General features: G+C 42.3%; 1 protein-coding gene across 4 annotated transcripts; it reads right to left on the bottom strand.

The window, feature by feature from the left end:
• Positions 1-41,166: 41,166 nt before the first annotated feature.
• Positions 41,167-138,351, bottom strand: PHEX (phosphate regulating endopeptidase X-linked). Of its 4 annotated transcripts, none has more exons than XM_035116147.2 (23): positions 134,965-138,351; positions 130,014-130,130; positions 129,435-129,503; positions 126,475-126,636; positions 105,458-105,544; positions 104,689-104,915; positions 101,707-101,775; positions 100,056-100,172; positions 99,048-99,131; positions 98,477-98,622; positions 95,217-95,310; positions 94,292-94,420; positions 91,572-91,673; positions 76,766-76,843; positions 70,934-71,037; positions 62,678-62,736; positions 52,561-52,615; positions 49,382-49,449; positions 48,393-48,523; positions 48,128-48,193; positions 47,910-48,014; positions 46,666-46,742; positions 41,167-42,127 (listed from the first exon to the last, which is right to left on the bottom strand). In XM_035116147.2, exons 1-23 carry the CDS (start codon positions 135,086-135,088, stop codon positions 42,025-42,027), a joined length of 2,373 nt encoding a protein of 790 aa, XP_034972038.1. In that variant the 5' UTR covers positions 135,089-138,351; the 3' UTR covers positions 41,167-42,024. The 4 variants fall into 4 exon arrangements, with proteins under 4 accessions (XP_034972038.1, XP_034972039.1, XP_034972041.1 ...); XM_035116148.2 differs by having other exon boundaries at positions 130,014-130,480; positions 134,965-135,057; XM_035116150.2 differs by lacking the exon at positions 130,014-130,130 and adding an exon at positions 130,422-130,480 and having other exon boundaries at positions 134,965-135,057.
• Positions 138,352-144,179: the final 5,828 nt, after the last annotated feature.

Genomic DNA, 144,179 nt, shown 5'->3' with positions numbered 1-144,179 from the left:
CTGCATCCTTTGGAACCAAATAATGTTACTTCTGGCATCATCATCTCAGACAGAGAGGCCTATGGGGCCCTCATTTCTGTTTGATTTAGTTGACATTCACCATCCCTTTTCAGAATCATTTGTGTCTCCTTCACCAGTCTCATGCTATATTAAATATATGAATTACTTATTTAAAATAAATATAGCATTTTAAACGCCCCCATCGATCCATGTTTTGGGAAACCTTTGAACGGCTCCCTTTTTAAAAAGAAAACATCGTTTTAAATCATTCTGAGCTTTAAATTATTCAATATCTTTCTCCTTATCCCCATCCCGCCAGCATGATGATAGAAACTCTGGAGCGGACATATCAGCATTTCATGAGATATTATTGTACCCAAATTCATACAGAACCAAATACCCCTCTGTCCAAATAGCCACACTTTCTGACATCTATTAATTCATTTAGTACATGCACAATAATAATCTGAAGCTTGCTTCAAATGCTGCTGGCTCAAATCACTCAAATCTCTGCCCTCTCTGTAGGGAAGGAGAGTTTTTCTTTTTCTTCAACACTCCCAAGACACCCTAAGGAAGACTCACGTACCTTGTTAACATGTTAACACTAAACTATGGTTTAGTATGAGGTGGGATGCCCCTGAGCAAAGCCTTAAACAAATTGAACCCTCTCATCAGCACAACATAAGAACATAGGAGCTGGATCAGGCCAGTCGTCCTATTCACAGTGGCCAAGCAGATGCTTATGGGAAGCTTGTAAACAGGACTTGAGAGCAACAGCACTGTGCCCTCCTGCAGTTTCTAGTAACCGGTATTCAGAAGCATACATACTGTCTCTGACAGTGGAGGACAAGTGCTTTCAGGGTGGCTAACAAACCTCAAGGTTCTCCCTCACCTTTTTATAAAAAAAAAAAATCATGAGGCAGGTTAGAGATGCACTGATCATCAAAGTCTATTTTGCATTTTTAGGAGCATAGGAAACTGGCTTATACCAGGTCAGGCTATTTGTGAATCAAGACCAATAAATGACTAACAGGGTATCTTGCAGAGGTCTTTTCCATCACCCGCTACATTTTATAACTGGGAATGCCAGAGACTGAACCTGGGACATGCTGCATGCAAATTGTGTGCTCTGCCACTGTGTGAGGGTTGCACACCCTTAACTTTAAAAAGATTTTTAGCCTAGTGATTTTCTTCATTTCCTGTTTATGTTTTCTCTTGTCATATCGGACTTTTTAAAAAGTATATCCAGTGGAATATCATTCCATCATTAGTGGAAAATGCTGTAGCAGAGACTAATAAATGTAATTAACATGGATATTTAAACGTTTGCTTGGAAAATAATTGGCATTGACTAGGAAAAATACAATTATGAAAAGTTATTCAGCCATATATATATATATATATATATATATATATATATATATATAGTTTCATTATCTTAAACGTTTTTAATGCTTTAACTATTGCATTATCCATGCACAATGAAGCAAGAGTTCAAGACTTTCTAAGCATGCAGTTTATTATCACGGCAGATCACTTTTTTCATTATAGCATTTTGTTCTTTTTAAATTAAATGAATGAAATGACTACAGGCTGTGCGATTGTAAGCCTACAAAATTAAACCTTCATCCTTCTAATTACTTAATGTTATTTGAGAACCAATGCAATCCATTCTTTTAATGTTTACATTTTATTTTCTTGACAATTTCAGAGGGAGACAAGGCAAATTAGTTGAATCCCAAAACTTTGATTAGAAAAAGTAGGATTTAAAGGAGTTGTCTAAAAAATGAATTAAGGAGCTATTTTCTTGGTAATAAGTCTGAGGCCTAGATACAGATACATAAAGCCAATTAAAAGATGAAAGGGTGACGGCATACCCTGACCTGAGGCGGTTTATATAAGGCAAAAAGCAGAGGAGGCTGTTGAAGGCCCATCTGTGGACTGAATGACCAGATGATAGAGATCAGGAGAGGGAGAGTGAAACCCTACTGAAGGAAAACAGGAAACAGGGGTGTTTAGAAAGAGCACAAGAAGACCCATATATTTGCCTTACATTTCTTCCTACTGAATATCTAGATAAAAGTACCAGACAGAAATGGGCCAGGAACCTTATTGAATATTTTTTTGGGCAATTTGATCTCAATACTTTTGCTCCACTTTGCGCAGGGTGGAGGCAAACGACATGTGACACCAGAAAATGTGTGTCTTTTTATATTAAAAAAAACAGTTTTAAATGACTCTTGCTCCAGAAGAGGGGAAAAAAGACTCCAAAATCCCCAGTTGCAAAATGCCCCTTTCATTAGGACCAACAAAAAAGTCAGAAAAATGTCACAGAACTGTCACTTGCCATATTTCTGTTTTTGTTTAATTGATCCAGCTGTGGACTTTCTGGAACAAGAAGATTACTCTTTTTTCTTTCTTTTTTGTAAATATATGTACTTGCCTATAATGTTGCTTTCACTCACCAGAACCTTTTGTGTATAGGACCTTAAGACTATAATAATAGCAACAGGTTTTTGGAATTAAACCCCACTGAAAAAAACCCAATAATTATTTCTGAGTATAAAATGCATAGGATTGTGCTATAATGTTTTTGTTTGCTCTCTACCTTATTAAGGGCCATGCAGTTCTTCTATGACTGAGGTGACTTTTGAAACTCTCTTTCTCTTTCTCTTTCCTGAGTTCATCTAATGATTTACCGGTATCTACTGAACAAAAATGCTTCTAATTTTCCCCACAACATTATTATTATTTATTACATTTGTATACCACCCTATACCCAAAGATTTCAGGGCAGTTCACAACACAAGTCACCTAGTCACCCTTTTATATAGCCCAGGTGGGGCAGGTAAGCCTTACAATACTGAGGCCAAGGTGAGAGGCTTAGATGTTAAATTTGTTTGATGACTTTATTAGGCTTCCAAAACATGGGGATAATGTTATGTCCAGGTGTAGAAGAATGAAAATTGTAATCCTAGCAGCTGTCCCTCCATATTGTAAGCCACCTTCAGCATAGTTTGAACTATGGAAAGACAGCATACAAATTATGCATTTATGTATGTATGTTTGGGGTAAACCATGCCCATATTTCCTGTATCTTATGGCAAGCTGCAAGTGTGGCCCCGATTATTCCTTTGCACTCAAAAGTCAGCACTTTTTAAATTCACCATGCACAGCAACAGTCAGAGAAAGTGCAAATTCAAAAAGCGCCATCTGCCAAAGGAATGATTAGGCATGCACTTAGAGTGTACTCCCAGTTCTTCCTCTGCACTCGTGGCTTGAATTCCAGCCATTCAAGCTGGCTACAAAGGAAGAGTCTCCCACTGCAGCTGTGGCTCAAACTTCCTGTCTTCTGACATCATAAGATGCCAGACAATTGGCACATGGTTGGCCCTGTTCACCTGTCCAAGTGGCCTGTTGAGGGTTGCCTGTTTCTGGATTCCACCCTCCAGTTGGGTGCACTTCTCCATACCTGCACAAGGAGGGGCATAAAGAAATGGTGGGAATCATTTTTGCTGCCCATAGCAGCCGCATCACTACTCACCAATTCCATCATTGCTCAACTTTCCTTTCAGTGGTGCATAGAAAGCACTTGTTGTTGTTGTATAAATTAAGTTTGTATACCACCCTTCATCTGAAGATCACAGGGTGGTTCGCAACATAAAAATAGAAAATGAGACAAACACAAATTTGACCCAAATCTTGTCCTCTTTCTTGGGGGGTGCACTTCCTCCTTTAAGGCACTGTTTCAAGAGGCTACCTTGTTCATTTCAATGAATCTTGTCTGCTAAATGTTTTCATACCACCTTAAAATATGTAGGCTCTGCAAACATAGCTGCCAAGTCCGGGTCGTAAAGATCCGGGATCGGCAGCGCGCGCATGACCGGAAGTTGTGTGACGCAACTTCCGGTGGCGCTTTGCCCTTCTATGGGCACCAGAAAATGGCGCCGCCGGCGCCGGAAGTCGCTTCCGCGCATGACCGGAAACACGTAAAAGCGACTTCCGGTGCCGGCGCCGCCATTTTCTGGTGCCCATAGAAGGGCAAAGCGGCACCAGAAAAATGGCCGGGTAACAATTGCATTCTCCTCCACAGTCATAGCTGCCAAGTATCCCGATTTAAGGGAAAATACCGGGATTTTCCGCCAAACGGGAGACCGCCAGGAAACGGTGAGAAAAAAGGGGTTTTCCCGGCGGATACGGGATACTTGGCAGCTATGTCTGCAAACAGAGAGGAATGGGAACTGGTTTCTTTCAGCATGTTTCAGTGTTCTAGTGCAATTCATTGAGCACTTTTATAATACTGTAGTAAATTCCCTGCTAAGGAAAAAAATGCCACATTTTTCAATCTTCAGAGAGTCAGCTAGGGAAACATTAGATAAGTACGTATTGCAGAATCAGTGGCTGCACAATATGGTCAATCCATTTATTTTAAGTTATGTTATTACTGGCTTCACAAAATGGCCGGAGAATATTGTACGTAAGGAAACTACTGCACTTGGTTCCTACAGCCCAGCAGTTAGGAGGACTACTGTATGATATTCTAGTTGCTATCTGTGTTGGATTTGAAACTGATTCTACATGTGTGATTATCGTTGTTTTGTTTTTAAATTGCTTTCATACATGCAGTTGTTTTATTTTAGATATGTTTTATTGTATTGTAAACCACTATGGATTGCCTCATATGAAGCAATTCAGAAATGAAATTATTATGATTACGATTATGATTATTCAAGTCCTGCTATGGGAGCTGTATCCATGGCCAATATTTTCAGTTCAATGTACAGTTGCTGTGCATAAACAGCACCCAGCAAAACATAAGGAAACAAAAAACAGATAAACATTAAATTGTGAGAATATTGCCTAAAACTGAAACAGCAGGAAGGAGGACAAATCCACATCTTTAAAATTGATGCTCCTATTTGGGGATTGTAAAAAGCAGACATTGGGGAATTGCAAGGAATCTTCGAAGTGCAAATGGCTTTTCTCATTTATGTTTTAGATTAGAATCACTCGAATTTGTTAGGAAGAACAGAGTAAGGGGTTGGTATTTATTTTGATTAGTTAATCTAGATTTCTTTAAGGGGGGAAAAATTAACATTTTGTGAATGCTTCCTTACCGATTAATGCAAGCTTCAGCTTTTTGAAGGCTTTCCCTGGAGACATGCTGATATGTGAGAGGATGAGCGGACAAATTCCTCCTCTCCCTTCCATCCCACCCTGCACACTTGAATTTTATATTATTTTCCTGTGATGCCTTCTCTGAAAAGAAAACTTAAAATGGTCCTGCTCAAAACTGCACAGCTATCTCAGGCTGCTGTTTCCTAGGCAACATAGCAGTCCCTGCATCTTTTCTTACTGTGTCGAGGCGCAGCTGAGTCAGACTCATCATTATTATTTATTAAGCATCCCAGAGTGAGAAGCACATTACAGGCATAAGATAAACCCAAGACACAATATGAAAAAAGGCTAATCACATAGCCTGATCCCCCAATATCTCTGGAATGACAAGAGCAATTCACATTACAAAAGGCTCTGCAGTCACAAATGGGTGCGCTCTAGCCAAAAAACCATTTATGTTTTGCTTCCCCCTCTTTTTTATTAAGACAATTAGTACATTTATTTCTTCAAATGTAAACAAAGGGGAAGAGGGTTCCTTATTTTTCCTTAGAGAGTTGTTACAGGGATTAAAGAAATTATGGCAACTCATATTTAATCAGAGGATATAAATAATATGGTGCCTTTGTGGTAAGAAAAGCAATCTGTACAAGCAAAGTATCAGTAATCACCCCACTTCCCCCTTTCTGTTTACCAGCTCTGAAGTTACATACAGCCTAGCATTTGCTAAGACCAAGGACCATGTCAGATGTGAGCGTTTTGCTCTGGGGGGTATGTACATGAATACTGCCATGAGCCATGTGGACGTGTCATGGAGGGGGTAGGTGGATCAGAAGGAAGTGTGGGAGGAGTTTGAAGAACTGGAGTCCGGTGGTCCTGGGAAAAGTCCCAGCAGGTTGAGGAAGGCCTCAAGAAGCATCAAAGCTGGAGGAAGAGGTGACAGAACCAAAGACTACGGAGCTGGATCCCACAGAGAGACTGAATGGGTTGGGAGGGCAAAGTCCTGCTTCTGTGCCTTCACAGCCTGATCCCTCCCAGTTCAGAGGCATCTGCAGCATAAACACCCTGATTACTTAACTTCCACCCTCAGGGGAAGCAGTGGATGGCACATCAGGTACTGAGCAGGTCTCCGTCTCTGTCCCATTGGCATGAACAGGCAACTTAGGCCCAACCTACTTGAAGGAATGGCCATTTGCATGCCCAGTCCAGGGACACCTCTGACTTGCAACGCTAAAGATTTCCATGCCCCTCTCTTCAAAAGCAAGGAATGGGAAGGGGTCGCCAGTTGGATCAACAGCTTAGGTAGCCAAGCCATACAATCTACCTGCTGTGACTTGCCTGTGTCTCACACTGATTTGCGCATTAAAGATTTTGGCAGAAACCAAGTTCCGAATTTGAGTTCTTCATCTACCAAGAGCTAGGACAGAAACGTGTGCAATATGGAGGTCTTGCCTGCAAAATTCACAAAAGCAGCCACTCAGTGAAGGGTTCTTCCTGATCATTCACATTTTGCAGTCCACAGAGCTGCACTGTACACATGCGCTCTCGTGCGTTTATCAGTATCTCACAACCTGCCCTAGCTCGTAGGGTTATCGTGAAGATAAGAGCGCAATCCCAAGAAGGCTCCAACAAGCAACAGCACGATACAAATTGGATTTTAAAAACACTCATATATGAACAGCATTGCAGCATTGCTATCCTGGCCCAAGGACACAGAGAAGAAAAACTCACATGGATTGGCACAGAAAGATAAATGGAAAGAACCAGAGGGAAGGGAATGGCCATTTAAACAGCAGTGGTACCTAAACTCAATAAAGAGCCAGGCAGTCAATGTGTGAGTGCTCAGTCTCCAGGGCTGTCTCGTCTTTCTCTTCTTTGATGTTCAACTTGACAGGACTTTGATTGCTTGATTTTACTGAAGAGGGAATGCTGAAACAGTGGACTGTACTTGTAGTGCTTACTCTTAGCTAGTTCTACAGCTGAATGGAGGGGAGAGGAGGTGGGAATAATTCCTCTTGTTTCTCAGCTTCAGATATCGCTGGGCTACTCCAGGTCCTTATTGCTTGGCAGCATTTTTATGTTGGCACAGCTCACTTCAGGAAAAGAAAAATGAGGAGGGCCAGGAGACAGGAGACAATTACTGTTCCATAATTTCTGTGCAGCTTTTGTGTGTTTGTGTGTGTGTGTTTGTGTGTGTGTGTGTGTTGTCATTCTCATGTGAAAGTCTTTGAACTGATCAGCCAGAGTATGCCAAAACCTCATGCTCACCTCTGCACAAAACACTCACAAGTCAATTTTTTCTTGTCGGCAGCTTGGGTGGCATGGGAGGCAAACATTTTTCCACCCTTAGGGGCCACATTCCTTTGTAGGCAACCTGTCAGGGGCCATATACCAGTGGTGCATAGAGCCAGATGCAAAAGTGGGTGCAATGAATACAATTATTTTCTTTCTACGGTAGATTACAGTTCACACACACACACCACTTCCCTCCTTCCAAGCAAGTGGAATTTGCCACAGTTTAATAACGCGTTACAGCCCAGCAGAAACATTCAAGAAAGGGTATTGCCATGGGTGGGTGTGACCTGAGCAGGGGTGGCCTAGGGAGGGTCCCAAGGGGCAAATAGAAGAACTAGCGGCCACATTTGGCCTGCTCTGCATTGTGATGATTCTTTTATGTTGAAACCAGACAACTTTCCGAATTGAGTTCTTCAAAATAAAGGACTAGTCCCCTATGAAGAAGAGGCACACGGCTACTCTAGGTTGTATAGGGCATCACCCTGAACTCCTCAAGATAGCAATAGTCTTCCTCGATTTTATAGCGGGCACCAAGGAAGACCAACTTTCGTTAGTACTTCAGTCTGTGGGGAATGTAATCCTTTTCTTCCTAACAAATCCCCAAAAATCATCCCTGAAATTATTTTCTATTAGCTTTAAGGCCTCTGGGCAGGGACTTTCCCTCTTGTGAAACACACACTTCATGCTGATGAGGTATTAGTGGTAATACTAAGATCATTATCATTATTAAAATGTCTAATCTGCCTGTCTTTTAAAAGGATCCCAGGGAAGCAGAAAACAAAGCACCAAAACAGTGCAATTATAAATATATATTTTTTAAAAAACCAAACATTTAAATAATTTAAGAACATCTAAAATCATTTTAAAATGTTAATCATCATCATCATCATCATTTATTGTAGCAGCAGCCCAAAGGCATACATAACCATCACCATCATCCATTGCTCTACTTTGCTTTTTGCCAGGATTTCATCTTCACACAGCAAAACCAATATCTATGTGCTGCATTTTAAAAGGACTCTGTTATCCCAAACTGATGGACACAAGAGTGACTTGTGCAGCTGGAAGAAGCTTGCTCATTGACAGAAAGAGGTTTTAATAGCTATCAAAGCCTGGACTGATTATGGAAATCCTGATGGATACTTGTCTCCTTAGTGCATCCCAGACTCTTCCTAAATGGCACCGAAATGTATAATCCAAAGCTCACCCAAATGTTCTGTATCAATATTCGCCACAGCAAGTGTCATTTTGTACAAAACACTTTCAAACACCCCCGCCCCCTTCATTTTTAAGTCTCTGGCGGATTTCTTTGCATAAAGACCAAGAGCTGGCTGGTTATCTCTTGCCGCCATTCAGCTGGCTCTCTAGATGTCGAGATAGTGTCATTGGCAAATAGTGGCAGGCATCCCTCCCTGTGGTAAAGAAAGATAAGCATCTCCTACTAACAGAAGCCTTTTTCTTTCCCTCCTGTATGCAAAGCTCATGTCCTATTTGTGGAGAGGGTACCTGAGCAATCTGTTCTCAAGGGAAGGTGCTTTGCAGTTAATCCTCTCAGAAGCACATTCAAAAGTCAAAGGCAGTAGCTTAATGTGGGTGACTATATTTTAATATCTGTCATTACTTATGCATTCGAGAGAACACCTCCCCCCCCCACTTTTTACAGCTCCTTTTCATGTCCATGCATTGTTTGTGTAAGTACAAAGTAATGGCACAGACCAGTAATTTGAGACATTTCCATTCAAAATGTGGTAATCGACCTGGCTGCATTTGGAGGGCTTTCCTGTTTATTCTGCTCAGTGGAGCCCTGGACTTCTGCCTCCCTGAGGGCACCTCAGATTGCAAGAGATGTGCCAATGAGCCCAGCAATTGGAAGCAAAGACAAAACAAAAGCAACATCTATGCACAGTTATACAGCCTCATCAGAGCTTTCTCCAAAGAAGTGAAGATAAAACCTTTCATGGCTCTCATTTTAGTGAGTTGTTAGTTTCACATGGCAGATTTACTTATGGAGGTCTTCTTCACCCACCCCAACCTGTGTCAGCGACTCTGATGCCCTGGTTTATTGTACCCAGTCTTACAAGCCATGGAGCATTTGTGCAAAACCTGCATTTATTGCCATCTCCTCACAGTTCACACAAAATGCCAGGCAAAATCATAGGACCGATGCACAATCATAGCAAGGTCCACACAAATGATGCACCCAGTGTTTACTGTGGGGTTGGTGCTCCTTCTTAGTGCATTTTCTCTGTGTCTCTGTCTGTCTCTCTCTCTCTCTCTTTTCATATCAAGATGCTATCATGGACATCAAAATGCCAGGCTGTATTCCCCACTCCACCTCATTTAATCAGGATTCATCTTTCCTAGGGGTAAAAGGAAATCAAAAACCCCATTGCCAACAACTCATTTGTCGCATCTCAACAACTCGCTTGTGGGAAAAAAAAACCCCTTCCTGGAAGCACCCCAGATAACAATATGCAAAGCCCTACAAAACACCCCACTTCTTGCCTTTACTGGTTCCACCCATACATCTGTTTCAGGAGCTAATGTGAAATGAGGAGAGTTTGCATATAGACACACTTTGGATAACTCTCAAGAAGTTCCCGGTGCTCGTCACTCAGACCTATCATAGCCGAGTATTGGTTTGTTTGTTTGCTCTTTTCAGAACTAGTTTAATTTTAATATACATTATTTGTTTTAGTATCACCAAAGAAGAAGGGACAAATATTTATGGAAAGATGTAGAATGAATACACTTTCTCATGAACCTGAAAAAAGATTCCATTGTTGGCATGCTCCTTGGCTGTTAATTTGTGCTAGCCGCAGCTTTTTATTGTGGCATGATTTTATGTGTTTTATTGTGAACTGCCTTGGGCAAGATTCCATTAAAGACAGAAATGCAATAAATACATATTGTACAATCAATCAATAAGTTGTCCTATTCTACCTTACATAAGAGAATTTCCAGGTAAATTTTTCTCATGTCTAATTTCCCTTCAAACAAATCAGGATGAATGCTCAACAAACGGGTCACCGGGAAGCCCCCCTGCTTCCAACAGTCTACTCTCTGTGGAAAAGAGTCTACTCTGTTGGAAATCCTGGAACTGATAGTTCTGGTCCCATCTCTTGTAAGGAAAGAAGCTTCACAAATAACCCTAGTCATGTCTTCCCTAAGGCACATATATAGGCCACATCTTCTTCCTCTGTGAATCCCTGCTTTGAGAATTGTCTGTCCAGGTACAGACTTCCAGGAGTCAGCAACACGGGTAGGGTCCCACCAAACTTAAGGTGTAGGGTCTCCAAAGGACTGATTTGAATGAAGGTCATTGTGAATATTGCCTGATGAAGATAGAGTCTTCTCTACACTCCCATGTAGGTGCTGCTGCTACCAGAGAAGAGGACACCAACTCCAGGACATAGCTCTCAAGTTTTTCCCTTTTCTCACGAGGAAGCCTATTCAGCATAAGGCAATTTCCCTTTTAAAAAAGGGAGAACTTGACAGCTATGCTCCAGAAACATGAGCTCCACTCACTGATTCTGGCCCATGAGAGCTGAGACATCACCAATGGGCCCTTAGCCTCTTTTGCCATGTCCTCCTCAGCATGAACAGCAGGGTCCTCTCAGCTGCACATTGACTTGTTTTCACTCGCACATGGGAGCGAGCAGCGGATGTGGAAAATGGGGAATCTCTGGTAAAGCATCTCTGGCTGATCACACTGAAGAGAGAGGATTAAAAGGCTTTTCACCTGTGTTTCTCTTTGGGGAACATAACTTGGCAAACTAAATCTGTCTCAGGCTGGGATAGTGCCTTTTGTTGCTACTGTCAAAAAGCATTCTGGCACACTCAGTAGCACAAGTATGTCTACTGAGGAGTAGGGATGGGAGACCCTGTCAGCTTCTGTTCTCTCAGATTCTCATTTTTGCAACCTTAAATTCAGTTCTCCATATTTTTAAAAAAATCCTCATGAGAATTCATCAGCATTTTAGCGCAAGTGCCTCCTAAAGTACATTTCGGTATGTGGTTTTGACTAACTTAACATACTTTTGCAAGTGATTTCCACTTATCTAAGACATTTTTGTATGTTATTTTTCACTAATATATTCATTTTTATGCATACCTTTCTCTCATATATGCATTCTGTGTTTCAGTTCTCATAGTTTCAAAAAGTGCAAAGTTGATATATATGCCGTTAAATGTGACCTGCGCGGAATTCCCCTTCCCCCCATTTCTATTGAGGAGTATAGCTCACTGCTTTCAATAGGGCTTGTTCTCAGGTAAATGAGCACAGGATTGCAATCTCATGCTGGCTTCGATTGACTGTTTCCTGAATATGTTTATCCTGCAGGTTGCATCAACATAAAGAACTATTGTAAATCCTGTTGATTGTCCAGGAACAGGGAATTTTAGGGGGTAAACACAATAAAGGAATCAATGATCACATTTCTGTCAGCCCATTGTTAACAAATCATATGGCAGGACACAGCTATCTAGGTATAATGGAGATCTAAAAATAGAAACACCATTATATAAACCAGCTGCAAGCTCATTCCATTTCTAAACATAGTCTTCTCTGCAAAGGCCAAGCTGACAGTGTGTGTTTGCCACTAATGCCAATTAATCGGATGACTCACACCGATCAGCTAATAAAAATGAAATATGTATGTTGAAGGGACAATACAAAAAGAAGCCTGTTTATTGGAAACATTGATGAGGACTGAAAATTAGATTTAAGGATAACTGCAGAAAGATTAAAATCTAAGGGACAAGACAACACAATGTTGCATATTATATTCATGTGTCATGAAGTATAACTACTAACTCACATAAAAATAAAGCTGCCATTAGTGAACTGTTTACAACCATCTTTTTATGCTATTTAACAAAAGATGTTAAACAAATTTCCACAGCTCAAAAATGGAACAGCTTAGAATGAATTTTTTTAAAAAATAAAAACTCGTAAGTTTTTATCAATTACAAACTAAGCAGAATTCTGCTTTATATAATCTACAAAGTCCTGTGTGTGTTTATTGGGTTATGGCTATACCATAATACAGGCATCCCCAAAACAGCGGCCCTCCAGATGTTTTGGCCTACAACTCCCATGATCCCTAGCTAAGAGGACCAGTGGTCAGGGATGATGGGAATTGTAGTCCAAAACATCTGGAGGGCCGAAGTTTGGGGATGCCTGCCATAATATGTAAAATGCATACACACGTCACAAGAAAAGTAAAACATGTATAGTGCTCAGTGCTTTTTTTTTAAGTGTTTAGGGGTACTCTCATTTTCCTACCCATACTGAAATACTGCCCCTCAATGATGCCAAACTTAGATTCACAAAATGTTTATGTGCACCCCTGTGTCCCCCCAGAAAAAAAGAACTGCATGTACTTATTGGGAGAATTATGTCCTTTGTGATATAATATTGTCTTCAGATTTAAATAATTCGGGGCATTTGAGGTTTAAGGCTGCAATCCGATCCACTTTTACATGGGAGTTAAACAATCAGACTTAACATCTGAGTAGACATATAGAGGATTGCACTAAGGCTGCATACATTACCATAGATTTGAAGCACATGGCTTTCTCTAAAGAATCCTGGGAAATGCAGTTTACCTTTCACAGAGCTACAATTACCAGTTCCCTGAAACTCCAGTTCCCATCATTCTTTGCAGGGAGGCCAAATGTATGGTGTGTGTGTCATTGATTTAAAGATTTTTAAAAAGAAAAGAAAAAAACCAGTTCAGCTCTTGTGGTGCTTAGAAACACATTTTTTAAAAAAATCATACCAAAGAGCAGCAAAGTTAAAACAATCTGATGTAAAATGCAGAAAAATAATTCCTCCCTCCCTCCCTCCCTCCATCATTTTATTTATATGCTGCCTTTCCATTCTCAAGGCAGCTTACAGCATATTTCTTTTTAGCTAATTACAAACATAGCCAAAGAAGTCGTAAACAGTAAATAAAACACATCAAAAAGTGCACACAACCAAATTGAATGCTTTCCACATAACTCTTAATAAGATCTAAAAATAAAGATACACAATATTAATCTCAATAACAGCACTAACTTCCTCCTCTCCACAACAAAGCACCAGCCCAAGAGTCTGTTCAGCAGCCTCAGCTTTTGCAGCTGGAGTCAATCAAGGCCCCACCTTCCCAGGCTAGATGGGGAAAGGCCTGCAAGGCAGGGAGCAGGTGTTTTGGGACTCACAGCTAATAAAAGACAATTCAAAGGTCTAGAGAGGACTATAAGTGTATCTGCCTGGTCCCAAAAAAGACTTAACAGTAGACCTGAGCCTCCCTTAAGAATTCCATATATGAGGAGCCACAAGTAGAAAAGGTCCCATCCCTCATCACCACCTGTCTGATCTCAGAAGGCAGGAGCCTGTGGAGAAGGGCCTCTGACGTCTATCTGCATAGGGAGGCAGATCTGGGAGAAGATGGTCCCAAGTCTTTACAGGTAAGCAGCACAGATTTGAATTATGCTTAGAAATGGGACAGCTTCTTATGAAATACTGGCGAGCTGTGTTTTCTAAGGCCAGTCCCAATTAGCAACTGTGTTCTGAACTAACTGAGAAGTCTTCACTGGAAGCCCCATGCATAATACATTAGAGAATTAAATTAATTAAAATGGGAGAGCACCGCATGTGATGTTATTTTACAGAAGAAAGAACAATGGGAAACCCTAATTGTGTGAATCTTGTATGGTCACCAGGAGCTACTTGGTCTGAATGCATATTTCAGGCCAGAATACATACCGATACAGCTTTTCCTTTCTACTGGTTATGGTACATGACTATCTGAATTGTGAACATTGACTTTTTGGGTTTATTGTGGAATGAAGCAGCCAGCTCAGGAAATTGATTTTGCAGGGCACCATACTGATAGTTAATCCTTTTATTATGACTGTATTTTTACTCCTAGTGAAAAGTGTGGTATTTCTGCTTCAGGTGCCAACATTGGACTGGCCTTGCATATTGTTCCCCTTGACCTGGGGTGGGGGTATCATTTATGAAGAGGAGCAGCTTTCTGCACAGCAGAGAGTAGCAGAGGCTGGTCTGTGATTAGGGCAAGTGAGAGGTAGGTGGAGCTCCGCCCCACCAAGATCAGTCTGCCTCCAGCTGGTCCTCACTTGCCTACGCCCTTACAACCAGACCTGGGTATGCCACTAGCTGTCACTTTCCTTTTTGTTGTCAGGAAAATGGCTACTTCTCAGTAATTTGGATGATTTCATCAGGCTGACGTAGCTGTGCTTCAAGGCCAGGGATTAGGCCTCCTAATTGGGAGGTGGTTTCAGTTGCATAGTCATGTGGGGATGCAGGTGCACAAAAGTACTGGAAAGTTCTTGCTTCAAAGCCTTCTGACTGGTTTAGGCGACTCACCCAGTTGCTTTGCTGTTTACCATAAAGCTAGCCTTGTGTGTGTGGTGGGGCTCTGCATCTCTTTCATCTTGTCTCTTTGCAACACCTGGGAGACCATGCCTTTCATGCTATGGACCAGGCATAGGCAAACTTGGCTCTCCAGATGTCTTGGAACTACAACTCCCATCATCCCTGGCTGCTGACCCTTCTCACTAGCAATGCTGGGACTTGTAGTCCAACAATACCTGGGGACCCATGTCTGGATTATAGGAATATTTTGTTGTGTGCATAAAGTTAGCTTTGTTATTGTAGTCTGATTTATAATTCCCAACTACTCTTGTCAATTGGATTTTCTATTTGTACTTTTTATGAGTACTTGGGGTCCTATTTTATACTGGTAGGGTTCCCCCCCTTTTTAATGTATCTACCTCAATTTCATTGGTTTCGGTCTGTTTGGCCGACACCTTGGTACTGAATCCACCATTAACCCTTTGGTTGCCATTTGTTTCCCTTGACTCTCAAGGTTATCCAGTAAGGTTTGGGAGTCTCCTGACCCAGGCTGGCTGAACAGAAGTAGTGGTGGCAGTGTACCTTGCAGGGTTGGTCCCAGGTTTGGGGAATCGGTCCTTGACGCTCCTTAGTGTCAAGGACTTTTGTAGAAGTCAACAGAGAGAAGGATGGGATAAAAGTGGAATTAGTTGGCTCCACCAGCCATTTGCTTTGGCTCCACCTGCAGTTGACCTTGCTGCCTTCTGGCCTAGCAGTTGTAATGCCTTCACTGTCAGAGAGCATGGGCTACGTGGTCTTCTAGACCCCCCCTTACATGGAATTTATATTTGTTTCCCTGATAGAGAGATTATAAGGTTGAATATACTGATGAGCTGCTCTGATGTTGCAGTATTGAGAAACCAAATTAACTTTGCAATAGTAGAGGCCATAGCATCCAAAGTTCACTTCGACATGCTATCCGAGTCTCAGGTTTCTTGCTCTTCTTCAAAAAAAAAAGGTTTAACTTCTTTCTGAACTGAGATTCTCAATCCAGATGCCCCCGTAGTTTGAAAATAAATCATTTGCTAACAGTATTACATAGCATTTTGACTGGGGAGTCTTCCTGGCTTAGCAAACGGTCGGAGGAGATATTTTTGTCTCACTCCATTCAGAAAAGCCCATCTTACCTTTTGCAGTCTGCTCTGCTCCAAACCGCTTAGTGTTCATTTTATTCCTCCAACACCCTGCAGGTCCAGTAAATCCTAATCTTAACCATTTTGCCAAGTTCCTCACAAAAAAATAGCATTCTTTCTCACTCTCTAGCTGCAGAACTGATTCAGCTGTTTCCTTTGACAGATTTAGAGTAATTAAAGAAAAACCTTACTTTACCTTTCCACAGCAAATCTCTTGCAACTGATTGTAGGTGGAACGATAGCCCCCTCAGCCAGAGGGCAATGTGGTTATCAGCAAAAGGGCTCAACCATATGCACCCAGGGCCACACTACACAGGAGCATAGGAAGCTATCTTACAAAAAGTCATTGGTTCATCTAATTCAGTATTGTTGGCACTGACTGGTAGAGAGCAGTCTTCCCCAAACTATCTAGATGCTAGGATTCAAACTGGGGACCTTACTCATGCAAAGCAGCTGCTCTGCCACCAAGCTACAATGGTGACTGACAACATCACTTCCACATGATTTAAGCATGGAGCTGGGACAATCACATAGACTGTGTGGGCCTGATTTATACAGTAAAAGAAACATGTGAATACAAAACCACTGTACCTGCACCTTCCTTCCTAGAACTGTGGTCCTATTCTAACAACCAGCCAGGACCACTCAGGTCCTCTCCAGACATCCTTTTCTTTGTGTATTTATGATTTGCATATTCAGACCTTTAAACCTCTCCCTTAAATAAATTCACACAAGACTCAAATTTTGGTTTGGTTTTTGGCAGCTTTATTGATTACAGCAAGTGAGTGGTTGCATAGGCTCTGGTTTGACTAGCTCCCGGCACCATTGCAGGTAGCGCTGACCCAGGGCACCAGCATAGGTCAGCCAAGGGTGAACACCTGGATAGGCGGAAAGCAGGGGACAGGCTATGTCCACCACCCAGATGTCCCCCTGGACTCAGGTACAGGCACAACCCTTTGCAGGGTTGACCAAACCATTGAGTCCCTGGATTCCTTTAACAGAATACCCTTCACATAGGGATGGCGAGAGCATTCCCCCATCCCTATTGCCTGAACCAGAGCCTATCCACAACCTTACAAGTTGTGACGATTTGCTACGTGATAGGCGAAACCCAAATGACACCATCCAATCAGCCAAGTGGGGGAAATTCATGCTGTGCCCCTGTCCCAACAACTGGTGACACACGACGGCATAGCAAGGTCAAGCGCAACAAGCCCTAAAAGTAGGGAGAGGTGGGCAGATGTTCCGAAGCACACAACGAAAGAGGAAGCTCTGGGTCACATGCATATATAGGTCCCTTGATCTGTCTAGCCTGCGTCCCATTGGCCTGATTGAACCCTGCATCAAAGGACCTACCAATAGGGTGTTGTGGCTATCCAATCATACCCATCCACAACACAGGGTTTGGTTGCCAGGTCTTACCGCAACACGTGCCCACTTTAAGGGAGGACATGATTTGTGGCCATGATAGTATCAGGACAGTTATGCATGGCCCTGCTTGTGCCTGCAAAAGTTTTGGAGTGGATATCCTGCTTTGTTTCCAATTGGTGCATCTCCTGTAGCTTCCTGCTAAAATACTGTAACTTTTTATACCATGTATGTTCTAGGGTTGGGTTGGTTTAAGACACAATTGGACTAATTCATGGAGGATAAGGCTATCAGTGGCTACTACGGTAACCATGATGGCTATGCTGTGCCACCCACAGTTTAGGCAGTATGCCAGTTGTTGAAAACAGCAGGAAAAGAGACTTTTGTTGCACTATCGTGCAAGAGTATCTCTCCAGACAGCAAGAATGTGGCAATGTTGGGGAACAACTTAGAAAGTGGAATGATGTATGAACAGTCCACCAAGTCCTCATGGGAATTCAGTAACATTTTTTTGTGAAAATGTATCCCACCATACATATGCTTGGATGCAATTTTCCCTAATCCTGTATGTACATTTCTGCAAAGCAATATTCCTTAGTTCAATGGCTTTTTAGTTTCACTAATGTGTGCATTTTAATGCACTCTCTTTGATCCAGGATATGCACTTCTTTACATATTAGTTGGTTGTAAAAGGGCAGCGTTCAGAGATGTCTGCGTTTCAAAGGAGACCTGTGTTTCAGCTTGTGTGTTGTTTTAGAAAGTCTGAGTTAGGTAGTTTTGCAATTCAGTGTGAACCAAATCAAATTTATTGCCCATCTCTAGTCAAGGGGGAATGCTGGAATTCCAGATCATATTTGGTTTGGCCTTCAAAGTAAAACTGCTAGCAATGCTGCAGTGATTGTTACATTAATAAATAATAATTTTGTGTTTTTATATTGTGGTTTTATCCTATGATCCACCCTGAGACCTGCAGGTATCGGGCGATATACATATTTTAATAATAAAAATAAATAAAGGTAGAATGAGAAGCTTCTTCTTATTATTATTGTCTGCCTATATTGCAAATCCAGGAGATTTGCAGTGGGTTCTTTTTGCCTCCCATTGCTGAATGATCCAAGATTAGATGCAATGTAATGGTAGATTTCCCTATGTGCCGCCTTCTCAGACCGCAGAGTTTCACTAGAGTGAATATGAGGCTGACATGAACACAGGGGAGGGAAATCAATAACACTGCTTTTGCCGGCTTGTCCAGCTTGAAACTAAGTAATGTAATGAATACAGCTTATTTGTGCAGTGCAGAATATTTTCAGGTACCTTGGAATAAATGCAGTGACCTATGCTACTCTCTTCACAATCCATATCAATGCCAGATGAGCACAGCAAAAGTACAAATGATGGGAAGGAAATTGTTGCATGAGGCATTTACTCCTGGTAATTTGCCTTGGCCAGGAAATAGACTTTCCTTCAGTGATGTGGACAGAGCTGCCCCTGAATGATCACTTTTATTGAGCAAAATCCCTATAGCAACAGACTCTGCAGCAAAATAATGTCGTGCCTTATTTCATTCTCTCAGATTGCTCGATCTCCTCCTTTAAATCACCTGCATTTCAGAATCAGGATGCATGGATTTACAAAGTGCATTTTTGGTTAGGAGTTAGCAAAATACTCTGGTTTTATAAATTGGCTGTCTCAAACAGTGTATGATTTTAGCCCACCTTCCAATCTGTTTTTCTGAATTTTTTAAAAGCCCAGGATAGGAGTGTGCATGTGTGTGTATTAATGTGAAACAAAACCCTGACATACACATCTGAGGAAGCTTAGGACATCTGGCCATAAATCATATGAGTTTTACAGGCAAGTGTTAACTAGTAGAGTCAAGGCACAAGCTTCATTGTACACTAGCTGAGGGCAAGCTCACCATTAGAAAGGTAAGACGGTAAGAGTTGGAAAGGTGACAAGATCACTGACAGTTGTCACCTGCAGACCCGTCTTGACCACATCGATCGCTGCCCCCCAACTCACCGCGGATGCAGAGGAGGGACATGGCATGGGCGGGCCGGGTGCTGAGGGTAGGCTGGGCTCGGGGGCGCCGCAGCGGGTGGGCCGGGCTGCCTGGTTGTCCTCCGGGGTACCGGCGCCGCCTCCTCCTGCGCGGAGGCCTCTGCTGGGGGGGCGGTGCCGCGCAGCGACCGGCCTCTTGTCCTCCTCATGCCCCCGACCCGCCAGGCTGAGGCCAGGACTCGAACCCCGGGCGGGAGGGGGAGGAAGGCAAGGAACAGGGCGAGCGGGAGGGCGGCCGGGCTGTCTGGCAGGCACAGCACGGGGCCCCCTGGCGGCCCGGCACCCTGGCACATTGCGCCACCCAGCCTTGCCTTAGGGCTGGCCCTGGTCACCTGTCTGCAGCCAAGGTTTTCCTATAAAGAAGAAAGGCAAGTCAAAGGATAGGCAAGAAAAGGAGGGAAGAAATAACCCACTGTATTAGGATCACCACTTTCCAGATGAACCTACCCTGACCCTGAGATCATCTTCTGAGGCCCTTCTTCGTGTGCCTCGTGTTTGAGGGTGGCAACACAAGAAGGGGCCTTCTCTGCAGTGGCTCCCCATTTGTGGATTGCTTTCCCCAGGGATATTCACCTGGCGCCTTCATTACACACTTTTAGGCACCAGGCAGAAACGTTCCTCTTTAACCAAGCCTTTGGCTGATTGACATCCAGTGCCCTTTTAAAATGTGTATACAAATTTTAATACTAATAATACAGAGCAATTCAAGTTCCCAATGCACCATGCTGGAAGGATCTTGGATGAGGCAGAGGTCTCCCACTGCCCAGCCCTGCACAACTCTTGTCAGCCTCCACTAGTGAGAGAGTTTCAGCAGTCTGGAGGGATCCCGCTGGTGAGGAGCACCCCAACCTAGGTGGGGTGGAGCAACTGCTAACGGGTAACATATCCCAGGGCATATCCACCAGCAGTAGCAAGCAGAAATCACCAAAATGCTGTTATCTGCTGGATCTTGAGCCAGACCAGCTATCACATGATGGCAATATGGCCAATCCAGACCTCCTTGCTACATCAGCCTGGGAGATAGCACAGCCAAGAGGCATTTTTTCCTTCCCTTTCTCATTTTTCACCCTGGGCAACATGAGTGGAGGTGCTATGGATACAACAGGGGCCACACCACTCTATCAAGCCCTGCCACTTCTGGCCCAAGGGGTTGGATTGATCTCTTTGTCCTGCTACTCCTTCACAAGGTAGCACAGTAGGCAAAACCACCATCTTGAGGGCAGTAGAGCAGCGTCCACATAAGCAGGCAGGAACTGGCATACCTCATTTACACCCCTTCACTTTTAAGTACATGGTACACTTGGTCAGTTGCAACACTTTGTGCCTTTCCAATGAAAATCAGAGTAATAGTGGTACAAAACCTGGTAAATTCATCTGGATCCCATTGAAAGATTTCTCCTTGATTATATACCTCCAAGGCTACATGTGGGAAACTATTTTAGAAGTCTTCCCATAACTTAGAAAAGCCCCACACTTTCTAGTGTGCACTGTATGTCTTTGTCAAGTGTGCAGCCCTCATCTATAGCGTGAATCAATATTTTTATGATATAATTCTTCTTAGCCTATGCTCTGGTCCTTAACAGGACTTTTCTAAAAAAAAATATATAGCTGCTGCTTGCTATTCGTGCTAATCCTCTCGGGGAGTAACAGTTTCAGCAGCTATTTATTTCCGTTCTTCTTAATAGCTGTGCATTTGTTATTCCACCTACACCCGGTATGGTTGGAAATATATCCTTCCAAATCCCCAAAGAAATCAGACCATGTGTTTTCTGTATTCAGTTTTGTTATTTTAAGAGAGAAAGAGGAGAGAGAGGTGGGTGAAACATTTAAATTGCCTAGATTGCATGGATTTTACGAAAGCCCGTTATTTGTCTTCCCTGAGATGTAGGGGTACTTTAGCTAGATGAATCAATCATGGTTTGGGGAATTCAGTATTTGCAAATTCTAATACAATTGGACTTGATCTAAACCCACCCAGATCAGAAGGTGCAGATCAGAAGGAATTTTGCATGTATTTGACTGTTGCAACACAGTTTGAGCTCAGCAACAAAAAGTCAAAATGCATTTTGAGGTAAAATACATTTATAAATGCATATTTTGAGAGAAATCATTTTGAAAAATACTATTTAAACGTACACTTTAATATGGATATTATGATATATATAAATGGAGGATCATGTGGAAATAGAAGAGATTATGAGTGACCAAATGCAAATGTGACACAGTCAGAGAATAAACTGAGCTGTCCATCCCTATTGGGGTTTTTCTTTTTAAATGGTTTTTTAAGTGACACATGGTAAGAAGTAGTCAAAGCTGATCATAGTTTATATAGCTAACATTGTTAATAGAAAGAGAAATCAAGATTTTAAGAGGAAAAATATGGCAAAGGGCTGTAGCACTATCAAAGTAACACCAACAGAATAGTCTGGTTGTGAAATTCATGTGTTTCATTTCTATTTTCAGAACTGAAAGTTGAATTCTATGTTTATAGGTAGACAGATAATTTGCAGTCATTTTGGCAGTTCTTTGGTGCTATGGTGTTAGAAATACACCAGCATTTTAGATGCAGAGAGAATGGTAAGTAAAGGGCCAAGGCCAATAACAGTTTTTCTGACAGCCCACGCTTGGTTCAAAACAGACATGTGGAAGTTACAGTGAATCTAAATCTAACCCTGTTCAAGATGTTTAACAGTAAGTGCTTTGACAGAGCACATTATCCTGAACAGAGGACTGGCTTAGGTACAGAAATGTTAATTATTTAAAGGTACCCTTAACATCTCATTGAAACGAGCAATATAATCTGCCTAGAGATGAAACAAATTTGCCCCCGATTTTTCTTCTTCGAAATTATATTCCTTGATTTTGATGCCATATATTCTCCGGAGCTATGCACATTTAGCAGGTGTGTGATAACCAAGTATCAGCATTTAACATCCAAATATTCTGCAGTAGGCATCAATATTTGAGAGCCTCTAACAGCTGCTCGGCAGTGGGAATCAAAATTCAATATTTGACAACTAACAGTCAATATTTAGTGGAATATGGCAGCTGGCATCATGTGGTACCATTCAGTACTGTAACTGACAGCATCTCGCCGTAGCAGTGTTTGTGACAAAGCTCAGCAACTGACTTGTGGGAGAATTGGGTAAAACTTTTATTACTCTCATTCAGCCAGTCCGTCAAGGACTATCAAATTTTGATGTCACATTTCAGCGCTGAAGGTCATTTAGTGCCACCCTTGGTGAACTGACAGAATGATCCTATGCATGCTTACTTGGAAGTAAGTCCCATTTTGTGTTCCAAGTAAACACGTTCAGGATTGCAGCCAAAACAGTATCTGTTTACTATCATTTCCCCTCAAATGTGGAATTGAAGGAGAGTGCAAATAAAGAACTCAGTTGAGTGGAGTCCTCCTGGTCATTAGAAGTTGGGAATCAAGAGAAAACCCAGGTAGTTTTCATCCTTTCCACCAAGCAAACCACTCAGAGGACTGGTAGAGCATCCCTTCAAGGACAAATTAACTTTAAAAAGAGACACTATTGTTGATATACTGTGTTTACTTTGGTCCATCCTTAGACTACAGAGTGTTATGCACTGACCTTTTTCCTGATGCAGCTAAGTATGAAAGCACATTAGAAATTCTATGGTGGTATCTTTACAGCAACAAAGTAATATATTCACTGGATTTGAAAAAAAGAAAAAGAAACACTTTAGAGGAGGAGAGCTGATGAAAGATAAGCAAAGCTGGGTTGTTGGCTTGGTACAATTACATGTAATCAGTTGGGATTTATGGCTCAGTTTATTCATTTGCAATGGCAGCATGCGTAGTCTTAAAGTATCTAGATGATTAATAGCAGATGTAAACTGTGGTACTTACTGTATAAGCCATTATTAAAGCCATTAACAGCATTGTTCAAAGATGGGATCACAGTATGTCAGCAAGAGGAGGGAAAAAAACAGGTAGCTGTGAAGCACTACTATTCTCACAAGTTATTTTTTAATAATAATATATTTCTCAATGAACTGTATACAGTGTTGTTGTTGTTTTGATATATTTTATTTACAGATACAGGCAAAAATGAAACAACCCAAATTACAAAAAAAAAAAGAATCCTTAACAATAAATAATAAAGAGTACAAAACTACAAAGGGTAAGAATAAAGTAAAAAAGGGGGGGACAAAAAAAAGAAAACACAGAGCAAAAACAAAGAACAAAATGCAAATACAAACTAGCCACAAACTAGAAGGCTTGTCTGTTGTACGCTTCCGCCAAGGTCACAACAGATCATTAATTCTCATCACTTCTCTCTATCTGCATTCCATGGAGTCCCTCATCTTGGTATCAGGGAACACTTCCCTATGCTGTATCATTCTAAACATAACCAGGACTTTGTTGGTGGACCCTTACCCCTCAAATAATTATTTAAGCATTCCCATTCTTCTTTCACCATCCTTTTAGGTTTACCTCTTATTGCATCTGTCAGCTTCGCGAGCTCCAAGTACTTGCACAATTTAGCTACCCATTCATCTTTAGTAGGTATATTTTTATCTTTCCAATGTTTTGCCACTATACCCCTTGCTGCTGACGTCGCATACATAAATAACCTAATCTTCTTTTTGGGAATATTCTTCTGGTTTCTTGCTAAATGTAATTTTAATGAATCTTTTTATTTCTTCGTAAATCAAATTCCAAAATATTTGTATCTTTATGCATGTGGTAGTATGTGCCTACCTGTTCCTTACATCTCCAGCACTTATTCTTATTATTATATAATTTACTTATTTTTGCTAATTTTACAGGCGTTATTTCCATATGTACTGTTACCGAATTGCTTTTTCTAAGAAGAGAGTTAGCCCTTTAGAAATCCAAATAGCATCTATCCTCCCCCCTGATTTTTTAACATCGGAGAAATGGAACTGTATTAAGTGTTATGAACCCAGGGACTAAGCTCCATTGAATTCATTGGGACTTGCTTCTAAGTAGACAGCAGCCATGTGTAGGATTTGGCCACTCATAATCAAAGTTACACATCTCTGTTGAAGATCAAAAAGATTACCTTTTATAAATCTGAAGATTTGGTTTTTGTAAGAACCACCTCCAAAGTCAACTGTTGTTGTTTTTACTTATTATTTAAAACAGCACCATCCTGTTTTCTAATCAAAATTCTTGAGGCAGTTTACAACCAAGTTAAAATACAATAAAACATCAAACAGCACTAAAATATACAGTGGAACCTCTGTTTATGAACACCTCGGTTTACGAATTTTCGGTTTACGAACACCACGGACCCATCTGGAACGGATTAATTCACTTTCCATTACTTTCAATGGGAAAGTTTGCTTCAGTTTATGAATGCTTCAGTTAGTTTATGAACAGACTTCCGGAACCAATTGTTTTCATAAACCAAGGTACCACTGTAACAGAAGGCAAGATGACCTGCTCATTGAGCATTCATCCTGATTTGCTTGCACAAAGCTTAGGAAGAGGTTAGATGATATTTATATTGAACATTCATGCTGACATTTGTGTGGAGGTCATACAACAATGAGCATTCGTCCTGATTTGCTTGTGTGGTAGTTCTACATATTCCCATTAATTTATCCCACACTTTTCTGTTTATTCAACCAACTCATAATCTGCCTCCTATCTTTACTAAATTTCTTCACTTTAACACAGATACAATATCCCAGATACTGTAATAGCCACCCCCATGTAAATGGGTTTTTATTTTTCCAGGTACAATGACCAGATGAAAGGTTTTGTGCTGCCAGATAATATTCATTGACAATATCAAATATTAATGGTGGAACTCTGAAGTCTTCTTCTTCTTCTTTTAAACCAAGCTCTGCTGACTGCTGTATATTTTTAACTGCATGGTATAAATTCATTAGTGCTAAAAGGATTTGATGCCTACTGTACGCTCGCATTCTTTTAGCACGTACTACCCGTTTTCATTTGGGTAACTTATTTTCTAGGGTATTAAGATAAGCATGTAATTAATAAAGAAGCCTTGTATAGAGTTTGAATTGAATTCAGATGATGGATAGCACTGCTATTTCTGTCAGGTTCCAGGCATTAGCTGCTCTTTGAGATACAGTGTAAGAAGGCAATCTGAAACATTTGTGTTTGAGCTCCCACATCTGTGGTTGAAGTGATGGTCTCTGGATCGTTGCTGTCAGGACTGTTGCCAGCATTACAAAGCAGAATAAGGTAGCACTCAATTGCTAACATGGAGCCGTTTCCCTTGCAATACATGAAGGGCTTCTCACTCGTTTGTTAAGCAGAGGGTCAGTGTAAGCAATCGTTAGCCTACTTCACAATTTTTCCTCCATGAATTCATGAGTGGTTAGAGTGTCAGACCAGAACCTGCAAGACCAGAGTTCAAATCCAGACTAGGATTTGAAGCTCATTGGGTGACCTTATGCCAGTTACCAGCCACCAGCCTAACCTACCTTACAGGGTTGATCAAATTTAAAAATTAATAATAAGTGGCAAGGGGTGTGGGGCCATGTTCACTGGCTCCACTCCTCACATAGCCATCCCTGGGAAGCCTATGCATGTTCAGCTGAGTCCATGTTGGCTGTTTCACGTGATCAGAAGCCCTGATCATACAAGGTGCTCAGCTGAATGGGCCTTTCAGCTGACCTTCCACCTAATGAGAAGGTGGAGCAAAGAGGGTAGGCAACATTCCAGCGGCTATGGCCCTGCTCATTCATACATCTATGAATGCATGAGAGGCAGTGGTAGTTGCCCCCAAGATTTGGGGGCCAGTGTGCGCTGTTTGTGTGTGATGTTATGCATGCATTGCATGACATCACACAATTCTCCCAATGCCGTGCAGGCCAGTGCAGTCATCCACTATATATGATATAAATATTATTTATATTACGTTAATTCATTTTAAAATGTGCATCTATACTTATCAATTGCCATGTCATCTTTTTAATGCAGATTGATGTCCCTTCGGTTTTGGCAGTGCCTTTTCTCCCTTTTTGTCTATGTGTAAATGGCTACCCTGATAAGAGGCTATTGCTCGCTCCCCCTCATGTTCTGCAGAAATATCATTGTGCATCAGGTATGGGCATGAGCAGTGCCACCATGCTGGCTGAGACCTTATTTAAGCTAGGAGAGGGCAACCCGTGGCCCTTTGGCTGTGGCTGGACTCCCACTTCCCATCAGCCCCAGTCAGCATAACCCTTAGGGCAGATCTACACTCCTCGTTTTTAACATTAAGCAGTGCTATTTTTCTAGATAAAGAGGTGCCAGGACTCACCATGAACGCCTCCCTTGTTCTTACGAGTTCTGGCTGGGGGGAAAAGCCCTGACATTAAGGAAGGGTTTTGATAATGTATATGGACACATGGTGTCCTACTATTCATGCTCATAATGTGTTATTAAAACATGACACCAGAGCTGCAAGCAACCAGCAGTAGGGAGACAGTGTTTTTAGGGGGAGGAAACAAAGGTAAGAAACGCTTTAATTAACAAGTATGCCCTGTGATGTTTTAGAATGATATTTCTAATCTAATAATGTTAAACAGGTCAGTGTAGATCTAGCTTCAGACAGGGATGATGGGAGTTGTAGTCCATCAACATCTAGAGGACCATGGGTAATATTACCCCTGTAATGCTGTGAGTTGCTATGTAATCCCAGTGGCTTGTTGGATTAAGTCTGATTCTAGTTGCTGATTGAATTTGGAAGGATGTGCTCCATTATACCTCACAAGAAGAACGGCCAGCCAGCTTCATTGGAGCGTCTTGTCGGAGTTCATGAAAATAAATCCTGTGACAACTGGACTGAGTTTCCTGTCCACTTGGACTCCATTATAAACTCATTGCTAATCTTTGCATTTTGCCAATGGGTGAGATTCAATGGAAGCATTTCTGCTCATGCAGAGAAGCTGGGCCCCCGTCCAATGCTTTCTGAGGGTAATTTGCTGCTGCTGCTGCAACAGCTGATGTAGTAAGTTACCGACCTGTTCAAATGTGGCTTATCCCTGTTGATGCTGCAGTGAGAAAGGACACTGGGGAAGAACCTTGTTGTTGTCAATGGTTCCCTTGCACACATGCATAAACCATTCTTTATGATCACCTTCAGTATCTGCTTGTTGAATGATGGCCTTTTTGAAAAGTTCCATTCCAGACTAGGGACAAGATCAATACATATCTTTCAAGCTGAATTTTCAGTACCGCATCTTCAACGGATTTCACATTCCAATCATTTTTTAGCATAGATCTTTCTAGGAATAAAGTGGAGCTATGTATTGAACCTCCATTCACAACAGAGAGGTTGGCTGCAGATAAATATGGACAGTTTAACACAGTGAAATCGATGGCACTTAAACAAGTGTGCCCAGATTAAAACTACTGCTTCCACATCATGATACCACAGGGCCAAATTAGCTGATGACAGACCTAGACAGCCCAGCATTCTAGTCTCATAATGACCAACCAGATACCTATGAGAATCCCAGAAGCAAGACCTTCACTCTCTCCTGGTGGTATTCAGGGGCATACTGCCTCTGCCACTGGAATGGATATATAGCCATTGATAGCCTTTGGCTGCGCTCCTTTCAAAGCCACCCAACTCTGTGGCCACCTCTATATCTGGTGGTAGTGAATCCCATCAGAGAGAGATTTCTGTGGGCTTCAGTTGGTACAAAATGTTTAGCTGCTATTTTGTAATGTTTTATTAGTTTCAATATGCTTGAAACTAGAGAACACAGCTGGATAGGCAATATCAAAGTGTATCAAATATTTATTATACCGTATATATAAACAGTTGGGGGGGTATCAGGACCGTGGCATTGTGGGTAGGTGGGTTTGACATACCCTGGATCCTCAAGAGTATCCTTGTGATACTCTGTATCTCTGGCAGTCACGAGGAAGACTAGTTTACCTGAGCATCTAAGTCAGGCATCCTCGAACTCCGGCCCTCCAGATGTTTTGGACCACAATTCCCATCTTCCCTCACCACTGGTCCTGTTAGCTAGGGATCATGGGAGTTGTAGGCCAAAACATCTGGAGGGCCACAGTTCGAGGATGCCTGATCTAAATGGATTGTTCGCTGCCATCACCTGCTGAATACAGAGCAGCAACTTGGCTAAAAGTCCCGAGGCAAGGATATGCAGTGAGATAATACAGGTTGTTCAGTATCCCCTTGGATCAAACCACACCAGCTGTACTTTAAACCGTTTGATTTAATAACAAAACACACAGAGCGTAGGATAAATGAAAAATAAAAGGTTGCACTAACTTCTAAACTTGCGTTACTAGACAGGTAGCTTCCACTACATGCTGCAGGATTATTTCAGCCTAAAACCAGCAGTATTGTGTTCCTTCTTCCTGGAAGATGAACATTGTGGACTTCATGTATCTTCCCCAGATAAACTCCAGCTCCAGCTGAAGACTCTGAGTGCAGGATGTAGCTAATCCTTTATATGTCTTGGCTTCCTCCAAAGAATCCTGAGAACTGGATTCTTTGCAGAGAGTTGTTAGAAGACTACTGTGTCCCTCACATAGCTAAAATTCCCGCAGTTCCCTGGAGAAGAGGGAATGATAATTAAACTACTCTATAGCTCTGTGAGTCTAACAACCCTCAGCAGTGTTAAACTACAGTTCCCGGGATTCTTTTGGGAGAAGTCATGACTTCTTAAAGCGGTATGATACTGGTTTGAATGTATAGTGAAACATTTTGGGCATTTTAATGTTTAACCTTCCCAGTTCTGTGTGAAAAGGGGCTGTAACCCTCCACCCCTGCTGTGGTCTCGGTTCCGGTGAGGAGCACCTACAACTGCAGACAGAAACCATCCACTGGCTCAATGGGAAGCTGGAGCAAATAGTGGGCATAGGAACCCTGGCAATAGCAATGGATTACAAAGCAGATTTTTGAGGGGATGAGATGGTAGAAGTCACCTTCTCTGAGCAGAACGCTGCTTATGAGAGACACTCCCTCCAGCAGGCGGAAGTTAGGATCTAAGTCGGGCATCCCCAAACTTCAGCCCTCCAGATGTTTTGGACTACAATTCCCATCTTCCCCAACCACTGGTCCTGTTAGCTAGGGATCATGGGAGTTGTAGGCCAAAACATCTGGAGGGCCGCAGTTTGGGGGTGCCTGATCTAAGTCATGGTGGTTCATGCTCCCTGTTTTGATGGTGTTGAGAAGTTCTGTCATCCTGATAGAAGCCCAGTTAGCAACCTCCCAGGAATATCTCCCCCCCCCCTCTGGCAAGCTCTATAAGTCAAAAGAAACCGACCCCCTTCTGGCCATATTGAAACAGAAAAATCTGTCCCTTGGAGTTCTACGTGCCTCAGCAGTTTTAGCCTCCAACTCTTAGTAGAAGGGCACAAAGACATCCTGGGAGCCTGGAGTGGTGAACAGTCAGTTTAATGAGCCATTGTGACAATTGTGAACGATGAAGACAGGAAAAGCCTACAGAGAGAGGAATGTTTCCAAGACAGGATATCTGTAATAATGCTAAATGTGATGACTGGTTTGCCCACGGGCATGTTCTTGGGCACTTTTTCAAACACGTAGCAACAGATATACACTTCTCTGTATCTGAAGAAGTGTGCATGCACACGAAAGCTCATACCAAAATAAAAACTTAGTTGGTCTTTAAGGTGCTACTGAAGGAATTTTTTTTATTTTACTTCGATCCAGACCAACACGGCTACCTACCTGTAACCACACTTCTCTGTGATTGCCTTCCAGTCTTTCTCAAAACAGTAGGAAGTGCTCTGTTCTGGTTCCATTACCCATCACATTCCCTCCCCCCCACCCCCGTATTTCCTGTGTGATGTGCCAAATTCTAGCTCTGGAACCATCAATACAACGGGAAGTTGTGGAACTCTTCCTTGGGACACATTTCCTTCAAAGAAATAACATCATTTCCTTGCAAGAGGTTTTGGTAACTGAGGGTTAAACTGCACACAACATTAAATTGTGTAATTTCCTGTCACAATGTTTGTTTGTTTGTTTAAACTGCAAATAGCATCTGCTGCAGGCCCACTCAGGATCAGTCTTGCACCATTCTAGTTGTGGTCCTGACAGGAATTGCAGCTACAAAACTGCTGATTGCATTTGAAAAGAGGCTCAAGTTGACATCAGTTGACCAGGTGCTATTTGAAGCTGAAAACAGTTACTTGTAACATCAAACCATGTTTGGCCCCGAGTCTGGAATTTGCTAATCTTTCTGCCCAATAAAAAACAGGCACTTTCAAACAGATGGATAGAGCAGCTTAGGTAATATAGGCAATATACTAATGAGTAGTCCTAATCTAATGTAGTCCTAATCTAAAACTAAATTCTAAAGATGGTTTGATTAATTAATAATAATAATAATAATAATAATAATAATTTATTTTAAAATCAGGCTTTTGCATTCTCCGTAAGCTATTTTGATAACATCAGTTGACATTTGATGTCAATATTCTTTTATCTAACATGGGGTAGGAAACCTCAATCCTGGGGCTCAAATAACAGCCCTCCAGGCGTCTCTAACTTGCTGCCTGAATTCTCCCCAAGCCACACTCTCTTCCTAGTCACACAGTGGTAGACTCGTAATCTGGTGAACCGGGTTCACTTCCCCACTCCTCCACATGCAGCTGCTGGGTGACCTTGGACTAGTCACACTTCTCTGAATCTCTCAGCCCCACCCACCTCACAGGGTGTCTGTTGTGGGAGAGGAAGGGAAAGGAGAATGTTAGCCGCTTTGAGACTCCTTCGGGTAGTGATAAAGCGGGATATCAAATCCAAACCTCCTCCTCCTCCTCTTCTTCTTCTTCTTCTTCTTCTCTCGTAGGAAGAAAGAAACAGAGAGGAGCCATGTTTTCTTTGTTCTGTTATGTTTGATTTAATTTGCAATAAATTAGGCTTAGATGTTACTCCTCGAGGCTGAGTTTCTGTTTTGAACTATGCTTGTCGTGTGCTCATGTCCCTGGATATGGGCCACATCAGTGTGACGGGAGACCGGAGGAATGAATCCTGGGCCTTGCAGAGTTGGGGGGAGGCACCAGGCCTTGGCGTTATCACCCAACAACAGGGCCCACATATGTCAATAGACTCATGCCTAGTTTGGCTGTAAATAACAACTTAGAAAGATATACACAAAACTGGCATTGAAAAAGAGTAACCATGATAGATTATTTTGTTTACTGATTAATCTTTCTAGGGATTTTATTTTCTAGATCATATTGGCCTAGTCGGGTCAGTTCCTCCTGACATATTAATGACAAATGCCCTTGAAAATGATCTTGACAATATACATCCTTCCCATTAGTCTTGTTTTGCCAACTGCAGTGCCAGACTATATATATATATATGCTAAAGAGTGTTTGAGACCATTCACTTAATGGCTGGCTATGCTTTCCTTAATACTTGAAGTGATATAGCTAAGCTAACCTGAAAATTTGAAGAGGCATAACTCACCCTAAATGTTGCAGCTTAAAAGAATCACTATAAATCTGCAGATTATAGCCGTGGAATATAAGGGAGAAACTCATTGAGAGGAAAAGCTGAATCTACATTTCTTAAACCTTTCTACTGTGTAATCCACTAAACAATACTTATGCAATTTTATGAAGAATGCAAATGTTTACACCAAAAGACAGAAAAGCATACATTATCAATACACTTGCTTGACTTTTCACTTGATGTGTAAGGTAAATTCATAATTAGATTTTTGTGAATTTTGAGATTCGTAGTTCAACACTTGGGAGCTTAACATCCATCATCACCTTGCAAATCTTGTTTAATGTGGAGCTGACTATAATCATTAAGAGCTAGATTTGTTTTCTGTATTTTCAATCACTAGGTTTTTAAGAGCAAGCAAATTATTGTGCAAAACCCCTTTCCAACATGGTTTCATTAAACAATCCACCCAGAATGTCAATATTACAGTTCAATGCTGCCTTTGTATCGATTAGTTGACAGGGCATGCCCATGTAGCTAGAACCATAACATCCAGCCCTTAAAAACTGCAGAAACATAGGGTTCTACAATGCATTAATCAATGGTCAATCTAGTTCTATATTGTCTATACCAGGGGCCAAGACCCCCCCTTTTTGCTGTTGCATTTCTGCAGGAGCAGGAATGGTTCCCCCAGTGGAGCAGAGTTGCAACAATGGGCTTCCAGCAGCAGTGAGACTGCTGCATCCTATGAGGGAAGGGTGCCAAGGTCAGGACTGTGTGGACACACCAGTGGAAACATTACAATGCTTCTGAGGGTGTATCTGCCCAGCCCTGACCTCACCACCACCTCATCTCGTTCCCCTTTCCAACTGGTACACAGCAACAATGCTGTTGCCAGAAAGCTGCTGTTGTGGCTCTGTCCCACCAGAAGAGCCACTCCTGCTTGGGTGGAATCTGTCGGGAGTTGCATGCTAGCAGTGGGCGGAGCCAAAAGTTGACAGAATCAAAATTAGGCAGACACCCTTTCTCTCTTCCCCTATCCTCTCTGTCATCCCCCTGTCCTCTCTTGTCTTTCAGCTATGTTTCTCCCCTCCTTGTCAACCACATAAAAATTAGACCCTGGGCCATGTGAAATTAGATTGGTGTAACATAGAGCCTGGTGTACACTTACTGTCTGGAGTTACAGACAAAGCCTTATCTGGAGAACTATGAACTACCACTGCCTATCACACTCTACCATGCTACACCAAGTAATGGGTAAAAAGAAGTGGGAGCCTTGCAGCTTGGAATGGGTCTGACTGCTCCAGCCACATACTCCCTGTGTCCGCATATGAAGGTTTTTTTATGTAGACAATGAAAAGGGGGATTTCCTGTTACGAAAGCCCAAGGTCCGTGTGACACTCACTTAAATGGATTGCAATGTATTTAAAGAGTATAGTCAACTATGGGATATGGGTTGAGCTGGATGAACCCGGGGGGGGGGGGGGGTGACCTCTAGCCCAGTGTCTCTCTTTGTTAAAGAATGGGGTTTGGACAAGAGAAATCAAGATGACTGCTGGGGATTATCTTGATGGCTATTCCAGGTGTTCTACAGTGAGTACGCTCCCGTTTAAAGAGTGTGAGAAGGAGCTGCCTAGCATTAGTTTGGATAGGCTGTGACCTTAAAATGGGCTCTTTTTAAAATTCAATCTTTATTGGTTTGAAATCAACACATATACACACAAAGAAAGCTTAGAAAAGGGGGAAAGGGGAAAAAAAGGGAAAGGAAACAAAACAAAAGAAACACAATACGTCAAAAAGAAACAAAAAGAAATATAACAATATGTCTCGAATGCACAAAAACATTCCAGCATCAACTTTCGACTTCCTTGATATGGGTTCTTTGTTTACTTACTTACTTGCATCTATTTTTCAACAAATTTAATCTTTAATCAATCTTGTTTGTATTCTTTATACCACATTCAATTTCAAGAGTTATTCAAAGCATTCTATAGATGTCCCATTCCCTTTTAAACTTGGGTCGATCGATCTCTGATCTTTTCCATCATGTATGCTAGTTCCATGTATTCAAGCATTTTTACTTGCCACTCCTCTTTTGATGGAATTTTCTTCTTTCTACCCCTTGGCAATCATCATCCTCACTGCCCTTGTTGCATACAAAAAGATCCTTCTTTTCCCCCTTGGGATGTCTGATGCCATTATGCCTAAGAGGAAGGCTTCCTTTTTTTTATTAAACGTTTTGAACAGTTATTTTTTGCAACCCCACCACGTGTGGTACATTGTTCCCTCTAACTCTCTATGCCCCCAGCATAAAATTGAGTTGTTTCTGTACATTTTGGACAGTCTGCTGGGGGTGATGTAACACCTGTATAGCATCTTCATAAAGTAAAACTTTAAGATGGGTTTTTTAATGGCATCAAGTAAATACTTTCGATTTGCATTCAATTCCTTGAAATTTGGAAACTGATTTATTGATAATGGACTCACTCTATGGTTTATTATTATTATTATTAGTAATAATAATATTATAATACCTTTATTGCCAATGTAAACCTGTGTGCAATGAAATTAACAGCAGTTGTAGTAGTAAGGGGGAACAGTCGGGTATTATTGAATGTGGCAATTTCATGGGTAGCTTGTCTTCCTTGCTATTATAGATGAACTATGATCACAACTAATAGGCAAGAAGTCAGTGGCTCAAATGCAGGAAAGATGTGTTACTTTTGAGCTGCAGAGCCTCTCACTTTCATGCTAATAAAATGGTATTGTAGGAGATGTCAAGTAACGATGGCAAGCTTCTCTTCAAGTGCATTTCCCATTAAAAGGCTGACAAAAATGGTATAAGAGGAGTCATCATCTTACTCAAGTGAAACAGACATGTTGCCAATTGAGAGGGTGTCTTGGACAGCATCTTATAGTAGAAAGGTTTGGGAGGTAGGGAAAGGCACAGCCGGCTCCTGTGGAAAACTTTTTCCCACCACTGCCTTTCCATGTTGAATGTTTGCGTGTTCAAGGCAAAGGGAAATAAAGGGAAATAAAGATGACAATGGCTATCCAGATAAGGTGCGTTGCTTTTAAGAAGCTCAATGGGGACCTGCAACAAAACACTGCAGTATATCCTCAACTCCAAACAGGAACGCTCCTGCTCAGGGTTCCAGTCAGTCATGGCTTCATCAGAAATGTGATAAACCACAAGGGACTCAAGCAGGCCCCACCATAGCTGCCAAGTCTCCCGTTTTTCGTGGGAAACCCCTATTTTTAAAGCAGTATCCTGCTGTTATCCAGAATGGCGGATTATCCCGTAATTCCCCCAGATTTTCAAAGCAGCTCTGGGCTGGCACTGCTGCTGGGCTCTCCGTTTAATAAAGGAGGGTGGTGCTGCTGGGCAGAAACGTGACGGGAATAGATGGGGGAAGGCCTAGGAATGCAAAGTGGGCGACGAGGAGGCTGGGCTGGGAAGCGCAGGTGATGGTGGGTTTGGGGGTGGGAGGGTTAGCAGAGGGGGGCCTGGTTTCCTCTCGCCGGGGCTATATAGAGCGCCGAGTGGTGGGAACAGGTAGGGGACAGGTAGGGCTAAAGTGCGAGGAGCATGAGAGGGGTAGTTGTAGCAGCAGCAGCAGCCGCCTCACCGCTCAGCCTTTTCCGCGAGCTGGGAAGGTGGCAGCCGGACGGCCCTTTGCGTGAGTTCTGTGGGCGTATGTGTTCTGAGAGCGCGGAGGAAGCACAGCAGGAGCCTCCGAGGGAAACTTGTTCCGTGCACTCCTTTAAGTTGCTGTTCACGGTGGTCACCTCAGGGTAGGAGGGCGCTGAGACGTTTGCCCTCCCTGTGCACCAGAAATCGGGCAGCGCCGGCACCGGAAGTTGATTCTACGCATGTCTGGACATGCGTAGAAGCGACTTCCGGTGCCGGCGCTGCTGATCCTGTATTTTTCTAATCGGGTGTTGGCAGCTATGGGCCCCACCCATTTCTGTTCTAACTGACACCCACCATTCTGAGGCTACTGAGTTTGCTCGGTTCTCAGCATGTTGTTTTGCCCGAGGACTTTTTAAATAGGTTCTTTTGTACTTCTTTAACCGCTGGAGTTTCACTGAGCACTGAGCTTATACCTCCTCCTTGTTTCCTGGTGGCCCCATATTGGCTCTTTCTGATGGTGCGCCATTAGGGTGATCTGTGGACAGTTATGTGAATGGCTGTTTACAATAGTAGTTTTCATTAAATGACAATGGGTTATATTCCCCCCCCCCAAAATGTTATTAAGATCTGAATAGCAAAGAAAGAAATAGATATAGTACTCCTACATCAGAATTTGCCTCAATCCAGAGGAGTATTTCAGACCCTGAAGTTTAAGTGTACTTCAACTAGAATGGTTTCCTCACTTATTTTAACAAAAGTAGGAGTTTTCTCTTGAACACTTTCTTTGCTGTGAAGATTTTAGTGCCCTTACTTAAAATGAATGGTGGTTCCATGTGCAAACTGCTGGATCTGTTTATTTTAATAAGTATGTAAGAACCCCTAAATCTGAGGTGATTTGATGCAAGAAAGTTGGGTGTGACTAACAGCCTAATACTGATTATATTTACTTGAAAGCAAGCCACATTTATTTAAATGAAATTTGCTTCTAAGGAGACATGTTTAGAATTACTCTCATTGAAATCTCATTCACTATCATGGAAAAATTAAAAACCAGTTTAACTTCTTCTTTAGGATGAAACCTGCAAGTATAGCAGCCCCTCCAAAGTAGATAAAGCCTATGACATTAGGTTATTGTGCTGGGTACTTTTCACGTTTCTTAAAGCAATCATCTATAAGTTTTGTTATTTGTTTTTAAATTTGGTTTGGCAGAACTGAATGAAATTTGCACACTTGTTACTTCTTTTAAAGGAATGAATCCTACCAAGCTTCAGATGGATAGATGCAGCAGTTTCCCCACAAGGGCACTACCTATTTACAGTTTGGGGGTGGTTAAAGAAAGGATTCACTTAATCTCCCCTACTTTTTGCGAGCAATTTGAATGAAAAATGAGTGAGGACCCTCTAGGTGAGAAACCTGTCAAATTGCAGGTAATTGGTCTAATGTTTTATGCTGGGCACCTTTAAAGTCAATGGGGGAAGAATACTAAAGGGGATTCGCTTCCCTCCCTATGGTTATGTCGATTTAATTATGAAAATGGGCATGAATAAAAAAGGTACCCCATGGAAAAAGTAACTTGCAGAATTTCAGGAGGATTCATGCAAGGGCTAGGGAGTTATAATAAATGGAGGGGGGGGGGATCTTCAGGCTTGTGTTCTGCTGAATTAGACCAAGAGCTGATTTGACTGGGGCACAGAAGTGGGTGTTCTAAGCAAGCAGAAATAGCAAAGAGTGCAGAACAAACAAGAATTAGGTGATACAGTGTTTTAGGGAAGGGATATTGAAATAGTGTTATTAGAGACCATGGTAAAATCATTGCCTCTTATTAAAAGCCTGACCTGTCAGTCACAAGAGTTCTCCTTCCTCCACCATGACATTTGTTATTGTGGTGAGCCCTGGGAGCAATATTTCAGTTTTTTTGAAAGCACACTGCCTACAGAGTTTCTACTACAGTATATCCAAATCTCTAAATTGCCCTGCATCACTTTAGAGATCCCTGCTTTAGTTCAGCATGCTTTGTGGAGATCTAGCTCTGGCTCCGGCAAGCCCTGAATCTGAATCCTGATCTGAAAACTACTTCAGACAGGAGTCACCTGATGCACATCTCCAACAAGTACACACAGAGAAAGCTAAATCAAATATTTAGCGACCATTTTCTACAATGGGAATGATAATCCTACATGAAAGCACTGACCTATGTCCAATTATGGCTCCCCCCCCCACCTTCTCCAAAGCAGCTGGAAAAGCCATTACACCTGATGGCAATCAAAAGGAAGCAGCAGTGCTGATCCGACTAACATTTAGAAAATCTTTCATTAAATGAGTTAGCTGGGTAAAGACTAAAAAAATTGCTTCTCTTTCAAAAGAACTGCACGGCAGGATTTTAATTAAAGTGAATTAATATGGTATTTTCATTAATAATGCAATGAAAAAGAACAAATCATGTGAAGGGAATTTAAGGAGGAAAAATACCCCTCAATTCTCTCCTTGCCCGACTGATTCTCACTTTTCTTCCATAACCCCTTTTGTTACTCAGTGTAAATTGTTGATTTAAAAATCCCCTAAAGTATTAACAGATGAGTAGCCTTACAGAATTATTCTGAAATATATCTTCTCTCATGTTAATCATTTTTTGAGCTACTTGGTTTTTGCCTATTCATTTTCTTGCCTTCTGAAAAACCGTATTGTTGACCCTATTAGAACAAAGACAGCAGTCCTAGACCCACTTACCTGGGAGTAACACATGTATTGTAGGAGCACAGATAAAGAACTTTGTCCCCAATGTATATCTAGCAATGGGCTATTAGCTATGCATCTCCCTATTCAGCAAAACAGATGTCTAGGCAGTGCATAGGGTGTGACGGAAATGAAGATATATATCTGCATTCTGCACATAGAGAGCTACTTCTGTGTGCAGTTCTCAGTAGTTGATTGGGACGTTTGCCTTACTTTGCTCTTGAAGGTATTCAGAACCCATTTTCACATTTTCTCTGCCTTCCCTTTGAGCTAAACCTGAGCTTTCCCCCATGTCTTAAGTCAATATTCTATCGGCAGCACAGCCTGCCCAAAAGGCAATCTCGCTTTCCCCGAGTCAGCAGATCTACTGAAGCTTTCTCTTTGCTACTTATTGTTAGATGGAAACTTCAACAGATTGTTGAGATAGGTCCTTAACCACCTGAGTCTATGACATCATCCACTTCAAAGGGCTTCCTCTCTTGATAAGAAGGGAGTTTAATCAATGTGGCTGTCTGGAGACAGCCTTCTGGCCTTTTGACTGCTTGACTGACCAGTTTCCATGGATACCTGCTACTGACAGCCTTTGCCCAGCTGAGACACAGACATAATTTTGCTTTCCATGAACAATGAAACTAAATCCTTAGGTCACAAGTAACTCAAGACCAATTCATGGAGGAGAGGACTATCAAGGGCTATTCGCATGGCGGCTTTTTCCACGCCGCCCTCTCTGAGCTGCTTTATGAGGCTGGGATCATTTTCAGAAGGCCATTCCGGTGGGGTGACCCAAAAGGGACAATTCTAATTCAGGTTCAGTTGTCTACCAATGTTCAGTTGTTGTCAGTGTTTAAACATCCACTTCTTTATTTCTCCAGGTTTTTGGTTCTTAACTGCGCCTTTTGACAGAGAGAGTTTATTGTCTGCTGCATTGTTTTTTAAAGGTTGCTTTTTATAATCTTAATGGCTATATTATAATATTTGCATTGTGTTTCAAGATTGCTGCTAGCTGTCCTGGGATCCATATAAATAAATGAGGAAAATATAGAGCATGTAAAAATATCCCAATCCACAATACAATCATGTAAACAAAATGGTACTGTAAGAGGTAAGGTTAAAATCTGATGCATAGTTCTACTCCTTACATTCGGCACTATTGTAGACTAATTAATACCATATACACATCATTTCTGAGATCAGAGATTCTCATGTAACATGTCGTCTTGCTTCTTTTTAACTGCAAGCTTTGATAATATATTGAGTAGGATCTATGCTTTGGTTAGGATAATCACTGGGGAATCTAAAACGTCTTATTTTAAATTGGATTAAATGGTTTGATTAGCGAAACAGGCCTCTACTGCAGGAGGTAAGCCAGGGTTTCCTAAAGCAGTTTTGAACAATGGCTATGTTCTATTTTTGAAGCCAGGAAACAAGAGCCATTTTACTGGTGTACATTTTCCCAATGTGCCACTGAAAAATGGTAAAGGTAAATTTACCCCTGACCATTAGGTCTAGTCACAGACGACTCTGGGGTTGTGGCACTCATCTCACTCTATAGGCCAAGGGAGCCGGCATTTGTCTGCAGACAGCTTCCAGGTCATGTGGTCAGCACTGTAATCTTTGGCAACTCCAGTTCCTACAATTAGAAACATCTTTTAAAAAATAAATATGCACTAACATGGTGTGAAGCTCAAGTTTGCTCATACCAATGGCAAACTTAGTTGGTCTCTAAGGTGCTACTGGAAGGAATTTTATTTTGTTTCGACTATGGCAGACCAACACGGCTACCTACCTGTATATATTCCTGTTCACCCATGACACATAAAACAATAACATTGAGAATGCCCCTGCAACAGTTATTTGCTTCTTATTTTAGACTTGTGTACTCTGCCTCCTCCCTGCCCCCTCCCCCGTTTACACCATGAAAACACACAGAGAACTATATCCACTATAAAACGACACACCATAAAAATGAATATCGCAAGAGAAGATGACTGAGTCATGGTATTCTGGAAAGCTTTTATTATATTATATAGTTTACAAAATCCCTCTACTTCAACAAATTAGCAGTCATTTCCATCCCCTTAAAAATAAATGCGCAAAAAAATTGTATACAACAATCATTCAGAACACATATGTTTTAATCCTGTACTACTGTATTTATTCCTGAAGTAGTTATGTAACGACGACGAAAATGGCGGGAAAAATGAGAAGCCGGCTACAACTCTTTAATCCTTTACATTGCCTTCAGCAGCAGGAATGCTGCTCCTTTCACAGTACACCTACAACAGTCTGAGTATGTGTAAAGGTAATCCTAATTATGTTTGTTTATGTTTAGTTGTGTCCGACTCTTCGTGACCCCATGGACCAGAGCACGCCAGGCACTCCTGTCTTCCACTGCCTCCCGCAGTTTGGCCAGACTCATGTTCGTAGCTTCAAGAACACTGTCCACTGTTTACTCAGAGGTAAATCCTGTTATTGAATTCAATGGGTCTTACTGTCAAATAAGTGGGATTAGGATTGCAGCCTAACCCATAGCTCCTACTGTATTTGAAATCAATGGGATAAGTTATTCCTGACTTAATCCCATTGATTTCAGTGGAAACATGAGTTTCTACATTCAGCCCTGACTATATATATGTACTGAAGGTTTTATATGTGCCTAAACCACTGCAGGTACAACCAAACCCCTAAAGAGATGCTGGTATCCGGGGTGGGGTGGGGCTTTTCCTTAATCTGAACTATACATTTCACAGTTCTTTTAATGAGTTTAACATCCAGGATCTACAACCAATGGGCAGAATCAGCATGGTTACAGGAAAGATCAGAATGTGGAGTCAGATATTTGCTTTCTGCTTTTATAGCAGTGGTTCCCTGCTGAAGAGAGAAATCTGCCTTTGCTCTGGTCCTAGTTCCTATATGCAGTAAGGCATTATCAGCCAACGTTTGAGCAGAGGGGGATGGCTGAAAGTTATAGGGTGGGAGGGGTAGGAAGTGAAATTAGTGAAGCGAACAAGAAATAATTCCTCTTTCCATTTTGGTCTTAGTAACCGTTTTTGCCTCAGACTTAGAATTAAGATTTATGTAACCTTACACAGCACTACTCCACATTCTTCTGCCTAGAGGAATGTGGAAATAGTGATAGCATACAATATGCATTCAAGAAAGGATGGAACACAGGAAGGCCGTACCTGAAGTCCAGACCAGATTATCACATGGATAATCTTTTCTTTTTTTTTTACCACCAGGGAAGAAACAGCTCAGAGGGTTAGTGGAATTTTGAACAGGAAAAACAGCAGAGTAGGAAAGGATAAAGCAGCCACATTTTAATCTTCTCTTCCTTTACTTCAAAATCTCAAAGCTATTTTTGATCAAGGGGGAAAAAAAACATTAGAAAAGATACGTTTTGGATGTTTTCCCTCCACTTAAAACAGCATCATGGCTACCACACCAAGTTTGTCCACTATTCTGTAAAGCGCAAGTGTGCCATTTAAACCTTGTTAACTTAAGCCTGCAATATGACTACACTTGCATGTGAGTAAAACCCAATGAATATAGTGGGACAAGCTTCAGAATAAAGATACATAGAGATAAACCTGCTTAAATCACAGAGGGGAATGTATTTATGAAAATAACCCATAAACAATCCATCTGCATACATTTCTCTGAAAAGATCTGCCCTTTTTATACTCTATATTTTGAATAGTTTCTATATCCTGAACAAGCAATTAAGTAGTAGAGCTGGGCAGGTCACGAAACAACAAATCTGGTCCCTTGGTTGGCCAAGGCTGTTCTGAAGCCGCGGTAGCTCATTAACAGTTTGGAACTGATTCCAGCAAGTGACTTCTTCAGCATAGGACACTGGAGAGATTGCTACCAAACCCGACAGGAGTCTCCACCTCGATTCATTGTTGTTGTTTCTGGGCAGTTGAAAGCTTTCTGGAACTCCTCAAAATTACTCATAGCACCAATAACTCTGCAGGCGAGGGAGAAAAGAAAGATAAGTGGACTCCTCTCCAGACTTTTGGAGATGTTGTTTCTTCCAATTCATGAGGTATCCAGTTTGGACACTGTGTTCTATCATAGCTTGAATGGGATCCACCTGTGTTGATCTATATATTATATATTATATGTACAGGGTCAGTCCTTTAAAAGGGGCCCCATGGATACAGAGTACACATGTTCCACGGGGCCTCTTTTAAAAGACACATGTATATAACATATACAAGGTGAGAGTGCCATAGCCCACTCAACCACTTCAATCTGCTGAACTGGCACTGTTACAGGTCCCCCATAATGCCCATTCTGTGTGGCTAATAAATTGATATTTTAGTTTCTTCACTGTACTCTTTTTGGTGCCTGCTAAAAACATTTTTATTTAGACTAGCTTACCCAGATACAGTGGTACCTCGACTTACAAACGACTCGACAACCGAATTTTTCGGCTTATGAATGGGGCTAATGGCCGCACGCTTACGAATTTCTCAACATCCGAACGGAAACCGCAACAGTTTTAGGTAGGAGTTTTTCGACTTACAAATTTTTAGATGGGGTTGCTTCGACTTGCGAATGTTTCCGTTTCTAATGTATTCCTATGGGAAATCGCGTTTCCAATGGCGCTTTTCGACTTAAGAATTTTTCGACCTACGAAGGTGCCTTCAGAACGGATTAAATTCGTAAGTCGAGGCACCACTGTATGTAGAATGTTGGTGAGTGTTTTCATCTGTTTTTCAAATATTTATTTTTGCCAATTTTATTTTGTTTTCTCTTTGTAGAATTTTTACAAACAGTGCATACCGTATTTTTTCGGTCCATAAGATGCACTGGACCATAGGACGCGCCTATTTTTTTTAAAAGCAGAAAAACAAGAAAAAAATTACTCCGCCTCAAACCTGGTGGTGGCAGCTACAGAGGAGGAGAAAGCAGCTTTTGGGCTGCACGTTCCCCCTCCGCCAGCGGCAATGGGGCGTGGGGGAACGTTCCTCCTTCGCCCCTTTGCCGCTGGCTTTAAAGCCAGCCTGCTGGCTCCTCCCAGTCACCTCTGTTCGCAAAAGCAGCCTTGTTTTTTTGCGAACGGAGGCGGTGGGGAGGAGCCAGCAGCATCTCCTCCCCCGCGTTCAGCGAGAAGTGCCTCTCCGAACCCCAGGATGGGTCCTGTGCCTGCTGTCAACAGCGGGGGAGAGGGACGAGCTGGCTCTGGCAGGGGCAACCGCGGCTGCTCCCCACTCTTGGGAGAGCCGGTGGCAGCATCAGCATCCTGGAAGGAGCATGCTGATGCTGCCGCCGGCTCTTCAGAGCCCCAAAAGGAGTGGCTCTGGGTCCGCCCCCTTGACAGCGAGCCGGGAGAAGCCCTCCTGGCTTGCTGTCAAGCAGGCGGGTGGAGAGCCGCTTACCCACTGCGCAGGGCTCCTGCTTTGCTTGAGCAGTGGGTAGCCTTCGCTCCATAAGACGCACACACATTTCCCCTTCCTGTTTAGGAGGGGAAAAGTGTGTCTTATGAAGCGAAGAATACGGTAATGTGTGTACACTCTCACACACATACCTGACAGCTGAAAAGTAATGCAACTTTTAACTTTTAAGTAGAAATGCAAACGATCTTGCAAAGAACTGTTCCAATATAAACTTGTAAAGTGCAGCAGGAACTCCCAATTTTAAACAATTTAAAATGCACCAATCCTCCTCTCCACCCGCTGTCAAGGAGGCGGCCCCAGAACCGGTTTCCCGCTGCGCACGGCTCTCCAAGCCAGAGCCGCGCGCAGCAGGAAATGGGATCTCGGGCGGCTTGCGCAGGCGGCAGCAGAAGCGGGGGGCGGATGGAGGGCTCCTTTCAGCTGCTCCTCCGTCCACCCCCCACCTCTGATCCTGCCCACCTCTGACGCTCATAAGAGATCAGAGCTGGGGATGAGAGAGGCACTTTGGTTCGCTGTGCTTCTCTCAACCCTGGCTGCATACCCTGCTCTTTCAAGCATCAGAAGCGGGGGCGGTGCATGGGGTGGGAGAGGAAGAGCAGCCGGGGGGGGGGAAATAAAAGTTTGACAGGGAGCAGAGAAGGAGGGGTGGGCGGCAGCCGCCCGCTGCCCGCCCCTCCTTCCCTGCTCCGTGAAGCATCTCCTCCGCTACCTCGTGCCTCCGCCATGTTCAGCAAGGAGTGGGGGGCAGTGGAGGGATGCTGCTCATTCTTCCCCGCCAACCCCATTCGTGAAAGCAGGCTTGTTTTTGCAAATGGGGTTGGCAGGGAGCAACCAGCAGCATCTCCTCCGCCTCCCCCCACATTCAGCGAGAAAGCCGGTGTCGGAAGGGGGCGGGGGAGGCAGCGGAAACCGGACTGGTCCCTCCACTGCCTCCTTCGCTCCCCCTCCAATTCCCCCCTCCCAGCCTTTTAGAGGAGGAAAACCAGAAAAAAGGGTTTTTTCTGGTTTTCCTCCACTAAAAATGAGGTGCGCCCTATGGAGCGAAAAATAGGGTATATATTTTCACATGTTTGGTATGGTACCTTTCAAATATTGTACCATAACTGAATTGTGTTGGTTCAGTGCCAAACTCTTATTGCCAAATTATAGCTCAGTCAGTAGAGCATATGACTCATGGGTTTGAACCCCCCATTGGGAAACTATACCTGCATTGCAGGGGGTTAGATTAGATGGCCCTCATGGTTCCTTCCAATTCTATGATTATTCTATATATTTTCTAATCTTAAAAGGTAAGTATACCCCCATTTTAACTATTCTGATGTTTCTCTTTTATCCTCAAATTGTGGTACAGTGGTGCCTCGCTAGACAAAATTAATTCGTTCCACGGGTCAATTTGTGAAACGAAATTTTCGTCTAGCGAGTACCAGTTTCCCATAGGATGCATTGAAACTTAATGCGTTCCTATGGGTTCCAGGGGACTGGCGGCAGGGAAGGCAGGCAGGCAGGCAGGCGCTTGCTCTCTTGCCTGCCTGCCTTCCCCACCGCCTGTCATACAAAGATCGGCGGGTGCTGCTTGTGGGGCTTGTCAACCTCAGCAAACAGTGCCCGCCGATCTTTGGCTCTGTCCCCCGATGCGCTACGGCTCGGGGAAGCAGGCAGGGAGACGGCAACAGCCCGCAGCTTCCCGGGCTGTTGCCATCTCCCTGCCTCCCCCCCCCCAGCTGAAGCACCCGGGGAAGCCCGACACAGCGGGGAATTGTAGGGGGCTTGAGAAGCCCCCTACGATCCCCCGCTGTGTGTCGGGGCAGGATGGGGGGAAACGCAGGAACTTTCCTGTCTTTCCCCCCCATCCCGCCTGTCACACAGGCGGGATGTCAAGCCCTCTACGATACCCGCTGTGTGACAGGCGGGATGGGGGGGAAAGACAGGAAAGATCCTGCGTTTCCCCCCCCCATCCTGCCCCGACACACAGCGGGGGATCGTAGGGGGCTTGCCTTCCCCGAGAAAGCGCCTGGCTTTCTCGGCGAAGGCAAGCGGGGGACACCTAGTTCCTCCCCTACTAGTTCCTCTTTGTGTTCCGCTGGTCTCTGCCAGGGCAGAGACCAGCGGAACACAAAGGGGAACCAGCTGCAGCAGGGAAAGGAAGCCTTCTTCCCTTGCTATAGCTGGTTCCCCTTTCGCTAGATGAATGCCCTGATTTTCTGATCGGAGGTTTTTATGGCCACGCTTCGCAAGACGAAGCGGTGGCCATAGAAAACATTGTCGTACAGCGAGGCAACCTCCGATCAGAAAATCCTTTCGTTAAGCGAAATTTTCGTCTAGCAGGGCATTCGTCTAGCGAGGCACCACTGTAAATGGGCATTTTAGAAATTTAAGAACATAGGAAGATCTTCCCCTTACTGTGCAACCACTAAATATGTTATGGGTTTCCTCCCAACCTCCCGGAGCAGATTTAGGAAGGGTGGGCATGTGGGGAGGAGAAAAGTTCCATTGCACAAGCTGAACCACTTAGCAGGATACCGACCAGCGAGTATTCCTCCTCCCTTTCTCTGCGATGGCCCAATGAGAAACCTGTGCACCTACGCATATACCCATGAGGACAGGAGAAAATATTTCATGTCCTACGGAGACCCCTCTGTACCCAGGACATATGTCTTTGCAGGGCTCCAAATTGAGCCAAGTGTATATTTGGGTGTTGAATGATTTGATAATAAAAAATAAACTTTACTGTGGAACACCTGTTGGATGTATAATACTACATTTGGAAAGGGTAAGGGTACAAAACCAGATCATATGCTCATAAATTCAACGTCAAACAGCTTGGTCGCGGAAAAGAAATACTTAAATTTCTTTCTATCAACAGAACGGAGTTCACATTTATGGATCAGGTTGTTTCTCCCTCCCACTTTGCTCTGTGGCCCATTGTTTGCCCTCCCTGATAAGGGTTGGAAACTGGGTGCAAAAGGGGGGGGTGCTGCAAAGTTGAAAGGAATTGCACCCTCCCTTGTGAATGGAGGACCAACATAGGATCCAACCCATGATGTTGTTATGTACTCTATTAAATACCCCATATTGTGGGGTAGAGAGACACACTTTAAAATACCTGAACTGAGGAGGGCTGTGGGCTCCAGTGTAGATTTGCTCTCTGGCACCTTCTGGTCTAAAGGCATTGCATCTCACCTAAGATTTAAAAACAACAACAACATGCTGGTGAATTTATCTCTGCCTACAATCCTAAATATAGTTCATTTATTTCTTTTATTTTAAATATTACTCAATCAGCCTTCACCAAAAGATTCCAGAGTCACATCCATAAACAGTTGTGGGCTCAAAACATTTTTTCCCCCAGCACTTTATTTTTACATGGATGATTTTTCTGTTCCGTAAGTTCATAAATTGCAATGCATGGATGCCAACTGTAAATACCACCTTGGCAACCTTGGCTATTTAAAAAGCTTTTTACTAAATACAAGTAAAATAAACATACTAAATTAGATCACTCTATAGGGCCACCAGGAAATTTTCAAATGCTAACTGAAAATTTTCCCATGCACAGTTAAGGAATTTCCCCATTCCATTTCCCCCCAGGAAAACACACATTACTGGTACAAAAATATGAATAAAACTATTCACATGCCATCAATACGATGTAAAGATAATCCAATCAACATAGAGAACAAGGCAAGAGGCAATCTAGACACTAAAAATTAAAAAGCATTCAAATCAATCTGTTTACAACTGGTATTGTAGGACCAGACAGCTATGAACAGAACAGTGTCAGCTAAAATATTCAAGCGCAACCTTGTACACACTTATACATGCCCATACAAGAGAGTTGAAGTTCCTGAGCCTGCTGGAAGCAACATCACTGCCACTTAACTGGGAGCAGGGAGAGGCGAGGCAGTGGCCAGGTCAGGACTGTGCACAGACAGGAGCATCAAATTGGTTCCACCACAATCAGGAAGCCATGAACAAGCTGTCATGGCTCCAGGTCATGTTTGTTTGGACCAAAACAAACCATGATCCTCCATTTTGGCTTAACACTAATCCAGGGTTCTGTTACTCTCACAGGAGGAACCAAGCAAGAGCCATGCTAGGCCCATCAATTACGGTTTACTATGAAGTGCAAAGGCAGCCGATCTCTGAGTAGGTATGGTTTGTAGGAAAGAGAAGGAAAAGAGATAGCAGCTAGCTCCCCCCAGATCTACACTCCAAGAAAAGCTGTGAATTAACAAAGTTCTTTTTGTAATCAAGCAGAATTGTCTATTCACCAGAATTGTCTATTCACCACTAAGCAAGCAGCTAAATACACACATCCATTCTGAAAGGGCATCTTGTACTACTCACGTGAGCATAACTTAGAAAGAAGAGCTGATTGTGGGTGAAGTCAATGCCTGGTAATAAGGCCTCTTCCTCTCCTTGTCGCTTTTCTTTGATCCACTTCCTATAGGCCTGATGAGAAGCACAATGAACACATTTAACTAGGTGCAAATTTCATCAACCCTTGTTACTCAATGTGGGGGGGTGGAGAGAGAGAGCGCTTAGAAGCAAAAAGAGCTGCCTACCCTGAAAGCCTCTCGCAAACCTCCATTATCTGCAATGTTTTCTGCCAAAGTCCTCTTTCCTTTGACCTGGTAGAAGGAAAGAATATCAAGAATCCAAATGGTTTATTTTTGTAAATTGATTAGAAGTCACTTTGGCAATTAAGAGGTGTATAAAATAATAAAATAATAATAATTTTCTCCATAGCTTTGTCCCCACAGCCAACTGGTTTCCATGATATTGTAAAAGATAGAACATATTTTCATCCATCACTGCTCTTGCACTTACATTCAAGCCCGCTTTCTTCCAATAATAGCTGTTGTACTGATTGACCATACATTTTGTTTTCTCTTTAAATTGCTCTTCAGAGTCCAAAGACCACCAGGGATCCAAATTTCCATTTTTGTCATATTTTCGGCCTGCATTTTTTGTTTTTCAGAAAGGAAAATTATTATTTTTTTTACAATTAACGTGAACATGAGGATTGAGCAAATAAAAGCAGACACATTTCTTAAACCACTCCGCACACGTTTGTTTATATGAATCTACTCTTCTAGAGATTGGTAAAACTACCCATTTCTTGCTCTTGTGGACATTTCCCCCTAGGGGAGAGTATAACATCATTATGAGTTACATTCACTTAAAAGACTCCATCTAAGGAAGAAATTTGGGGTACTCAGTGCTTCTTTGGCAAAAAATAAAATAAATGAGGTGCTGGGACTCTTGATAAAAGTGTCATTGGTACAAGCATAAAATGGCTGCCATGAAGAGGTACTCTGTATCACTGAGTACTGTCACAGACAAAAAAGCATCGGACATATTCTTCCCAATTTGCATTATAAAGCATTTTGTTTTCCCCCTCCTTAGGCTTCTTCAGGGAATCTACAAAAAAAAAAACTTCAGAAGTTTTCAAGCTTTCTCCAAAAAAAATTAAAAAGAAACAAGACAAGGGGAGATTGCCCTCAGCCTTCCCTGACAAAGTTACCCTTTGAAGGGGCTTGACAACTGATGGCAGTGACAGCTTGGCAAGGTCTCCTTGCACCACCATACAAATCCACACGATACATTTGAAACACATAACTTCTCCCAAAGAACCCTGGGGACTACAGTTTCCCTCCATTACAGAGTTACCAACGCCAGCCTCTTTAACAATATACAGTACCCAGGATCCTCTGGGATACGTCCTGTACATTGGATGTGCTTTAAATGTATGTCATTGGATCTGTCCGTAGTTATCTTTTCTAGTCAATAGATAAGCCATCTGTTTGAGTACTCACCGTTATTATCAAATCCATGAGTAAACTCATGCCCAACAATTACTCCAATGGCACCGTAGCTTAAAGACCTGCAGAAGAAAGGAGAGCTTTCCTTCGATATGTACACACATAAATTTCATAAGACTGTGCAACAGAATGCAGTTATTTGGGCATCAATAATTTAAAAACGAAGGCATCTTGTCCAAAAGACTGAGGGGAAGAGAAAAAATAAATGCTGTTTAATGCAGGGGTGATGAACATTTTTAAAGGCCAAGGAGCACGTTCCTTCATGGAGAACCTTTCAGGGGGGCTGCGTGCCAGAGGCAGAAGTGAGCAGAGCAATGGGTGCAAATCTTACCTTGCTACAGTAGGCTACATTCCTGCTACGCAAAAGTCAGATAGGTTCTATACACAGAAAGCCAAACATTCCTCCATGCAGGCAAAGTGAGAGCATTTTCACAGTTCAAGGACACATTTCAGCCAGATAATCATTTATAAATTAGGTATATATAGTCAAGCCAACCGATAAAAATATGTTGGTTGTGCTTAATGAGCACTTTTGTTATACTTGCTTATTTCTAGGGTACCGACCACAGCTAGTGCTCTGTATGTAACACTAAAAAAAAACCAATAGAGGCCTTGCCCTCTGGTTTACAACTTAGTCTAGATACACAAAGGGGAAGAAGAGAGGAGTAGAAAGGGAGGTGTTCAAGATCAGTGAAATGCCAGTACTAAGAGATGAGTTTCTATCAGTGTTTAAATACACCAACGGTAGAAGCCAGATGGATGCCATGAGATAAAGAATTGCAATGGCAGGTAGCAGCAGGGTAGAATGGATGAAGTCCGGGAACGACAGATATAATTAGGGGGGGTTATTAAGGGTGAATGTACCAAAGGAGCGATGAAAGAAGCGGGGTGGGGGGAGCACAGACAGATAAAAGAGCCTAGAGAGATGTGAAAAGAATGAAGTCATTTTGTAGGCAACTGAAGACGTTTAAATAGAATACAGGAAGGAAAAAGAAGCTAAGAAAGAAAGCAGGATTTTTTGGTCCTATGTCTATCTTTGGAAGAGAACAATAGAAACAGTATTTTAATCCAGATTGGCATTTATAAAACAAAATTCATTCAACTGACTTTTTAATTCAGCTGCTCTACAGAAACTTGAAGTATTTCTTAGTTAGCTGAGGCAACATAATAATTAAGTCAGTTAATAATATACATGAGAGTAGGGAAGCTGTGGCCCTCTAGATGTTGCACTCAACTCTCAGCATACTCAGCCAGCATGGCCAATGGTCCAGGAAAATCAGAGTTGTAGTCCAACACCACCTAGAAAACCACAAGTCCCCCACCCAAATATACAGACATTGTTTTAGAAGAGGCAGCTGAGATTTCAAAATCATTTAACAATCCAAAACATGCCTTCTGAGTAATGTCTAAAACCTGAAGTCTGGTATCATTTTTACCCTGCCGTTTTTTTTGGTTATGCCCTCCATGAAACATAGTTGGCATGTAATAAAATGTTTCCTACTAATACATCTGTTTGTTTGTTTTTCTATCAGTGCAAAATTCCATTATAGGCCTGAGGTTAAAATTATACATTCTGTGACAAGTTTACTATTTTATATTGCATTGTAGACACGTGTGGCATAAGATATGGAATACAATCTTAAGAGTTAGGCTGTTCAAGTTTTGATAGTATCTAGCGGTGTGTGCCTAGAATATAAAACCAACCCAGATCTCAGCCTCTTTCTTTGTGACTTAGAAATATTGGAACAACGGCACAATACCCACTGCATGATCTGTGTAAGAAATGCTGTTGTGCTCATGTCCTGCTTGTGGGTTTCACATGGATCCTGTACTTGGGCAGTGTACACACAAACCCATTAGTAGCAGAACAATGGAGTTTTTCCTCAATCTAGAATCGCTAATGCTTGTCCTCAAAATGATGTTCTCAATCCAGATTGATTCTCGATCCTGCTGTCCACAAGAGTGGGTGTGGTTACTTGATACGTATTTGCAAGTGATAATTGCCATCTAAGTATACACCCACCAACATCATCACTGATGTACCCCAACATCTCTCACCACCAAAGGAACACAAGTGAACAGCAGAGAACCTGCACAAGCGGCGCTGACAAAAAAATCCCCACATATATTAAGCAAAATAGAAACATCGTCACCCGACCCCATCCCCAACCCACCCTCCCCCACCTACCGCTTCCCCCCACTTCTCCCCAACGTCTCAACAAATGAAACTGATTTGTAAACAATGTTATGAGAGACATTGCATATATCTTTGTAAACCAGGAAAACCTTTAATAAAAAAAATCACTGGGCATGTGTGGGTGAATCTTCCATTACTGGGACCACCTACATCTGTTTTCAAATGGACACACTGCTGTGTAACGCACAATGAATCTGCAATGAGCTTTTCTTTTCGGAATGAAGTGGGTTTCTCATGAAGGGCTTTTCAGTGGCAAAAAAAAAAAAAAAGAATCAAGAGATCTTGACTGTGTGTGGACTATGTAGCAAAAACAGTCTCCATCCGGGGATAGCTCAGTTGGTAGAGCATGAGTTTGAGCCCCACATTGGGCAAAAGATTCCTCCGTTGCAGGCGGTTGGGCTAGATGGTCCCTTCCAACTCTGCAAATCTATGATTCCAGAATAATTCTCAGAGGGACTGATTGTAAAACCACCCTGGGAACTGTAGCATCTGGGAGGAGAATAGGAGTCTCCTAACAACTCTCAGCACCCTTAACAAACCACAGCTCCCAGAACTCTTTGGGGGAAGCCATGACTGTTTAAAGTGGTATCATGGTGCTTTTAAAAAAAATGGTGTGAGTGTAGCCTTTATGTGCATAGAAACCCCTGACATTTGCATGGCTGGAATATAGCTTACTGTACAAAAGTAAGAGTCAATTCCCTTGCTCCTCACACTTTTGCCTCTGGCCTTGCTCACTACTTTCATGTGGCTGGTGAGGGAACATAATTGTCAGGCAGCCATAGGTTCTGACCCCTGCAGCACAACAAAAACTACACATACCGGTCGGTATCTCCTGATTTTCCAACTTTCTCAAGTATTTTTACTATACCGACTTCATTTAGCAAATTATTTGCCAGTTCATTTCCCTTTAGATTCCTTTTATTTTATTTTTCATACCTATACATACAGCATTTTAGTTTTAAGACTTTGCTTTTACCTGGGATATTCTTTCCCCCAAAAGAATGGCTTCTGGAGCTCTCCTGCTGGGAATCCTATGATTTAAAAAAAAAAGAGAGAGAGAGATGCAGTAAATTCAGGCCAGCTGAATTCTGAAGCGAGGGCTCTTCTAAGTCTTTTCAGTTACTTCCCAATCTTAAGATCAGTGGAGTTAATCAAATGGTTAACATGACCATATATGAATCAGGAACACTGTATTATGAATGGACCAGATGACGAGGCCAGGCAGGCAACTTTTAAAACACATTTAATAAAAGCATTAGCTAAATTTTTTTTTTGTCCCCCCCCTTTTTGTGTAGAATAGATAACAGGTTTTTTAAAAAACAGCAAAGCTAATGCTTAAGTGAGTAGGTTTTTTAGTAACACAGAGAATAAAATAATAATAATAATAATAATAAATTTTTATTCATACCCCACCCTCCCCAGTCAAAACCGGGCTCAGGGCGGCTCACACCAATAAAACATAAAAAGAAATTGATTTAAAGACAGATTAAAATACAGTATTAAAATTTAAAATTTAAGTTTAAAATGCAGCCTGATTTTAAGTAGTCCATAAATCCAAGTCATGAGGGAGGAAAACACAGGGGTCAGACTAAGTCCAGCCCAAAGGCCAGGCGGAACAGCTCTGTCTTGCAGGCCCTGTGAAAGAACGTTCCACCAAGTTGGGGCAAATACTGAAAAGGCCCTGGCCCTAGTAGAGGCCAATCTAGCCACCTTATGGCTCGGGATCTCAAGAATATTGTTGTTTGTGGACCTTAAGGTCCTCCGCGGGGCATACCAGTGGGCGCACCATTATATCTATGGGATGGCTTGTACCTGCTTTTCCTTCAAAACAAAAATTAAGCATCCTTTTTGTAAAGTGTGATCACGTAATGTATAGTCTGCTCCTGATATAAAGAGCTTGCGGTTGCTGATTAGAAGGAATATTGAACTCTTCTAATTTCTCACCTGTCAAAGACAGCAAACTAATTGATCGATTAACTATATTTATATACTACCCTTCATCAGTTCACAGAATGGGAGTATCAATAAGCAATAAAACCACGCAACAAAAGCAACCTGCAGTTTAAAACAGAGCCATCAGCAAGTTTTAAAAATGTGTAAAAGACTTCAAAGCCCAAGACATGTTATGTTAACCCTTTTAAGAAAATCACAACTGCTCAGAGTGTTCTCATCCCCTTTGGATGTCAGAGGATAGGGTTTAAAGCCATTCTTGGTCTATGCTTCTGGACCTAATCATTCCTACAATCTGCTTTCTTTAGTATATTTGCTGCTCCTTTTCCAACTATGCAATTTCCCTCTGTTTCCTCCACCCTCCTCCTGTCTTCCTGCTCCTTATTTCTCTGTTGCTTATATAGAGCAGAAACAATCCTTCCTACCCCTCTCATTTTCTTCCCCTGGACTCCTTCCAGCCAGTTATCATGAGCAGGAAGCCAAACTGCTTTGTCTCTCTCAGATGCAACACAGTTTCTGCAGTTGAAGGTGGCCAGGCACTCCCACCTATCCTCTCTCAGGAAAGGAAATGGGCAAATACTTCTGCTTTAGGTAACACCTGAGGCAGTTCTCCTTGGTGGTTAGCTTTAAAGGGCAGCAGACTAAAGAACAGAGGAAACTGAGTTACAGGTGTCCTAATAAGTGAGCAAATAACAGCAGACAGCATAACCTAAACAGTCTCTACTTGCCATACCTGGTTCTGTATTACAGGCTTTCAATGTAATGTCATATTATATGCATCCATGGAAGGATTCTACATAATTTGATTTCGCATTTAGTTCAATAAAGGTATTGCTTTGGCTTCCCCGTCTCTCTCTTTTTATTTATTTATTCCTGCTAATACACCACAATAAAATCCATTGAAACAAAACATCATGCTGCAAGTGAGCCAGACAATGATTCACTTGCCTAAATGGGTTAGACTGTGGGCAATGCACATCCACACACATTTTGTGAAGTGCCCCCGTGATTGCTTCATTGTGTTCTTAACTTTCAGCTCAATGGATTTCCTAGACTTCTGGATTGGGTGTGAACTGGGCACATGAAGAGGAGACTGCTTTGCCATATGCCAAACTCTGTACAGACCCTGTTAAGAAGTCTGCAGGATCTCATATTACTTGGCTTTTGCTTTCAGCAAATGTTAGCAGATGAAACCCATGCCTTAAAAGTACTCTCTTTAAGGGATATAAAAGTACTCTCTTTAAGCACTACCGTATAACTTGCAGGCTACAGCTTAGAGCTGGGGTCAGCAAACTTTTTCAGCAGGCGGCCAGTCCACTGTCCTTCAGACCTTGTGGGGGACCAGACTATATTTTGGGGGGAAAATATGAACGAATTCCTATAACCCAGAGATGCATTTTAAATAAAAGCACACATTCTACTCATGTAAAAACACCAGGCAGACCCCACAAATAACCCAGAGATGCATTTTAAATAAAAGGACACATTCTACTCATGTAAAAACACACTGATTCCCAGACCGTCTGCGGGCCGGATTTAGAAGGCGATTGGGCCAGATCCAGCCCCTGGGTCTTAAGTTTGCCTACCCATGGCTTAGGGCTAAAGTTAGCATTGCCAGAGATGATTGTTTCAATGCACACATATTTGTTTTTCAAAGACTCCAGCTAGCCTTGCCTCCATAATCCCATAATTCATTTATTAAACACATGGAGCCATTTCTAAAAATTGATGGAACATCCTCCTATTGGGACGGGAGGCTTTCAGCACTTTCCTTACAGCATCATTTCAAGGGATACACTAAATGTAACTCATGTCGAGTGAAGCAACAAGCAGCATGTTCCTTTGGCCTGCCCATCTGCTATCTGCCGGCTGTTGTTCCCCTGCTGCCTTTGCCACCTGTTTTGGCACTGATGTATGAGACAGGCAAATTGCGGAAACTTATATTCTGGGGATCACAGTATCTCTAATGGTCTATGGTTGTTTGGAACTTGTCAAATAGGCTGATTTCTATGCTGTAAAAACAATTTAATTATACTAGTGTGGAGAGCCAGGCTTCCTTGATTGATTTATTTTTAAATCATAGCCTATCTGGAAGTGTGAATTTTTATTTCTGCCATGTGTGCTGTTCAGTATCTCAGCTTCACAGCACACTACCATTCTAACTAAATACATTTTTTTACCCAATAGAATAACTATATATATTAAGGTCTAGGCACTGTGGGTTTCGTTTTAAGGAGTTTCCTCTCACAGCTCTTTGGAGGATTTTAGAGAGTGTCGCCATCACATCATCTGCTAGTGGTAAGCTAAGGATCCATAATGGCTGTTTTGATGCTGGACTTCCAATATTATTATTACTATTTATTAAATTTATATGCCACCCCTCATCCAAAGAGTACAGAGTGGTTTACAGTATGAAAACACAAAGTACATAATACGCAATATCTAGGGCACAATGAGATGGAGTTCAGAGGCATCCCCTTCAATCCATTCTGAAAACTGCCTAGAGTAAACCCACTTTTACACAACCAGGATCTCAGTTACAACTGGAAAATCATAACCCACATTTTTATATTCTTATTAATCATCACAATAATTTATAAAGTGTCATTTGGGAAACAGCCAGGGCAGCAGGGGCAAACTGATAAGCACAAACCATGCCAGAAACTGTGAGCTCTGCATTACACATCATGCATGCTCTGCTGATTTTTTCCATTAAAAATCTTCTCTTTTTTGCTAATTAGTGACTATTTTTCAGCAAAGCTACATGTTATCCGCAGAGTCTGTGCATGCCACCAGTAAGCGTCTGAATGTTGCCTCTGCACACTCTGTTGATTTCAGTAATAGTAAATAGATTACTCCATTATGGAAAGGTACTGTTTAAAAATGGAAGAGCATATAGTAAAATGTACCTTAATGCTTTCTTGAAATACTGTATAGGTACATGCAGACAGGTATCCACACCTACAGCTCAGCTGGTTCACAAATCAAATCCTGAGATTCATTTCTTGTAATAGGTCTTCAAATGTCATTTAACTGTTTAGAGTAGCCAAATTAATTTTGACTTAAGTGAAATTAGTTGGGTGATCTAATGAAGGTTGCATTTAAGATTGATTAGTTCATTGATTACTTGGCTAATCAAACTCATTAAACTTTAATTTTGCTTAAATGTCTACCAGCGAAATAACATGCCCTATATCTTGTGAAAACAATCCATCAAACATAATTAGCAATAGTACATTTTGAAAAATAAATGCATTAATGAATATTAACATTAGCAGATATTAAGTGAATATAAAAGTTACAAACCAAGAGCTGAAGTTTAACAAACTGATTATGGAAGGGAAGATCAATAATGCCCTTGTGAATTTGGATAGTAATTAAAAGCAAAATAAATAAATAAATGGAATGAAGAAACCTAAATTATTATGAGACATGGATGTCTTTAAATCAGGGTTCAGGAACCTGTGGTACTCCAGATGTTATTGGATTCCAACTCCCATCAGATATCCGATGTAATATATGGTACAATCTGCAGCTTCTTGGCCAGCTTCCAATGAATACTCATGTAGAGTACATTACTGTACAGTAATCCCCTGTTGATGTTACCAGTGCATGGATCACTGTGGTAAGCCTATCCCTGTCCAGGAATGGCCATACCTACCAGCCATAGTTGGGGGGAAAGCAGTCCACATCATGGACGCCATTTGTGCCTCCATTGCTAGTGCTAGGATGCTAAGAGTACCCTAGACTGCTCACTTGCTCTTACAGAGGAAATCCAGGAAATCCAGAAAAAGCAAATTCCCTAACATACATGTGCAAGGGTACACAAAACATCTGAGAGAAGCTAGTACCAATGAGGAGACTGAGGAGTGCAAACAGAATCAGTAAAGGAACATATAAGGCAATGATACGAAACCAAAATAATAATATAAGAACTCGATGAATGATGTGTTCAAATGGAAATTCTATGGAAGTATATTTCTTGTGCAAAACTCCCTATATTAGCATAACTGACTGAATCTCTCTCTCACACACAGGATGAAACCTTTAAAATTAGTCAGAAAGGCCAGGAGGAGGAGCACTACAAAGATCAAGCTCAGAGACAAAATGATGAGAAATATATACGAAAGAGTAACTTTCAATCTTTAGGAAAATAGGAACAGCTTGAATCTTCTAATTAGCAAGCCTGCTTGAACATGTAAATTCCAGAACGACTCTGCCCATTAGCCATAAGAAAGCTGGTGAGCCGTTTAAAAAACTGCTTTCTAATCAATAAGCTTCTGATTAGCCAGATTATTCATGTACGGGTGGGGGTGCCCTGCAGAAAAGTCCAGCAGCTATGTGATAATCCTCTCCTTTCTAACTGGGAAAAATACTGCCATGTATGTCTCTTAATATTTACTTGGCTACCCTTCTAGAACCACTATGACAAATACATGAGCATGCCCAATTTGATATGCACATATTTTAATGTAATTTAAATAGGCATTTGTACAAAAAATTGAGGAGGCAGTCAAAACTAATTTTAACCTTTTTTAATCTCACTAAAAGAGATACTGGACCATACTGGGCAATTTTTTCACTGTCTCACTAGTTTAGGACAAAAAACCCCCCTTCTAGTAGCACCTTAGAGACCAACTAAGTTTGTCACTGGTATGAGCTTTCGTGTTCATTCTTCAGATACTCATGAAAACTCATACCAATGACAAACTTAGTTGGTCTCTAAGGTGCTACTGGAAGGATTTTTTAAATTTTGTTTCGACTACGGCAGACCAACACGGCTACCTACCTGTAACTAGTTTAGGACAGAAATAACTTTGTTTCCTGAAAGTATAAATCACTGTGGGAGAAAAACATGGGGGGGGGTCACACCCACAGCATACATTTAAAGCACATGACTTCCCCCAAAGAATCCTGGAAACTGTAGTTTACCTTGCCTAGAGCTACAATTCCCAGCACACTTGACATACTACAGTTTTCAGGATTCTTTCAGGAAAGCCAGGTACTCTGAATGTGCTTTAAATGTATGGCATGGATATGGAAAGACAGAGGGATCAAGTGAGATCTTAAGGCAAAATGTTTGGGCTTAGCCTTCTTCAGCTGCTCTGACCTGAATATCCACATTCGAGCAATTGAAGGAGAAAGCCAGAATGTTTTGCTTTAAGACTTTAATATCTTTGTTTTATTAGTCAGTATAGTAAATATATGGTTGTATCAATTAACTACACCAGGGGTTCCTGACACCTACAAAAAAATGTTTGTTTGTTTTTTTAAAAAAGATTATTGGGGGGGGGGGACAACCCCAAATGGTTGAACTTTTTATTTTATTTTAAGCTTTTTGAGCTGTTTCCACTGCTTTTTCCAGCACATTGCCATACACCTGGATTTTCCCTGCCATTTTGCCACTTTGGCAAAATTCCCCCGACGCCATCTTTACACCCAAAAAACAAGACATGTCAGGAATTTTCCTGACGTATGGCGAGGCTACACATGTTGTGTAGAGTTATCAGTATACCAAAGTTGACATATGAAATCCTCCTCTTCATATGCAGAGGTTCCATTCAACAGGTCATATGGGTGCCCTGATTGTGTGGAGGATGCAGGGAGGAGTCTTTCTATAGGGGTCCCAATATGTGGTAGTTTAAAAAAATAAAATCTGATGATAAGGTTGGTCTGCCCCAGTCTGTATGTGAACACACCATACACACAAGTTACAAATATATATATGGCATAGATATATATGTCGAGGAAATGTTTTGCCAAAGCCATTTGGTCACCTGTATGTCAAAATGGCTGGTACAACCTTGTCGTACTCCTTTCCCAATTTTGATTGGTTCAAAATTGGGAAAGGAGTACGACAAGGTTGTATATTGTCTCCCTGCTTATTTAACTTATATGCAGAATTCATCATGCGAAAGGCTGGACTAGATGAATCCCAAGCCGGAATTAAGATTGCCGGAAGAAATATCAACAACCTCAGATATGCAGATGACACAACCTTGATGGCAGAAAGCGAGGAGGAATTAAAGAACCTTTTAATGAGGGTGAAAGAGGAGAGCGCAAAATATGGTCTGAAGCTCAACATCAAAAAAACCAAGATCATGGCCACTGGTCCCATCACCTCCTGGCAAATAGAAGGGGAAGAAATGGAGGCAGTGAGAGATTTTACTTTCTTGGGCTCCTTGATCACTGCAGATGGTGACAGCAGTCACGAAATTAAAAGACGCCTGCTTCTTGGGAGAAAAGCAATGACAAACCTAGACAGCATCTTAAAAAGCAGAGACATCACTTTGCCGACAAAGGTCCGTATAGTTAAAGCTATGGTTTTCCCAGTAGTGATGTATGGAAGTGAGAGCTGGACCATAAAGAAGGCTGATCGTCGAAGAATTGATGCTTTTGAATTATGGTGCTGGAGGAGACTCTTGAGAGTCCCATGGACTGCTAGAAGATCAAACCTATCCATTCTTAAGGAAATCAGCCCTGAGTGCTCCCTGGAAGGACAGATCGTGAAGCTGAGGCTCCAATACTTTGGCCACCTCATGAGAAGAGAAGAATCCTTGGAAAAGACCCTGATGTTGGGAAAGATGGAGGGCACTAGGAGAAGGGGACGACAGAGGACGAGATGGTTGGACAGTGTTCTCGAAGCTACGAACATGAGTTTGACCAAACTGCGGGAGGCAGTGCAAGACAGGAGTGCCTGGCGTGCTATGGTCCATGGGGTCACGAAGAGTCGGACACGACTAAACGACTAAACAACAACAACAACATGTCAAAATGGCTGGTAATATTCTGTGTAAAGTTTAAACTCGGGGGGGGCATGTTGCTGTTAACACATAATTGGTAATACAGGAAGCAGTTCCTCCAACAAGAATAAACCATTCGAATCAACACCCTGTTTCTTCTTCCTAAGAGGTTAATAAGAACCTAAGAAGTGCCCATCTAGTCCAGCATCTTGTTCTCACAGTGGCCAGCAAGATCCTTGTGGGATCCCCACGAGCAGGACCCGAGTGCAAAAGCACTCCCCACTTCCTGCAGTTTCCAGCAACTGGTATGTATAATCATAGCCCTGATGCAAGCGAGCACACAGAAATATGCTGCTTGCGTACCTATATACAGCAACAGACAACTCTAAGTAAGTGCAGTTCACGCCACATGGATTTGTTGACTCTTGAAAACAGCAAGTAGCAAGATCTCAAGGTCAAACACTAGCGATACAGAAAGGTCAGGAGGAGAGAGGCAAGGCGCAACTGCTTGTATGCCATGACTGATTGGTTACATTTGACAGGTCTCGGCTTCTTGATGCTGTTAGACACAGCTAGCTGTGAAATCCCAGACCAGGAACCCTGACTCTTCATTTTTTCATTTTTCTTTTGGGACAGCTTTGTTTTATCTGCTATAGCACGGTGGCAGCTCTGGGATCCAGATCATACCGAAATGAAAAAGAACTTAAACAAAATACCAGAGGATTCAGTAATGACTAATCAAAGAGACACATTTCGTGCTGTGAATCTGCATACAAGCACTTGTGCTGAACTTAGCAGGGACAGTCAGTTTTCTCAGCCAAAGAAACCAGTAAAATCGGTCTTAAATAACCTTAAACAAGTAAAAATAAAAATGGGAAAATGCCGTAATAAAATAAGGCATAGAAAAGGGAGGGAAAACCCCAACTTCAGAATAAAATAATTTCCTTATCGAAGCCAAAGATTGAAGAGTTAATTGTGTATAACAAATTTGGTACTAAATAATACTGTTCAATTCTGCCTAGCTGAAACTTAGAAACTTTGTTAATTGAGCAGCATATAAATACTTTATTTAAAACAGCAACAGCACTGATTTCATGAACCTGAGCAAAATCAGAGAATTTATCAAGCTTAGAGTCACATGGTTTCAATGCCAAACAAGGTGTTTGAAAGCACGTCAAAGTGCAAGTAGATAAATAGGTACTGCTCCGGAGGGAAGGTAAACGGCGTTTCCATGCGCTGCTCTGGTTTGCCAGAAGCGGCTTAGTCATGCTGGCCACATAACCTGGAAGCTGCCTGCGGACAAACGCCAACTCCTTTGGCCTATAGAGCGAGATGAGTGCCGCAACCCCAGAGTCATCCGCAAATCGACCTAATGGTCAGGGGTACCTTTACCCACTTCAGAGATCCATGCCTTCATGTCTTCTGTTCCTAGCAACATACTGTAATTCCTTCAAGCAGAATTTTCTTTTTAAAATAAAAATTAATTTTTTAAAAAACACATTACCCAGGTATTTGGAAGCCTAGCATGCCTGCATTAAAGGACCTGTCCATCTGTGGTGAAAGTTGGCTTTGTAATCGGCAGCAGCTGCCATAATACTAACAGGAGCCCGATCCTATGCATGTTTTTTTCAGAAGCACATAAAGCTGAGCCAACACTTTTCAGAAGACTGAGGGTCGTATCCAACACTGCATGCATGATGTTCCACTTCTGAAGTGGGACATCCCCTTCCTCTACTCTCCCAGCACCCCCCCCCCAAAAAAAATTTCTCGATCCAGAGGAAAGGCAGGACAAGTGGAAGCTACTGCTCCTTTTCTTGCCCCATTGCTCTTCCCAAATACAGGCAGAGAGGAGCAAGGAGAAAGAGCATCAAGGTATGGGATTCTGGAGATTGGTAGTAGGCCTCCTGATGAGCTATAGACATCAACAACAGGTGCCCCACAATGCTTAACCCCTAATGCTGTTCCTGGAAACACCCAAGGATGTGATGGTGGCTGGTACCCGAAAACGTTAATAAACCTGAAAACCACTTCTGCATAATTGGTTTCATGCTGCACTAGCTATGTCTCTATAGGAACCACATGGTGTGTGCAGGTACCACGTTACTCTCCAAAGTAATAAGCTTCTACCTGGTGGGACAGAAAGTGTTATGGCATGGGGCCATGTAATCTGCCTACTCTATTTGGCTCCTGTATGGGGCCATTATGTGATCATGTTGGAACAGCTCCTAAACTGCAGTAGTAATGTATTAATAGGCCCTTAGAGTCACAACGGCACCAGCTAGCAATTTGCACAGGGGTAAGAGAAGATGCGACTTTGATGTTCGAGGAAGCCAAGGGGATACCTTTTTTTCCCATGTAAGTAATGCAGTTGTAATTTTAATCAATGTACATTTTACTCACTGATCTGATTTGTTGATGAACTGTAAAAGGCATTGACGGTAGTTGGACTCGTAAACCACCTGCGGAAATAGTGAGAACAAGTTAGAGTTGATGGTTTTGTGAACAAGACAAACAAACAAAAATAGTGAACTCTGTAAACTAAGACCAGAATATTTAAAAAATCATCACCACTGCTTTCATGACTTTATGACTTATGTTCAAAGAGTGGCCGTAGAGCACATCCTTTGCATGCAGAAGATCCCGGGTTCAGTTACCTGACATCTCTAGTTAAAAGGACCGGGCAGATGATGATGGGAAAAGCCCCTGCCTGAGACAATGAAGAAACATGGCCAAGTCGGTGTAGAGAATGCTGAGCTACATGGACCCAACCATCTGGCTCAGTTTAAGGCAGTTTCATATGGTCATCCATTCCCCACTTTCCATACACACTTGCAGCTGCATGAATATCACATGGACTTGCACTCCAGGCATCACTAACAAAAACAGCAGCAGCTGCTGCTGCAACAATGCACTGCACCCACATCCTGTATCAGCACAATGTGCAATTAGAACGCCCACTCCCTTTGGCGCAAAAAACTATTCCTGGTTGTCAGTGTCCCTCCCTGCACGTCTTCTTTTGAATAGCTCCTATAAAAAAAAGGGTCCCACAGCCTAGCACACTCTCCATTCCTCTGGTCAAACTCTCCATTCTTTATGTTTACCAATGGTAAAAATTGTGCTGAAGCTCCAACAGAAATGTGTTTTGAATATCAGGACAAAATCCAGGGAGTCCCCTCCTTTCCCTACACACACACACACACACACACACACACACACACACACACACCAGACTTTCTTTTTTGACAATCCATTTCCCTCAGGGTCTTCTTTGTCATTCTCTCCCCCTCCTTCTAGCACAACGCTGTTCCAGACCAGGCTTCACCACTGCAAGCCCACTGCAGCATCATACTGATTAAGAAACATCAGGGGGAGTGTAGATTTGTTTCTGAATTGGAACATTTAAAATTAAATATGTGCATTAGGAAACCATGTTCAAAAGTCCTTGTTGTTTCAACCATTTGATGCCACCCTGTCTCTCATGACTGAGAATAAATGCAAATAAATCAATTAAGACCAGAATCAATGAATGGGAACGTCTAATAAATCTTCTAAGGGCTAAGCTGCTCAGAAAATTACTTAAGGGCTGTCATAGGCTATGACTTCAGTAACTTTGCTTTTTTACTTTCTCTATAAAGAGAGAAATTTCTCTCTCTCTCTCTCTCTCGCCTGAAAGTCGTTTGGGGAGCAAGTGCTTGAGAATGAAGAATTGGGGGGGAGGGGACTTTTGAAATTTGTTTCTGCATTACTGAAGCAAAGGTGGTTTACAACCTATAAAAATATCCAACAAAAATCATCTTGTCATCTATAGCAATTCAAAATATAACTAAAAGCAAATAAGCAAAATTCAAGGCACCAGGCAAGCCTCCCTGGAGAGAACATTCCACAGATGGGGAGCCACTGCAGAAAAGCCGGTTCTCATGTTGCCGTCCTCCAGACCTGTCACAGAGGAGGCACACGAAGAAGGGCCTCGGGTGATGATCACAGGGTCTGGGTCAGTTCATATGGGTAGAGGAGGTCCTTGAGGTATTGCAGTCCCGATCCGTTTAATGCTTTATAGGTCCAAAACCAACTCTTTGAATTGGGCTCAGAAACCAACTGGCAGCCAGTGTCTTGCCCTGGTGAGCAACTTGGCCACTGAATTCAGCACCAGCTGAAGTTTCTGGGTTGTCTTTAGAAGCAGCCCCACGTATAACACAGTGCAGTAATCTAACCTAGATGTTACCAGAGCATACATGACACACATTAGGCCAGTGATGGGCAACCCTTTGAGTTTGGTGTGTCAAAATTCGCCAAAAAACCAAGCATAACTCGGGTGGTGTGTCACTTCGAGGAAAAAAAACCCATAATTTCGCGATATTTATAGTTTAAATAACAAAAATGCATAATTGTAATATATACTGGTAACTGTATTTAGTAAACCAAAAACTAACTATTTAACCAAACCAAACCAAAAAACCCTTATTTATTACGAAGTGCCCAGAGTTGTTGAGCTTTTTGGGGGGAGCTGCTAACCAAAGTTTTGGAGGTTTTTTTGGGGGGTGCAATAGTTGCTTTGCTTTTTTGGGGGGGTGCCCCAAAGCTGCTGCGCTTTTTCGGGGGGGAAAGAGAACAGAAATAAATGACGAATAATACCTTCGCTGGAACTAACATGCAGCACCGACATAGTCTGCCAAAGCGCCAGAAAAAACAGCACAGAAAGGGTTAAAAACCAATCTCTGGCTACCAGCAACAACAACAACAACAAAAAAGGATCCGGGTTTTAACAGCGGAGACAAGCTGTAGCAGAGACAAGCTGTAGGAGGAGCAGGAGAACAAATGGGGGGGGCAACAACAACAAGAGCGCGAATGGGCCGATGGGGCACGTGCCAGCAGTGAGGGCTCTGTGTGTCACGTCTGACATGCGTGTCATAGGTTCGCCATCACTGCATTAGGCTATCCCTGTCTAATTAGGGCCACAGCTGAGCCACCAGCCAAAGCCAATAGAAGGCACTCCACGCCACTGAGGCCATCTAAGCCTCAAGAAACAGTTTACCCATTTCTGTATATTTTTGAATAAGCTGGAAAACTGGAAATTAATGAATTGAAACATCACAGAACATTATTGTATGAATATCTTACATATCCATTATTATCAACTGAAAATAATAATTGTCCTACCAGAATTTAGAAAGAATCGATTCATGTCTCTTACATGCAGAGAGAAAATGATAAGATGGCAGATATATATATATATATATACGGTATATATATTTGTCAGATAATAGAAGCCAGAAGATGACTGACATCTATGCTGAGGAGTTGGGAGAAAACATTTAGCAGGGTTGACTGCATTCCAATTTCAGAGTCATTTATGGCAGCAGCCAAATAAACTAATTTGAAATGCAGTAGCACAGGCACTTATAAAGAGGTGCCCTCACACAGGACAAAAATGAATGACTTTTGCAATGACCTGTAGGGAAACATTTGAGACACTGGGCACTTTTATTGGAAATTTAAAATGCCATTGCATTTCAAGTCACCACCATGGTCTCAACCTTTGACACTATCTCTTTTATTCATATCTGCTTCCACTGTCTCAAAGCTTTCTCTGTTTCTAAATTCTTGCACAAAGAGTTCTACCAGATTTCACCAAGAGACCTCAGTTCTGTCCTATGAGTCTTCTTCAAGTGACAAACATTCAGGGCACTTTAAGCAAAGTATCAAGTCTTCCAAATGTTTATTGGTTTGCATTTTTTACATTGTTCATTGGTGTAACGAAAGATACTTTTCATCCCGAAATATTCATATGTACTATTGGGCAAACAAGCAGGAAGATTCTATTTTATTTTTATTCATTAGATATTTTTATACTCTGCCTTTCCTCCAATCCAGAGCACAAGCAGGCTCACATCAGTGCTCATTCAACACTAGAGATTGTGGCATCTTGGCTTAGTTAGTATGGTGTGCTTTTTTTTCTTTCCCCCCCTCCTTTACTATATTTTATTGGTTTTCAAAGGGGTGTTTTTCTTAAGAATCAGCCTTATCTATGTTTCTGCAACTCACTTCACTTGAAGACATCAATTTACTTACTTTTCCCTAACCCATAAGAGCAGGGAATAGCTAACTCGGGCATATCAAGAATGCCAGTTACTCAGACAGGCCCTTGGAAAACCATCTGAAAGTTGCCATAGGTCTGTTTCATGCAGACATAATCATTCCCATGAAAGGAACAACCTCCACACGTCTACTAGCAGATGAACTGATGCCTGCATTTCACTGCATGGATGTGCTATCTGATTCCATTCCAATCTCCCCATCTGTGCATGCAACAAACTAGGTAGCTTAGAAATTTGTGTGTACATTGTAAACAGATGTTGAAACTGGTGTCAGTCCTGGAAGCTGAATGTGACCCTGCAATGCTCTCTTTCCCAGTTCTCAGGGTATTCCTCACGCCATGCCTCCTTCCCAGGTCACCCGCCCTCAGTGTTCCTACTGTGTACTCAAGCCTCTTCCTTGCCTGAATGAAGAGATCATGTGTGTGTATAATCACTTGGCTTACATGTGGCTGGAATATAGACTATATGAACCCTCTTGGACCCACAGCTGGCAGAGGAGGCCTTGGTGGTGGTGCTGCCACTGGGGGCTGCCCAGTTGGCACTGACCCATCACAGGGCTTTCTCAGTGGTGGCTCCCTGGTTGTGGAGTACACTCCTGAGGGAGGTACACCTGTCTTCAGCATGATTTAAGTTTCAGGAGCAATCTGAAAACATTTCTGTTGACCCAGCATTTGGCAGTAGAAGAATACTGCTGTTCCTGGCAACCCTGCGATCATTGGGTAGAAGAATGTTTTTATGTATAACTGCTTTTAGGTAGTTTTAGAATGTTAGAATTAATCATAGAATTGTACAGTTGGAGAGACCCCAAGGGTCATCCAGTCCAACCCCCTGCAATGCAGGAATATGACTAATTCAGGTCCATTGATTTCAATAGGTTTGCGCTGAGTAAAATTTGTTGAATACCACCTGGGATCTTTTTAGTGACTTAACGGTGCAATCCTAGGCATCTCTACTCAGAAGTAAGTCTCACTGAGTCCAGTAGCACTTACCCCCAGGTAAGCAGATATGGGATTGCAACCTTAGTGTAGGTGTTTTGGCATATTCTTGACATATTCAACAAATGGAGCCGGATTCTGACTTTTCATGCTCGCTTCCCTATAATTAGAGTTGGAACACATCCCAGAATAATTTTGCATGGACAGATTTTTAAATATAGGTTGCTAACAAATTATGTTAAATTTCTAGCTTAATACAGAGCAAGCAGCTTATGTGAACAGACTTGTTTGTACAGCTCTAATTAAACTGATATCTTTTCAGAATTTTACTCCAGGCTTGGTCTTGAAAATATTTTATGAAGAGAAATTTGCTTGCCGTAAATCCAAAATTACAGATTGCAGAACCTATTCAACAAACAAGTGCAGGTGGTTATCTATATATAGTCCCTAAAATATGCTGCTTCATTGTTACACCAGTTTCGTCACACACTAGGGCCCAGTGTGCAAACACATAGCAAACCTAACCATGTCTCTCCCTCAGAAGTAAGTCCTATTGAATTCGGTGGTTCTTACTCATGGGTAAGTGAGGCTAGGATGCAGTCTACGCCTACCATGTCCTTTGGGGCAGAAGACAGCTGGCAAAGAAACCCACCAGAAGGAAGCACGAAAAGAAGCAATGAGGACATGTTTACTTACAAGGGGAGGGAGAAGCCCCCCCCCCAATGGTAGCTCCAAAATGCAGCTGTAGCTGATCAGCAAGTATGGCATGTAACTGTGGCTGGGGAAACCCAGCCTGATGGGCGGGGTATAAATAATAAATTATTATTATTATTATTATTATTATTATTACATACAACTCACCTATATACAGTCGTACCTTGGAAGTCAAACAGAATCCATTCCGGAAGTTCATTCGACTTCTGAAACGTTCGACTTCCAAATTGTGGCTTCTGTTTGGCTGCAGGAAGCTCCTGCAGCCAACCGGAAGCTGCGGATGCTCCATTGGACGTTCAGCTTCCAAAAAAACATTTGAAAACCAGAACACTCACTTCCAGTTTTCAATCGTTCTGGTGGGTCTGTGAGGTCTTCCACTGGTGCCTCTTAAGTCCTCCCACTCACAGCCTCTTCAGTAATGAGGTGGTGAGGGAAGTCACCCTTCTCTCACTAGAAAAGTACATTTTGAAGGCGGAAGTTGGAAGAACACTCTCCCATTTTTTCTTGAATTTCTATGTGCTTTTCAAGGCTCAGATGAATTCTACTGGATCCAACTTTTACCCTGGAAAACTAATTGAGAGTATGTGTGTGTGTGTGTGTGTGTGTGTGTGTGCGCGCGCGCATGCACAAGAGTGCATTCTTTCTTTTTCTTAGTGGTGGTTGGGACGATCTAGACAGGGAGAAATGACCAGTCACCAGAGTGGAGTGTTGCCCGCAGCAGCACCACTCAAAATTTTAAAAGTGCCCCCTGAACTAAAAAAGGTTGGTGAGTCCTAATTTAGACTCATTTGCTTCCATTGCATTAATTGGCCACTTGAAACTCAGTCTCTATCTTTCATAGGGGCTCAAGGGCCAGCCCATAGAAGATAATGATGTCAGAGCTGAGAGATGGGAGGTGCCTATGCTCACATCACATGCACAGCATATCAATGGACTCCTCATTTTCCTTTGGTACAGCATTTTGAGAAACACACATGGAGAAAAAGAGTTAAGCCACATAAATATGAAGATCAAGTGGAGAAGGGGTGACATTAAGCAGTCCTTGAAGGAGTAAGCATTTTTTTTCTTTTTAGATAAGCTCAATCACATTCTACCTCATGCTGAGTCAGGGAATAATCCCCTTCATTTCAAAGTATGCCAGAATTGGGGTATGATTCACAGGGGACAGCCCTAAACTTGTATATTTCAAGAATTATCTACCAATTAATTTCACCTTCAGTGACATTTTCCATCACACTAAGAATCTCTTCAGGGTATATTAGTGCAGCTAATAGACACTTCCACAAGAAGGAAGGATCAAGGGTGTTTATCTCCTTCTTCATAAAGGAGCAAATGTTTTTCGCTGCTCTGGAAACTCACGGTGAGATAAATATAATGCGTTTTGCTGATCTATGGCACAGAATAGTCTCAAAATGATCCCTTCAGGGTTCTCTCTTACAGTTTCAATGTATTCCTCCATCACAATTACTATATTGCTGCAGCCACTGCTAATGCTTCTGAATAGTATCACAAATAGTGCCACAGATGCAAGGGCTTCAGTCCATAGATCTCCCTTCCTCATGCTTGCTATGAAACACCACCCCATTTTCCACATTACCAATGTTGATCAATGGTTGAAGGGCCAAAAAAGATACCTGAATTCATCACATAGGACTGGTACTATTAGACATGTCAGTGCAGGCAGAGATCTGCCACATACCCTGTTTTCATAGGCATCAGCTATTTTTTTCCCACCCAGTAGGGAAAATCCATGTCACTGCATTGGAAGCAGTATCTAGAATCCTATATGATAATAGCAAACTCAATCTCTTAGTGCCTGTCCTTATGTAGTGAAAGCAGCATCATTCATTCACAAGAAGGTGGCTTGGGGAGGGGGCAGGAGTGCAGCTCAATGAAGACTGGACATGCTCAGTGGGCATGAAATGCTGGCTACTTGTTGGGTGGGGCAGCAGGAAACTAGGGGGGAGAATAGAATGGAGTATCCTAGATGACTGGCTGGAACCCTGAATGGGAGCACATGGCAACATTTGTTTGCAAGTCCCACTTTCCTATATCAGACAGTACACTGCTACTCTCCAGAAGCTTTTAGTAGACTTTTATGGGGCCACGATACTACTTAAGCAAAACATGGATCATAAGAAGCAAAACAAGTGCAACTGGCAAGGAATCAAACATTGAAGTTAGGTCTTTGGCAAGCAATGAGTGACAACAGCACCTTGCAGAGTCTGTGAGGTGTGCCAACTATTGGTAAAAGACAGGTGCCTATCCAACTCCTGCTGCTCATCCCCACTGCTCTCTCGTCCTCATAGGCAAAAGTACATTCCTTTGCAGTCTGGTCAAAGCCAGATGAACATTTGAAAACACATTTTAGGAGAATAAGTGATAACCAGGACTAAACCAAATCCGTATTTCCAGCTCAGGTTTTCATATGGAGAAAACTCAAATTCTATTGAAGTACAGCATCCATTTAACTTGGAACAGAACATTTTAAGTGACCTCAGGTTATGTGCTAAGTATATATACTATTCCCGTGGTTAGCAGGTAAGTTAGTACCAGCAACACTTCCTATTTTTAGGAAAAATCTAATGCACCAAAATTGTACAATTCCAAAATTGCCACAACTGCTAGCAGAAATCCTATCTCATTCAATTATAGGGTTTTCTTTAAAGAAAAAGAAAAAAAGAAAACACACACATTAAGCCCCAAACCAACCAAAGCTAAGCACTTTTAATTCTCATTGATTTCATTGTGTGAGATTTAAGCACCTGCGTAACTCCACCATTGAAATCAATGAGGCTTAAAAGTGCTTAACTTTGGCTGGATGGTGCCCTGGGTGTTTATGCTGCCCGCATGTCAATTATGTGATGAAGCACCGGGTCTAGTTTTTGCTAATGCATTTATTTTCTACTCACTCTGTTTTTGGAACCTCTTTCCTCAGCCAGTAGAAATCGGACTGCGCTGCCTGCTTGCGGGTCTGAAGCACGTTGCCAAAATAGTCCGTTTCTAAAAACTTCATCTGGGAATAGAACGCGAGGGTTATGCAAGTATAACCAATAGATTCAAGGAGGAAAACAATAACTTTAACATTTGCAAAGCAAAACATTCTCAAAAACCCTATGCTCTGAATTGAAATGTTCTTATACTGAGCAAGAATTCATTTGAGCTTTTCTTCACATATATTTTTTTTATGTTAACATATCATTCCCATAGAGCTGCACCATTTCTATTAAATCCATAAACAGCAACTGTTGAAGGAATGGGAATTGCTTTACAGAATTTTATTTGTACATGTTATGGCTGAAACCCCTAATCCACTTACCTGGACGTAAGCCCCACTGAACTCAATAGAACTTGTTGACATGTGAATGTCGGGAAACTGCTGAATATTTAGAAGACTGCCAGGAATTGCAAGAATGCTGACATTTCCCAAGAAATCCCACAGTCCGCAAAACATTTTTTGCCTACTATTCAGCAACTGATATACTTTTCAAATAGTAATTCTACAGTACTGCTTGTATCTAGATATATAGCAAAGCAATCCTATGAAGTAGAATCTGTGGTGGTTTCTGACACTTCAGAAGCCCTGCCAGTTCAGTGCAGCTGGCGCAAGGGGAGGGTCTTTTTCTCTGCCTTTCCCCCCTCCTGTAGGGAGGGAAAGATTGATGTTGTTCAGAACTTCTTTGGACTAGAATGGAGGGGGGATGAAGGGGAGTGGATCCTCAGAAACCCTTCACATGTCCCCTTCCATCAGGATATCTACACCTGCCAAATTTCCTGCTGACATACCAGAGATGGAGGCAGTGAGCTGAGTACCGTCACGCCGGTGGACCTCCCTTGTCAGTGGTAGCACAGCAATTTCTCCACATCCAATAGCCCCTCAGCCAACTTTCCACTGGCTTTAGGATTACACCCTAAAATACTACAGTATGTGCATTTCAGCCACTGCTAGCCACCTACCTTTTGGTGCTAACTAAGGTATAAATGAGGCAAGTGAGGGCAAACTGAACTATCACACCCCACCCTGGGGCATGCAAGAGCAAAGAGTTAATCATTCTAACAAGGGTAAGCAAAGCTAAAAGCATGTATTTAAACATGAGAGGTTTGCAAGCAAAATAAATAAAGATTTATTTATTTTTAAAGCTGATCTCGCCCTGGAGTTTTAATACTCACAAAGCAGCTCCATTTTTATTTATTAATTTTCAAATTACACCCTTCAAGGGCCAATAAATATTTTACAACATCGAGGAGTAACAAAATACGACTGCTGACAGTGTGTAGGTGACTCAGATAACTAGTAATCGGATAGAACGCCAGGACCTCCAGTTCAAACTCAGACTCTGCTGCTAAATTTCATAAGTCGTTAATGTCTAATTACTGCTCGTGGCTTGTTTGAAAAGTATCAGCAGCTTAATGCAACTTTCAAAATGCCAAAGAGTGCATTAAAAAAAACCACACCTTCCACAAAATCTTTTATTCTGGTACATGTAGCAAAAGCTGCTTAACCTTCGAGATGTAAGCCTTCATATTTCTTAAATGTCAAGTTAAAAATGCATTTTGAAAATGTTTGTGAAAAAGTATCCCCACCCTGTCTCTTACATGGTAAAGTTAAGGAATTTGTAAATTATATTTCTACTGTTTTGAAGGAAATGCAGGAAATGCAACATATAAACCTGAATGGGGTAACTGTTCCCCTGAAGGACCAGGTGCACAGCCTGGGAGTCATTTTGGACTTACAGCTGTCCATGGAGGCGCAGGTCTAGGCGCTTGGACTACTGCAATGTGCTCTACGTGGGGCTACCTTTGAAGGTGACTCGGAAACTACAATTAATCCAGAATGCGGCAGCTAGACTGGTGACTGGGAGCGGCCTCCGAGACCACATAACACCGGTCCTGAAAGACCTACATTGGCTCCCAGTACGTTTCCGAGCACAATTCAAAGTGTTGGTGCTGACCTTTAAAGCCCTAAATGGCCTTGGTCCAGTATACCTGAAGGAGTGTCTCCACCCCCATCGTTCTGCCCAGACACTGAGGTCCAGTGCCGAGGGCCTTCTGGCAGTTCCCTCACTGCGAGCAGCCAAGTTACAGGGAACCAGGTAGAGGGCCTTCTCGGTAGTGGCGCCCGCCCTGTGGAACGCCCTCCCACTAGATGTCCAAGCTAAAAACAACTACCTGACTTTTAGAAGACATATGAAGGTCAACAAGACTAAATACATTAAAATTAAAATTAAAAATTAAGAAGGGTTACACCCAAATAAGACTAATAGAATTAAGCACTTAACGGCAGACTTAATATTAGTTTCCAAAAGGGTACACATGTTAGTCTCCTGAAGCAAAAGCAACCAAGAGTCTTGTGGCACCTTAATACTAATATTTTGACATAAGCTTTTGTGGTCTACAGTGCATTTTGGGTACATTATCCTGCATTGGGGGGGGGGGTGAGGTCAGAAGGAAAGAAAATGCAGTAAAGTACAGCCATGGCAGTAACATTTTTAACAGTGGCCATTTACTCACACAAAAAGAAAACAACAATAACTGTTTACAACATAGACATTGTGGTATTGGGACGCCAATTAACACATTTGGTGTGATAAAAATCCATTGTTCTGATTCAGTCCGCAAGTGATAGCATTAAACCTCCTGGCATATTGTAAGTGAAGAGTTCACCGCCACCCACTCAGCAAGTGATATCCTTAAATCCACCATCAGTCTGTCTGCTGCATCTTAAGCTCTCTTTCTACCCTCCTTCTCACATTCTCTGCTCTATATATACCAACCTGTGTTGCTAACCATTAACTCAGTTTCAACAGAAAACCATTGGTCCATTTAGTCCAGTATTGTTGCATACACTCTCCAGAGTTTCAAACAGAGTTTCTTTTCAAACCCTACTTGGAATCTGGGACATGCAACTAAAAACACATACTAGAAAAGAAATGATCTGAAGTATTGCAGTGGTATTCAGCTAACATTTATTCAGAGTAGACCAACTGAAATACATGGACATAGGACTAAGTCCATTAATTTCAATGGGTATACTCTGAGTTAAGCCTAGTTGAATATCACAGTTTGTGAAATATAAATGCTACTGATATGTTTATTTAATAAACAATGTTGTTATTGTTTCCCACCACCACCACCACACACACACTTATTCCAAATTACTTCTATTTTTGGTTGACCAAGCAACTTGAAAATAAACTAGATCTCCTACTTTCATCATTCCCAACTGTAGAGTTATTGCCTAGAAAAGATTTGTTGTAGCTGTTTGGCTTGTCTGGCTTTCAATATCTGTAACTATGAAGTTTCACACTACAATGATTTGATAGGATGTGAACATAAAACAATAAAAGGAGTGACTTATTATCATTTCCCAGCTTGCTTTAACCATCACAGGCAGAACTATGGCCTCAGTGAAGACACTGTGTGGTATATTGTAGGGCTACATATTTTAGCTTACTGAAATATACAGCAATTTTGCAGTAGGATTATGACTCAGAAAATGGGTTGCAACTTCCATTAATTTGTTCCAACGACACAGCTGACAATGATCACTGTTTTGTCTCAAAGACAGACACTGCATATTTTGCCAAATAAATATAACTAGAGACATGGTTAAGACTTCCCTTTATGGATTAAATAAGGCTTGGAGTACTTACTCATCGTCCTCCATTTCAATTAAAAACACTTTATCCTCCAGAGATGTGATGCTTAACAACAGACTCATGTAAATAATGTGGGAGATTAAGCAGAACTCAAGAAATGTGCAAAGCAAGGGAAACTGTGCTATAGCTAAAGGCATACATTTTAAGAGCAGAAATGCAGCACTCAGAAAGTTAATATCCCTTTACCTCCTGTGGGAGCTCGATGTGTCAATGTGCAAGCCATTTATGTCTTGGACAATATATCCTGAAATAATAACTCCTTCGAGAACAAAATTTCAATTTTGAATCAAATCCCAATCAAACACCATTGCAGTCTGTTGGTTTGAGGGTTTTAAAAAAATCAAACATACAGCAGGCTTATTTTACCGTAAGACACTAGCTAGGTAATGCAAAGTAATTCCCAGAGGTGTCTATACTCTGTGCACACAAATACACAACAGAGCCCGTGACTGGCTGAATGTTCTGAGAATTGCTTCTTGCAATTTTTTTCAGCTTCTGAAGGAAAGAGACAAGAACCTATGCAGGACACAAAAACTTTGCTCTCGGAAAACAACCCCCCCCCCAAAAAAAATTCAGGTAGTCATACCCAAATGCCTTGATGCCTGTTCTTGTGCTTGAAATTGCTTTTCAAAATGGAAAGTTGAGATTCTTGTCCCCGATTCAAATTCTATTTTGGTGCAGTGCAATTATTATTATTTTATTTATTAAATTTCTATACCGCCCTTCCATCTGAGAATCACAGGGCAGTTTACAATATAAAAACACAAAAAATACGTAACATACCGTGTTTCCCCCTTTTTAAGACACCGTCTTACAACTTTTTTCCTCAAAAAAACGCACGGTGGCTTATTTTCAGGGGGTGTCTTTTTATTTTTATTAGTGCCGGTACAACTGGGTCCCACTGGCTCGGCATGCTCGGCGCTCTCTCCCGCGTGCATTTTCTGCCTCTTCTATTCTCTCTGTTTCCCCTCCTCCCCATCCTGAATCAAGGGCTCTCCTTCCGGTGGCGGTGTGTGTGCGCGCGGAGGTATAGAGGCTGCTCCCCGGGCTCTCTCACGCTGGCCGGGGAATGAGGAGGGAGGCAGGGACCTGTCCCGCTCTGAGACGCTCGTGAGGGAAGCGCGAGGGGGACGAGGCTTGGGCCTGCGCCTCTGGTGCGCGCAACCCCAACTGACGGACCGACGGGAAGGGAGGGGGGAAAGGGAAGGAGGGGGAGAGGAGCGGCATCAGCTCTCGGCGAGGAGGCCGGGGTGGCTGAATGACGAGCCGAAGAGGAACCTGCGCGGCACCTTTTCTCTGTTGGGGGGGGAGAGAGAGACGCGATCACAAACATACAGAGAGAGACAGACACGCGCACAGGGGGGGGAGAGAGAGAAAGACTCACGGGGAGAGAGAGACGCGCGCACACACAGAGAAAGAGACGGACACGCACACGCAGAGAGTGCGGCGCTGCTTCGCGCTTTGTCAGCACTGCAGCCGCCGCCGCTTCCGAGCGCCAACCCGACCTGGCAGGCTTCCTCCTCCTGCCACGGCCGGCATTGCAGGAGCTGGGTCCTGCTGGCTTGTGCCCTCGGTGTTCCGTGCGGCACTGCTGCATGCTTTATCGGCGCTGCAGCCGCCGCTTCCAGGCACCGACCCAACCCAGCAGGCTTTCTCCTCCTGTTGCGGCCAGCGTGCTGGGTCCTGCTAGCTGGCTGGGGCGCTAGGTGGTCTTGCTCCGCACGTCGCGGAAGTATGGCTTATTTTCGGGGTATGTCTTACATTTCTCAAACGATTAAAAACCCTGCCATGCCTTACTTTTTGACTACGTATTAAAAAAGGGGAAACACGGTAGTAACAAACAAAAACAATACCCCACAGATGAAAAAAGGCCATAGATTGTTTAATTAGCCAAAGGCCTGGAAGAGAAAAGGAATGTTTTTGTCTGGCGCCTAAAGATATGTTAATGAAGGTGACAGAGAAGTCTTCCTTGGCACCTGGGTATTTCACAAGCAGGGAACCACTGCAGATAAGGCCTGTTCTTGTGTGCATATGGCAAACATCATAACAAATACCAATGGATAACAATTTAAAAACAAGACTTACTGTTTTGATGCCTTCAGAAATGTATGTGTCGTTCATTATAAACTCGGGGTAACCCACTTTAGCCAAAACTGCTTTCGCCTTTGGAAAGAAATACAAACATCATGATGAGAAGGATACTCCATTATTACCTGAATGTGACCTTATTTGGCCACATGGCTGCCACTAGCTTCAGAATGCAGAGCCACTGGTTGCATCAATAAACTTTAGCATAATTTGTGGCAATCTACTGTTCAGAAGATACATTTTCATCCCATTTACACATAGCAACAACCCATTACGCTTGCCAAAACTATGTGCCACAAGCACAAGAGGTATCAGCAAAATGCACCACAACTAAGGTTCCTAAAAAGTCAAAGGTGGGGAATTTGTGGCTCTCCAGATATTTGGGGTGACAACTCCTATCATCCCTGGCCATGGGCACAATGGGAGACAGAGTACCACAGATACTCCACTCAACCTACTAGTAACAGGAGAGCTTTTGTAGCAAATACCCAGTGAGATCAAATGAATGAACCATAAATTTTAAAAGCAGATGCCCTTACCACACTTCCTCCATTATGGTGACTGACCTGAAAGGGAAGAACTTTCTGGTGTCCAATATGGTGGCAACATACAAGCAAATAAAGTCATCACCAAATGCTCCAAACGTGGGAGTGGTCTACAGTCTAGCAGGGTCATCCCAAAATATTTTATCACTTGAAGCAAAACAGAAAATGACCCATCTGCTGCTGCCCCAGAGAAAGCTCTGGCACACTGAAAGTGGTGAGAAGCAACAAAGAAACCAGAGAAGAGTGGCAGTGGCAGCCCTGTTCTTCCCAGGCCACAGGTGCCAAGCAAAGCAGGAGGTGAGTGGCATGCTCCTTGGGGGCATAGCTGCCAAGTTTTCCCTTTTCTCGTGAGGAAGCCTATTCAGCATAAGGGAATTTCCCTTAAAAAAAGGGAGAACTTGGCAGCTATGCTTGGGGGCCCAGAACTGCCACCACCACCCCAGCTGGTCTCAGGCTGCCACCTGAGGCAACTGCCTCACCTAGGTCAATGGATGGGGTGGCCCTGTTGCATAGCTATTATGTGTACACACAAATGGGAAAGATGTCAACCATGTTGTGCCAGGTGCACTTTCTCCTAAGGCTCCAAACCCCACCACACAAAGTGTATTATCACAGACCTGAATCATGGTGCTGAAGGAGACAGGGGGTGCGGAAATGGCTTCATGGACCAAATTGGATCCCCTGGCGGGGCCAGAGGGTGGGGGTAAGCATAAGCCAGGCTGAACAGGAGATCCTGTGGAATCTCATTGACCACTACAAACTTCAGTGATTAGTCATCTATATGTGGATATGTGGGAAGGAGGCTCAGAGGGAGGAAAATTTAGCACATCTTTTCTGAGTGTTTCCATTTTTATTGAAGAATGTGCAGCTAAGTGCCATAGTTTTCCTCCTCCCCTTATAACGGGGCGGTGGAAGGGGGAACATTCCAGAAACTTTATCATCTCGTTCTTGACAGTTCCTCAGCCCTTGGGTTTTTATTTCCCACCTGAAATTAAAATCTTCTACCTGTAACATCACAATTAATTGCAAGGAAGATAATTAAGATGTCACAAACAGAAGAATGCAGGTGGGGAATTAGCAACAGGAACAGATGAACTCTTAAGCAAGAAAGATCCCATTGTCATGCAAATATCCCCAGTGCCAGGAAAAAACAATGGAAGACAAATGCTGTGAAAAAGAAAATAGGAAATGAAGCAAATGATAATGAAAGAGAATATTTGCACTTGGTTTTCCATGAGGAGCAGGAGGGCCTTAGGAACATTTGTAAATGGTGGGGAGGAAAGCAGAAATGCAACTATCCATTTTGATCACCCTACCCTACTGTTGTTCAGCAATGGCTGAAGCTGTGCAATGACTTTTCGGCTGACATATTTGAGGGATCTGAGTGTTTTTTCTTCCTATTTTCAGCTCAAGAAGGCAAGAGGGAAACATCTTATTTACATTTCCACTGAGTTGGCTGCTTAAATGAGCTAGGTAAGTCACAAATGTCTTGCATGTATTCAAAAGTAATCATTTTAATCACTTAATTAAGCAGCCTTTGTGTTGCATCCACACAAATATGCCAGCTAACATTTTTCATTAAACCAGCGCAAGGAACAAAATGGTTTAGAATAGCTTATGAACTGCTGCCTTTCCAAAAACTATCCATTTTGCAACTGAATTAATTATTCAGTAGGTTTTTTGTTTTTTAAGAACCTATGGCGATTAGCTGGTCCAGCATAGTGGATGATTTATGAGTGCGCCACTCACTGCAAAATGTTGATCAAACCCCAAAGCACTTGGTATTTCAACACGGAAGGACGCTGCACAACTTCCTTTGAATTTTGATACTTTAATTTAAAAAAAATCAGTCAATTGTCTCCAATAGAAAATATTATTTATTTGCTAAACTGAACATCATGTATACAGATCCAATTCCTGACCTCTCCATGACAGGCTGGTAAATTATTCTTGCCTCAAACCAGGAAAGCTTTTGCCAGACAATGTATTCCAGGAGTGGGGAGCCTACTCTTGAGGTTATTCAAGGGCTACTCTTGCCCTGCCAGGGGATCCAATTTGGCCCATGAAGCCATTTCTCCAACACCATGCCCACCTGTCAATCAGCTGACATCACTCCAATGGTCCTCTACCTCAGTAGGCCAACATTGACAGGTGGGCAGATCCGCCTACTTATCATTAGGTCACATGACTGACATGTGGCCAGTCTCTCACACCTCTCAAATATCTGGGCAAAAACGTTCCCTATCCCTGGAGCAGACAATGCTGAGCTAGATGGGTCATTGACCTGACTCAATATAAGGCAGCTTCCTATGTTTTAGGTGATTGCATTTGTATTGATTTAATTTGTGAGCCATCCAGAAGGCCTAGTCAACTGCACAGTGTTTAAATGCTAAAAAGAAAAAGAAAAACTCTGAAAGATAATGTTTGAACAAAATTAAGCAGACTGCCTGGCAGGGCCATCTTAACTGCCCCTGGCACCGTGGTGCGCCGGATCCCTCCGGCGCCCTCCCGCCCCGTTTCCCAGTGCAGTGGGCGGGTGGGCGCAGTGCGGTTGCCGTGGGCGCAGCTGCGTGGCGGGCCGGCCGGCCAGCGGGTGGCCGCAGCTCGCGGCGCCCTCCTGGCGGGCCGGCGACGTGGTGCCCTGCGCCACCCAGCCTGGCCGTAGGGCCGGCCCTGCTGCCTGGTCAGAATGACAGGACATCCAAAGCCTTGGGAGAAGTATTATAATCTTTAGTCACAGCACTTAGGGTAGTGATTAAAATCAAAATGAAAAGGGAGGAATTTATATACTGTACAATATAAATTAGGAGTCGCCAACCTTTTTAGACCAATGGGTTCCTTTGGGTTATTCAGCGAGCATCATGGGCTCTGTTCCTTTGTCTCTCCCATATCAGATCCACCCCACCCCCCTCACCCCTGACAACCAGAAAGAGGAAAGCTGTGTGCTCACTTTCCCAAAGAATCTGGGTGAAAGCCTTGAAATCTGATCCCTGTAAAATACATTGTGAGAAGTGGCAACTAAGAGTACAAAGTGGAAATGGGAAAGAGCACCCCTCTTCCAATTTCATTCTTCAGCTCTATGTACTTATAGAATCACAGAACGGTAGAGTTGGAAGTGACCCTGAGGGTCATCTGGTCCAAAGCCCTGCAATGCAAGGAATCTCATCTAAAGCATCCATGACCAAAGGTGGGCAGTCAACCTCTGCTAAAAAAAAAAAACCCAATGAAGGAGAATCCACCACCTTCCAGGGAGGGAAAAGGAAGAAAAGGGTAACCAACCTCATCACCAAAGGGACACTGAGTGGATGCCAGAGGAAAATCTCAATGGCAGCACTGGATATGTCATTGAATATATCTGCTTTCAAGGAAGATATGGGCCTACCAAGAATTGATCCATCTCTGGCTTGGTACCCCAATGTGTAATTCATAAAGGGATACATATATCCCTTCCACATTGTGATTTTGGTCATGGGAAGGATTGTAAAATATTTGTCTTAACTGAAGATGCAATATGGAAAGCAGCCATTAAACAGGCTACCTCAATATATATTGGGGAAATAACGGCTTATGAATCTAAGCAGAATCCTTTAAAACCTTTCTCTAGCCAAAGAAGGCTGATCACCGAAGAATGGATGCTTTTGAATTATGGTGCTGGGGGAGACTCTTGAGGGTCCCATGGACTGCAAGAAGATCAAACCTATCCATTCTGAAGGAAATCAGCCCTGAGTGCTCACTGGAAGCACTCAGATCCTGGAAGGACAGATCCTGAAGCTGAGGCTCCAATACTTTGGCCACCTCATGAGAAGACTCCCTGGAAAAGACCCTGATGTTGGGAAAGATAGAGGGGAGAAGGGGACGACAGAGGATGAGATCGTTGGACAGTGTTCTCAAAGCTACCAACATGAGTCTGACCAAACTGCGGGAGGCAGTGGAAGACAGGAGTGCCTGGTGTGCTCTGGTCCATGGGGTCACAAAGAGTCGGACAGGACTAAACGACTAAACAACAACAACAACAACAGCCAAAGACCACCTTATCACCATTTACATCACACAGGAGAGAACAGTTTTGACAACAGCACCCAGACTAATTTCACTCATGGTAGTATAAGATAGCATCTTAACTCATTATTGACACAAGAGATAAGGCACAAGACTTTCCACAAGGTATTAATTTCTCCTGGATTTCTCATTTCTTCGCATCACCTTTTCTGCACTGTGCTGCTAATATTTAACTTCTATCATCCATCAAGAAAAAGAATATTGGAAGCCCCCTAAGAGGAAATTGTTCTTTTTGACCATTATTTTAAACATTTCATACCTTCCCTTAAATATGTCAAAATTCCGGAATTATAAAAGACAAAATCCCAGAAATTATTGGTTAGTTCAGGATGAGGATTGTTTGTGATGTATACTGGGGTAGGGTTAGAGACCCCTCCCATAGATCGCCACTTCCCCAGTCTTTTTTTTAAAAAAAGTGCCCCACATGCCTACTAATTACTGCAACAAAAAATCTCATTGGGCAAATCCTAATTGCAGATCCCACATGTAATATCTAAATTTGGTCTCCGGGATCAGCAACTGGGCATTGTATGCTGTCACATCCAGGCTTGTTGAAACTATTCCTGTACTAAAAAAGATCCCTGCACTAGCAATAAATTAGAGTTATGTTCAAAGCAGAATTTTTTAAAAGGCATTTATCTCAACTCTCGCTGTACAACATTGCATTTTATTATGACCATTTAAGAGGGCGCATATAGATCACTATGCATTGACAACCTGAACCTATTACAACAACACTTTTTTACAATAATCACAAATAATATAATGTGATGTATGCATACATAATTGTCTCTCTTTTTATGGGCAATTTTTAAATTCTAAAATAAATAAATTTACTGGGGAAATGCGCATAAAATCTAGTTTGAAGCAAGATTCTTTCATTGCTCTGTAATGGGCCCTTTAATTGCAACAATGAATTGACTCTTTATGTACGTGTCTGTCTGTGTTTTCATTTTTCATGGAAAGTAGGCTATCTGAACACCATCTGCTAAAACTGTTGCATGCATATGGCTGGTACTCTATTTGTTCCAAACACTGGGAGGAATGTGATAGGAGATTGGAAACCTTGTTCAATCTATCTTGCACAGAATGCAGAGTTCAAACTAAATAGCACCCATGTGAGTGGATGTTTTAAGATACTGCATCTGGAAATGTCTGCTATAGAAGGTCTTAAGAGAGAAATAGCCAGAGCTGTTAAACATATTAATACGTAGCTGGCAAAATAAAATAAAAATCTGTCCTGGTGTTAAGTACTGAGTCATCATCTGTATTATACTCAGTTGAGATGTCTGTTATATATGCTGAGCGTATAAGAGAATCACATTGGTATTGTTGGTTCTTATTTTTAAAAAATTTGTGAAGACATTTTATGTATTGGGGTGTTTTATTTATCTTTTACTCTGGATAGCAAAAAAGTGGGGCGGGGGACAAATGAATCAATAATACAATTATTGGGCACATATCTTGGGCCCAGTCTTATTCAACATCTTTATCAATGACTTGGATGATGGGCTTGAGGGCATCCTGAGCAAGTTTGCAGATGTCACCAAATTAGGAGGGGTGGCTACCGGTAATACCCCAGAGGACAGAATTACACTTCAAAATGACCTTAATAGATTAGACAACTGGGCCAAAGCAAACAAATACAGGATGGGAGATACCTGGCTTGAGAGCAGTACATGTGAAAAGGATCTAGGAGTCCTGGTAGACCACAAACTTGACATGAGTCAACAGTGTGATGCAGCAGCTAAAAAAGCCAATGCAATTCTGGGCTGCATCAATAGGAGTATAGCGTCTAGATCAAGGGAAGTAATAGTACCACTGTATTTTGCTCTGGTCAGACCTCACCTGGAGTACTGTGTCCAGTTCTGGGCACCACAGTTCAAGAAGGATACTGACAAGCTGGAACGTGTTCAGAGGAGGACAACCAAAATGGTCAAAGGTCTGGAAACAATGCCTTATGAGGAACGGCTTAGGGAGCTGGGTATGTTTAGCCTGGAGAAGAGAAGGTTAAGGGGTGATATGATAGCCATGTTCAAATATATTAAAGGATGCCATATAGAGGAGGGTGAAAGGTTGTTTTCTGCTGCTCCAGAGAAGCGGACACGGAGCAATGGATTCAAACTACAAGAAAGAAGATTCCACCTAAACATGAAGAAGAACTTCCTGACAGTAAGAGCTGTTTGACAGTGGAATTTGCTGCCAAGAAGTGTGGTGGAGTCTCCTTCTTTGGAGGTCTTTAAGCAGAGGCTTGGCAGCCATATGTCAAGAATGCTTTGATGGTGTTTCCTGCTTGGCAGGGGGTTGGACTGGATGGCCCTCGTGGTCTCTTCCAACTCTATGATTCTATGATTCTATGATATATTTTATACTCAAATAAAACAATAACATATTTCATTACCTGAACTAATACAATGCAAAGTGACTGGGTTTGAGGTCTTGTAAACTCTTAAGTCAAAGGTGGAGGATAAAAAACAATAATTTCCCTCTTGATCCAGAATGATATTTTAGTGCAAGAGCTTCATCCCCCAAAAGCTGAAGGGAGTTCACATTACAAAATGCAGCCATTAAATTTCCTGTTTAATGAGCTGTTGCTTTTATCTCAGTTATCTGGATTCCCTCCTCACTGTTCATTGCGATTTAAAGAAATGCACAATTAAACCAAAATCAAATGTTGCTATGTAGATTGGCAAGATTTTTGTACACGTGTAACACTGACCCGCATGAGGTTAAGAGGCTTCCCCAAAGTTACAGGATGTATCAAAAGTTGGACAGATCTTTAACAGGTATTGTAGGCATGTATGGTGCTGGAGTAGCTCGTGGCTGGGGAGACAGGAAAACAGGAGGGCCAGACATCATTGCCAGTGAACCCTACCTGGGGCTTGGACCTCAGCAGCTGCCCAGGTCCAGACAGCAGCCCCAGTAGGTCACATGCAGATCTTTAAAGAATTATGAGAATGGCTGCTTAACTATTGTTGTGCATTGTTGCATTCCAGTTGACTAAAGAGCTCCTTCCGTGTGCACATACTTGCACTGTCCTTGTCCACCTCTCTTCCTTTTCCATGTCAAATATGAGAGTGGCCAAAAGCGTTCTGCTCTCACGCAATTGTGTTAGCCTTATGGAGTTATGCTGGGCTCTGGAAATAAAATGACAGCTTTGGGCCCAGGGTTAAATACAATTTCCTTTCCCTTCACCGGTTCTCCCGCAATCTGTCTGAGCAGCGCTCAGGTTATTAATGGAACTGACATTCCTGTACAACTGACTGAGCATTGGCAGCAGCCAGGTAACAAGCCAGAAACGTGACGGCAACAAATCATCTAACACCAAAAGATAAGAGATAACGAAATGTGTTTTGGCGATTAGTTTTCAGATCATGCCAGGGAAGAGGAATGTGTTTCACCTGGTTATCCTAGATCCAGATTTTGTTCAGGAAATGTCATACAACTGCTTGGAAGCCTATTCTAGCATTAAGCAATATATAAATTAAATAATAATACAAATTATGGTTGCGTCTTTTCACAAACAGATGGCCCTCCAAAAAGTGCCATCAGACCACTCATAAGCTTCCCATGTCTGCAACTTCTTTGACCTATAGCTCCCTATATATCTGATCCATCCCATTCAGATGAATTCATCTGTCCATGCAAGCCTTCCAGGATACTCATAGGGCAGACACGGAGGCCCTGTGATCCTCCAGATGTTACTAAACTATCACTGATTTATTTAATGTATTTATAACCTTTTCCCCCAAAGTTGGGATTCAAGGCAGCTGCTGCTGCTGCTGCTGCTTCTGCTTCAACATCTCATAGAATTTAAAAAATGGCAGCAGCCCAGATTTTTGTTTTAGTTAAAAAGCAGGGGTGCCCATATGAAGATGAGATGGCAATGAAGGGAGATCTTAAGATTCAGTTAGTTTGAATCCAGTTTTGTGATCATTCAGCCTGTCTCCATCTCTTCCACCGAGGTAAGCGGTCCTTCTGCCCTGTTACATCTGCTTTCAGTCCAGTCAGAGCATGAACACTGGGAAAATTCACGAAACTCTCTGAGTCCCCATTCCAAGACAGCACAGTTGTCTTCTGTGCCTGATTAGGAACTAAAGTTTGCTAAGGGTGTTGGGAATTGAAGCTACAGCTCACAAGAATCTCTGGGGTTGCTTTAATGGTATGACATGCACACAGCTAGTGGGTAGGCCAGCCTTTTACACAGCATGCGAGTCGCTCCCGCCTGCATTGGTCACTTTCCACCAACATTTTCAGAAACATTTATGACTGCGGAGGAATCAAGTGGTAAAATTCATTTATTGTGCCTAGGCAGCAGAAATGCACAATCATCGGCTTCTCGCAAAGATTATCTGCCACCCAATAATGGGTGGGTGTTTCTTTGGTTTTTGTGGGGGTTTTGCTTTCGTTTTGTAAGAAACAGCAGTAAATTAGCATTTTTAGGAGGACCCGTGTTAGCACTACATTAACATAGTCTCAAACCCGGGTTATCTCCACCTCTTTTCTCTACAGAACACATATTATGGAGCACAAAATTCAGGATAGTTTCACAGATAGAGCAACTTGTTATCTATGTGTCTCATGTGAGGGAAAACACAATTCTGAAAATTGTGTTTTCCACATTCAGCATCTTTTCTATGAGGCTACAGGGTGACTCAGAGCTGGGCCAGGATGAGAATTATTGACTAAATACATCCACGGCCAGCTAACATAATGAGCTACAGAGCATGTCAGGCACACAATGGGATAAACACCCAAAGGACAAGGAGGCAGCAAAGTAATGGCGTTTAAGTGGTAAATCAAGAAACATGATAAAATTGGAGTCTATATCTTTTGGTACAGTGGCATTAAAAAAACACACACTTTTGAGCTACCATTGCACAGTTTGTGCTAAGACCCAACAGAAAGTGGAAGAATAAAATGCACATAATTGGCTTCTATAGGAAAATATCCTTTTAGGTCTTGGGAATCAGCTGTGAAGTGCATCACACACAAAAGAGGAACAGAAGTTGTGATGATGCTGAAGGAGGGGGGGGGAGATTGGAGCATGTTGCCAGCCTCATATTTTTGCTCTCCAGAATAGTCATTTAATATGCTGCTCTGCAGTGATAGCAGGGACACCTCCTCGTTCTCATGCAGACACAAGCACACACCCACTGGTACATAATCTCTTGCTCAGTGTCAAGGGGACTGGAAACAAGAATTTTGTAGGGACATATTTGGAATTATTCTTGCTCAATAGCCCTTTTCGGGCATTCTGCCCCCCCCCATCACTGTCTCTATCACTCTCTGGAGGCCGAAGGGTGACATTAGGATTCAGGCTCATGCAAGGGGGCGGCACAAGTAGAAACAGATTCCCAGGTTCATACCATCACCCTTCAACTCACAGAGGATAACCAGCACTTTTATTCCCATTGGCAGGGCAGAGGAGTGGGGGAACAAGGGACATATATTCTGGAATGAAGAGGGTTAATTTCAATTAATATCCTAGGTTTGTTAATGAAGAGAAAATCTTGCACAGAATAAAAGGTGTTAAAATGTGCACAACTTATTGGGGGGGCAAATAAGAATCATTCTTAAAAGGTTAAAAATGTTTTTAATGAGGTGACATACTTTGAGGAGAGTCTGATGTGTATAAAACTACCTGGGAAAGTCTCCTCTGCTCTTTGTGCCATATGTTTATAATGCTGTTAGCATGGAATGTGAATTAAAAGTATATCATTGGCTATGTAACTTTTGCATTTGTGTTGTAGACTCATTTGAGCCAAGGCTGATTCAAGCCTCGTGGGAAAGTAGCCTTAAATGGAAAGGAGTAATATGGGTTGTTAATTTAAAACCTTCCTTAAATTAATGTAAAATTGGGAAGGAGCATAGTGGTGACCACTGGTTATTGAGCTGTCTACAGTCTCTATGGAAGCACCTTGAGCTCCATCCAGAGAATTGTGCATGAACTGCGCTCTGACTCAAAAAAAATAGAGAAGAATACAAGAGCATTTGGAATCTGTTTAACTGGATCAAATTGTGCGTAGAAATACTGTATACGCTAACTGTGTACTGTGTAACTGTGTACTGTACTAAATATCTGCTATTCCTTTAAGCAACCTTCAGCAGTACCAAGTCAATCAAAGTCCTATGCTGTAGATTTCATTATTTCTTTTCAACAAATGAGAGGGGATCACAGGAACCACCTTGGCTTTATTTAACATAGGGAGGGTCAGATCAGGCTGTTTATATGATCCATGCCATTTCTTCATGGTCCTCACTCATAAGTCTATTTTGTCTCATTTGCACATTAATCTGTGGTTCAGAAAATTAACCCATGATAAAATTTGCATTTAAATGCTATTCTGTTTTCCCTCAATGCACTCATTCTATTTTTTTTTTAAAAAAGTATGTTGATATGCTTTTTGTACCCAGAACAGGAACATTTGGGGTGTGAAAAAACCAACACAGAAGTAAGTTCCAACATTCACATTAGTCCTGGGAGTGCAGATTAAGTCCATTCATAATGGAATTCCCAAAGATCAAAGCTCTTTACAGACACTCTCCTTTTCTGCAATGGCTATAGTCTGAGGGGGAAACTCAATCACTGGTTCCACCCTTGCCACCACATGCATGCTGGTCTTGCTCACAAAGACCCACCCTTTGAGAGAGTATGTTAAAAGTGAGGAGCCTGTTGTACACATGGCCCTTCCACAGGTGATTTAGAATTCCATGCAATCTTTGCCCGCAACCCCAGAGAGCTACTACCGTTTTACTGTTGTTGGTATCTGTCCGTCTCGGAAGACAATAGAGGGGATGAAGTCAAACTGTTAGAAGGTTGCAGCACCTGCTGTGGCTGTGGAGACTGATACGGGAGAGACATGTTTTGTTGCAGCCTGGGGCAGATGAAGGCTGGTGCAGTTGTACCACGGCCTTTCTTTACCATTCAGTGTAAACAATACTGAGCTAGATGGACCAGTGGTCTGGCACAGTATATGACAGCTTCTTCTGCTCCTATGAATGTTAGGTCCTTTCTCTCCCCACCCACATGGGGCACCAGAAGAAGATCAAATTATTCAAACATACCCAACGAAAACATACAAAACATTCATGGGTGTGCTAGGAGTTGGCTTGGCTGGCCCTCACCAATGGCCCAGAGGGAAGCTCAAAAAATGCCAAGAAAGCCCAATGGTGATGGCGATAGCTGGAGATCCCCAATGCAAGAAGAGCCTTTCAAGTGACAATCCTGCTGAGGGTCCCTCTTGAAACTGTAGCTACCCCTGCTGAGGAAGTTTACAGGCTTGACTCGGAGCGGCAGTTGACATGCGCAGCAATAAGGCATCAGTAAGGAAATTGAGTTTCATTTAATGTTATTGCCTTATAACAGGCCATCTGGCAGCCAGATATAATGAGGCCTTCTATAAAGTTTTAAACGACTCTCATAATAAGATCAACCTATTCCTTAAAAAACTGCAGCATTTCCTACTTTCCTCACAGTAACATTTCCCAGTATGTGACAGCTCCATAAAGACCTATCAACCCAATCCACATTACAGCAACAAATATGCAGAGTTACTTGCTACTTGAGGGAGCCAAGTCATGTGGCAAGCGCTTTTAAATGTTACCCCCGAGGAGCAGGAGAGCTCACCAGAGGGAGCCCATGTTCAGTGGCATTACAAAGGCAAAGGTCGCAATGAGTTCAGCTCTTAAAGAACATTCTGACACAGACATCCCTCACTGCTGAAATTTTCACCCGACAGGTATGTCATTCAGTCACCATCCTTGCACCAAACATTTCACCAAAAAGTTATTATCAGGCACTGCTGCTTTTTATAGCTTTGTGTGCACCTTGATTTGTGGATACACAACAATTCGAGTATGTCAGGAAGGAGAAGGCAAGAGATTATGAAAGACAGCTGAGAGCTGCATTCTTTGTCTTCAACCCAAACAAAATCTTGCACTTCATGCATTTCCCATGTTTATGAGGTCCAAGCCTGACATTTCCTTTAAGCAAGGTTGCAATCCACATCCAGCTGGTGTCCCTGGCACGGTTCTCATCTTTGAATATGAATATGACCAACTGCTATTGTAAAACATACCATGTTACTGAAGGTTTTTTTTCAGAATGTGTAGGATGTTTCAATTCTCTCATTTTTGAATTGATTCTTGAAAGCAATGCACTATTTAAATCTCAAGGTTTTGGACTTTTGTTTTTGAATGGGGGGAAGAGACAATCAAATTCTGACTCTTTTCATCTGAGCACAGCATGGAAAATGACTCAGCTGCAGCTTGCACACAAGACCCCTTTACAGAGGGCATTTGCCAATAAGATGCTACCCAATCACTTCGACAAATAAGGCGAAGAGGCCATTTCTTCCCCTCTGCCTCTGTGTCATTCTATGTGCCACTTGGCATTTGGATGAGCTTCTCCCCTGAGAGTTTAAAATGGAGGATTGCAACAGAATGGTTCCAAGAATGCTTGAGCACCTGTGAGCAAGCCACGTTCCTTTGGTTTTCTACTATCACACAAAGCTTTGGAAATATTGTGACTCAGAGCTAATTTAAGCATGTGAGAGATAGCACATTGTAAGAGTTGCTTCTGGGTTGCAGCTGGAAAATCACATACTCGAATGCCACTTCCTCATATAAAAGCTAATCCCTTTCACCCCTGACAAGCCAGCTCTCCATTTGTTCCTACAACAAGCAAAAGGAGAAACACGAGTTGCAGCCCAAGTCTATACATCTTTCCATAAGCAATTCCCATGGAATTCATGGGGCTTTCTTCCCAGGTAAGCAGATATAGGATTGCAGCAGGGGTGGGAAATGGCAGGTCCAAATGCTCTCTCTATCTGGCCCTTGGGACTCTCTCCAGGCCAAACCCTCAAGTCATCCCACAAGCCTTCCTCACAATTTCCTCCCCCCCCCCCCCGCCCGAATGTGTCCTTGAGATCAGAAAATGGCTCTTGCATGCCTGGACACGAGATTAAGGGGGGTGTACGAAGGTAAAATTTACATACATTCCTCCAACTTCTTGCATGTGGCCACAGGTGGTTACTCAGAAGGAAAAGATTGAAAAGTTTCCCTGCCCTTGAATTACAGCATAACTTGCCTTCTCTGCTTTCTGCTTTCCTACCTCTACAGTAATATGTGAATGAGTAAGATCCACAAATCCTCTTGTTTACTTTTGAACAAAAGTAATGAAAAGAAGAAGAAACATATCCTATTTTTCTCTTCATATATAACAAAATGAACCAGTCGTGCACTGGAAAAAAAGGTCACAATCCCATTCAGCATGCCCCATCCCCACAAACCAGAAGTTGACCAGTGAAAAGTTTGGCAGCGTAACAATGTCTTGAAGAAAGACTGAATCACCACAAGAGAGAAAGCCAAGAGAAGTTCTCACCGGGTGTACTGTTTATATATTTTCATGCAATCCTATCATGTTTATTTGGTTATTAAGTCCCATTGAATTCACTGGGAAATCACTGGGAACTGAATCCGCTGAGACTTATTTCTGAGTGGACATGTACACAGGATTGTGCCGCAAATTTTTACGTTCCATCACAATATGATTTCTGACTGAAAATAGACTGTGGGCCTCATAATGAATACTATTTTGGGGTGGCATCTCCCCTTGTGGAGACGAATCTCCTAAATATAAGGGCAACTTCTAAATATCAGAATCTAGAAGATGCTATGTATTATCCTTTAACTGAATGCAGTCATTATAGCTATATTCCAGAATGGTCACTGAATAACCTGTATTCAACGCATCAGTACTGAAAATGTGAACCCCAATGAAATATCAGAAGTGCAACCCCTGAAAAAAAAAGTCCATCAAAACATGTTTAGCACATTTTAGATACATCTTCCCCATGTCCCCATGTATTAACAACTTGTAAGCCTTCAGGATCACAGAAGGGCAATTCAGTGATTTCAATCTCAGTTCCAGGACTTGAATAATGCAGTAGGAGAACTAGCTGATTTTCTGGCAATAACATCTTTCCCACATAATTCATTAGCTTGTTTATGTGTAAGACCAAGAGTCTAAAAACCACTGAAGCAAGTAACAACAAAGATTAAACAAGAGACTTGAGAAAGTTAACGGGGTACAGAGAAATTTACAGCAAATATACACACGTACAACATATTTTCAAACAGATTGCTGATGGATAATCCCATTCATCAAAAAACTGAATGTATTTAAATGCCTTTACCTTTTCAATCGCTTTTCTCTTTGTTCCCAAATCCATCCAGGTGTTTTCATTCTCCAGCATGTCCATAAAGGCCCAGCGAATCCCTTCAGTCAATTCTGCCATCTGCAACAAACATTACCATAATAACTTAAGAAATGTGAAATGCTCTGAAGACTTTCTGTCCAATTCAGTGAAGGAGCTCTGCATGCAGAAGCAGCCTTGTCTGTGTGAGTGTGTAGCCAAAACAGATGTACACATCTGGATTTGCATTCACATCTGCAAATCAAAATGCTCATCTACAGTGCTCATCTGGTCCCCAGCTAAATGTCACTAATTGTACTAAATTAGTGTGGGATTGGTGCCTATGAAAGTACGAACATTAGAATCCATAACAAAGTTTCCCTTCCATTTATTTTCTACCCTTTAACTCTCAAGACTACTCTTCAGGTATTTAAGAACTGGAAGAACATGGTTATGAAAATATTATTTAAAAGGTTACGTTTTCTGCAGCATACATGCACCATCATAAGAATGTAAGATGAGTCTGCTGGATCAGGCCAAAGGCCCATTAGGCCCACACTCTGTTCTCACAGCAGCTGAGGGAAACCAGCAACCAAGATTTGAGCACAGGAGCACTCTCCCCTCCTGTGGTTTCCAGGAACTGATATTCAGAAGCAATTCAGGAAAGATGAGAAATCTGTCCATAGGTCAAATTAGCCAGGATGGCTGAAGTGGAGCCTTCATGTTCCAAGGCAGCATAGCAAATGCCATCCCGTTGTTTTCCTCATCCATTCCGGATTTACCATTTCCACATTCTGATGTGCATGTTTTTTACTCATTGGACTTTCCACAAGGATAAATCCAGATTCAATGGGAAAATATCGTGGGGTGGCATTTTGATAAGGACAGTGCCATGCGGAATCTGGGCAAAGCTTCCAGACATGAATGGCACCAATTCCAAAACAAAATGCTGTGTGGAAGTACCAGTAATGTCAGGTGAATCACCTCCCTGATTGAAAGTTTGGAGATTGACCTAAGTGGGGGGAAATAATGTCCTTATCTAAACAACCGAAGGGGATTGTAGCATCTCATTTTCATGATTCATTACTACCCTTTAAATATCACATCATTTTTATACAATATGGAAGCCAGTACAACCCCAGCATTAAATATGACCAAGCATTCAACAGTCGGGAGTAAACTGCATCCCAGGGAATAAGGTAACTTGGAGATATTGATGGCAGAGCACTGTTTCAATTAACTTAGTGCACTAATGAGGTGAACTCCCTGTACTTGGAGGTTGGCAGTTCATATTCTAGCTCTACAATTGGACCCTGGTGTATATTCTGGTTTTTATGCACCAGCTGTAGCAGTAGGGGTGGGAGGAGAAATCTATTCATACCATCAGAGTTGTTATCAAAATTGTTCAGGCGTAGCCATACGAAATGCTGCCTAGACTGTAGGTCAAAAACAGTGCTATATTTAGACACAAATAATATCTCTATGATAAAAGGAGGGAGACAAGAAAACATCCAGGGCATGAGCTCATCAGTGACTAAATACAAAAATACCATGCTTCCCATAATTCATTATTTATTCAGCATGGACCTTCTACAGACTAAGAGGGGGGATGGTTTGGTGTCATCTAGATAGCTGAAACACAGGGAAAGGAAAGGCAGATTGAAGAAAATAGAAGATGCCATATTTTTAAAAAGAGAGATCAACTTGCCATCTAGTCTATAACCCAGTCCCCATCCATCCTCAAGAATACGCCCCAATGATTTCAGTGAGATTTATTCAAGTAAATGTTCACAGGACAGCATTCTACAATTCTGTGCATACTTATGTAAGATCACGGCATTTCTTAGTTACTAAAATGTCTCATTTGTCATTTGATCTTTCCAGCTATTCTGGGGGGGAACAGGATAGTAACAAATAGCCCTAAAGACAACCTATGAAATACTATGCAATGATTAAAGTTGCAGGGCAGAAGGGGCCACAGTTCAGTAACAAAGCACCTACTTGTGCGCGCACATGCATATTCATGCATTTATCTTTTGAAGCTGTCTCAGGAACATCAGGCCACAAATCTTATACATATTCCCAAGTTCAGTCCTTGGCCTCTCCTGCTACAAGCATCTCAGACAGCAATGACCACTGCCAGATCCAATGACCAAATACTGAACTAAATGAACTGACGACTAAGCGTCAGTCCTCCTGACCATTAGAGTCGGTCCAAGGCATTTTACAGCCTGAGGCAAAAATGACAAAAATAGGAAGGGCTGTAGTTCAGCGACTGCATATTCTTTGCATGCAAAGGGTCCCAAGTTCAATCTCTGGCACCTCCAGATAGAGATGGGAAAGACTCCCTTGTCTGAAACCCTACAGGGCAGCTGCCAGACAATTGACAGAACTGAGCTAGATGGACCAGTGGTCTGATTAAGGCAGTTTCCTGTGCCACCATCACATCAAAGTGGCAATGGCACAAGTGATCTCTGGGCCGCATCACCCACAATGCTTTGCTCTGAGGAAGGGTGGCCCTGCTGTGACCAGGACGTCAGGAAGCAGGTGACAGCAATGATAAGGGGAGAAAGAAGGTATAAGAGGATGCAGTGGTAGAGGATGAGGAGGGAGTGAGGGGCGAAGGAGGAGGTGGTGATGATAATGTCAGAGGGAGGAGGAGGTGAGGGCAGAAAATGGAGAAGGCAGCAGCAATTTCAAAGACATGTAAATGCACCTACCATATCCCTCTTGTCTTCTTGGAAGTGCAGATCTACAAACATTCTTCCAGCAACATAAGGGAGAGCACTTTCCACGAAGTTTACACATTTATCCCACTGAGGCAGTAAGGAGGTTGTCCCCTGGATTACCTGTTTTGACAAAACAACATTCCATGACAATAACCAGATTTGCTGCAAATCAGGCAGACATGTATTTCCTCTTCTAATCTCCTGTACTCCCACATGAGCAGCATTCTGGAGTTCTGGCATTAAACAGCCACAAAAGGGTTTCCCCCATGCATATGCTCATAACTCTGACATTGACTGGGTGGAGGAACACTAGGATACATTAGGGGTTTGATACAGCTGTGTAACTTTTTCTCAGTTTGGGTACCACTCACTATTAGTGTGGAAAGGAAAACTCACTCCCTAATAGTAGCAATGTGTGAACAAAGGTGCAGACAATCAGCTACCATTTCACTGGAGCAAACAACAACTATGTCACTATAAATGGTAAATGTGGAAAGTCCCAGAATATCTTAAGTTAGGAATGGTACTGCTAGCTCTACAGTTTGTAAATTCTCAGTTCTCTTCAGTTCATTACAGAGTCCCAAGCAATGATGTCATCCTTTCTCTCTGCTTCATATTGCAGCCATTAGAGAATGAAAATCACAGCATAACACAGAGACATGATGCTGCAATAAAAGGGAGAAAGTCTTGGATGTAGAAAAAAGATAACCTGTTAATTTTTCATTCAGCTCTATGCCCAGACTAGAGTCCTGATGTCCTGAGAGTGTTTAGGTGATGTTCTCCAACTTCTTTAAATGCATTTAATTCAAGCTTGCTAGCTGGAAGCATAGGGACTCACAGAATCCATCTATCAACTGCTGTCTTCATAAGCTTCATAGGCACACAGGGCATATTGGTACCAAAATCTCAGACTTACCCTTGAAAACTCCAACCACCTATACTGAAAGCGTCGGCTGAGGTTAAATATTCTCGAATAAACCATTCTCCATACCAGATAGTTGGCAATAGTCCTGTCAAAGCAGACACGTCTTTATGTCAGACAGTTAGACCCATGTGTTGTACAGCTGTCTGAGACTATAAATAAATAGGTGAATAGATCCCTCCCCCCTCAGATCAGTGCAGTACCTGCTTCACCTTGAAAATCAATGAGCAATAATGACCAAATTCACAAAAAAAAAACCTGTTAGACAGAAGCAGCCATTTGGTGTGTGAATGATGGTGGATCTTCCATTTGGAGCATATTTCAACAGTTTTGCATCCTGAGATGGAATTTGGCATTAGTGCTTCTGTGCAAAGAATGGGAGTTCTCTCCTCCCCCCCCCCCAACAGTACTCACGAACTAATAAAGCAGAAACAATCTAGCTAAAAAATCTATAGGAAAGTTTGCCTTAATTAAATGTAATGGGATGTATTGCAACTTTTAATCAGAGTAGATCCATTGAAATAAATGGCCCTAAGTTTGTCATGTTCATTCATTTCAGTGGGTCTGTTCTGAGTACAAGTTAGTTGGCCACAACATCCTACTCACATAGTAATAATGAAACACTTGCAGGACAATTCAGGTGGCCAGTGCAAACATATAAACTTAAGGAATAATAGGCTTCCTACCTCAGAGAAGTAAACATGGTGTTTATTGGCTTAATTGGAAGCTGAACATAGCAGGGGTTAGCCCACAAATCAAACTTTAATTCTGAAAACGTATCAATTGATTAGAGGGGGGGGGGAGAGAGAGAGAGCCTTTGAGCCTATATAGATAAATTCATCCCACTTATCAGCCCGCATTCATTCAGGATTATAGGGCAGAAGTTCCAGGTGACAAGGTTTTAAGGCCTGCACCTGCCACTTTTAGAAATTAAGCACCATGGTATATTGTGCCTTATTCAGCATTTTCGGATAGAGAATGTGATAATACTTCTGTAATCCAGTGTTATACACCTGAGGCTTCTGCATGGCTGGATCTCGTAATACTAATGCTCAAAGACATTAAAAACACATTTTTCAGAGTCAGAGCTAGTAGTAATATGGCACTTCACCCCCACTGCTACCACCTCAGAGCATTTTGGCAGTGCTAGACTTTTCGACCTAATTAAAGACAGCCAATAACATATCTTCCTATTTCTTTTTAAAGCAATCTGACACTATTTGGATTGATTCAGCAGAACACAAAAGTGACTGTTGCCGAGATAAATATTATAACTGGTAAAGTGTTGTATCTAACACTGCTGTTTTGCTTGTGCAACAGACTTCCACATGCACCGTGAAAGCTGCCCTCCTTTCCTCATCTGTGCAGCTGCCCTGTGCACCTGGGGCATCCTCCAGAACAAATGTGGGTGTGGGGCACAGGGAGAGAATAGGAAGGGCAAGTCCTGTTGTGTAAGCAGAATGCTTGCTTGCTTATGCAGCATTGGACACAACCTTCACACCATCACATCCTTTTCAGAATGTAGGGTTTCAATGTTACTTGATTAATAAAACCAATTCATTGATAAAAAGATTGTGGGTCAATCAAAACTGGACCCTGCCGCTAGTGTTTGTGCTGTGCCTCAGAAAGTTATCAAAAATCAGGATATTCCATATCAAACTGACCTAATTCAAAGGACAGAGGAACTGCATTATGGATGTTTTAGTTATTCGGGGGGGGGGGGGGAGATATATCCTGTATGATGCATTTTATATCCTTTTAGGTGCTAGCAACAATGAACCAATTAAAAAAAGAAGGGGACAAGCAGGTGAAGACCACCTGAAGACCAAAGTACATATGACAATAGTCACATGCAGTACTGCTTTACTCTTTCTTTAGTTGGTGGAGGGGTAGCGTGCTCTCTCTCTCTCTCTCTCATAGCCAGTATGCAGACCCTATCAGGACTCTAGCAGGGAGATAGAAGGGATTTAATCATTTCCTCCACACACCTGCAATATACATTGCTGATAAAATCTCCCACTACTAATACAGATAGGGACGTGGGTGGCACTGTGGGTTAAACCACAGAGCCTAGGGCTTGCCAATTAGAAGATTGGAGGTTCAAATCCCCACGATGGGGTGAGCTCCCATTGCTCGGTCCCAGCTCCTGCCAACCTAGCAGTTCGAAAGCACCTCAAAGTGCAAGTAGATAAATAGGTACCGCTACAGCGGGAAGGTAAACGGCGTTTCCGTGTGCCCCTCTGGTTTGCCAGAAGCGGCTTTGTCATGCTGGCCACATGACCTGGAAGCTGTACGCCAGCTCCCTCAGCCAATAACGCGAGATGAGTGCCGCAACCCCAGAGTCGGTCACGACTGGACCTAATGGTAAGGAATACCTTTACCTTTACCTTACTGATACAGATATGGGGAGGAGATCTACACCGGCTATTTGTTTTTTCACACACACAAAAATAAATAAATAAATAAATAAAAATCTGTACTTTACAGTGAAGTATGTTCCATTTAAGTTTTTAATGCTTCTGGGAGAAAGAGTGAGAGCAAGTGAAGTCATCTGAGCCTATTCCAAATGGGCTTGCTGACATATTTCCTTTGGTTGTGTCTTTCACGCCTTCCCTTCCCTCAGTACTTTCCCTGCTTCCTTCTCTTCTCCCCACTGAATAACATAGAAGACAACCCATAGTCATTAGCATTATTTCCACAATTCTGTAGAACTTGCCATGCTGTGGTAATGGACCTTTACTATGCAATACCCATGGCTTCTACAGAAGTCATGGTGCCTTTCTGCAAAAGCAGCAGGACCCTCTTGGAACATCTCTATTTCAATGGCTCAGAGCAGCATCTTTTCCCTTTGCTATCATTAGTATCTGCAGTGTTCACGAAACAAAGAGGACTTATGGCTGAAGAGCAACAAATTATTCAGTCAATATGATATGCCTTCCCAGTCGTAAGAGGATTCCTATAATGATCGCCTCAATTTCCACATTCCCCCCCCCCCCCAAGCACAGAAAGGCTTTGCACTCAGGGAGGGAAATCCATTTGCCTAGAATTGCTAGCAATGAGTTCTCTTGCTGCAGCATTCACACGATTTTGTTTGCATAGCAACCCCAGAGACAGGAAAAATTGAAAGGGTCCACCTGTGGGTTGAAAACAAAGTGGTAACAACCCACAGTATGCCAAGATCCTAAACATTATACTGAAAAGTCAGGGATTGTTTCTGAGCAAAAATACACACAAAGCAAATTAGAAATCCTTACTTTTTTCTTTCACTTTCTAGTATCCTGAACAAATCCTTGAAGTACTGGGGCACACGAACAATGACATTTTCTGAAGCATCTATGTCCTTAAGTTCAGGATAAAGCTTGGTGTCGATCACCTTCTTGATATAGCCCAGCCAGTCAAACTGAAACATAAGCAAAGGTTCAGTTCCTGACTCTTGCAGACAACAACAACCATAGCTGCCAAGTTATCCCTATCCCTTTTTTTAAGGGAAATTCCATTATGCTGAATAGGCTTCCTCGCGAGAAAAGGGAAAACTTGGCAGCTATGCAACAACAAAAGCTTATAAGTTAATTACCTACCATTAGCTGAACGACTTAAAAGTTTTGCCTAATTTCAAAGTTGAAGTTCACTGCACAACATCACAAATATTTTGAAACTTAAATAAAAATGCAGCTGTATTTAAAATAATAATAGTGAACACCTGTTTCAACTAATTTCATTTAAATTGCCGTCTTATGCACATCTGAAGAACCTTTCAGTTTGAAAGGTAATTACACAGTCCAATCAGGCATTAATATAGTCATTTTCCAATTAACTTCAACCAACCTGAGGGATCAGGGTGCGGAGCTCCGATATGTTCATTTTGTTGTACATAGATTCACTGGTTCGATTCTCATGTGGAATCATTATCTGCAAAATATAAATGCAAGCAAATATTATTTTCCTCCACAAATCCACTCTGACTTTGCCAACACTCACATAATCTGGATGCGACAAGGTATGAATAGCCATGTTACCTGTTCAGTTTTCAATAAATTAAGTTGCAAACCCATTATTATTATTCATTAGCAAAATAAATCTTTTTTCCATAAACATTTTACATTTCCCCCCATGTAACACAATGAAATTCATCTTTATCCATACCAATATCTAGCCCTTCCAGATGTTCAGTTTCATAATCCCAGGTGGATACCTACTCTACATCAAATGTATCTGAAAGACAGGAAAATCTAGAAAACTAACTAACCAGTGGACTAGGAAGAAATTAAACTACTGATGCTGTCTTCAAATTTAGCACTGCAATTAGGCCTGGAAACTAATTGTCAGCCAGTGCAGTCAGGTCAGGACTGGCATTATATGCTCAAGCTGTTTTGCCGCAGTGAGCAGGCTGGCCACTGAATTTTGCACCAGCAGAAAGTTTCAAAATTGTTTTCAGTGTCAGCACAACATATAGTAATCTAACCTATTTAGCAGCAGCAGCTGTAAAGAGCTCCTACTCCTTTACATTTATATTCTCATTCAACCCTGAAATCCTTTGAGTATCGAACTTTTCCCCGGATGTGCTACTGGCAGTTGCCTACTTGTGGACATATCTTTCCAATTCATCACATTATTATTATTATTATTATTATTATTATTATTATTATTATTATTATACAGTGGTACCTCGGTTCTCGAACGTAGTTCACAACATAAAAATACAAGATACAGTTTGTCACTGCATTGGAACTCCAGGAAAGCACCAACTGAATGAAGAAGTGGAGCCATGTCTACCCCTTTGGACATCCAGTTGCCACACATGCAACTAAAACCCACATTTAGAAAAGCACTAACCTCAGCAATTTTAACTTCTAGTTTCAACACAGACTTCATATCCAGCTCTGCACGTGAAGCATTGGCCCCAAGAAGCACTGCTGTATCCACCATGAACTGGAACAGGGCTTCTCTGTACTATAATGGGATAAGAATCCAATTATCATGACAGCTAAACAGAGAATCAACCTAAACAAACTAAAGTATGCCACACACACAAACACATATCTTATTGAAGCATAAGATCAGTACATTGTTTTCTTACTTTCCTTTCTATATTAATCATACTGTTGTGTTCTATATTAGTTAACATGCTCTAAGGGCCTATCTAGAAAACCTTTTTATTCAGCATTCATCCTCATTTGCTTGCATGAAACATGCACTGATGATAGATTATATCCAGTGTTTACTGAGCATTTGTTCTGATTTGTGTATGGAGTGGTTATGCAACAATGACCATTAATCCAGAATTCATCCTGATTTGCTTGCAGGGCGTTTACATGTCTTCCCATGTAACCATGGGCCATTTGTTTGTCCCTTTCAATGCATTTCCCCATCACTTTCCAAACCGCAAAAATGTTGTGGGTAGTATCCAACTAAAGGATTCTGCTAGGGCAATGATTGCCAGGTGCTCTCTCCTCTCCTCTCCCCATGCAACACCTAAATCTGTTCCCTCCAGTGAAGGTTTATGGGACACAGATGGGGGACACAGTAAGAGGAGAGCATGAGGAAGTTCCACTCTGCAGCTAAAACTCCTTGTAGTATCAGAACTGTTAAGCTGGAAACAACCACTTGTAGTAGTAGGTTGTTGTTAAAAAAAGGATTTGTTGTGCAAATCCCTATTCCATCTAGAACAATCTTCAATTTGCATTTTATTAGGGGAAACTGTTTTGGAAAAATTTGCATGTTAGGAAAAATTACAAACAAAAAGGTGTATATTAAAATGTATAGTCTTCTTTCATGAAGACTAAAAAGAAAAAAGAAAATTGAAGACTGGAAAAAATGCAAAACTGAGAAAAACAAAAGTTGACAGAGTCACTCATCCCTAGTGGCTACTAAAGAGAGGATATTTTCAGTAATGGCAGCCCAGTTTTGGAATGCTCTTCTCAAAGAAGTTTGCCTGGTGCCCCACACTGTGGTTCTTCCACCAGCAGGCTTTTAACCAGGCATCCCCAAACTTCGGCCCTCCAGATGTTTTGGACTACAATTCCCATCTTCCCCGACCACTGGTCCTGCTAGCTAGGGATCATGGGAGTTGTAGGCCAAAACATCTGGAGGGCCGCAGTTTGGGGGTGCCTGCTTTTAACCTTCCCAGGCTTTTTAAAAAAATGTTTGAGTGTTCCTTATGTATATGACACCACTGATATACTCCACTGCTGGATTTATTCAAGTCTTGTCTTGTGCTATTTTGGTTGTGTTTTGGTTTTTATATATATAATCTTTGTGTTTTACAGTTTTAATTTGCTGTTATTGACCACTCAGATATCTTCAATTACCAAATGGAATAGTAGCACATAAATGGAAATAAATAAAACAGTTACTGCAGAAGGTTTAAATCTCTAAACAGGAAGTTAACAGGTTTAAACAAGTAAATTAATATGGTGGCAAAGGGGAAGAAATCCTCAATGTAGAAATTGTTCTCCATTTAGATGCTCAAATAAGCAATGCTCACGGATTTAGCTTCTGTGGTGTTTTCCAGGTAGTCTTCTCGTGCTGACAGAGACAGGGATGCTTGGTCTAGCTGTTAAAAATATGTAAAGAAAACAACAGCGTCAGTTACCATTAAACACACTTCCATAATACTACTCAATCTCCAATTTATAGTTTCATTAAGAGAAAGGAAGACACACAAGCAATCTTTTAAAAAATGATTTACTAACATTAAGCAATGAACACATTTTTTAAAAGAAAATAATAATTCAGGCATCCAATTAAGTTTGCATTTAAATATTATATTCTGCTTTCTTGGGGACATTGGCTTCTGTATGACATTGGGGAGTTTAGGAATTCTACAATAAACATTCCCCCCAAGATATAAAAGTCTCCTGGCATATCTAATCTGAGAATTCATTTGATCCTTCAGTAACTAATTAGGATACAAGCATGTTCTTCCTGTAAATCAGATTGCTGTAAATCAAATTAGAGATGAGCTTAGAATGCCCTAAGGAATACAGTTACATATATTCCCCTGACTTTTAGTCATTTGCATATATACATACTAAGGACCAGGTTCTGTGGAGATGTTATCGAACATGATGGCAAAAGGTTGATAACTCCTATCAACAAAATTAGCTGGAGGGTGTGTAATTAGGAGTTTGATGCAGGTTTTAAAGGTATTATAGAATTACTTTCTCACATGTCTGGTGAAAGAAGGCATTCTTTCTGTCATGTTTGAAGATTTCATAATTAAAACATAATGAATCCAGAAACTAGGGACTCAGCTAAATTGGCAAAGAAAAAGCACTTTACCGTATATGCGTTCTTTATGCATTCTAACACTGTGACACCAGATGGTGATGTGGAGTTCCATTTGTGCCAACCCGATTTCTCATACAACGTTTAAAACAGTTAAGTGTTTAACTGAAACACTTCTTTGATTTGTCTAGATCAGGCACCCCCAAACTGCAGCCCTCCAGATGTTTTGGCCTACAACTCCCATGATCCCTAGCTAACAGGACCAGTGGTTGGGGAAGATGGGAATTGTAGTCCAAAACATCTGGAGGGCCGAAGTGTGGGGATGCCTGGTCTAGATCCAGCCTAAGACCTTCTTTTTTCACAGAGGCACATGCCTGAACCAGCCCCCGCTTCAAGTGTGCCATAAAATCCCACTCCCTGTGAAACAAATAAGTCAACTATAAATCAGGACATGGGTCACCCATATAGCACATGCTTTTGTGGGCCCAGCCACAGTGATGCCCAGGACAGCAGCATGGGATTAAACAGGCCACAACTTTATGCATAACAGATGCTGGCATAGGCATTGCTGGTTGATGATTGACCTGATTGACTAAGGTTAAGGGTTGCCTTGGGATGAGCATCAATTCTGGGTAACTGCCTTAAACACCATTCGGGAGTGCTATGGCCCATCAACCCCCAAACTGGGTGTCCAAACAAGAGTATCATCTTCCAGGCCATGGGTAGGCAGACTAAGGCCCATGAGCCGGATGTGGCCCAATCGCCTTTTCAATCCGGCCCGCGGATGGTCCGGGAATCAGCGTGTTTTTACATGAGTAGAATATGTGCTTTTATTTAAAATGCATCTCTGAGCTATTTGTGGGGCATAGGAATTTGTTCATTCCCCCCCCCCAAAAAAAATATAGTCCGGCCCCCCACAAGGTCTGAGGGACAGTGGACCGCCCCCCTGCTGAAAAAGCTTGCTGACTCCTGTTCCCGGCTCTCTTCAAGGGATACCTTGCTGCTGCAGTTGTTGCAGGGAGAGCTCTCTTAGACTAGGGATCCATCCCAATGCCTTATCCATCATAAAATTGAGACAGCACTATCCTTTCGGAAAATAGACAAGGCGTAGCAGAATATCCAAGTGCACATGACCATAGTGTGACTTTATAACCCATGATAGCTTCACTTTTGTCTTTTTCATTATTCCAGTTACTTGAAACGTTTTATACTGTGATGACAATAAAGGTACAGTACTTGATTGATTGATTGGTTGGTTGGTTGGTTGGTTGCGACATTTGCTATGAGGCAGGCAAAAGCCCTCCAGGCTGTCCAATTGGCCTGAAGGGGAAATCCCTCCCTGGCCCAGAAAATCCCCCATGACTGGCCCCGCTGCCTGCAGGAGAGTCCATAGCAGCGGACTCCCCTCATGCCACAGGAGGGAGTCCCATCTGCCATAGCTGCACCCAGCCACAAACACATCTCCCCCAAATTCAAGTAAGCAATCCTTTCTGGCACACACAAGGTCTGGTGTGACAACTCCACCCCCCATGCTGAAATAGAAAGGAGCCTTCTATTATAGCTCATTGAAAGTCGTCCCCCCCCCAAGTCTATCTGCATGAGTTGGGCAGTTTGGAGGGGAGAGTTTACAAATACGACACATACATGCACGCCAAAATAACACCACCCCATGGCACAGTTAGACTTCAAAGAAATCTTATATTCGCCTCAGTACAAGGCTCATTTCAAGCCTAATTACATTGGAGGAGGAGCAATTTTCAGGGAGCGCTCTCACTAAAAACACTTCTTGCCATAATTAAGCTTCAAAGAAGCCTGTTGCATCAATCCTAGATGTTATAGGGGGTGGAATTCTCTCCCCACCCCAATCCTAGTTGTTAACAGGGGCTGATCTTCCTGAAAACTGCAGATGGAGAGGGAAGGTTAACTCTTGCATTTCCAGGATGATTTCTCTACCTGACTCACACACCCCTATAACACTTATGTGAAACAAAAACACTATTCTTTTTTAAGTCTCATTGCTGATGAGTGGAGTCTGTGGGAGGTAACTGCCATGGATGTGCTTGCGCATGGTTGCAGTGTGCAGGCACATGTGTCCCCACAACAGTTTCTCCAATTTGTAAATGTGCCCATTTGCAAAAGTTGGCAATTCCTGAACATAATGGCTAAAATGTGGAGCACTGGATATTTTTAGTGAGCCAGTGGAAACTCGCATTTACCTCCATCATTTCCTCTACCATACCTTTATGATGTGCTCATTAGAGTTCTTATCATCAGAAGCCACATACATTCGGATGAAAACAGAACTGCTGTATTGGCCACGAAGAGTAGCCAGGGTCTGTAGCATGCTGAACTTCCTTTCTGACCACAATCCATCAGGCCCAATGTTCGATTCCAGGACAGGCCAGCGGAACGGAGAATGTTTCAGCATGCTCAAAAGAGGCTTTGCATCAGCTTTCTCTATCTTATCTGGAGATGGAAAAAGCAAGCCATCAGAAGACAACTTCCAGGCAATAGCATTTTAAGAGTGCTCATTAGAAATACTGTGGAGAGCAACAGTATGTGTATACATAAATTTATTTAAGCAGTAGTAATGTTAGATAACTATCAGATTTCACCATATGGGTATGCATTCAGAAGAAATGTCCCATTAAACATATATGATAGTTAAAAATCCCACGCGCCAGGGAATACTGTGTAATCAATCTATGGCATGTTTACCGAGAAGTAAGCCTCACTTATTCCTAGGTAAGTATAGCCTAAGTACAGGACTGCATTCTAAAAGTACAAATTATTTAGCACTGACTTAATGGCAGAAGAGCAATAACTGGCACTAGTCATAAAATGCTGTTTTTGCAACATTTTGCATGCTTTCATATGCATAAAACAGAAATTTGTTTCAGAGCTGCTCATTGCTTGATATTTATAGAACGTTGGAAAATAAAAAGTGTTTGCCAGTTTCTGTACATTCAGATCCTAACCTGTAACCCTGTAAATGAAAAGTTACTTACTCTCATTCATACACGAAGAATAAAGAATCTTAGCCTTCTGTACAGCTTCACTGTCTCGCCTTTTGCTAAGAGGTTTCTCAAGGAGAGCTGTGAAGTCAAATGAGGAGAAAACATTAGTTTCAAGTTTAACCATCCTAGAGTTTAACCAACATCAAACAATAGGTCAGAACATCACATCACTAGACAATGAACCTGAATTCTTCAGAATTTAATGTTGGTAGTCTAGGAAGACTGACATTCTTGAATCTAGAGGCTCGGGAAATGTTAGGCCCATACACAGTGCTTCATTGTTAAGATGAAAAGTTTTGGGGTTCCAAAGAACAGAGAACCTCCGTTTTGAAAGCTTCTTCCCTTCACTCTAGAGGAGGGGAGCAGGCTTTGAAGCTTTAGTACCAGGCAAAAGACACATAGTACAGTGGTAACTCGGTTTATGAACACAATTGGTTCCGGAAGTCTGTTCATAAACTGAAGCGTTCATAAACTGAAGCGAACTTTCCCATTGAAAGTAATGGAAAGTGGATTAATCTGTTCCAGACGGGTCCGTGGAGTACTCAACCTGAAGTGTACTTAACCCGAAGCATGGGTGTAATTGGTTCCGGAAGTCTGTTCATAAACTGAAGCGTTCATAAACTGAAGCGACCTTTCCCATTGAAAGTAATGGAAAGTGAATTAATCCGTTCCAGATGGGTCTGCGGCGTTCGTAAACCGAAAATTCATAAACCGAGGTGTACAAAAACCGAGGTTCCACTGTAAATGGCTCTCTCTTCCTTAATACTTAATTCAAGTGGGACCTGCAGCAAAATCTTGCAGTGTGGAGTGGTACTGTTCAGGAAGCCAACAAACTGTGCCCATTTTCAGGACACTCCATTCAACTCTCCCATTTTCTATTCCGCCCCCCTTTCCAATAATCAGTCAGCAGCCCATGGCCACTGAGCACCGTTCATCCTCAATGGGCTCTTCTTCGGTTTCCCCTAAGAATCTTATTTATTTGTTTGTTTGTTTATTTCTTCAAACCTTGGAGTTTCCCCAAGCTCCTTGTTTGGAAATGGATTAGAGTACGTAACTCTTTTATTTTCAAGGTTACAGGTTGGGATCTGAACATACAGAAGCTGACATATGCTTTTTTCTTCTTCTTATATAGCCATGAACACAATATGCCATTAAAATGACACAGTCAGTTTGTGTTATGGCCAGATGAACATACAAGATGGCGAGTAATGTGTGAAGTGCATGCTGAGTTGGTGTCAAGCAATCAAGCACTATGGGGGAGGGGGGAAACTATTATATGAACACAAAGCTGCGTATCCCTACTTTCCTCTCTGAACTGTCTGAGGGTGCAGAGCTAAGCTCAGACAGTGAACAGGTTCCAGGGTTAAGCCATGTTTCAAATAAATCTCAGGCTACAAGAAGAACAAAGCTTTGCTATAAATCATGAAAGCAAACCAATATCTGAGGGAAGCATTCATGGAACAGAGGCCCCTTCCAGATGACCTGTTTATTGAGCATTCATTCTGATTTGTTGATGAGGAGGTAATATGATGTTCTGCCAAGCAATTGTTATCCCCCAATTCCAGTCACTCTACTTTCCAAAAAAACCCTCCCAAAATTGCTTTTCTTTTTTCTTGGAGGTAGGTTTATTGTACAAGAACTCCACCTCCACTTTAATTGTGCAGCCTTAATTTGCCAGTATTGATTCTCATGAACAAAATAGAAACTGTTCACAAGTGCCCTAAGTTGTCCTGAATGGAGCAAAGTCAATCCATTTGCAATACAAACGTAAAGCCTACCTTGAACAAGAACATTAGTTTGCAATGCACATTAATTGTAGAGGTTCATAAAAAGATAGAGGTCCATAAGGGATAGAGCCATGCACGTGACAACACTAAGAATGTGCACACCACTAACAAAACAAAAGGAGGCGGAAATTGGTCATATTTATATATACAGTAATTAGCACAGAAAGGGAAAGAACAACTAAAGGCATTTTTTCCCTTCCAAGACATAGAATGCCAAAGGAAGCATATCAGATTTCATGTAATTAACCATAATATATGGTCTCTCTGTGGACATGCAAGGCTTGGATTTGGCAAAGCTATATTTGTGCTTGAGGAACAAGAGGTTTCCCCACTCCCGGAACTGCCTCAAATACCATAACAGAGGCAAAGGCTAACTTGCAATGAATCGGATCATTCTTTTACCTGGTGCAATGCTGATTCGGGGTGTTATTTCTACTCTGTGTACACATTACTGGCTTAAAACACAGTGAGGGGTTTTTTCCTCGGTGCGTTTCAAGTTGCATTTGCCCATCGGACAGGCAAAGTGGGAGACTGGGCAGTGACGTCTTCATCTGATGGAATTGCCTCGTTAGTTTCCCCACTCCATCTCTGCCCCAGAGATGGGGTGGGAAAAGGAAAGGAAAATCCCACACACCTGTGATTCAATGCTATTTGAAAAGGGATACTGGGTTCAAGTTCAATTAAAGCTGGCTTGGGGAAAACCAAATCAAAACAGAGTTATTGCACCAGAAATGGCAGGATTGCTCTAGACCCTGGGTATTGTCATAGGTACACAGATTCAAAAGAGACCGCACTACAGCCAGAGTAAGCAGTAATGTGTACACAGCCTACCTGGTTTTATCTGTTCCTTCCAAAGCTCACATGCTATTTGTGTATCTGTCTTTATTATAGAATACTATAGCCTGCCTGCTTCCTAGGCTTCTGCAAAGAGTTTCAGTTTTGAATTCTTAAAAGGGAACGGGAAAGGCTAGGCTGCACTCCCTACAGGGTTTACATAGGACAGTGATCTTTGTGTAGGAAGGAGTGGAAAGACTTAGAAATAAATAAAACACAAAAGCCTATAGCACAGGGTTTTTACTGCCGTTGTGACAGCAAAATGGGAGAATTATATGCACCACCCTTGAATCCTTGGAGGAAAGGTGGAGTATAAATGCAACAAAACAGATTTGTAAATCATCATTACCTTTCCATTTTGCCTGTTCTATGGCCCTGCAATCAGCCCCAAGACACATCTTCCCATGGATAAACCAATGGATGCTTAGACAATCAGTAATGCCAGGTTTGCCTGTAATACTAAGCCAAATTACGGCTTAGCATGAACAAGCAACTATGCTGTCATCCTATTGTGCACTTAGCCACCACTTCGCTTAGTGTTAGGTGCAAACATGGGCTCATGGTTTGTCTCTACCAAACAAACCTGGAGCGGTAAGCCAACAAGCCTTGTTTGGGGTGAGCCAAACCATGAGCCCAGGTTCACACATAACACTCAACCAAAGCTTATAGAGGACTGAGGGAAGAGCAAAGCATCCACGGTTTTCTTACTATGTATTGGCACACTTGCACATTCACACTAAGCCACAGATAGTTTGTCTCAGCATTAAATGTGAACCAGGTCAGTAACATGCAGCTACCAGCAATTAAAGTTCCTTGGACATCTTGCACCTGAAGTCCTAGACCAGGCACCCCCAAACTTGGCCCTCCAGCTGTTTCGGGACTACAATTCCCATCATCCCTGACCACTGGTCCTGTTAGCTAGGGGTGATGCAAGTTGTAGTCCCAAAACAGCTGGAGGGACGAGTTTGGGGGTGCCTGTCCTAGACACAATTACCTAGGAAGAAATCCCATTAAACCTAGTAGAGCTTACTTCTGAGCAGGGCTGGTTCCAGGTTCGAGGAGGCCTTTGGGCAAATGCCCCCCTCCTTCCCAAAGTACTGCCGCCTGCTTCACTTGCCCTTTCCCTCTGGGCCCCAGTCCATGAAGCCACCCAGAGAGAGAACACATGGCTGATGGAGGGTGCCACTGTTTCTTCCAACTCATTGCTTGCATGCTTGGAAACAGAAGGTGAATCAAGGCCAAGGATCAGCAATCTCCAGGTAGTGACAGTGGGACCCCTGTAGGGATATGGCTCTTCAAAGGTACCCTGGTTCCAGTTGTGTTCCTAATATAACATGCATAAAACTGCACTGCGAAACACCCATTAGATCATCTCTACTGGAGCAGCTCTCACAGCAGATCCTTTTTTGTGGGGAGGGGGGGTTTGCCTGGATTTTAAATAAATAAATATTGAATGTTGACTATTGAACTGTATAAAGCTATACGCCGGCTCCCTCGGCCAATAATGCGAGATGAGCGCGCAACCCCAGAGTCGGTCACGACTGGACCTAATGGTCAGGTGTCCCTTTACCTTTACCTTTATACATAATGATAGAAGACAACATTTAAATTTGGTAATTTATCATTGTTACATAGTACTGCTTGTATATTGCTCTATCATTTATTATATTTATAAATACTGCATTGGCCCAAATATGCCACACCTTTAAAATTCAAGGGGAAAGAAGAAGAAAAAGACAATACCCAAATATAAGCCACTCCCTTAAAATTCCGCAAGCAATATCGTAAAAGCCAATTTTTGTAAGGCTGCGAATTTAAACCGCACTTAGCTTTTCACGGTCGGAATTTGGAAAAAAGTGAGGCTTATATTCAGGCCAATACACTGTGTGTGTGTGTGTGTGTGTGTGTGTGTGTGTGTGTGTGTGTGTTAAAAAAGTAAAATAGCCCAAAACAATGAAAATTAATTCACCTCGCTTAAGATTACAAATTCAACGACAATAGTGGGGAAGGAATAAAAACTGAAGGAGATGAGCTCAAGTAAAATACAAAGAAAACGGTAAATGTCAATTGTATAGCTAGATTTCTTGAGTCCCCACCATAAGCATATCATATACGCTCCCCAGAGCATATCAAAATGGTCCTCTAGGGGGTTCCCTGGCCTTCTCTTGACCTAATTATCTATAACACACTCCAGTGAATAGCAGCCAGGTTGTCTTGGAAGAGGATTTACATCCAGCTTGAAATATAAAATGGAAACAGCAGGTGCCAAAGCCAGTTGTTAAGTGTGCTCCAAGGCAATGGAATGCCATAACTTGCCTCATTAAGCAAGTGTCACTCTGTGCACTCCAAAGCAGGTTCAAGGTTTTTCGCGCTCTTTCTTAAGCCTTCCAAACTCTGCAAATTGCTTTAGTGCATCTAACTCAGTTCCTTGTGCCAGGAACGTTAAAAGAGGCAAAGAGCCTTATGTAGCCAGTGCCTTTATTTTGACCTAGCTCAGCGGAAAGAACCGCATCAAATCATGCTCAGCCTGCTCTGACACTCTCTGGCAAGTGCACAAAATAGCAAGACAAAGAACCTGCGAGACTAAGGTTCCATTAGAGTGCAAAATAGAGACCCTGCATAAATCAATGCTGACACGAGTACAGATCGAACTACAAGGAAAGCACATCACAAAACGAGCATAGGCAAGAATTACAGCCTGAGAGCCAGTGCAGTGGTGGTGGGTAGTGTTAGGGCTAGGAGTGGGGAGACCCATATTCAAATTCCTGGTGAGACATGGAGTTCATTCACAGTCCAACCCACCTCACTGGGTTGCTGTGAGGATATAATGGGGAAATCTTGTGTACAGTTCCCTGACCTTATGGTAGGAAACGTCTACAATATGCCTTTAAACATTTTCACAGGGAATACCACTCTCTTCTTGACAACTTATTTGGTCCACCACCACCCACATCTTAAATGTAACTCTATTCAGTACAAGGCATTTTTAACAATTTGCCCACATAACATTTTAGTCTGCTCTAAATTGCTTTTTCTTCTGCATTTGGAACCCTACAGGGACCATTAATGCAGTGTTTGGGTAAAAGATTAAGCACCTTGTCCTATTCTCAAGATCACCCTCTCCCAAAAAGCCATTTCTGAAATAAAAGGGGCATCGGCACTTATAGTTGCCTCATTAGACCCTTAGTGTATAAAGGATTGAGGCCTAAAAGGGTCATCAGTTTACCCACCCTGAGGGGAACCATCAGTCATATCCTGTTCAAACAAAATACAACCTACACTGAAAACTAAGAAGTACTATAGTGGGTTCTTTTTTCCTGTTTAAAAAAGAAATCTATTTTAAAGCTAACTAACTATATACTTGTGGTTCAGCGTTACCTTTAATCTTACTTGCTATTTCTAGATCCTGGCACTTTCCCAGCCTACAGGCCGGCACAATTTCACTCTGGTGTTCATATCACTCAGTTTCCCCCACCAATTAAGAATCTACTTTACACATGCTGTCTGTAGCATTGAGTGCTCCTGTTCCGGATACTCCATTCCATTCTCCTACCCATCCAGTTTTTCCTCAAACGGTCAGCAATTTGATGTCACTGAGCATGTTCAGCTTTTTGTTGGGCTGTTTGGGGGTTCTCACTACCACTTAGGGTTCCCCTCCCCCCAACACAGATCTTCGGTACTTCTACAAAACTTGGGAGTTCCCCAAATGTCATAGCTCATCTTGTGTACAGATAGTGCTGTTTTCACTGCAGGACTAGCACTAAGCAAGAGGCAAGCATCTGGGGTGGAGAGTTGGGTTCACTTATGAGAGCTCCTCACCTGATTTAGAAGTCTTTAAGACAAGGCTTCTAGCCACATGGAGAGCCTGTGGGGGTAGAAATGACCCCCTGCTTTAACTCATGGAGGGCATGTGGTTGATATTTTGCTCTTTGTTCCCTGGACCCTATGCCTTTGGCTACATTAAACATTTTACAAGGAATGCCACTTGAATGTCAGTATAATGCCACTTATACAAGCCCTTTTTGCAAAGTAACATTTTGTTTCATAAATGCATATCAGAAAATGTTTTGTGCATCTGCTGAAACACAACGTTCAAGCTAATTCATGGTTTAAATGTTTGTAGTAAACATTTTGTATTTGACAGCTTGAAATCCTCCTGCTTCAACTGAGGAGCAATGATTCAGGCAACAGGCAAGAAAAGAGATGAAGAATGAACAAGGCAGTCTTCTCGTCTTCAAAATTCACAGCAGGAAGCAGAGTAAGCCCCACTGAAGTCTGACAGGCTTACTTCTGAGTAGACACGGTATGTAGCATCTATTAACAAACAACTTGTATGCACATAATACAAAGTCAACAAACAACACTTCACTTCAGAAAAATGAAAAGCAATGTGATTCCTTTCAAGACAGGAGCAATTATACTTAAGTAACTATGTAAACAACGTACATTGCCAAGCAATTTACATATCTATTTACATATCATGTGTGCATTAAAAATAAAACCTTTTGTTATATAGAGCTGAGGTGAAAAAGCATTCATAGCAAGAGCAGAAGCGGTTTTAGGGTAGCGTGTCTGGTTCGGCTGCACTCGGCACCAGCACCACAGGGGGCACCATAATGTTGAACAGAGCACGAGAGGTGGAGGGGCAAATTTTAGTGTTGCACAGGGCACCGCTGAAATTTGAGAGCCCAAAGTCCATCACTGGCAAGACCCCAGGCCATGACAGGTGTCTTCTCATAACTGAGTAAGATTGTCTTCCATGAACACAGTCTTAACAGTGAAGGAGGAGGAGGAGGAGGAGGAGGAGGAGGAGGAGGAGGAGGAGGAGGAGGAGGAGGAGGAGGAGTTTGGATTTGATATCCCGCTTTATCACTACCCGAAGGAGTCTCAAAGCGGCTAACATTCTCCTTTCCCTTCCTCTCCCACAACAAACACTCTGTGAGGTGAGTGGAGCTGAGAGAATTCAAAAGAAGTGTGACTAGCCCAAGGTCACCCAGCAGCTGCATGTGGAGGAGCGGAGACAGAAACCCGGTTCACCAGATTACAAGTCTACCGCTCTTAACCACTACACCACACTGGCTCTCCATAAGTGATTGTGAGTCTGTACGTGATTGTGGAGGCCAATTCTGGATCCACACGTCCTTCCACAGTGGAAACATAGGTGTCTGGGCAGGAGTTTATCACCGTAAGGGTTTGTTAAACGTGCCTTCCTCTTAGTTTGTGCTTCTTCAAAGTCAATGACACCTTTGGTAAAGGCTGTTCTCCAATTGGAGCACTTGCAGGCCAGTGTTTCCCAGTAATCATTGCTTATGTTGCATTTATTTCAGATTTGCCTTGAGAGCGTCTTTAAATCTCTTTTGATGTCCACTCGTATTTTGCTTTCCATTCTTGAGCTGGGAATAGAGTAGCTGCTTTGGAAAAGCAGAGATCATCAGTGTCAAAGCAATGATTCTTCAACATCAACTTCGTTGGATTGGTCATGTTGTGTGGATGGCTGATGATAATTGTAGAATGGGGAGACAGAAGAAGATACAATTGATAGAGATGTTGGAGGAATGTGTTCAACATGAACTATCTGAGAGACCAGCAACTTTTGCTCAAAAACTATGGTGGGTATTAAATTAGTCTTTTTCATCTTTAATATTTGTTTATTCGCTTATTTGTCCTTCACTTTCTCTCACTTCTCTCCATTAGAAGCCTAATGAGGCAGAGGGCTGCTGGACCCCACAGACTAGGCCTATATATGGAAAAAAGTGGTAAGATAGCCCTTCTACATTTCAGACATAACAACTTTGTTTCTGAACAGCCTCAAATGGAAGAAAAAAGGTATTTAAAAGTGACAAAAAGGTATCAGAAATAGATGTTGTAGGTTTCCCCCCCCCCCGATAAATAGATGTTCTGATGTTCAGTCCTGGTCTGAATAATCATTCCAACCTTATTTTCCCAGTTTGTTAACAGACAGCAATACAGAGTCCCCTGGTTCTGATGTAGCAGGGAACTCTGGCTTCATCCAAACTAGGAACTTGGAGTGAGAGGGGGGAGAAGAAGGGCAAGATTAGAAGTGTCTGGCTCAAACACTCATTTCCAGCTTCATAAACTTCAAATCCAGACCAGTATCTTCTAAATGCTCTCCTGCCCATACTGAAAATATATCATTCTAAGACAAACAGGTTTCTTTACGTTTCAATCCTGTGAGCTTCTATTCCTAGTTGAATGTGGATACAGACTTTCACCACATGCCCACAGCTGCAAGGATTTAAGACCAGGTGTAAAGGCACCATCCATCATCATACACAAGTCTCCCAGAGCTCAGTGCCACTCAGGACCACACTGTTTCCCAGAATCTAGCTTGCGCAGCTCAGCTGTGTAAGAAATCTCCTTGGTTTAAGAGCGGGCTGCTCAAAGTGAAGATGCAGAAAGGCCAGTAATGGCCACTCACTCACATGGGACGTTGAGAACCACTTTGATGGCTCAGTTAAACTGCTGGACACACCTTGCCTGGTGGGGAGAGAGCAAGGTTGCCTGTACCGCAATATAACAAATCCTTTTCATTCAGAAGATCCCAGATTCAGATCTAGTTAGGGGCTGAAAAGATCCCTGTCTGAAACCCCAGAGAGCACTTGCCAGTCTGTGTAGGCAATACTAAGCTAGAGAGACCAAAAATCTGACTTGGTACAAGGCTCTTGTTCTTTTCAACATTGCTTGGCAGAGAGGCAGTTTTCATTTCTAAAGAGCCCACAAAGTCATGGTTGTGGTTTTTATCCCCTGGAAATCATGACCTGACAAAGACAAAAACCTTAAGTATAGTGTCGCAACTTGACGCCACTGCATTCCAGGGAGGATTATAGTTCAAGTGTCAGATTTCTACTTCACTGAAAGTTCCAAGGACTGGCACACCAGACACAGAAGATGGACATTTGGAGTATTTGAGAACATCCAAAATACTAAGTATATTCTGTCCCAGCTGAAAATAAAAATACAACAGCCGTAAGCCTCTAAAATTAGGCTCAGCCTTTTTATTCTAATCATAGGCCACTTTGCCAGAGCTCCATGCAACAAAGATGGGGCGGAACTGAGGATAGATTGTTCAGTGACTGAAAGGAAGAAATAAAAGGAGAGTAATCTCAGACAACGGGACCCCAAATCTACCAAGCCCAAACCCAGCACTCCACTGAATAGAAGCCTTGTGCTCCAATTTATTTATGTAGACATTTATACTTTTTTATCCAAAACAATCTTTTGACACTTGGTTCCCTATTATGAATGCATCTAGCACTTGCAGCAATCAATCAATGAGTTCTAATGTGCAATTAATGAGGATTTAATTAATATGTACTTCCAGGGAGATTTCACGAACATTTAACCATAAATCAATTGAAACTGGTATGATAATCCAAGAAAACAACCACCAGTTCACGAGAATTAAACTGAATAAAGAATGATGATACCTCTAGAGTTTATGAAACGATACACGGGACGGAGAAAGTGAATAGAGAAAAGTTTTTCTCCCTCGTGACACTAGAACTCGTGGACATCCAAGGTAGCTGAATGCTGTAAGATTTAGGATGGATAAAATAATATGTTTGTTCACACAGCACATTGTCATACTATGGAACTTGCTCATCCAAGGAGCCCATGATGGCCACCAACTTGAATGGCTTTAAAAGAGGATTAAACAAATTCATGGAGGAGAGGGGTGTCAATGGCTACTAACCAAGATGGCTATGCCCTACCTCCACAGTTTGAGGCAGCAATGCTTCCAAAAACCAGTTGCTGGAAACCAAGGGAGGGGAGATTCTGCTCATGGTCTGCTCCTTGGTTTCTCACAGGCATCTGGTTGGCCACTGCGAGAACAGGATGTTGGACTAGAAGGGCCATTCAGCAGACCATTCTTATGTTCTTATTAATGTTCTTTCTTTTCCACATAAGAAGCACTTTTGATGTGCAATATTTTCAAAATAATATGGAAGCTTTCATGAAAATAACATGAAATGTAGGCACAAATAGTGCCAAATTTCTAGACTATAGCCCATTTTAAAAGAGCACATCATCCACCTTCTCAGAGTCACACACTCTTTCCTGTCCCACACGTTTCCACTTCCTTGAATTTACAGAGGCATTTCCCTCAATCTCCTCTTCTCCAGCTACTGCACCACTCAGCCAACCTTAATTTCTGCACCACTCAGCCAACCTTAATCCAAAAGTATTGCTATGGTGAAAAGGTCTCTCCTCAGCCTCAAAGCAACAACACAACATTATAGAAATTCCTTCTAAATCTAAAATTGCCCATAACCAACAACACTGAGTGTTCATACCTGTTACAGCTTGATTCATCTCTTTTCTGAAATAGCCCATGGTGCTGATGGGAGCCTCCCCTTTGTGCCATGTAGCAGCTTACAGAGGGCAATTTTTGTAAGGGTCACAGCAGGGTGAGAGGGTTGAACCCCAAACCTCTTTCCTGCCTTCTGTGGTATTGATCCTGAATGGCCCCTGAGGTGAATAGTTTTAAGAACAATCACAGCAACAAATTCAACATAGCATGTCATTTGGCCCTAAAATCCTTAGGCCCTGGATTTGCCAGAAACCCAAACCCACACCCACCTCCAAATTGCAAATTAAAAAACATGAAAACTGCAAAGAAGATTAGGCATGTGTCCTGCAGTGCGGGAGCCAAAGAGCAGGCACTTATTCAGAAGTCACTTTATAGTTAATTTAAAGTCCAATATCTACCCAGAAGTAAGTTTCTTTGTGTTTAATGGAGCTTACTCCCAGGTAAGTGGAAGTACAACTGCAGACTAGGCTTTGGTTTAGAGTTGGTATTGAAGAAAGCAGGGCTCTTGGGTCTTTAACAGCTGTGTGGCTGGCAGGAATTAAACACATTAAGCCTTTTCTAGTATATGAATACAATTTTAAGGAAAGCTTGACCTCTTCGCAATCCATCTGTCAGACATTTTATTACGTGTGTGGCCACCAATTTATTCTTGGGCCCTCCACTCCACCTGCAAAAGAGGACACAAATTTGCATGTGGCACAAAACATATGAAAGTGTTGTGCAAATCTGTGTCCTCTTTTGCAGGTGGGTCAGAGGGTGGAATCCACATACAGTGTACAGGACCCAGAAAATCCTGTTGGCACCCCTGACTCAGAGAGGCAAATGAATCATTCTGAAGGAAATGGAAGCTGCAGCACAAGGCTGGTATAAACCTTCCATAAATATTTTGTAATAACATGCAACCACAGAGCTAAATAAAACTGTCTGATCCAGTAGCATGAACTCTCTTCACACAAAGATGGTGGCCTCTCCCGCCCAAAAGAAGTCTGTGGGGAAAAAGAACTTGTGGCTTATATCATGTGCAGCCATAAAAACCTCTCTCAGGAACCAAAATGATCTCCTTTACTCATCCCCAGTTTCCCACATAGCCATTACAAAGACAGCTCGTTTGTCTAACCTACATAATTATCTGCGTTTCCTACCATACAGTTTTTATTTTTTTAAAAAATAATTTTTTTTAGAAGGCTCAACTATGAACTGATTTCACTGGCTGAGTGGGATTTTTGTCTCAACAGATACCATAATGTCAGTTGTGCAATATCTCTTGCCAGTTGGGTAAACTGGGATCAACCAATTATTGTACAGATGGCTACATCTTTTATCCATGCCGTTATGGGGTAAGAAAGTGTCAAAAGTACGTATCACCCACTCATGTATGGTTTAGGTGCAGTTTTTGCTACATTAGCGATGACGCAGACTGAGCACCAGAAATAGAAGGAATGAGAATTAGGCCAAGGATCAATACAGGGTTAAAGGTCTCCCATCGCTAGCAATTTACTGGAAAGCCTTGAAAATACTTATGTACAAAAGTTTTCCCACCATTCCAAATGATCTCCCATGCAATGCTGAGATTTAGGGATGTGAGTGATTATTTATTGCTTCCCGCAGAGCCATATGGGAACAATTGTGCATTTATTTATTTGCTATCTGGTCAAAGTGCAGTCAATTGTTTGGTTACCTAAGTTTGTTTACATGATTCACAAAGAAATACCACCTTCATTTAAATACCAGTCTAATATGTGCAGTACTCCCAAATGCCACAGAAAGGGCAGAGCCCAATTCAGCGACGTTAGCCAGGAAATGTAATAAGGAGGAACATATTTACTATTTCACTTGCTCACTCTCAAAAAAAGAAATACTTTAATGCCAAACATCATGTAGTTTGGTACACACACACACACACACACACACACACACACACACACACACACATCCTCTCTCTCCCAAACTTGGCAAGGTCCAGAAAAATGTGACTCTCCTGGTCTCTTTACATTCAACAACTGTGAGCAGTGTGCAGTGCTTGGTATAGTAATATGTTCCAAATATGTTTTTATTGTTTTATTTCTTGTTGTTTGCCACCTTGGGTTCCTTTGGAAGGGCAGGGTAGAAACTTAATAAAAATAAACAGAAATAAATAATAGCTACTTCTGAAAACCCATCAAAAGTTTATTAATCCAGGAATTGTGTACATTTAGTGTGTTTATGAAAAAGTGCACTATGAGTCATTGTGTGTGATACCATGTGCCTTCAGCTCATGGAAAAGCTTTTGATCTGGCAGACACCTCCATCAATGGAAAAGGGTGGTGATCTTTCCCACACTCCCTGAAGCCCTCAGGCATTGCAAATCCACTAAGCCTGGTCACTGCTAATGTGCTGCACAATGGTGCCATCTCTACTGCACTGCAACCCTGAGCAAGAGGTCAGGGAGTGAAGCAGAGGATCATCTCTGCCTTCATGCAGAGGCACTTTCCAAGATCAGGGATGAGGAGGATGCAGGGTTCTGGTGACCAAAAGGTTTGTCTTTGCAACCAAGGCCAGTCAACATCTGTAGACCCTGTGAGGAACGCTGAGGAAGACCTGAGCAGAACCTAAATGGTGACTAAAACCTTAACTGTGTATGTGTATATTATACTAACATTTTTCAAGGCATCCCCTTAGGGTTTGCACTAAGACCAGTAACTAACAATTGTACATTTGCTGCACTGGTCTGTTAGCAATATTTGGCACAGCCATTTCTCTCCACGCCAGCAAAGACCTCCATGCAATGCCATTAGGATTGCTTAACCTTTTAAAAAGCAAAGTGCAAAACTCCATAAAATATCCCCTAATATATACATTCTGACACAAAGCTCAGATTTATAGAATCCTGTTTGCCAGAGATTGCTGGTTTCCTCTGCTACACAATTCAAACAAACAAAAGTCAAAATGTTGTCTTGCCCTTTGTCTTTAGAGATGTATGAGGTTGAACTGACATGTCTATTTACCATTCCAAGGGTGTTGCCAGATTCCACTACTCCCTCGGACACTTCTTTCCCACCATCCGATTCCAAAAATACATTTCAGACCAAGAGACTGCGTAAACATTGTTTTAGGATTGACTCAATTGTCTTTTGCCTCATTCCGAATCTGCTTTTAACAGCATTTGGGGACCTTGTTATTGTTTGTAAATTGTTGCGGGTAATTTTTATTTTCCTTGCTCTTATTTGAATCATTTTTAGGTCGTTGTTTGGTGATATCCTTTATCCATAAATTAAACCTTCCCTAATTCTGAAGTAAGGGGGGGGGAATACCTGTGGTAATTCCAGTGGGGAAATGCCAACAATTGTCAAGATTCCAAGCATTTGCTATGTATGAAAGATAAGTGTGCAAGACCGGTCCTGTTCCAATTTTATTATATTGGCTTGGTTCACACAACACGGTAAACCAAACTATGGGACCACACAAACCTGCAGGCTCTCAAGAGAGAAGTTCACTGACATTTTGCTCTTCCTGATCCAAGTTGGACTCAGCATGGAGTCTGAACTTGAGCTTATAGTTAAGGTCTCTTCTTGCTAACCATGAGCAGTAACCACGGTTTGCTTCTGGCTAGTAAGGAGAAAGCTTAACCACAAGTCCAGGTTCAGATGACGCATTAAGCAAAACCATAATTTAGCTCAGTGTAGTTTGGCAGTAAAAAAGACCAAGGAGGAACAAAGTGTAAGTGAGCTCTTCTCCATGAGCCTACGCAAGTCGTAGTTTGGCTTAGCACGTCATGCAAACCAGGCCATAGTTTCAAATTTGGAATAGTGCTCATCTGCAGTTCATTCTTTGTCAGTCCAATTCTAGAACTTTAAAGTCCATGGCACCTGGCAAAAATACACTGCAAAATTGATCCCTTTAGCTTAAATGAAGTCTATCTGTACTAATCACCCTTGACACATGCATACATCAAAACAGCAGCAAACACCTCCAGTTTGCTAGCCCAGGAGACATGCCATGCACATTTAAGAAAGCAAGTATTTCTGCAGTGTTAACAGAACAAATCTGTTGCTCTGGATATTTTTTCTAAACTATTTGTAAATTATGAAGTATCTATTGATTTTGTTTAGAATATTTATGAACCACTTAATCAAAGAAGTATCCAACCCCAAGCAGGGGTTTGGGCTGGGTATTCATCAGTATGGAGATGATACCGAGCTCTACCTCTCATTCAAATTGAAACCAGTGAAGGTCCTGTGTGAGTGTCTGGAGGCGGTTGAAGGATGGATGGTTGCTAACAGATTGAGGTTGAATCCTGACAAGACAGAAGTACTGGTTTGGGGGGGGGGGGACAGGGAGGCAGGTGGGGGGTGGACCAGGTGCACAGCCTGGGAGTCATTTTGGACTCACACCTGTCCATGGAGGCACAAGTCAATTCTTTGTCCAGGCAGCTGTCTACCAGCTACATCTGATACACAGGCTGAGACCCTACCTGCCTGCAGACTGTCTCACCAGAGTGGTGCATGCTCTATTTATCTCCCACTTAGACTACTGCAATGAGCTCTACTTGGGGCTACCTTTGAAGGTGACTCAGAAACTACAACTATTCCAGAATGCGGCAGCTAGACTGGTGACTGGGAGCAGCTGCCAGGACCATATAACACTGGTCCTAAAGGATCTTTACTAGCTCCCAGTACGTTTCAGAGCATAATTCAAAGTGTTGGTGCTGACCTTTAAAGCCCTAAACCATCCTGGCCCAGTATACATGAAGGAATGTCTTCACCCCCATCGCTCAGCACTGAGGTCCTCCTCTGAGGGTCTTCTGCTGGTTCTCTCACTGTAGAACACCCTCCCTTCAGTTGCCAAGGAGATCAAAAAAACTACACAACTTTTAGAAGACATCGACATGCAGCCCTGTATCGAGAAGTTTTCAATGCTTGATGCTTTACTATTTGCTGTCAGCCGCCCAGAGTGGCTGGGGAAACCCAGCCAGATGGGTGGGGTATAAATAATATATTTATTATATAAATAAATTTGTAGATAAAGCACAGCTAAAAGCCACAAAACAATTAAAACACACACATATATAACATCATCATTAAAACAGATAAAATCGGTGAAGCTTTTAAAACATGAAAATTCATTGGCATGTTAGTGTGAATTTCTCCTAAAATACACATTTTAATGCAATTTTGCCTAATATACACATTTTTGCAAAGCCATTTTCCCTAATAGCAGACATTTTTGTTATTTCCACTAATATATGCATTTTTACGCACACTGTAGTCTAATCTATGCATTTTTGTGTACATTTTTGTTTACATTACTTAGCTGTAGACCTGCCTTGCAAAATAAGTATAAATGAGGACAGCTGTGTTTCATTTTGCGTATAGTTTTGGAAACTGCAAATTTGGTAGATTCATATTTATATGCAAAGGGCATCAAATTTCTCCCCCATCCTGAAAATAGTTTCTTATCCTTCATCCAGCGCATAACAAATATCAACAATTTCATTGCATTCAGTTGGGCTTACAAAGTAAATATGCATACGATTGGAGCCTCATGAAAAAATAGGGTTAGGCTGGGTAAAAAGTTTCATAAACATCTGACTGCAGCTGCAGAACAATTATATGTGGAAAAACCGTGGCAGTCCTTGTTTCTCGTATTGCTACACTCAACTTTTTTATGGCTGTGCTTCTAAAGAATTATAAACAACTTTTAAAATGACTTTTAATGCCAAACAGTGTCACTGTTTAAAAGATGGGTGGTTTTCTTTCATGCGAGAAAGATTTCACAATAAAGCAACTACCGTACCTAATGAAAATGCAGGCCAGCAGCTGAACCATTTGCAGGACTGCGATATACAGGGTTCCAAGAGGGCAGAAGCATCCCAATTATTTTTGCTATTCGAATGCTCCTGTTACTGCATTCCTACAGTGGCAGGTTCATAAGTTACCAAGAAGCAAGGGGGCACAATCCTTGAACTTTTTATTCCTCCCCTTCCACTGTAATCTGTGAAGTGAGACTTGAGCTCCTGGACTGGGAGTCATGGGGAAAGGGAGCTACATGTGTCTTTTCCCTTCCCTCACCTTCTTGGCAATACATGAACTGATCTGGAGACTAAAGCTAAAATAGAAACTTCTTCCACATATCTCCAATTCTCCAAGCTCATATGCATGCTTGAAGGTGTGCTTGGGTTGTGGTTTTGGGTTTTTGGTAAGACAGTATCAAGAAATCCAGAGGGGGCCTACTTATCTCAACTGGAAGAGAGTTCTGCATGTGGGAAGGCACCTGCTAAGGAGGCCCTATCCCAGTGGTGGAGTTCAGGATTTAAAATTTCAGTGACATCCTGTGCAATGCTAAAATTAAAGCATGTCCCACCCCGCACCCCCACTGCCTCTTGTCTTCTGTTGTTTGTCATTGTTGCAACATCCTCTGAAGCACCCTCTCGGCTCGGCACCCAGTGCAGGCAAACCGGTTGTCTGTCCATCTCACATGCCCACCAGCCTAATGACTCTCACAGGTGGATACACAGTGAACCTCTGAAGCTGACCCCAACCGCACAAGAGAATTGAAGTGGGGCACTGTGCAACTACTAGAATCATTACAGACCCACACCACAGGGCCAAGCTAGAAATCAGGGTACAGGAACCAAGTGTGTTCCAGGGTTTGTTTTTTTCAAGCTGGAACTCCATTCCAACACCTCTCAGGTGGGTGTCATTGCCATTATAAGAGAAAAAGGGGAGTGTTCATGATGAGTCACTGCCTTGTCTTGCTGTGACCCATTACTTTATGCAAATTTCTCCCAGCCCAGCTCAGATCCAGCCTCAGTACAAGGTTGGGAGGTAACTTAAAGCAGGAAAGCGTTTCACTTCCCTCTCCAGTGCAACCCTTGCCGCTGCTTTTCATGGGAATACAGGGTGTGGCCTTGCGCCGGGTCAAATGACTTGTTCACATAGGCTGAAACTGCCCTGGGACCTTTGGTATGCAAAGCATTGAGCAGCAATCTGCCCCATTAGGTCTCACGTTAGTACCAGCTCCAGAATTCTAGGAAGTCCTTCTGTAAGATGCTCCTTCCTAGCGCAGGCCCACCTTCTTCATGCTACCCATTTGTTTGTGTTTTCTGTGTGGGCCCATTCCACAAAGGCACCCAGACAGAGACAACAAAGTAAGCAGAGTCCTTCTCCTTGTTTGTTCTCCTCTCACTGCTCACTTGCATAGAGAGGGAACAGGCAGTGGCAGCCAGGAGTAGGGCCCAAGCACTTCAGCATCTGGATGTGGGGCCCTGCTGAGCCCAATGATTCTAGCCCCTGGTGCCAGCCTGGTCTAGTTTGGCCCTCATTTACAATGTATATCGATATGATATCTCCTCAGAGTGGAAATGGCTCTGCATAGGCAATGCCCTATGGTAAATGCCATCTATTATATTGTCATTAATAATTGCTCATCTTTTTCTGTTCTGTTGTTAAATGTCATTCTCATAATAGAAGCCTGACATTGCTGCTTAAAAATAAGAGTACAGTAATGGTGTTTTTTCCCCCTTTCCTCTGCGGTTCTGTGTGACTGCCCACTGAGATGGTTTTGCAGTAAAATCCAACATAAAGAAAAGAACATTCAAATGAAAATATCTTGCTTCCTACACACTTCCACCCCGGGCTATTTTTTCCTCCAAACATGCAGACATGCCTCAAAACAGTTCTCTTGGTGACAGAAAATTGAGCACCTAAGAACCTAGATTTGACCTGTCTGCTAAAATACTCACATTTCAAATAAACAAGCTGAAGAAAAATTATGAAAGGATAGACACTACACAGTTCTCGAAAATTGCACCACTCTCTCAGTTAAATGTTGTGATTCTTTCACAATACCTGAGACCAGGGATGCAGTGGCGTAGGAAGGGGGTGCGGTGGGTGTGGGCTGCCCCGGGTATCATCACTGAGGGGGGGTGACAAAATGGCAAAAGTTATGAGTTTGGGGGGGAAATAACTCCCACACCCACCACACGCCCCTTCCCACAACACTGCAGGAGGACTCTCCCCTCAAGTGATTTCCAGAAACCAGAAACATTGCTGCCTCCAACTTTGTAGGCAGAGCACAGCTTTTATGGCTAGTAGCCTTTGACAGCCCCCTCCTCCATGAATCTGCCTAATCCAGAGGCACTGCGGGGCCTGCAGCATGCCTGAGAGACGCATCTCTCCTGAGGAGGCGGCGGTGGGTGGACTGCCTGCAAGCTCCATGCTACTTTTTTGAGCAGTGTGGGGCTTGCGTCTGCCCACCACCTCAGCCACCCTACAGCTGAGGGGGAGGCTGCGGAGAGGCTCCACGCAGTGCACCCTGCCTTGGTTTGTCCCACCCCCATAGGCGGCTCGCTCTGCCCCCGGCTGCAGGACGCATGCGCCACCCTGGGCACCTGAGCGGCTAGCTACGCCACTGCAGGGATGTGGATTGTGAGCATGCTATGCACCCAGAAGAGCTGGATTCCCCCACTTGTACGAACTGCATAAATTACAAGTTTGTAGTTGCACAATTATTATTTTTTACAACTTATAGACCAGAATGGTCACTACCAACAGTAGAGGAAAGCGTGCAAACTGTACCATGACAGACCTAAAAAAAAAAAAGGTTGTGAACGTGTTACACGGTGTACAAATTGTCCATATATGTATAGAACTGCTAGTAATAACAAGTGTAGCTGGTGGTGATTCTGAAAATCACTACATGAAGCTGTTCCCTGAAAAATGGTTGTATTTCAGGCACAGGCAAACTCGGCCCTCCAGATGTTTTGAGACTACAATTCCCATCATCCCTGACCACTGGTCCTGTTAGCTAGGGATGATGGGAATTGTAGTCCCAAAACATCTGGAGGGCCAAGTTTGCCTATGCCTGTTGTATTTTCTTCAGATGTATATTTTATACTGTACAATGGCATGGGGAAGGGCTACCATGTGGAAAGGTTTTCCTGTAGAGATCCGGTGGGCACTGATTGTTGGGTGTTTCCCATTACAATTACAAACATGTCTCTTTACCCCCCCCCCTTTCTCTGTTAATACTAATTCCTGGGATTTCTAGCTGCTCTAGCTGATGTTTTGTTGCTGCCTACTTAGGAAATTCTTATACTTCGTTATACGCTGCTTGCTTTTATTGTTCTGCAAACCGCCTTGGTGTTTCGTGAAGCGAAAGATGGCATACAAGTGGCTTTCATAAACAAATTAAATAAATATTGTTTCTCTCCAAAAGTCAGGGTAGGGGCACTTGCCCTGCTCCCACAAGATAACCATTCACCTATTAGAAAGCCAGAATGGTATAGTGGTTGAATGTGGCACATAGACTGATGGACCATAGCCATTCATTTTGCCATTTTTTGCCATACAGAGAAGAGGATGAAGTAGGTGTGTGAATGCTCAAAGTGTGGGTAACTCAGGAGCATCATACACATTGCAGTCCTTGAACTTCTCCTTGTCGTGCTAGCTGGGCCTGCAGCGGGCTGATTCTTGTATTTGATAGAACATGACAAGACACTTCCACACAATCGGAAACCCTGATAAAGAATGCTCTTGGATCATTCAGAGTATTCAAACTTTCATTCAAGTGAATGCAAGTAAAAGTCTCCTAAAGACCATCCCAGCTCAACATGTACTCAGCATGTAAGGCAATACCTATGGGGACATTGGGAGTGGAGCTTGCATGCATAACTCCAGTGATTATTTTTTCTGGGGGTACGCATACCCCTAAAAATGTTGTGGATCTTTTTACTTTTGTCCATTTACTGTATTTATTTTTCCTGATTTGAACATAAAATGGTGGTTTTCTTGAGTCAAAATGAGAGTACCCCTAAACATTTTTTTAAAAGAGAAAAGCACTACATAACTCCATTCCCCATGCCTGGAAATAGCATTTGAGTGTTCAGGAAGATTATTGGCCATGCCTAGTCTTATTTGTGTGTTTTTTTCTATTTTATACAATGACCAACTATGATATCCTCTTATTTTCACCCAAGTTCATTTTTATCAAGGAACACACTATACACACTGAAGGTAAGCAACAACAACAACAAGGATGAGGAAGTGCAGGGAGATTTCAAGAAAGGAGTCACCTACCTTTCAACTTGAGGTCCACATTGTGCCTCAGCCATGGATAGATTCCATAATTTGATGAATCTTCAGGAATTGGGTTATTCTGTATCCACCCTTCACAGGCAAACCGAAAGAAATCATCACAGGGATCCACAGATGTATTTAATTTGCTTCTGATTGCAGCAGCTGAAAAGAGTCACATAATTTAACAAAGAAGCCTTCAGTGTTACAAAGGTGTTACACATTACTGTACTAAAGAGAGGGGAAAACCCTGTGGTTTCCCTCCTAGTTACCACCTCCCCGGTTTGATTTCTCCTTGTCCTTCTACCTCCCTGGTTCCTCTGGCTCCTTGCCTGCTGTGTTCAAACACACCACTTCTCCCCCGTTCCGAAAAAAGCCTTCCCTTGGCCACCACCACCACCTGAATCCCAACCAGTCTCATTAATTCCCATTGCCTCCAGACTCCATGAACGTGCTGTTGATTTTCTCTCAAGTAGGCAATCTGAGGCAGAAATTCTGAAAGCTGTATTAGAGTTGGGGGAGATCTGGTAATCTCCACATCGTAGATTTAAAGCTCTCTTTTACCACTTTAACAGCCATGACCACCCCAAAGTATCCTGGGTGGGAACTAGAGTTTATTAAGGGTACTGACAGTCATTAGAAGACATCTCCATTAAAAAAACTTCAGTTGCCAGGATTCTTTGGGGAAACCCATGACTGTTATTTACATAAGAGTGCTTTAAAAGTGTGGCTGTGACCTTAGCCTTTTTTCTTTAATTAAAAAGCAGCCCAAGTGCCTACTATTTTTGATCAGGGCTCCAGCATTAATCTATTATTCCTGTGCTATTTCCACAATGGAAATCATCCCCACTTTCTGAAGCTCTTGTAAGCCTTGGGGAGCAGAAGGCATATACTCATTTTGTATCTGTCTTTTGCCTCCTCCATGTTGCTTCTCTCTTCCACCAGCTTCAGTGGAAGATTTAAGTATGGTAAATAGCCGGAGGGGAAGGGTCACAGCTCAGTGGGTCAGCATCTGGTTTGCATGCAGAATTGCCCCGGGTTCAGCCCCAGGCATCTCCAGGTATAGCTGGGAGAGACCCCTGTCTGAAGTCCTGGAGAACTACTGCAACTCTGGCAATACTGAGTTAGATGGGCCAGTGGTCTGACTTAGTGCAGCTTCCTAGGTTCATTAAACCCTACTCTCTCCCAGAGTTATGCCCCAATCCAAACTGGGGCCCCTTGGCCACTTTTAACCAAAGAAATAAGACTCCAGAAGATCTTATCATAGATTTCATCTAGTTAGGCCTGAAGCACTTCATTAGAGCATCTTCATTAGGCCTTTGCCCACCAGGCAATATCTCTAACTCCATAGCTAGGGCTACAGCCTTGTGGTCTTCCCAAAACAATCTGGCTTGGAATCCCTGTGGGAAACATAATTCTGAATTAGAGAAACCTTTGGTCTGATCCATCAGAACTTGGCTAATGGTCTCTGGGAGGCAACTGCTTTGCTGATTTAACATAAATGGCTTACTTAGATGTTGATTCCAAAGCACAAGACAGTTTATTAAAGCTACTGGAGCACATAAGCATTCAACGTTTCTCCATACCAATGTGTTTTAACTGTAATACAATAATAATAAGAATTATGATAATAATAATTTATTATTTATACCCCGTCCATCTGGCTGGGTTCCCCCAGCCACTCTGGGCGGCTTCCAACAAAACATTAAAATACAGAAATCCATCAAACATTAAAAGCTTCCCTAAACAGGGCTGCCTTAAGATGCCTTCTAAAGGTCTGGTAATTGTTGTTCTCTTTGACCTCTAGTGGGAGGGCGTTCCTCAGGGTGGGTGCCACTACCGAGAAGGCCCTCTGCCTGGTTCCCTGTAACTTGGCTTCTCGTCTCGTAGCGAGGGAACCGCCAGAAGGCTCGGCACTGGACCTCAGTGTCCGGGTATAACAATGGGGGTGGAGACGCTCCTTCAGGTATACTGGACCGAGGCCATTTAGGGATTTAAAGGTCAGCACCAACACTTTGAATTGTGCTCGGAAACGTACTGGGAGCCAATGTAGGTCTTTCAGGACCGGTGTTATGTGGTCTCGGAGGCCGCTCCCAGTCACCAGTCTAGCTGCCGCATTCTGGATTAATTGTAGTTTCCGGGTCACCTTCAAAGGTAGCCCCACATAGAGCGCATTGCAGTAGTCCAAGCGAGAGACCTGCACCTCCATGGACAGCTGTGAGTCCAAAATGACTCCCAGGCTGCGCACCTGGTCCTTCAGGGGCACAGTGACCCCATTCAGGACCAGGGAGTCCTCCACACCTGCCCGCCTCCTGTCCCCCATAAACAGTACTTCTGTCTTGTCAGGATTCAACCTCAATCTGTTAGCCGCCATCCATCCTCCAACCACCTCCAGACACTCACACAGGACCTTCACCGCCTTCACTGGTTCTGATTTAAAAGAATGGTAGAGCTGGGTGTCATCCGCATACTGATGAACACCCAGCCCAAACCCCCTGATGATCTCTCCCAGCGGCTGCATGTAGATGTTAAAAAGCATGGGGGAGAGGACAGAACCCTGAGGCATCCCACAAGTGAGAGCCCAGGGGTCTGAACACTCATCCCCCCCACCACCACTTTCTGAACACGGCCCAGGAGGAAGGAGCGGAACCACTGTATAACAGTGCCCCCAGCTCCCAACCCCTCTAGACGGTCCAGAAGGATGTTATGGTCGATGGTGTCAAAAGCCACTGAGAGATCCAGCAGAACTAGGAAACAGCTGTCACCTTTGTCCCTAGCCTGCCGATAATAACCGACCAGTGCGACCAAGGCAGTTTCAGTCCCATGATGAGGCCTGAATCCCGACTGGAAGGGATCCAAATGGTCCGCTTCTTCCAGGCATGCCTGGAGTTGTTCAGCAACCACTCGCTCAATCACCTTGCCCAAGAATGGAAGATTTGAAAAAAAGAACATACGCCACTTACCAGCTTCGATGCATTCGGAAGTCAAGCAGTATTGTTGCTTAGGATGAAATTTTATAAGATCTTGGCTAACTGCAAAAGGAAAATATTACATGGATTAACAATTGTTGTTGGGCAAATATATTGACTCAGGGTTCAATCCCAATCCGATGGCCCCTAGGAGGGTGTCCTAGGGACCCGAGGATCAATTAGATCAGGGGCAGGCAACCTCAGACCCGTGGGCCGGATGCAGCCCGCCTTCTGAATCCACAAATGGTCCGGGAATCAGCGTGTTTTTACATGAGTAGAATGTGTCCTTTTATTTAAAATGCACCTCTGGGTTATTTGTGGGGCCTGTCTGGTGTTTTCAAATGAGTAGAATGTGTACTTTTGTTTAAAATGCATCTCTGGGTTATTTGTGGGGCATAGGAATTCGTTCATTTCCCCCCCTTCAAAATATAGTCTGGCCCACCACATGGTCTGAGGGACGGTGAAAACAACCCATGGCTGAAAAAGGTTACTAACCCCTGAATTATATCATCCTCTCCAAAGCTTGAAATAAAGCTTCAGTGCCAGAGAGAGAACTCCAGTGTCATAGCCTACCTCTCCAAAGCCCCGGGTTCCTCTGAAGCTCTGACCCAACCGACATTGGAGCTCTGGTGCTGGAAAGGCCAAAGGAGGAAGCATGCAGGAAGCGGCTGGGATCCAAAGGAACAAACACTAATGCAAAGGAAACCATGCTAGTGCATAAGAAAAATTCCAGCATCCTTGGTCAACACATGCAATAGCAAGTCAAAAAGTATTAGACAATGCTCAGGTTACACTGGCAGCATCAATGGTTGCCATAAAGAAAACAAACGGGTGCCATTTGTCAAACAGTGCAGTGAGCAACACCCACACTGTTTATCTTTTCAGCCACAACACCACACCACCAACATAATACTGTATAGGAATCAGTCCTGAATCAGATTGCTAGCCAGCATGCCGAAGAGACAGATGCTTATGTTTTACCTGCCATTCTCTATTTTTTCTCCAAAGGCTGATACAAAGAGAGCAGAATGATTGAAGAACTAGGAAGAAAAGGGAGCAGTAGTGTAACAGCTAAAGCCATTCACAGACAGCCTTCCTGAGGACTCTCTAAGGTCAGTCTAGCAAAAGGGGAAGGAAATAGAGAAAGACGGAGTTGTCTCCTGTGCGTCTCACCACACTGGTAGATGAAACAATATAGCTCCACAATGATGAATCTGGCCCCCAGTTGCTAACAGGAAGAGCAGAAATGATCTCAAGAAGGTTACTCTAAATCAAGCTGTTTGAGATCTGAAGCAATGTTAGTTTGAGAAAAATAATTAGTATGCTTGGGAAGATTTTGATTCAAATGTGCTAATTCTTTCACTATTAGGTATGGTTCATAAATTATGAAGAATAATACTTCTGGTTCACTCCAGAATGAGTGAGAGAACTAAAATGTATTCATTCCTTTACTATGTAAACATTATGTGTTGGCCCCAGACTTAAGCCCCAGCTGCACTATACAATTAAAGTAGTATCATACCACTTTAAACATGATGGCTTCCCTCAAATAATTCTAGGAACTGTAGTTTGTTGAGGGTTCTGACAGTTGGCTTAACAATCAATTCCTCTTCCCAAGGAACTCTGGGAGGGGAAGAGGAGCCTCCTAACAACTTTCAGCACCCTTAACAAACTACAGTCCCCTTAGATTGGACTTGCTGAAAGAAGTGAGACAAGTTCACTATGAATAACGTGAGAACCATTCATTCCCATGAGACTCCGCTAAGTGTGACTAATCTGGATCCAACACAGAGATTAGTCCTTTATCCACTTAATGGACTGCACACAATCTGTTTTATTGCCCCAACACTTTATGGGCTGCACATAGCTATTTGTATACAAATGATGGAACACTATCACAGCCATGAGAATGGTTCCTGAGAATATACTTTCTGACTTCTCCAAGTTCTGAAAGATCCTTCTGCTTTACCAACTACAGTGATACCTCGGTTTAAGAATAGCCCTGTTTACAAACTAGTCGGTTTACAAACTCCGCAAAACCGGAAGTAGCGTCGCGGTTTGTGAACTTTACCTTGGTCTAAGAACAGAAGCCAAACAGTGGAAAGGCACCAGCGGCGGGAGGCCTCATTGGGGAAAGTGTGCCTCGGTTTAAGAACGACTTTGGTTTAAGAACGGACTTCTGGAACAGATTAAGTTCGTAAACCAAGGTACCACTGTATGTAGCTGCCAAGGATGAACAGGACTTGATTTTTATGGCTATTTAAAAATTGCATATATTCAAATGTTTTATTACTGACAAAGTTTGCTCCTCAAAGAGAAGCTCTCTGCAGGGATGCAGTGAATTAAAAACATAATATCAATGATAACAAAGCACAACAGTTTTTTTTTAATGGAAAGCGGCCTTACGGTGCTACGATTTTAAGAAGAAGAAAGGACAAAGGTGGTGGTTAGGTAATTCCAGAAGATTGTTGGAATTCTGCAGAGAAAAAAGCAGTTTGAACAGAGTGATTTGGGGTGGGAAAACATCTGGTGGTGAAAGGGTGAAGCATTAGGGATGTGCAACCAGTGTGACTGAATCCTTGAGCCCAAACCAAACCAAGTCAATTTGGGCTGGACCGTGATTCAGTCAGGGTGGGTTTGAGCAGGCTCAGGTCAGATTGGGTCCACCTGGAGTGATCTGGCACTGCCAAAAGGGAGGATGGTTGGACAGCAAGGAGAGGAGAAAAGGGGTGCATCTCCTCCTCCCCTGCGCTCCTCCCCACATGCTTAATTAGGGTGGGATTCGCCTAACACAGGCATGGCCAAACTTGGCCCTCCAGCTGTTTTGGGACTACAATTCCCATCATTCCTGACTACTGGTCCTGTTAGCTAGGGATGATGGGAGTTGTAGTCCCAAAACAGCTGGAGGGCCAAATTTAGCCATGCCTGACCATAGCTGCCAAGTTTTCCCTTTTCTCACGAGTAAGCCTATTCAGCATAAGGGAATTTCCCTTAAAAAAAAGGGATAACTTGGCAGCTATGTGCCTGACCTAACACAAGCCCCCTCAGTGGAACCCCTGTCCAAGAACAACTGCTTGCACAATGGGGCTTTCTCCCCTCTCCTCCCCTTGTGCCCCCCCCCCATAATTGGCAGCTGGTGGGCTGTCTGGGAATAACCGATAACAGTGCAGAAGGGAAGGGAAGGTGGGATAGTTCCAGCTGCAGTGTTTTCATTGAACAGACATTCACCATAGTGTGGCATTGCACCCCACCCTTAAGGTTTTAAACCCTGATTAAACATTGTGAGGCCCACAATTCTCTGGATCTGTGTTGCGTCAGGCTTAGATCATCCCAGGTTGGATCAGGGCTGCTCTAAAGTGCAGAATCGGGTCCCAAATTGTATCAGGACAAGCACAGTCCTATTAAGCTTCCCTTTCTTTGTCACTCAGCCTCCTGAAACAAATTTCCATTTTTCAAAAAACGTTTGTTATTACAATATGCATACAATATAGTGTTTGCCCCATAATCATTCCATCCCATTACTTTGCTCTTTAGCTGTTGTTACAGCTTGTGTTATCCATGAGCCCTATAAACAATTATTTAAAAAATGCATGCATGGGGGAAAAATGCCTTCAAGTAAATTGCCGTGGCATGTGCTTGTTTGTATATATTTGCAGTACTGGGCTCTGAAAGTTGTACAGAAGTTGGGGGCTGTGTGTACCGAGTGCATCCAAGAGTCAATCTGAGATTTTGCATAGTAATGTTGTCTAAAGAATGTTCTGGAGAAACCTTGCAGTGTGACTGAAAAAAGTCATAAGGGAAAATGGCTCTGCATAGTGTGTTCTCGTAGGGGGGGGGGATTACTACATGTAGCTAGCTGCCTGTCTCCTGTTTCTATGACGCTAGAGGCTGACTCTAAACCATAGGACTTCGCTTTGTGTGTGTTTTTTTTTTGTCCTCTCCATCAGATTTGGGGGAAAAAACATATAAGTGTTTTTGGAAAACAGATTAAAGCATGCAAAGCTTTAAAAAAGAATGCATAATTCCTTCACAAAATTAAGTTTTTATTTTGATCTCCTGTGTGTAGAATATATATACCCTGACAATAATCTGGAATATTCTGTTAAAGGCGCTCAGTAAGGAAAATCCTTTTCTGTTCAGTGGCTTGCAATTCTGTCCACACTCACCTGAGAGTAAGCCCCCATTGAATTCAGCAGGACTTACTACTGAGGAGATGCCTAGATGGGCGCTGTGGTCTTTTTCAATCCACTGGGATTATACAATAGATACAAAGAACAATATCTTTTCCTAAGGCATAGATGGTACATCTATGCTACAACCCTTTTATCAGGTCCTGTGCTAGTTTAACTGTCGTGACCATTGAAATCATAATAAAGGTACTTCAAATTCTCTGTTATATATCTTCCCCTCCTCCCCTCATAGTCTTACAGTTCCAAAAATTCCTATAGAGATTTATTTTGAATATGTAGACATAGCCACTGCATTACCTTAGTCTTTGCAACCCCTTTGACCACAATGTTTTGAATAAATCATTCAGTAAATGGATATTGGCAATGACTATCATGCAGTAATTCAGTACAAGTTGTTCACCACAGCAACAAGATATTGGGTAGGAAATATTTGTCTTTCAGCTCTTTCAGATTTAGTTAAAGCATCTGATAAGAGATTATTTCCTCACCTCTTTAAAGACTCCACAATTCATCTATTAATCTTTTAATGGTATCTTTGTGGACTGTCCAAAACCTCAGTAGAATGTTTACTATGCAATCTTTACTTGGAAGGTTCACTGAATCCAATGAGGCTTACTTCTAGGAAAGTGGGTGTAGGACAGCAGACTTAGCCATCGTTGCATTGAAAATCAAATGGAAGGACTCCCTAAAAGGGGCCCCACAAAACGTACGTGCATGAAATTCAAACACATAAGCTATTAGCAGTATTTATTCAGAAGCCGTATGTTAATCATCACAACTTGAGAGATATCATGACTTACTGGCTGTCTTTTGGATCCAGCCAGTTGTTGATACCGACTTAGAATTTATCGTGTGTGTGTGTGTGTGTGTGTGTGTGTGTGTGTGTGTGTGTTTAATTTGCAGGTTTCTGAATTTACATTGCTTTTTAACATGTTTTCACAACCACCTTTGATATTTCCCAGTCAGCTGGTGAGTTCGGTGGGGGGGGGGGATGCATGAAATTTGCTTCTAGTGAATCTCCAAATACTAAAAATTATGAAAGCGTTAACGTAATTTGCAACTTCTGCAGAATCCTAGAATAGCAGGATAATAACTTCAGGACCTTTGAATCCTCTTAGGTAGTCCTTCACATAGAGCCAAGACCCTCCACCAACAAAAAGCTCATTCACCCTTTCAACTGAATAGCAGTGCGGGTGAAGGAACATTAAAATGTGACTAGCATACGGTAGTTAAGCAAACCAAATACAAGTGGCAATGCTGTTGTAGCCAGGGCTTTTTTTGAAGAGCCTTGCAAAAGTTTCATTTTATGCTGCCACAATTTTTTTGACACTTACCCAGGAAAAGCGCAGTGCCAAGTGCGACCGTGCTGGTCACGAACACGCCAAGGGCTATCCGCATCGGTTTGCTGGCTGCTTTCTTGCCGGCTGGCATCGACCCCCCTGCTGCCTCGCCTTCCATCACGTTGGACCTGCAAAGCTCTCTGAAAGAAGGTCTGCTTTTTTCTTTCTACTGCGGCTTGTTCCTGTTCATTCACAGAGAAGTCCCATCCATGGGTGCCCTTTCCCCAATCGCTCTTATTTCGTATAAGTAATGTTACTGTCAGGACACATTTCCAAGTCTCTCACTCTTCCCAAAATGGGGTGGGGGTAAGGAGGAGAACCACATAAAATGCAGCCTTGAGTTTCTTCTCTGACCAAGACTTGGAAAGACAGGCAAGGACAAATTAATTTATTGCACTCGCTGTTTGCAAGCAGACCACTTTTATCAGCAGTTCAGGACATAAACATTTCACAACGTTGCCCAAACAGATGGTTAAACTATTCCAACTTCCAGCAATTAAAACATTTTTTAAAAAAAATCTTCCAATCAGGAACTGGACATCTGACAAAGTTTTGCAGACACTACGTTGACAGGAATGTTTCCTTGCACCTATTTAAGAAATCTCATTATGTGCTGATGGTGGCTCCTTTTTAGCCTAGTCACACCACTTGTCTTCATTGAAGAAAAGACATCTGGTCCCCAAGCGCAAATCTCTTTTTAAAGCTCCCGAGGAGTTCCTGGGATATCTTGTAGCATTTTTATTTTGGGATGTTTGTGTACGACACCAAGTGCCAAGCATCAGAGTCATGCTTAAGTGAAGGCAAAGCAGTTATTAAAACAGCCTACAGAAGGGTTTTAAAGACATGGGAAAGTTATATTTCAGGGACTGTGGTGCTTTTGTAAGCTCTATCCAAACATAGTCCTTCGTTTTGAGGAGGAAAGCTGAGATGAGCAGTATGCAGGCAGGCAGACTGCGAGGGTGAGAAACATTAAATAACTGGGTTTGGTCCATGAGGAAGGCATTGTGTATATATGCTCTAACTCTGGAGTGGATCTGGTCTTCTAGAATCAGTTTTAATCAGATTGAACCTTTTAAAATGTGAAATCCATGTGTTTGGAATCCAAATATATAGATTTCACAATTTAAAGAGTGAAATCTGGAATTGGCTCCTTTGTAATGGAGCGTGTTTAAAATTTCCATGGTTAAATTTTACTGCCTTCAGAAATACTTAGTCTGAAGTAAGGTCCAATGAGTTCAGTGTGGTTTTTTATGGTTGCAGTCTAAATTTGCTAGAAGATACACCTCTGATATTGGTTTATCTCCTGATCTATTATGTCCTTAACCCCATATTTACAAAGAGAGAACTACTGTTCTTCACCAGTGAGAAAATTGCACATTTGCATATGCTCAAAAGTGTTTTCTACACTACAGTGTTTCCCATCTTATATATAGCTTCCAGGACTGAGTCCTGGAACTGACAGCAGATTGTGAAACTCAACTTTGGCTCCAAATTGTAAGTCTGCTCCTGCCAAGATCTGCCATCGTCCTCTCCCTGAGCCTTTTCCTGAAAAGGATAGTTAAAAACACAGAATGACTTCAGTCAGGACATTGCGCCATGTTTAATTGGCTGAAGTTCTTATAGGCAGTAGCTGACCTCTGTTTTCACACCACCTTTAATCCTATTGCAATAGCTAGTTACATCTTTCTGCTCTGTTCCTTTCTGTACAGTATTTGTCATTGTAAACCTACCTGCCCTTAGGTGCACAAATTTCAACATTTTTCCATTCCTTTTTTCCTTTTTGTACATAATTCCAATGAAACTGCTTTGCTTTCACACTATCCAGAAAAACACTATTGGGTTGAAAAACTGGGGGGGAAATTTAAGCATAATGTCACAGGGCAATGTGCATACTTGTCTGCTGCTAAATTGGGTTATACTGGGAAAGGTGTTTCCGTGTCATCACATAGCATCATATAATTCATGTTTGAATACTCAAACTTCATTACAACAGATACATTGTATCAGTGCTGGCTGCATTAGGCAGTTGTCCATCTGAATGCACGTGCTTCTGTGGACACCATTACTTGCCACAATTAGCTGTCACACATAGTATTAATTCAAACCACCTCTACCCTCGTTTCAGAAAGGCTAAATGTTGCCTGAGTTTGCTCAGGCTAAATACTCGAAGAGAAGGGAGTCAAAGATAGATGGGAGTTTCTTAAAGGAGAAATATTGAAGGCACATAATAAAAGGTTTCCTCAGCTATGTTTGAAGCAAGAGGAAGAACAAATTGTAGGTTCTCTGCGTGGAGAAGATGGAAATAGGCTATTGGGTGACAGAAGGCAGAACTGCTCAGCACCTACTTTGCATCTGTCTTCAGCAAAAGGAAAGCAGTGTCCAATTTGGTGATAACAGAATTAATGATGCAAGGAGGAAGTTGCAGCCCAAGATATGAAAAGATGTGTTAAGGAAACACCTAGCTACTTTAAATGAATTCAAATCTCCAGGATCTGATGAGCTGCATCCAAGGCTACTGAAGTAGCTTGCAGAGGTCCTGTCCTCTCAGAGCCTCTTATAATCTTTTGAGAATTATTGGGAGAACAGGAGAGGTCCTGCAGCCGAGAGGTGATCAAATGCTGTCCCCATCTTCAAAAAGTGGAGAAAAGATCCCCCAAACTACTGACTGGTCAGCTTGACATTGATACCAGGAAGGGTTCTAGAACAGGTGTTAATCAGCTGGGCTGCAGGCACCTAGAATCAGATGCTGTGATTACTAAAACCAAGCATGGGTTTCTCAAAAGCAAGTCATGCCAGATGAACCTCATTTCTGTCTTTTTTTATGGAGATTCAAGCTTGATGGCTCAGGAATGCTGTGGATGTAGTGTATCTTGATTTCCGTAAGGCTTTTGACAAAGTCCCTCATTATATTCCTGCAGAGAAGCTCGTAAAATGCAGGCTGGACGAGGTTATGGTTAGGTGAATTTGTAACTGCTTGACTGACCAAACTCAGAGTGCTCACTAATGGTTACTCATCATCCTGAAAGGAAGGGACAAGTGGGGTTAGGGCCTGTTGTTGTTCAATGTCTTTATTAACAACTTGGACGAAGGAATTGAGGGCTGCTCATGAAATGAAACCAAATTGGGAGGGGTGGGTAGCGCCACAGAAGTCAGACTCAGGATTCAAGATGACTAACAGATTGGAGAACTGGGCCCAAACTAACAAAATGAATTGCAATAGGGACAAATGTCACATTCTACTCTTGGGCAGGAAGAACCAGCTGCACAGATATAGGATGAGGGACACCTGGATTGCTAGTAGTACATGTGAAAAGGATCACATGAAAAGTGAAAAGAATCTATGATTCTATAATCTAGGGCAGGCATGTCAAACCTGCGGCCCTCCAGATGTTTTGGACTACAATTCCCATCTTCCCCAACCACTGGTCCTGCTAGCTAGGGATCATGGGAGTTGTAGGCCAAAACATCTGGAGGGCCGCAGGTTTGACATGCCTGATCTAGGGGACTTAGTAGACCACAAGCTTAACTGAGTCAACAGTATGGTGCAACAGAAGAAGAAAGCTAATGCTATTCTAGGCTGCATCTACAGAAGTATAGTGTCCAGATCAAAGGGTGTAATAGTCCTGCTCTACTCCACCTTGGTTAGACTACACCTCTAGCACTGTGTCCAGTTCTGGACACCACGTATTAAGGAGGATATTGACAAGCTGAAACATGCGCAGAGGAAGGTGACCAGGATGATAAAGGGTCTGGAAACCTGTGAAGCATCCAAAGATGATTTCACAACACAGTACAAAACTGTGTACACAGTACAAAAACTGGTAACACAGTACAAAACTGGTATACAAAACTGCAAACGTATATATATAAAAATTGCACATCAAATCTTCCTCCGCCCCTGATGCCTGCAGCCTCTGCTGATGCTGTACTGAATATCTGAGCAGACACAGCTGGGATAGATAAAATCTTCCCAGCTTACCCACAAAGGTCTCAGTAGAGCACACCAGATCAGCACCCTCATCCATGATCAAATCCAGGATGGGTGAAGTCTTACTTGTACCAACGTGGCACTAAACAACAGCACACACAGGCTGGTGGACGTAGCATATGAGCAACCAGAAACCTGACCATGGGAGGGGTGGGATTGAGGAACAAGGCATGAGCAGCTTCATCTTCATCTTTCATGATGGCTTATCACTTCCCTATTGCTGTGTCTCCTGCAGGGACACCATCACTGATGCCACTCCCAAGCCCATGATGCCATTGGATTTTTCCTTGCTCTAGGATAATTTTACATCTAAAAAGGTTGGTGTTGGCAGGCAGTGGAATGAGCGACATTGGGCCCACATCACAATTTCAAATCTCATCACAGGTAAGCCTAATAAGACTTCTGATGAGCAGCAGCATCACTGTTACGGCCCATTCTGGAGATCTCTCAGGTTGAAAGACAGCGAAGTTATTAATAAAATATGAATGTCCTGAATCTGCCAGTGCAATAAGGCAATTTCTGACAGCTTCTTAACAGGTTTCTTGGGACACAGGGAGAATCAGCATCTTCAAGAACTCTTGAATGCCAAGAGGTTAATGTTGCAATCAAAGAGATTCTCACTATAGTACACACTCTCCCTCTGATGTAGACTGGACAGTATTTCACATCCTCAGTATTAGATGTAAAAAATAAATAAATGCTGGGTGCTAGTCAACAGGAGCTATTGTGAATATGCAACTAAAATTTAATAAGTGTCAATTGCATTTACCACATTCCATTGCATAGACATATACAGCTGTTTCCCTGTTCCCAATTCTGAAGTCCAGCACAAAATACTATCTGCATTTTATTTTGAACTGTAGATTTAGAGCACAATGAAAGCTGGAGATGGGAATTTAACACTGACACAACTTCCCTATGGGAATATATATATTAAGAGGATAAGGCGCCAGCCTTCTTGCCTTTCCCTTGCAGAACTCACCTTTTGTTGCTGTGGTAGGCATTGCTTTTTATATATACTGTAGTAACCTACGTTGACAAAAAGCCGGTTGTGCAATGTTGATGTGTTTCTTTCTGCTGAAAAACATAGGTTGATTACTATAGGCTGCAGACCGATGTTTGTCTCTCTGTAGTCAGGATTTTTAAATATAGGGTATCAAGCTTAAGTTGAGGCCCAAAAGTTTGAGGTCAAGGGAGCTTCTGTGGCCCATCTTATTTATAGTGCGGTGGAGCAGATTATTATATATGGCATATTGCCCACACTGAAAGCAGATATAGTCCAACAGAGAACTTACAGTGTGAGCTTTGTCAAATTATGTCCATATGCCTTACATATCATGTGGCTGCTTAAACTCTGAGGTTTGTTTTACACCATGTTTCTAGCCTTCGTAGGGTTTTTTTAATTGCAAACTGCTACAGAAATGTGAAGAACTTAATTTTGGGGGGAAACAGGGAAGTGAAATGGCCAAATTTGCGCATCCCTATGTACAGAACAAAGCATTAGATGCCTAACAAATCTTGATGATGTCTGACGGCCAAATTCAGGAAGTGATTGATATGGGAAAGCATACTTCATGCTGTAAACTTTAAATTGTGGTCCAAAGTATACCTGTGTTTGGAAGAAGAGGTCCCGTAACAACCATATATATCAAGATGTGAGAGGTAACTCTGAAGACCAAGACAGAAGGCTGTAAATTACAACCACCAGACTACATTTTAAGTTTGGTAGTAACATTTTGTTGCTTTCTTCACCTTTTGACATTGGCTGCATACTAGAAATGTAGGCAGTATGGGAAATGGCTTTGGGGCACCTTTTGCCCACAGTTGGGAGAATAAGGTGGGAACATGAAAAGTCAACTCTCCACAAACAGCATGGGCTTACTATTAGCTCACTGTTCATTTTGATTTATTAAGGCCCAGAGTCTGAACTGAGCCAGGCCTTGCTCATCTACATAGGAACACTTAACACTTTTAAGAGTCTTCAGGTAGAGGCCTGCTTAAAATCCTTTCCTTCAAGATGCATGGAGCAAAGCAGTGCTCTCAGTGGCCTCTACACTATATTGTAATGCCCCCCACTTTTTAAAAACAAACTTCCCATAAATTACTGATAATTAACTGGTAGGCAGATGTCAAGATCCGTTACTGAAAATTCTTGTTTGTTTTCTAGGTCAGTTTTTGTGGAGGGATGCTGACCAACACAGTTGGCACTCGAATCCAGCTACAGTATGTATTTAGGGGGAGATAGGTAATGTGCCACATGATATTTGTTTGTTAACAGATTCAGACTGTAACTTCCATGTACCTGGGTAGAAGCCCTGTTGAATACAGATGCCACCACTTTGCTGAAACGAAGCAGGTCTGTGTTTAGCCAGTGCTTGGATGGGTGCATGAATGCCTCCATGTACACTGCCTTTGGTTCCATGAAGGAAGATGGGATAGAAATGTAGTAAAATAAACAAACATGCCTAGGTTTTCACGCTTCATATCTTACGTTAACAAAGCAGTATTAAACCTGGCCTGCTTTGGTTTTTAATACTGCTAGATATTACTTTCTATCACTTTCTGTAATTTATGAAAGTACAAATCCATGTCAACTATCATTTTCAGCAGCAGAATGTAAATGACCTTTTAATCTTGAAACTCTTTACAGCCAAGGTAACTGCTAACTGAAAACACCAAAGCCTCCTCACAGGATGGAATAAATGAGGCCAAATGTTTGCCTTCCTTAAACACACACACACACAAAATCCGCAAGAACTGAACATTAAAGAACTAAATATAATTATCCTGGTAAACCAAATTGCTATGTTCCCGGGCAGCCCTTGCGTGACACTTCCCGTAACTTTTCTATCTGAAAGCACTCACAAAAGAAAAACGCTGGTCTGTAGAAAAAAGCATGCAATGTCTTCTGAAGCGATTGAATGTAAATATATACATTCAACGGGAAAGTGGAATGAAATAGATTTTGATTTTATTTACAGCATTCATACCCCGACCCTTTAGCCAAAAGGGCTCCAATGAGATGCATATTACAAAAATCAGTTTTAAGGTGGGCCAGTCCTTGCCCTCAGGCTCACAATCTATAAAGACATGCATAGCTGCCAAGTTTTCCCTTTTCTCGCGAGGAAGCCTATTCAGCATAAGGGAAAATCCCTGTAAAAAAGGGATAACTTGGCAGCTATGAAGACATGGCACACCAAGAAAAAAGAATGAGGGAAGAGCAACCTGAAGCCCAAGTTCTAAAAGGTACAGACACTCTCTTGCTCATGATAAAGAACAGCTCATTTGCTTTTAACCTCATATCAGGTTCAGGAACAGAGATGTTGGCAACATCCAGGCTTGGAGGAAAGAGCAGCTTCTGACAATTTCTTAGGCAGATGACTTGATGGCAGTAGGAATCCTCACAGGAAGGTGCTTAATGGTACCCTTTTTCCTTGTCCATGTTCTCTGGGTGGATTTCCATGAACACCCCATGCATTTTGAACAAACACTAGAAATGAGAATGCTAGAATAATCTAAGTGATTTGTGGGCGTTTGATGTGCAGATTAAAACAACAAACCTTCCCACTGGGAAAATGTTGTTGTAGTCAGACACAGCAGCATTCTGTCAAGTCTCTGAATAAAGTGAAGAATGCATATCTGAAAATGGGAATGGAGTTTCCATCCTGAAAAGCTGTAGGATATAACTCATATAGACCACAAAGAAGCCTGTGAACATTTGTTCTATGGTAATGCACCTATGTATCAACTGGCAAGGTAGCCGATGGTAGTCATATTCCAGGGCTAGCTATTATGCCCACACTATGTCTCTTATTACTATGCAGATCAATCCCCAGCATCCCTACCAGTAGGGCTGCAAAAGAATCCAAAAAGCTGGAGTGCAATTGCCAGCCAACATAGAAAACAATAGACCGGTGATCAGACATGGTTTTAATCATCTTCTTACATTCTTCTTCTGAGTGACTGCTTGGCACTCAGCATTGTCTTTGAAGAATATGATATGGCTACAAAGAATGGCAATCTGAAGTTAGTACCAAAGTGGAATCATTCACACAATAGCAACTAGAAACAGTTTCTGCTGCTTTTTGTCATTTATTGAAGCGCGCCTGCTCAGAAATCTACAAGGTGGAGAGATATCTGCTTATATTACTGTTTAAAATGCTGCAAAATGGGGAGCGGGTTAGAAAGTGGAAATAAAAGGAGAGAAGAGGCTGCCTTAAAAATGCTGAAGTCCTAAAATACTTAATTCAGCCTACTATATTAACAAAGTATAGAGATGTAACTGCATTGCGGATAAATATAAAGCAGCAACTTACTTGGTCTGGGGTTTGTTTGTTTTTATTAAAAACTTCCATATATGTGGAATAGAAGAAGGGAGGGAGCTATATGCCAAGCATACAGGTGTGAGGCACAAGAGTTTGAAAACACATAAGCAAGATTCACTTAAGGCAATGCACTCCCAAGTGCATCCATTTCAGTCAGGAAAATAATGTGAAGTTTCTTCCAAAACTACTGAACAGCCCACACACTAGAAAAATTATCCAAATGACAACATCTCTATTAAGTGTTCTGGTCAATTTGTTAAATACTGTGTTCTCCTGTTCAAAAAAGAAGAGGGGGGGGGAGGTTTCAGACGATTCCTTCCAGAAGCCTAAACATCTTTCCAACAAACCAGGTTATAGGTTTCTATAGCCACCCCATGAAATGAGCACTCATGTACTACAAATATAAACCAGATAATTTGGGTGGGTGGGTGTGTTGTAGTTGAAACTTTGCATAATGCAATCAAAACTTGAGCCATCTGACTAGTTTAACTGCAGTACAATTAAACACTCTTTATGTACTGCTGCAAATTTCGGTATCACATTTTAGCATCTTGTATATTTTTAGAATTAGCTTCTTGACTTCTTAGGATCATTGTTTGTGGATTCATTAATAAGCCAGAGCCAAAAGGAGTAAGTAACTTTTAAACGGCCTTTTAAACTTTGCATACCACATCTCTGTACTTTAAACTATTAGTAAATACAGCACACCTTTCATCCAAATCAGTATCTCTTGAAGTAGGTTGCAATGGCAGGAGAACGTAGTATGATGCAATTACATTTATACCAACAGCAAACTTGGGTGGTTTAGTACCTATCAGTTGGAAAGTGAATAAAATGGAGCCAACATAAAATAAAGTAGTGATTTTACACACTCAGAGGGACTTCGTAGATTTACA

Source organism: Zootoca vivipara, chromosome 4 (assembly GCF_963506605.1).
Source record: "Zootoca vivipara chromosome 4, rZooViv1.1, whole genome shotgun sequence".
NCBI classification, from domain to species: Eukaryota; Metazoa; Chordata; class Lepidosauria; order Squamata; family Lacertidae; genus Zootoca; species Zootoca vivipara.
This window is presented reverse-complemented; position numbering and strand designations above follow the sequence as displayed.

Bases quoted from the DNA above. Each gene is read 5' to 3' on its own strand.
- PHEX (XM_035116147.2), bottom strand. From the start codon at position 135,088: ATGGAAGGCGAGGCAGCAGGGGGGTCGATGCCAGCCGGCAAGAAAGCA. The intron at 101,776-104,688 runs GTATGGTAGAGG...TATTTTTAACAG, and splicing joins CTAATGAGCACATCATAAAG to CTAGACCAAGCATCCCTGTC. The intron at 71,038-76,765 runs GTAAGTCTTGTT...TTCTATTCCCAG, and splicing joins TTTCTGAAGGCATCAAAACA to ATGAAGTTTTTAGAAACGGA.